General features: G+C 41.5%; 6 protein-coding genes and 3 long non-coding RNA genes across 24 annotated transcripts in view; 3 read left to right on the top strand and 6 right to left on the bottom strand.

Annotated features, from left to right (window-relative positions):
* The window catches only part of LOC143490817 (uncharacterized), a 5404-nt gene extending 5004 nt beyond the window's left edge, over positions 1-400 (top strand). For all 3 annotated transcript variants that reach the window (XM_076989309.1, XM_076989310.1, XM_076989308.1), the window contains exon 7: positions 1-400. This exon is cut by the window's left edge and continues 578 nt beyond it. The gene's annotated coding sequence lies outside the window, so the exon portion shown is untranslated.
* nanos3 (nanos homolog 3) overlaps positions 1-1531 on the bottom strand; it is a 1863-nt gene extending 332 nt beyond the window's left edge. The window contains exon 1 of the mRNA XM_076989332.1: positions 1-1531. This exon is cut by the window's left edge and continues 332 nt beyond it. Coding sequence (XP_076845447.1) covers positions 860-1459 — 600 coding nt within the window. The 5' untranslated portion in view covers positions 1460-1531 and the 3' untranslated portion in view covers positions 1-859.
* Positions 1532-1883: 352 nt separating this feature from the next.
* On the bottom strand, positions 1884-9144 carry LOC143490820 (afadin- and alpha-actinin-binding protein). Of its 5 annotated transcripts, XR_013124994.1 has the most exons (14): positions 8149-9144; positions 7763-7826; positions 7547-7662; positions 6937-7005; positions 6731-6854; positions 6530-6608; positions 4512-4629; positions 4225-4378; positions 4034-4137; positions 3730-3891; positions 3340-3514; positions 3012-3075; positions 2131-2284; positions 1900-2056 (listed from the first exon to the last, which is right to left on the bottom strand). XR_013124994.1 is itself a non-coding variant. In XM_076989320.1 (13 exons), the coding sequence occupies exons 2-13, from the start codon at positions 7824-7826 to the stop codon at positions 2017-2019; spliced, it is 1359 nt and encodes a 452-aa protein (XP_076845435.1). In that variant the 5' UTR covers positions 8149-9144; the 3' UTR covers positions 1884-2016. The 5 variants fall into 5 exon arrangements, 4 of the variants coding, with proteins under 4 accessions (XP_076845435.1, XP_076845438.1, XP_076845436.1 ...); XM_076989320.1 differs by lacking the exon at positions 3012-3075 and having other exon boundaries at positions 1884-2056; XM_076989323.1 differs by lacking the exons at positions 1900-2056; positions 3012-3075 and having other exon boundaries at positions 2142-2284; positions 3452-3514.
* LOC143490836 (uncharacterized) lies at positions 8226-15996 on the top strand. 2 transcript variants are annotated; one of them, XR_013125000.1, is made up of 3 exons: positions 8226-8495; positions 12272-12426; positions 15118-15996. It is a non-coding gene; the product is annotated as an uncharacterized LOC143490836 (long non-coding RNA). The 2 variants fall into 2 exon arrangements; XR_013125001.1 differs by lacking the exon at positions 8226-8495 and adding an exon at positions 11160-12101.
* Positions 9290-11137, bottom strand: LOC143490833 (guanine nucleotide-binding protein G(I)/G(S)/G(O) subunit gamma-5). Its single transcript, XM_076989342.1, has 3 exons — positions 11005-11137; positions 10379-10505; positions 9290-10083 (listed from the first exon to the last, which is right to left on the bottom strand). Exons 1-2 carry the CDS (start codon positions 11092-11094, stop codon positions 10380-10382), a joined length of 216 nt encoding a protein of 71 aa, XP_076845457.1. The 5' UTR covers positions 11095-11137; the 3' UTR covers positions 9290-10083; position 10379.
* Positions 15997-29872: 13876 nt separating the features above from the next.
* On the bottom strand, positions 29873-33507 carry LOC143490835 (uncharacterized). 2 transcript variants are annotated; one of them, XR_013124998.1, is made up of 4 exons: positions 32673-33507; positions 32013-32160; positions 31723-31900; positions 29873-30656 (listed from the first exon to the last, which is right to left on the bottom strand). It is a non-coding gene; the product is annotated as an uncharacterized LOC143490835 (long non-coding RNA). The 2 variants fall into 2 exon arrangements; XR_013124999.1 differs by having other exon boundaries at positions 29873-30585.
* A 23401-nt stretch (positions 33508-56908) lies between these two features.
* Positions 56909-94407, bottom strand: LOC143490818 (uncharacterized). Of its 3 annotated transcripts, XM_076989312.1 has the most exons (12): positions 94171-94407; positions 81473-81586; positions 70767-70848; positions 70427-70563; positions 70133-70214; positions 69782-69906; positions 68257-68351; positions 68053-68089; positions 64551-64609; positions 63809-63884; positions 62988-63072; positions 56909-62762 (listed from the first exon to the last, which is right to left on the bottom strand). In XM_076989312.1, the coding sequence occupies exons 2-12, from the start codon at positions 81515-81517 to the stop codon at positions 61603-61605; spliced, it is 1983 nt and encodes a 660-aa protein (XP_076845427.1). In that variant the 5' UTR covers positions 81518-81586; positions 94171-94407; the 3' UTR covers positions 56909-61602. The 3 variants fall into 3 exon arrangements, with proteins under 3 accessions (XP_076845427.1, XP_076845429.1, XP_076845428.1); XM_076989314.1 differs by lacking the exon at positions 70767-70848; XM_076989313.1 differs by lacking the exon at positions 81473-81586.
* An 11346-nt stretch (positions 94408-105753) lies between these two features.
* On the bottom strand, positions 105754-108940 carry LOC143490834 (uncharacterized). The gene is made up of 3 exons (XR_013124997.1): positions 108249-108940; positions 106925-106997; positions 105754-106828 (listed from the first exon to the last, which is right to left on the bottom strand). It is a non-coding gene; the product is annotated as an uncharacterized LOC143490834 (long non-coding RNA).
* A 1728-nt stretch (positions 108941-110668) lies between these two features.
* LOC143490813 (NLR family CARD domain-containing protein 3-like) lies at positions 110669-127392 on the top strand. Of its 6 annotated transcripts, none has more exons than XM_076989292.1 (11): positions 110669-110817; positions 110903-110969; positions 117834-118259; positions 119132-120887; positions 121013-121186; positions 122342-122515; positions 122738-122908; positions 125466-125639; positions 125960-126112; positions 126341-126387; positions 126693-127392. In XM_076989292.1, the coding sequence occupies exons 3-11, from the start codon at positions 117842-117844 to the stop codon at positions 127256-127258; spliced, it is 3633 nt and encodes a 1210-aa protein (XP_076845407.1). In that variant the 5' UTR covers positions 110669-110817; positions 110903-110969; positions 117834-117841; the 3' UTR covers positions 127259-127392. The 6 variants fall into 6 exon arrangements, with proteins under 6 accessions (XP_076845407.1, XP_076845404.1, XP_076845406.1 ...); XM_076989289.1 differs by having other exon boundaries at positions 110898-110969; XM_076989291.1 differs by having other exon boundaries at positions 110886-110969.
* Positions 127393-144179: the final 16787 nt, after the last annotated feature.

Below are 144179 nucleotides of genomic sequence, written 5' to 3'. Positions count from 1 at the left end.
ATTTATTTTTAAATTGCTGTAATTGTCAGTGATGTTTGTGTACATATTTATGGAGGTTCTATTAGATACATCTCTTGCTGTAAAATCTGGACTAAAACCTGTTTCTTTGTACCAGTAAACTAGGCAAGGCAACTAGTAAAACATTTTCTAAACCAACAACATGTAATGATCACAATTTTACAATACACAGATATTTTTAAAATAACCAATTACAACATCAACTGTTATAATAAAATGTTCAACAAAAGTCCAATGTTCAACAAAAAGTCCAATGTACATAAAAAAGTAAATTACCAAAACATTAAAGAGTCAATGTTCGGTAATGATCAACACCTTGCGTGTAATTGACAACACCACCCCCCCTCCCGGTTTTCAGGCTATCCCGTTAGGCTATATAAAATTTACTTTAAAACCGAATGAATATCCAGCTAACCCAATATCGCTGTTACTGAACGCAAATTCAGGCAAGATTTGTACCTGTTGCAAGCCGTTCAGACTTGAGTACAAGTTTGTCACAGATACATTGCAATCAAAACAAACTAACTAATGAACCACACACAACCCACAATGTGAAAACTCACACAAATGTAAATATTAAACTTAATACAAAAAGTGCAATCAACTCTTAAAACACCACAAAACAAACTGCCCTCGGTCTTTCTCGGCAAGCTTTTTCATACACTTAACACCACAACTTAAGAACATCGTGAAAACAAGCATTAAAACTTCTTTTGGCAAATGAAAGATTTTGAAAGATTGGCTATGTACATAAAACCTTTTTTAAATCCCACTTGCTACCGAACAGGCCTGTCAAGTTGCCCGTTATATCCACGAGCCCATGGCTAGTCGGTGTTGGCGGTCAGCGGGGAGACCTGACGTACACGGAGACGTATGTACTGTCCACTAACGGACAGAAACGCTTGGTGTGTGCTTGGGCACCGGTGGCTCCGCACAGGGGACACACATACTTGCGAAGATAAGGACAGACGACGTCCCCGTTGTGGTCCTTCAGACGGTGCGAGTTGACAATAAGCTGCGATTCTCCGTTTTGCCTGCAGAATCCACAAAACGTTTTCTCCGACGAACAATTCTTGCTCGTCGAAGTCGTGTGATAACCAGACTCCCATCGCTCTTTTGAACACCGTAAATGTTCCCCGGTCCCAAACTGCGCGGGACTGGAACAGTTCGGCAAGTTCTTAGAGTCGGCGCAAAAGGGCTCCGTAGTCTCGCCGTCACTTCGGTGCCGACGTTGAAACGCACCGCGCCGTGATGTCTCGCTTGACCCAAACACGGAGACACTCCGAGCGGCCTGCGGACGGGCTGGAGTTTCGTCCTGACAGCTCTGCATAGCCCTGATGGTGTCCGCTAGTTTCATATAATCTCGCCATGGCTGAAAGTACCGACCCCTGCCCTCCATTGAACTATGAGACCCCAGTATGGAGTTGATCAAAGAGTACATAGTGGTTCTGACCCAGCAAGCACAGTAGCAAGCTTAAACCCCCCTCCCCCCTCCCCCCTCCACGGAGTTCACGCGCACCACGCACGTGTGTAGAAAAGAAGCTGAGTACCAATTGCGAGATCCGAGTAATTAGCTTCCACGTGCAGTGAATCAGCGCTGAGAAACACAGTCGATGCAACATGTACTAGTTGAAACTGTCAGTAGTTTCACAAATCAGGACAAAATTAAACTGTTTAGGTCGTTTATTGTCTCTCCTCACGCTGTCGCTGCATAGCAAACCGAAGAGTTTCAAAATGTAGTTAGCCTATGTGCTTTCTCTCTGCACTCTAAAGTCCGCACTAAAGCGTTAGGTCAGCTTGACATTTGCAGTACTGGAATAGTCACACACACTCAAAAACAGACAAAAATAAATAAATAAATAAAACTTGTTGGCTAATATATAAATTTTATTTGGTCAATACAAAATATCCAAAATGCGTTAAAGAATGCATGTTCCTCAGCTGGGACTAAAAGGGTCAGTCATCAAGGTTTCTTTTAGCAGGTCTGAAAACGTCTCCTTATTCTGCCTTCCTCTCAGACTGAGGACTATCTGCTTCCCTGAGAGAGGAAGAGAGAGAGAAGAGACTCAGGATGCAGCCGGTATTCTGTGGTATGAGCATGAGCACATGTACCTGCAGTATTGCGGCAGCAGGAGAGCAGAGCAGAGCTCGGGGGTGCTGGGCGTCATGACCATCTGAGCTGAACTCAGCATGACCTCCGACCCTTCAGACAGGAGCGGGACAGGCGTGCAGGGAGACAGAGACAGCCAATCTGGAGCTACCATTCCTGTCTCCACACACACACACACACACACACACACACACACACGTGAACCTCCTCATTAACAGCGTAAAAGCAATGTGTTTGTTTTGTGTTGGTATATTGTATAATGGTGATGAGGTCCATTTCAGTGTTTTGGGTGCGTAGACTACTGGACAGGAGCCCAGTGTGACCTTAAGCACCGGGGTGTGAACTTCAATAACTGGGGAGGCCCGTGTGGAGTGGCAGGGTCCGGGATTAGACGGAAGGTTGGTGGCTCAAAGGGAGTCGGGCTGGGGCAGAGTCTGGAGAGCAAGCCCTCACTGTTGAGCCTAGTGGAGCCATCATGGGCTTCATTGTGTAACACCGTCAAAGGGGAGCGGCCTACCTGTGAAGAGCTTGTGAGGTGGTTGATTAAAAGGTGTCCAGTTTAGTGAGTGGGCGGGGCCCTAAGTGAAACCTTCAATGGTGCAACAAAGGATGTTGGACATCTCATCCTGCGTACAGTACCAGTAGGGAGGCTGGGAAGGGCAGAACAGGCCCAGATGGGACTCGAGCACGTGGACGACAGACAGGTCTGTAGGACGTGCTAGTGGACAACATGCTGTTAAGTGTGATGGCAGACAATCTTTCGCGCCTCTCCAATGTCACCTTGGTCGTCCGATATACATGGGCTTAATCTGACAAAAAGAGTTCCTCACACGATAACCTGTGTGAAGGGCAAGTGAGTTAGAGGAAAGGAGTGTTCAGGTACCTGTGCGACACCCTAAGTGTTCTGCTCATCTCATCTGTGTAAACTGTTGGCTCAACGCCGTTTCCTGCGTATGATGTTTAGTTCATATAAAAATAAACAATCAAAATGAAAAATTATTTTGCTTAACTAAAAAAAAAAATCCAAGAACACTTCCTCATTTGTAGGTAAGGAACATTTCCTGGGTCTGGCACAGATTCATTTACCATCATAAAAACTATTACTTCAAATAGCAGCTCAAATGCTTGGTGAGTTTTGGCCTTTTGCAGGTTTAAGAAATGCATCTAGTGTACCTCTGTGTTCGTGTGCATGCGTGTAATTCACCGTGTACCTGTGTTTGTGAGGGCATGCAAGTCACCTGTACCGGTGTGCATGTACACGTGTTTGTGTGCGTCACTGTGTGCCGTTTCCCATCCCTTGCTGGAGTGGGAGGTCTTTCTTACTGGAGATGCACTGAGGAACTGTTGCTTCAGGAGGGAGGCCTTCTGCTGCTCAAACTCACACCTCTGCTTGCGCGCGCACACACACACACACACACACACACACACACACACACATTTCTGTTCCATCAGCCTCACACTGAAGAAGCATCTATAAGAGGAATGAAATTATGTCCTGGCCTTTTAAGGCTTTCTCCTGTCAGTTGATGCTATTCAAATATTTTTCCCCCCCTTCAGGGTAATTGACAAATGAGCAGTGGTTTATCAGCAAAATTTCACACCTCACGGCCCAATCGGATTGCAGCATCGGTGAAAGCCTGCCTCTCTTGCTGGAAATTATGCCTCTGATGATTAAGCTCCACCCACATGTCCTGAAGTTGCTCCCACTCCTCCAGATAATAAGAACCAATCAGAACATCAGGAAGAGGAGGAGCTATATTGTCCTGTAAAAGAGGAAGAAAGAGACAAAGATTGGGGTGTATTTGGGAAGTTTCTGCATTTATGTATAACGCACAGGTGTGTGTCAGTTTAGGTATAGTGTGTGTTTGGAGCGGTGTGTGGATCATGTCAGGTGCCCATCAGGACCTCCAGAAGCTGCTGCTGAACTTGGACCAGGTCTCTGCTCTGCTCCAGCTCCTCCTCAACCCGAGCCAGGAGCTTCTCCTGGTCCGTCCTCACAGTAATGGGACCTACACACACACGTGCGCACACACTTGGTAGAGCCTCAGAAACAATAGCTTTAAAAAAAAAAGCCTGAAGTCAAACACACATCTTACTCTGTGATAGCAGCACCCTCAGCTTTTTCTGTACATGCATCCACTCCAAAACCACACCTCCCGTCACATGATCACCAAGGGACTGCTCTGATTGGATCAGCCTGCTGGTCTCCGGGTCTTCCTCTTCCTCAGTGTCCGTGTCATTCTGCAGAGTCTGACCCACAGAAAGCGGATCAAGAGTTTTCCCAACAGTTTCTGATTCAAAAGAGCTAGGCTAGGATGGTGCAAAGTGTTAAGACAGGAAGCGGAGAATGAGGCGGAGCCACAAGGCTTGGACATGCGCTCACTTGCTGCATGTCGGCTCTGAGCGCGTGCAGTAGCGTTGTGAGGCTGTGGCGTAGCTTCATAGCCTCTCTAAGCTCCGCCTCCCTCCTTTCCAGCATCAACTGCAGTACCTCCTCTTTCCTTAGAGGGTTGAAAGACAGAGAGGGGGGGGGGGGGGGGGGGGGGGCAAATCATTATCTTCAAGAAGTTGCTCAAATGATCAGCCAAACATACCAGCCAAACCCGATGACAAACTCAGTTTAGGAAAAATTGAGGCCTGTGTAAGAGATATTAAATGCTGGATGTCTCTAAACTTCCTACAATTAAATGAGGACAAAACAGAAGTTCTCCTTGTGGGCCCTAAGGCCGCAAGACAGAAAATTCCAAATTTAATGCTTAATCTTGCAGACTACCCCATTACACCTGGCACAGTAGCCAAAAACCTAGGCGTCATACTCGACTCCGACCTATCATTTGATAAATACATAGATAATACTACTAGGATAGCTTTTCTACATCTCTGCAACATTGCCAAATTAAGAAATGCATTATCACAGGATGATGCGGAAAAATTGGTGCACGCCTTTGTTAGCTCCAGATTAGACTACTGTAACTCACTACTGTCAGGATGTTCAAATAGGAATCTAAATAAACTTCAAATAGTTAAAAATGCCGCAGCTAGAGTTCTGACCAGAACTAGAAAATTTCAGCATATTAGACCAGTCCTATCAGCCCTGCATTGGCTCCCAGTTAAATTTCGTATTGATTTAAAAATTCTATTATTAGCATATAAAGCACTACACGGGCTTGCTCCTGAATACCTCCAGGAACTTATTTCCTACTATGAACCCCCACGTCAACTAAGATCACAGGGTGCTGGTCTGTTATTAGTTCCACAAATTAACAAGGTAACAGCAGGGGGAAGAGCCTTTTCTTATAAGGCCCCCCAGCTTTGGAATAATCTTCCTAAATGTGTCCGGGACTCTGACACAGTCACAATCTTTAAATCTAGGTTGAAAACCCACTTATTTAGTCTAGCGTTTGATAATTAATATCCCCCTTAGATAAAGGTACAGATCCAGGGGTTCATAGACGAAGGGTTTTATGGTGGACTGGGGTGCTGGTGCTGTCATCCTGTCACTGCTCGTGGTCACTCAAGTTTGTTGACAGTGCAGTGGACGGATGCCATTGTCTCAGAATGCCCCCAAGCCTATGTTACCTTCTGGTTCTGCCTTTTTAGCTAGGCTGTAATAATTTAACTTAGTGCCGGAGTTGCTGCCACACTCCAGAAATGTTTATAATTTTACCTGTCCTGTACATGTCCTCATACAGAGCTAATTTTCCCTGTTTCATTTCTCCACATGGCTGCCCGCCTGCTTGAGGAATAATGAGATGAGGAGAGACAAGCGATCCATCCTGGGCCGGCCACCTCCTGCCTAACCGGATGCCTACACCACGATGGACATTATTACATCTTTTATATTCTGTCTAAATGGACATTATTGCATCTTTTACATTCTGTCTACATTGTTGTTGTCATGGTGACCGGTGTCGGCCAGAGGAGGATGGGCTCCCCCCCTGAGTCTTGGTTCCTCTCAAGGTTTACTAAGGAGTTTTTCCTTGCCACTGTCGCCTTTGGCTTGCTCACTGGGGGCTAGGACTCGGCACTTGTAAAGCTGCTTTGTGACAACAACTGTTGTAAAAAGCGCTATATAAATAAAATTTAATTTGATTTGATGGAATCATTGGGTGTATTGAATCCCAGTTCAAAACAAAGTACTGCAGTATAATACAAAACTAGGTTTAATCGTTGTCTGGAAAATTATAATTGCAGTCTGGGCCCCTGTGAAACATTCAATCAACCTCAAAATGTTGGTTTGGACCTTTTTTGGTTCAGTGTGGTGCACAATTACAAAGTCATTTTTCCCTTCCCTCCATACTGGTTAATTGTGCTAGGCTAGGCTTGTAATGTGCTGGGCTTGTACCTGAACCTGAAGCTTAGAAGAATGGTTTGGAGGACTTTGCAGCCTCTGATCCATACCTCCCATCCTCTTGTGTGGTTCGTGAGGCAGGCTCTCTCCTTCCTGATGGCTTAGGAAGAGTGCTTTTGATATCTATAGCTAAAAATAGAAAAAACACCCCACCTCAAAACAATGTCATTGTGTGTTTGTAGGCATGATTGCCTGGGTGCTGGCATCCATTTTTAAAATGTCAAGTTAATAAAACCAACTTGGTCTCTTACACAATCCAAAGTTTCTGTGTCGGTCAGTGAACTGAACCAGTTTCTCCCTCATTCTGCTAATAAGTTGATCTTTGCGCCTCAGCTCTGCCCCCTGCTGGTTAAAACGAGACTGCATCTTTGCATTCTGCGGAGGGGAAAAAAGGGGAAGAGTTGGCTGCACATGTAAACATGCGTGATCTGGACCTGTCTGTCCACACCCCTCATACCTTCTGCCGCTCACATCGAAGTGCATCCTGCAGCCTAGCGATGTGCTGATCTCTTTCAGCAAGCGGGTTCTGTGAACAGGAGGGCGGGATCATGTGATCACACGTTCATAACACGGTCTGTGCGCATGCTGAAAAGGCAGGAGAACCGACACCTGAAAGGCCTGGTCTGAAAATTGATCCACGGTACACTGATCTGGGCAGGACCTCATGTAATGCAGAGGGTCTGTCTCAAAGTACCCATGGGGCTGGTTGATATTCTAGCATGCTTGATGCAGCAGGATAGCTGGTTATCAAACGCTCCTTGACCAGGTTATATTGAATACACCATGGTCAGTGAGTCAGGCGTGTTATAGCAGACAAAAATTCAGATGTTGATCTGCAGTGATCGAAGAAATAGGAGTATTTACAAAGCTACCTTAGTAATTATTAGGTACCATAATTGTGATGAATAAAAATCAGACTCATATAAAGCCCAATCGGTTTTGTGAAGTGATCTTGAAACTTCTTAAAGACAGGAACGCTGACCGCCACCTTAAACACGTCACCGTCTTCCGAGGTTTCCACACTTCATAAAGACATTTGTCCTCAGTCAGTTCGTTTCCGACATTACCTGAAATGACGCCTCCGTGTGTTCCCGCTCTTCTTCGACTGCCCTGTAGGGGGTGCTGAAGGACGCTGTATTGTGGCCTGAGCTAGCTTGCAACTGCGCATATGTATTCCGTGTCTCTGGCAATGGGGCAAAGAGAAAGGTTTTCTCTTCATTCATGTTGCATTAATCCTGTGTGAATTGTTAATGTGTTCTGAGTGGTGTGCATGTGTGCGATACCTAAGGAGTCCTGACCCCTACCGCACAGCGTTAGTTTTTTTATTTCATGTTTGTATGCCATCATCTACAACAGACGTAAAAACACACACGCGCCAGGTTTAGCTCAGTTAAAACACACACACACACACACACACACATCAGATTTTGTAAAATGCAATTCCACACTCCCACAAGAGCATATCTAGCACACCCAATGCTTAGTTTTCATAAAAGCGACTTATATATAATCTTAATACCACCTTTCATAAGAACACCTGCACCCTGTGCTTGGGTTCGAGACAATACGCAGTACATTACATCAGGTGGTTAATACGTTACATTGCATTAATGGTATTGCAGTCCCCACCAAACTTGTGAAGTGAAGGTCAAATCTGATTTGCTGTTACCTGAGAATCCACTCGCTCTCTCTTGTCTTCGTTGTCAGGGTGACGGATTTTCACCAGGCCTAAGTTAGCATGGGTGTTTAGCACTCTCGTTCCTAACGTATGTTCGGGGCATTTCTTCCTATTAATCAGTTAATCGGAAATCGAATTGTATGGCTCACTTTAAGGTGTCTTGAGTAGTTGCGCTACTTGATTAGATTACGCATTAAAGAGACTGCACCTGTTGAAACTGTTATAACCAATTAGGACGAGGCACACCGCACAGGACGCTGTTGTATGAGATTAAACAGAACCAAGGATCACACAGGCACCAGAGTGAGAGGCAGACTGTTTTACTGACGAGTACATAGGTGAGAAATGTTCAGATACTTCACGGTAGCACTTTTGTAAGTCGCTCTGGATAAGAGTGTCTGCTAAATGCCACAAATGTAAGGCACACTGGGTGAATAGTCTCAGGCTGGTGAAAACAGAGCCAGGCAGACAAATGGTGTGAATAAGGTCATGTGTCAGTTTCTATACCTGGAGTACTGAATTAGTATGTTTTCCTTCCATACTATATAGATTATGGTGATGCAGACACACAGGAGCTGATCCTGGATCAGTATACTTGCTCCAATACCTAATGCACAAAAGATCCAGAGAGTATGATTCTTTAAGATATCAAACCAAAATATCATGTTTACAAACAATGGCAATCTGTAGCATCTCCTCTATAACCAATGCATCATATGTAAGGTTTACTGTAAAACAAACGTGTTCATAGTGGTGAAGTGTGCCATCAGGTTACTTTTATGGTCCTTCAGGATCTATGGCTCTGCAGGTTTAGAGCCAATAATCTAAACAAACGTAATTAACTTGTTCAGCTGTGCAAGGTTGAATATCTTCAGGGAAGCAGATCTCTAAGAGCAGAATTAGTGGCCCTGCCTTGATGGTTTTGTGGTTGCTGAATTATTACATTTGATTTTATTTTTTAATACAGGGATGCTGTGGGCTAACTTGTGCCTTAAGTGTCCCAACATCTATAATCATGCATGGTGCCACCTCACTGATGTCAGGAGTTTTGAAGCCTACATTTCAATTACTTTCAAGAATTCAAAACTGCAAAAAAAAAAAAACAAAACCTTGTAAATAATCACACACAGCCCACGTTCCCCCATTCCACTGGGCCACAGCTTTATTCCATCACGCCCAGGACGGTCACAAAGTCGGTAGCACACCGATGCGCTGACGGGGGTTTTGGTGCACACTGTGATGCTTCAGAATGTTACGCCTGCATTACTTTAGTATGCAGTTATGATCCACAACACTTCACAGTGCCTAATAAATTAGTAGAGGATTAGTTTGAAAAATTACATCTACAAATCACTACTAGCAGATTTAATAAAACACTCCAATATATATCTAGTAAAAACTCTTTTCTTCATATAAAAAGATAACGTGATGCTCACTGATGATCATGACGTAGGTACTGTAGTATAAAAGAGATCTTATTTAAATAATGATGCAGACCAGCTTTGATTGGGCTACTTCACAGCCTTCCAAACATGAAAGGTTGGATTCAGGATTCCCATTACAACTTTCTTACTTAAATTGGAAGTTTTGAATACATTTAAATGTGTACCTCATTCTGTTAGAGGGTAAAATATGGTATGCACTCAGGAGATGCCAATGTAGGAAAAACCAGCCTTGATTAATTGGGGGATAAAAAGAGCAAGTGGATCACTCAATAACGATATAATTATAGGTAATGTAGTTTTAAGGATAATGTTTTACAGTATTGCACTGTAAAAACATTATTCCTATGGCTCGTACCATGTTACACAGTGTAAGAATAGCGTTCAGAGAGTCCATGTGAACAGATGAATGCAGCAAGTGTTTTCTCTGTTGTGAGGTGTGTGTAGTGTTCTCCTTCAGATGACCATCTTCAGCTCTCAGCAGCTATAGAAAAAAAGTCTAATTTTAGCTTGTGTGCCAGAAATAAAGCAAAACATTGACAAGAAAGCGCCAACGAAATGCAATGTAGGCCACAGCAGGAAAACAGCTGAGGGGTATGTTATTAATATGTTGGTAAGAAATAAACATTTAAACATGTTACTTTTCTTGCGAACGTTTAAAAGGTAGAGTACAGTGAAAGGTCGAGAGCCTTTCGTTAGAGCGATAAAGGGTGATGTTAGTACAGGACAGAATAGTAGTGGATGGGGAAATTCAAGCCAGCGTAGGTTCATCTGGATACCTCAAAGAAGCCCGCATGATTTGGGTGGGCGGAAAGGGTTGTCGCCGGACGGTACACCCATCAGCAGTGGGTCTTTATGAGCGTTTTGAAGACAGAAATTCTTCAGGTCCGTTGCTGCCTGAGACACCTATAAAATAATGGCTTAAACGTCAATTGGTTGTCTCCTAAATAACACTTTAAACAGCGCTTGTCAACAAATAGCTAATGACCACCAAATAAGCGAAAAATAAAGGTCAGCTGACGCTGCTATAGCTTCGTTATGCCAGTGTTTTTGCTGGGCTGAATAGCTCCGTATCGGCTATAACTCTACAACAAAGTAAACTAAGAGTGACGACGGGGTCGGTGCGAGTCAGATAACTTAATATTAATCATTCTCTAGGCAAAACTCTGAGTTTCGTTATCACTGTGTAAATAAACATGATCGCACCTCGTCTGGATTGAAGTCTCGAACCACTTGCGTTTCAAAAAGAGCCAAGCAGTTGCTAGCTAGTTAACTTTGCTAGCCGCATAGCTAATCCACGGACACTTTAGATGTCGGTTACTTGGCTAACCTGGCTAACTCTACTTAGCCGTGGCACGTTTGCTATTTTTATCCAAAAGGAGTAACTTCAAGTTTGAGCACTTACGTGAATTCGGCGGACACTCGCCTCCAGTCGCAGTTGTTTAACAGCTTTGTGAGCGATGGCCAAGGTGGAGCTGGCGTTATTGTTGGACATGATGGCAACTTCGCGAAGAAACCGAAACGCCCAGGGGACACGGAAGTTTTTAGTTAGCCAGCTGGCTGTACTAGCTAGTTACTCAAAGTCCGCCTCTACAGGGCTACCAGATACATACACTGCCATAATCTCCCCAAGGCGATCCGGTAACAAACAAAGGCGTTTCTCTTTTTTATTTAACTAAAACGATAAATTGTTCATGCTTTTATGACGCCATGTCTAAAAACAGAAACGTTATAAACATTTATAGTGAGCTGTAACCCAGTCTTGGATATGTAACCAAGTAAAAACAAACAAGCAACAATAACAAAATATATCAACTATTCTAAATAGTAAATGTTTGGCAATATCTACTGACACTTATTCCAACCGCTAATAGTAGTATGCTTTATTTAACCAGGAAAAGTCTCATTGAGATAAAAAACATCTTTTTCAAGAGTGAAGTGGCCAAGACAGCAACATAAAACAGACAACCAATCAAAATAACATACCAGATACACAGTACATATAATCAACAAGTGTCACATAGACTGTAGGGCAATTACATTAAAAAGTAATATTTTTTTCTCTGTCCTATAAAATTTATTTGAATTTTCCCAAGGTGACAAGAGGTAATAACTAAGTCCCTCTGTATGTTGTTCCAGGTGGCAGGGACAAAACTTTTAAAAGTCTTCTTTTCCAGTTCAGTACAGACCATACTGTGGCATGTACTCACTTAACATAGGCCCACATAATCCTACAATAACACCTACACATACGTATGAAATTCCTTGCAAGACATATTTTTGAAAATGTATTGCACAAATAGGATCCTTTTCAATGATTCAACTGAGAGCTGGTTCCTCTCCTTTGTCCACTGGCTCTGCATCAGTGAAGAAAACTCTCCCCACATTTGCATTGTGATGAGGAAGTGCAAAAACAAACTGTGCAATCATCAGCAGTTCTGAGTAGCATCCAATGCTTTTGGCCTTCTCAAAGTATTTGGTCCACTTCTGGTGCACCTGCAGGTAGGGTGACCAGATGTCCCGCTTTGTGCGGGACGGTCATGCAATTTCCTTACTTTTCACGCGTCCCGCAAATTAAGACATTGTCCCACATTGTTATTGAAAGTCAGACTGCAGTTTTAAAATGCGTGTATCATAGTCTGGTATTAGATGGCTGTGTTGTCTGTCATCAGGGGGCGGGGCGAGCTGTTTTGATCACGTCAACAAAACAGGAACGCGGACGCACGTCAAGGGTCACGCCAACACCGGCATACAACATGAGATATGGAGGAAAGGAAGGTAAACACGACCCGTACAGCTATCTACCCCTGGGGGAAACCAGTACAAGGCGAGTCTGGTAAAGTTTTGTGTAAAGTTTGCTTGAGTCATTTTTCCGTTTGACACGGAGGTGAATACGACGTGAAACAACACAGACAATGCGAGACTCACAAAAAATGTGTTGTTCAAAAGGAGGTTTCACAGTCTATGCTTGCGGTCCTTGAAACAAGATTCAAAAGTAGATAAAGTAACAGCAGCTGAACTAACTAGCGTTTACCACACTGTGAAACATTCCCCATCATACAGGTCAGAAGACTGTGGTCAGAGGCGGTCTTTGCATAGAGGCGTGGCTAGGCAACTGCCTTGGGCCCCTCCCACTGCAGCCCACTGTAGGGCCCCCTGATTAGCTAAATTATTTCTCACATATTAATGTTGATGGACCCCCTAGCTAAATTCGCCTTGAGCCCCCAAATTGCTAAGTCCGCCGTGGACTTACTGACTGTGGTAATAAGCTAACATCGACTATGTTTCCAGACTCAGATATTGCAAAGAAAATGTCATGTGGTCGTACAAAGGCAGCATCCATAGTTACAGATGTGCTTGCACCTGCCTCTGTGGAGAGCTGTTTAAGATAATTAAAAATGCCTGTGGTTCAAGAACTGACAAGTAATAAAGTCAACATGCTTTCAGTGGCACCTAATAATGGCACCACTGTCTTTGAGATATTGGACACCAGAGCTGGGTGTCCTAATATATATATATATATATATATATATATATATATATATATATATAGATTATTTTAAGACTACCTTGATGCATTGGTGTCCCACACAAACATAGTCTTTGTCCCACATCTGGTCACCCTACCTGCAGGCCCATGAATGCATCATCACTGCAGCTTTCTATGAATTTCTTCAGATTAGCAACTTGGTCAAAGTATTTAACATCATCAATTGGCACCCCCTTTTCTCCAAGGTACTTGATGCAGGCCTCCACATCATTCCACTTTGGTGGCTCACTCATGTCCATCCACATGAATGGTGAGAACTCCACCATTCTCCACTTCTCCAGATACTCCAAACATGAACTGTACATGCCAAGCACATCAGCTATGAACTTGTCACAGCCCTCTTCATGTCCTCCTCTGCGATTGTCGGCCAACAGTCCCTTAACTTTGAGGGACATGAAATTGTTGTTGTTCCGTTCAATTAGAATGTTGTGGAGGCTGCTCAATATTTTCTTAACCTCCATGATGGAGTTCTCCCTTTCAATTTCTTGAATTTGATTGTGGAAGACTGACATGAGTGAGTGCATGTGCCACAAGTATATTTCACTAAATGGGTTTTCAAAAAATCCTTTGATCATCTTGGATGGATTTTCCTGAGACGAAAAGAATGCTTTTAAAGCAGGGAACATCTGCAGCATGCTCTCTATGCCTGGGAACAGAGACAGCCACCTGGTCTTGCTATGTGACAGCATTCTCCTGTATTCAACATTCACAAAATTGCAGTATTATTTGAGGGACTCTGTGCGCACAATGTAAATGTGGAAGTACTGGTAGATTAAAAAAAATATTTTCAATGTCCGCATCAAGTCTGTTTGCCTCGTGATGGACACAGTTGTTAAGAATATGCGCTGAGCAACCTATGCCAATCAGTGTTTTGTTTTGTAGCATTCTCTTCAAATTTGCAAATTTCCCCCTTCGTCATGCCAGGTTCCACCAAAATTAAGACAACCCCTCATCAATCAGAATACCTAGATATTTGTAGCACCCGACAACCTCAATTTCAACCCCTTGAACAGTTAACAAGCTGGCAAGGAGTGGAGGGAGCTGCTTACCATTTGAAAACAGCATGAAAATTTTGCAGATTGCAAACTGGGATTTTGCTTGTAAGACAGATGAAGATGAACAATAAATAACAATATCATCAGCATAAAGATGGGATTCAGCAGAAGGCAAAGATTATTACCACATAGATTATTAATGTAAATTGTCAACAACAAAGGCCCTAATAAGGTTTGAGGCACGCCTTTTTAAAACAGGAAGGAGGGAGGAACTGGTCGTTAAACCATTTTACAGTCTGAGCTGATAGATCGACTCCACAAGATTGGATTATCAAGATGTTATGATCCATAGTGTCGAATGCTTTGGATAAATCCACAAAAAGTACAGTATGCCATCCAGGGCATCTATAATGTCATTTATCACTGAGAGCAGCAGATATTGTACCTGTGCTTTTTCAGAAAACTTGACTGATGCTGTCAAAGCACGAATATGGTATCTAAGAATGTCTTCAACTGTTCCACAACAAGTTTTCAAAAACTTTGGAAAGTACACACAATTGTGAGGTCAGTAGTTGTCTCCAAATGAGGATTTAATTACTTAAATACTGTTGATAATTTTGAGTACTTTTATCAACATAAAAATGAAAAAATCCCAGTTCTAACACAAGAAGTCAAGTGATTCCTCAGTTGTTTGAAGACCAGCCAGTCACTCTGGGATTTAGATCGCCTGGCCTTAGCCCAAACAGTGTCTTGATCTTTTAACAGAATAGACAACTTTGCAGAGAACCATGGGTTATTTCTACACTTTACTCCAAATCTACAGAGAGGAACATGTTTATTAATAAAAAAGTAAAACACATCATAAAAGTATTTCCAAGCCAATTCTACATAATCAAAGAATGATATCCTTGACTAATCAAAGAGCCACAAATCATGATGGAAAGCCTGCTCACAAAATTGTTTCTCTTTTCAGGATGAACTGTGGACTGGATTTCACAAGTTTAGTACGTCTGACAATGGCTATGGTACAGCGATCACTTATCATTTGCAAAAATGCCAATATTTGAATACTTGTATGGACAATTTGTTAAAAACAAATCAAGGAGAGAAGATTTATCTGGAATTTTAGCATTTGGGCGTGTTGCTTCATTAACCATTTGTGTTAAATTAAGAGTATTACAAACGGATTTAAAACAAGTAGAGATGGGGGGAAAACCAAACCCAAGTCACCTGTAAAGTGGACCTCAGAAAGCCAGGCTGAATATGGTCTGTCACCCCACGGCAGTGATAAAGTAGCCCTGAAAAAGTTCCAGCTTCAAAGCAAGAAATTCAAACTGTCTACTTGGAGAAAGACATGACTGAACAGTGACATGAACTTTATGCTTGACATGTATCGCAATGTCACCACCTTTTTCAGGACGGTCACATCGAAATACATTATAACTTTTGTTTGCTATCTCTCCATCACACTGTAAAATCTAATTAGTTAACCTTACTTAAAAAAAGCATGTCTTAAAAAAACTAAGTAAAGAGAAATAGGTATGGCATGTTGTACTAACTAATGCTTACTTAGTAAAGTTTACTTGTGCTGGAGTTTAAATAACTTTAAAAACAGCATATAGACTTGATTTACTTTAAGTGCACTTCTGACTTAGTATAGTCTATGCAGGATTACCATTTAAACAACTTAATCAACTGCAGTGAAGTCAACTGTGTGTGCATTTAAGATAAATCATTTATTTTAGTTTGGCTAACTAATGTGACATTTCCTGCAACTTATATTTTGTGAGTTATATTTACTTGAACAGCAAGCTGATTTACTTGTTAAAACCATGCAAACCGATTGCCTTAAAAAGACCATGTAAGTTTTACTTGTATAACTTTAGTACTTGAAATACTCATTATACAATAATGAAAAACAGATTCCATTCTTTTTAAAATACAATGATACAATCAAGGTACTGACAGTTCAATGTTCAATTACATGCCATTTTATTTATTTATTTATCATAGTGTCTGCTGAAAATAGGCCTGGCTTCCATTTAAAAGAACACATCTGTGCAAATATAGGCCAGCAAAAAAATCATATATGAAATTATCATAATATCCATAGCCTGTAAACATAACTTCCTAATGAACCCTTGGGCTGTAAATCTCAAAGCACTGCGATTCAGTTCTCAACAGCTATAAGAAACAGAACATGAGCTGTCATAACATCAATCACTCTATATATATTCTAACTCGATAGAATATTTTTAAGAGTTTGTAGTTTAGGTGGAAGCTTGTTCTGCCCCAAGCTGAGCTGCACTCTTTGAATAAAGTTGAAAGTGTTCTTCATGGCTTTGGGGTAATCCAAGTGTAAAGCATACACAAACCCATACAAGAAGCACATTGCTTGAGGTAGGTTCTGTAGATTATCCATCACAATACCTCCCTCGACAATGATGGCAGTAGACACTGGGACAAGATGGAGATTATCTGGATAGGGAGGAATATCTTCACTCATGACAGTCGGTACCCCAACAGATACTGGCACCCAGGAGTCATCACTGTCTGAACCCTGTGTAAAAAAATTAAACAAAAACATTACAACAAGGACTTGACCATGACACACAGATGTAGTATTTACATAACACAGTTTTAGAGATGTAATACTTGCAAATCTCAGTTTTGGACACTGCTCAGTTACCATGCAGCCTGCCATGCCCATCACCGTACTGAACTCATAGGGGTATATTTGACATTAAATCACTCCCCACCACCCTGTGTGTTCCTTTAACATGCAACTATTAGACTATTAGAATCTACCAAGGACATGTTGTAGAAGCTACTGGGGTCATCACCAAGTAGAACAGGCAGGCCTCGGAGTACAAGGGTGCGCATCGCTGTCACATCAGGTTTCTAGAAATAGATAACGAACAAAAAAAGGTTCAGAATAAACCAACAATCAAATGCTACAATACAGATATTACCAAAGTATATATGAAGCATGTGTCACCACAATGTTTATTCAACAGTGCAGCAAACAGTTATTGATTAGAGAAGTGATTTTTAAGATACAGTCCACAGTACTGGACCACAACACTTAAAGGAGTGTTGGCGATTTAGCTACTAAAAACATTATAGGATAGCAACACGGATCTTACAGAGGTTGTGCACATACCACTTCTCTTGTCAGAAAGACAACGCACCTAGTTCATGCATCACCTGAAAATAATGAACAAAAATACACTGCTGGTGGTGGTGAATACAGGTGTCCAACTACTACTGAAGACACCTACAGCTCTCACAATGAATATTCCATAAATGTTAGTGCTGTTACCCTGCCTCCTACCTCACCTATAAGGGTATTTTGTTAAGCAGTGTTTTCTTGTTTGGGTGTACCATTGGGAACTATTTTGCAGCAAGCATTTTAGTATGTGTATGTACATAAAAGTAAACTAAAAAAGTCTAGAAAAATACAAATAATGTAGTTGAATACTGACTATCTAATGACAGCTGGGTGTACCTAAGCTTGGTGGAGGGATATGAAATTGCATCCTAAGCCAAATGTCAGTTCTTCACAGCATTAGAACCATGAGCAGGGCAGCATTAAAACTACTCAGCCCTGAATCAATTTGCATCACAAACTCAGCCAGTCTCTCCCCAACAGTTCCTTTCTTGGACTTGAAGACTGTGACTAAACGTGGTGTGTAGCGGTCCATAGCATCAAAATAGTCATTCTGTAGGTTGGTGAACTCTGCAAACACCTACAACACAGCAAAAAAAATCAAAAACAAAAAAAACAACCATACTGTGACAACATACAGTGTAAATCTATCAGTCCCACCAGGATTTCGCGGGCCTTTTTTGTGATTATTGCGGGCTAAAATGTTTGTTGCGGGTGTTTTTCAAAAAAATTGCGATGGAAGTTGCGGTGTGTTTTTGCTTTTTTGTGAGTACATTACAATAGGGAGTAAATGTTGTATGGTTTCCTCTATTTAGTAGTCCATTTTAATTATCTATTTACCTATTTATTCAGGCTTGGCAACTTTTCAAGATCGCTTGGAGTGAGATTTGAACCTGGAGGGGGTGGCGAACATTAATTGTTGACGGGGGGGCGGGGTTAGCGAACATAAGTTGTTACCGGGCGGCCTGTAAAATGGACACAAATTAAGTATTATATCGAGATCGATCGCCAGTGGTTGGCGCCAGAGCGAACTAGTAACTCATAGATATGGATCAGAGATAAATAAACTTTATCTCTGACTTTAAACTTTATCTCAGTTTAAAGTTTAAACTTATAAACTTTATCTCAGACCCTCGCCGCTTGCGTGTGCTGCAGTGACTTCGCGGGCTACCGTTGCATTGTGGGGAATGTAGTGTTTATGCGTGCAAAACACCATCGGGCGGCTGTGGCCTGCGGGCCGGTTCTAATAGTAATTAAATATCATCCAGGGGGCCATAGATAATCAATTCGCGGGTCGGATCTGGACAGTTTATCCCCGCTTTCATGTAGTGTACCGGGATACTGCTTTCCCCGATCTTTTTGCCGTTATTTTCGTCGCTCATGCTGCTTTCAGTCTGCTCCTCTTGAACGTATATACGGAAGTAAGGCGGGAGTTTGTCGACGTCACATCAATACGACATCAGTGATTGGTCAAATTTGCGGGAAAGTTGCGGTGATTGGCTGAAGTTGCAACACCGCCCTGAATTCGCGGGGTTTGCTTGAAGTTGTGTTGAAGTTGCAAATCGCAACATCGCAACTTTCTGGAGGGTCTGATCTATACTGCTTAAAGTTGTATGTAAAAACTCTACATCATGGTGTTATGTGGTCTACATGACACTAGTTTTCAGATGAAACTTAAAATTAAATGTAGTTTATCATGGGGTGAATGAAGATCATGTACTTGTCTCTCCGTAAAAAGAGCTGGCCACCGTTCCTTCAGTATTTTCACTGGAGGTCTGTTCTCCACAATCTCCCGTCTTCGTAGTGGGAAGCTCTTTGATGCAGACAGTTGCACTAGGGTTCCGTTTTTTTCATTTCTTCAACCGGGAGCTTTCTCCCAGCCTCTAGGCTACCTTCATTCTGCCCATCAGGAAGGTCTGGTAAGTAATTTACCTCATATCTTCTTGGTCTTTTGAGGCCTTTTGATGTAATTTCAGGGGCACCTCCTTTGCCTGCATTTACAGCAACCTCTCTAAATCCTGCTTTTCTCAGTTTAGTGCGATAGTTCCCCATTTTGAATTTGAGGCTATTCTTCCAGCCAGAACACCCATCTGGTGAGCCTGGTTCCTTTAGGCAGGGATGTGCTCTTATGAGTGCTAATGCCACAGACTGGATCCGCTCCTCATTTGGATAGGCATCAAATTTGTAAATCATTTCAGAAAGCTTTTCCAAAATACTGTGCTTCATGTCTCTTGGTACATTCAGATATGTTTGGTCTCGTAGATATCAGATTCAGATTCAATACTTTATTGCCATGCAACTTGTGCTAGTTGCTAGGGATTTGTTTCAGTGTGCTCATTGACAAGAAACATAAAAACACAGTAAAAGACATAAATAACATATTACACACAAGATACATAATAAATATATATAGCAAATATCAAATAAAAGTATTAACAACTATGTCAGTCACAGTGGCTTAATTTAAGGTGTTGGTGCAGCGTAGGGAGGCTATTTAAGTGCCTGATGGCGTTGCAGTATGTGCTGTTGAGAAAACGTGATGTTTTAGATGTTATGGCTCTCAACCTCCTACCTGATGGGAGGACGCTAAAGAAGGAGTTAGCTGGATGTGATCGATCATGTAGTATTTTCAGTGCTTTCCGACAGATGCGTGTTTTGTAAATGCTAGAGATGCAGGGAAGTTTGCAGCCAATGATTTTTGAGGCTGTGCGAACTACCTTGTCTACCTGCATCCTCTGCTGGACCGTGGAGTTGCCATACCAGACAGTGATAGAAAAGGTCAGAACACTTTCAATAACTGCATGGTAAAACTGCAACATCCCCTCACGGGCCACCCCAAACTTCCTTAGCTGACGCAAGAAGAAGAGTCTCTGGTGAGCTTTTTTGATGATACAATTAAGATTTTGGTCCCATTTCAGGGAAGATTCTATTGTTGTGCCTAGGATTTTAAAACTATTCACTCGTTCCACTTCCACACTGTTTATGTACAGGGGCTGAGATGCCTTCTTTTGTCTGGGGAAGTCTACACACCATTGCATAAGTGCCTGTACCTTGTTCCTATATGCAGAATCATTATCATCCGAAATTAGACCTACTACTGTAGTATCATCCGCAAATTTTATCATTTTAACAGACTCAGTGTGTGATTTACAATCATTTGTGTACAGAGAATATAAAAGAGGTGATAGCACACATCCCTGAGGGGCACCAGTGCTTATGAATCTGACCTCTGAGGTGTTATTATGGATTTTGACCACTTGTGATCTCTGTGTTAAAAAGTCAAGAATTATGAATTCCCATCTGCTGCAGCTTATAGAATAGCTTGCTGGGCAAGATTGTATTAAAAGCCGAACTATAGTCTATAAAAAGAATCTTAGCATAGTTGCCTGGGACCTCAAGGTGCTGCAGGATGGAGTGTAAACATAAGGACACAGCATCGTCGACCGACCTATTTGGCCTGTATGCAAACTGACCAGGGTCCAGGCTGGTCATTTTGGACAGGCGATCACATATTAGCCGCTCAAAGATCTTCATCACCACAGATGTTAGGGCTACAGGTCTGTAATCATTCAGGCATCTGATAATGGGTTTCTTGGGCACCGGAATAACAATAGCAGATTTAAAACAAGCAGGGACCCTGTTTTCCCTCAATGACCAGTTAAAAATATCAGTAAAAACAAAGGTTAATTCATTAGCACAGAACTTTATGATGGCAGATGATACAAGATCTGGTCCTGCAGCTTTCCTGCTATTTTGTCTTTGCAACAGGAGTCTAACCTCATATTCTTCAATAATAAAGGGGGGTTTGGAGGGATTGGTAATTGTTTGTCCAGCGATAACATCTTGCTGCTTATCAAAGCATCATATGCAAGATTAGCCAGCCTCAATCTATATTCTACATCAACTGAGAATTTCGGAATTTCAAAAAGGTCTGGCCATCGCTCTTATCTTGTTGATGATGAGCTGTGTGTGGACAAAATCTCTATCATCAGACGCATCAGACATACTAGTGGCAGAGGCAGGCACCATGGTCAGTGTCCGCAATGGAATGACCTTTACAGTAGCTCTTGTATTTGGCAAGCCTCCTATGTCATCCAGGTTGCAGAGGGCATTATTGAAGTCAGGGTCTTCATACATAACAATGAAGTCATACTGCAGATTGCATTTTTCTTTCATTGTCATCTTCAGCTCTTCAACACTTTCTGGTTTGCGGTCCAGTGACACTTTTCGTATGTCCTGTTCATATATAATAATAGCATTCCATGGTCCTAGAGAGAGTAATATTATTATTATTATTATTATTATTATTATTATTATTATTATTATTATTAAGTTAAACTTGTATAGCGCCTTTACAAGTCCCAAGGTCGCTTTACAAATATAAGCAAAAATTAAACAACAAAATTAAACAGAGCCCGAAGAAGGTGCAGAGGAAAAATGAAGGGAAAAAGGTGAGTTTTCAATAAGACTTTAAACTGAGGGAGAGAAGAAGTAGAGCGAAGAGAGGGGGGAAGAGAGTTCCAGAGCAAAGGGGCTGCGACACTGAAGGACCGACCACCCATAGAGCTGAGCCTGAACCTGGGGACCACCAAAAGGCCTGCTTCCGAAGACCTGAGGTTATGAGAAGGCTTATAGGGTTTTAGGAGGTCGAGTAGATATTTAGGAGCCAGGCCATGAAGTGCCTTGAATGTAAGAAGTAAAACTTTATAGTGTATGCGTGAGGTGATGGGCAGCCAATGAAGTCTCTCAAGAACAGGAGTAATGTGCTCAGATTTTCTAGTGTAGGTGAGAGTCCGAGCTGCAGAATTCTGCACTATTTGTAGAAGTCTAAGTGACTTAGCAGGGAGTCCATATAGCAGTGAATTACAGTAGTCTAGGCAGGAGGTGACAAAAGCATGTATCAGCGATTCAGCTGCAGTGGTGGGTAATAGAGGACGAATACGAGAAATATTACGAAGGTGGAAGAATGCCGACCTAGACAGGGACTCGATGTGTGGTTCTAATGACAAATAAGAGTTAAAGAGAACACCTAGGTTTCGGACAGTGACTCATGGAGAAATTGGAATGTCATTTACCGTGAGAGCAGGAGTTTTGAACGAGTTAACCATGGACTTGGATTATAAGGAATGATTATAAACTCTGTTTTGTGTGCATTTAATGAAAGAAAATTTGCCCGAAGCCAGGAGTTCAGGTCAATAAGACAACTATTTAACTGGGGTAGAGGAAAAGGTGCAGTTGGTTTGAAACTGAGGTAGACCTGTGTGTCGTCAGCGTAGCAGTGAAAATGTAACTTATGACTATGAAAAATATAACCAAGGGGGAGAATATAAATTATAAAAAGGAGGGGGCCAAGGACGGAACCCTGAGGGACACCATGCTTAATGGGTACTGTGTCAGACGTGTGGTTCCCCATTGAAATAAACTGAAGCCTGCCAGTCAGATACGAATGGAACCAAGATAGCACGGTTCCAGAGAGACCAATCTCGGAGAGCCTAGTCAGGAGAACATCAGGAGTCAGGAGTAAATATAACTTTAGTGCCCATTTCACAAATTCTTTCAGCATAGTATGTAACGCTTTAGTGTCACATAAACATGGCCTTTAACCTTGTAAGAGGATAAGGGTAAAATATCATTCAGCTCAGACAGCTGGGTGACTGTGACTATTTTTTGGAGCCAAGGTAAGTGCTACATTCTTGAAATTATGAGTGTCGTACAACCTTTTTAAAAAAAACTGTTTCCCCTCAAAACGCATTGTCCATACATCTACTAGTGGGCCAAAGGTTTTAATCAGTTGAGGATGGTGTTCAATAAAATGATGTTTTGGACGAAGTCTGTAGCCCGGAAAGGTTTTTTGCAGTAACTCTATATGTTCTGAGATTTTGCAATCCAGGAAGTTGATTAACTCTTCATTAAAGCGTGATGACATTACCATCTCCAGTATATCTTTTAGGCATCAGTATCTCACAGTATCTGTGAAGACAGTCAAATGCGTGTTTTCCACTACGCCGGTTTTAGAAGTATTAGCGGCTCGCTAGGCTTGTAAACAAACCGCCACCACGAAAATTTAGCAGTGTGTCGCCCCGTTTGTGCAGGTGAGCCCGCAGACCGGCTGGGGAGCCGCATGAAACCAGGCAAAGAGCTGCATGTGGCTCCCGAGCCGCGGGTTGGCCACCCGTTCTATATCATCTCGTTTAAACATGCAAAACCGACAAAAATAATTTGCTGCAAAACTCTCCTGGAAACCTGCCAAATAGTGCCAAAAAACACTTTCTGCTAGTTGTTCAAGATACACACTAGGGCTGAACGATTAATTGCATTTGCGATAATCTTGCGATATTTTAAATCGCGATTCTCTAATCGCACAGGCTGCGATTTAAACTGGTCACGTGACTTGGGAGTGAGCGAGCTGAGCCGAGGACGAAAGGAGCAAACCCGAGCAGGAGGCAGAGAGGTGAAGTTAACACAGCGCACTTTAACTTGTTGCACAATGGCTTCAGGCTCGACAGAAGCTGACACAGCTGAAAGTCTAATACCAAAGAGGGGCAGCACATCAGTTGTGTGAAATTACTTTGGCTTTAAAAAAGATGCTGCTCAACGTCAGGTACCCTGTAAAACATGCCTTGCTACTGTTGCTACGATGCGAGGTAACACTACAAACCTTCAGCATTAAAAAAAACACCACAAAGCCTCGTATGATATTTGTAAGGCTAAAATGCCAACGACCAGTGCTGCGTCTTCAAATACGCCAAAGTGTTTCTCTGTGCTTATACAGCCTTAGTATGCGGTGAGCAGCGAAATACCATAAAATCACGCATATAGGCGCAATCAGATTTAAAGCACGGATGAATCGCGAAAGCGCGGATAGCTTGACCGCGGTCCAGCAGACAGGGTTCACTGACCGAACCGTTTGAAAGTGTAACTCCTTATGGATGTAATTTGAAGCGGCACGCTGAAATAATTCGGGCAGTAACGGAGTTCATAGTGAAAGACATGATGTCCGTTAATATAGTGAACAAGCCCGGCTTCATGGCTTTGTTAAACACACTGGATATGCGCTACCAAACGCCCTCACGCACATATTTTAGCCAAGTTGTTATACCTGCAGGGTTGCCAACTCTCACGCATTGAGCGTCTTAGACTAAAAAGTTACTCGTTCGCTCTGGCGCCAACCACAGGCGATCGATCGATTGCGATATAATAATAATACTTAAATTTAGTCCATTTTACACCACCCCGATAACAACTAATTACGTTCGCCGCCCACTCCAGGTTCAAGTCTCACTCCAAGCGATCTTGAAAAGTTGGCAACCCTGTTTCGGCATTTTTTTATACAGCTCAGATACAGAGTTTCCTGAAAACAGTGGGGAAAAAATCGCGACTTTAAATCACAATCGCAATTTATAGATAAAAAATTGCAATTACATTATTTTCCAAAATCATTCAGCCCTAATACACACCATGTTCCTCAAGAGTTGCAAGATCCTGAACGAGAGGATGAAGAACTTCAGCATAACCATGCTCTTTCACAGTGTTAACCTAGCAGAGCAAGTTGAATTGAGTGAAGGGCTGAGCAATATTTGGAGTCAAGATTAGCAAGGACCCAATATACGGCACAGTTTGTGTTTTTTCTTGGATGTACCCAATGGATTAGCCACTTCAAAATCATCTATGTATAGCCCAACAGCAATCCTAAATTCTTCTACATTCAAAAGAACATTTCCTTTGAAACAAGAGCCATCTCTGAATGAGTGGTATCCTTCCAATGAAGTCTTCCTTTCACATAGAACCTTATCGAAAATATCCTCATTGCTTAGCAAAGCCTGCAGCATTTTCAGTATGGGGACCCACTTCTGTCCACTTCTGTCAAGACAAAACTCAACTGGCATAACAACTGGAAATTCACGCAGTACATGCTCTTCTGACAGCTGTTGATGGGGATCCTCCTCTATTGGTGAATTTCTGCAGAGCATTACTTTGTAAAACTACATTTATAATATCACTCACTAGGATATTATCCACATCATCCCAGTGCTGGCCGTGAAAGTAAATGGATCTGGTTAATTTCCTGAATTATATCCTGTGCAGCACTTTCCGAAATGCGTAGAATTATTTTCAAAAAAAGTGCAGCCAGATTTCGTTCCAGCTGAATTTCTAAGTCCTGTATGTCATCTACAGAATCCTCAAACTCACACTCGATGTCATCCTGTCAAGAACTCTCTTCTTCCACTTCAGGCAGCTGATCTAGATTAATGTTTGACATTATTCCAGTTTTAAATTGTGTTGTAGCCTTCCCACTTTGCTTCTGTGTGCATTGAATGTTGAATATACATTGCTCTGAAAATTACAGCCTTCATATGGACAGGGTACTCTTTGTTTAAGTTTTAAATTCACATAACTGACAGTGAAATGCAAATGTAGGTTTACTTGCTTGCCCAATGACAGATTTAGAGTGCCATATAGACAAATGCACTTTGAGTGCATTAAAAAATTTGAAAGTGCACAAGCAATCCTTATGAAGACATGGTATTGGCTGTTGCAGAGTAAAGGCTCCATGTGTCGATGTTTTATCAACTGTCCACTTTTGTCTGCAGAAAAAATACACTGCTTACAGACCCACTGCATTTGCAAAAAATATTATGTGCAACTTTAAATGGGCAAATTTTATATAAATTCAAATAAATTCTAATCAAAGTCTAGCACACATATGTCAAAGTCAAGGCCCACGCAAGGTCGTGCGTCGATTCGCAAGGTCGTGCACCTTTTGTAACTGCGCGCACCAGTTAAACTTAATTAAGTTAAATATTTATACATATAGTCGAAATGATTCGAAATAATTCGCTTTTTTATTCACATTATTTAAAATGCCCAATCTTAACGTCTTCACGTTAATTACAAGACGCTCGTATTTGTTAACGTAATACAGGAGAACTGTTCAGTCAGACAGATATTTGTTGTGAAACGAAGTCGTTACAATTTCAAGCATTTTCAAGTACTTTAGCCTAAATTCCAGCACTTTTCAAACCTTTATTACTTTATTCATTTAATGTACAGGACATGTTTTCTTTGTTTTTCTGTTTGCTTGTTGAAAAATGTTTTCACTTGAAATTACTGACAGATCCATAAGAAAATATTGCTTTATTCATTTAAGCATTAAATAATATACACTGTGTTAGGTCTTGGTTCAATAGGCTATGTGCGATCATTTCAATATGTTTTAATAAACATTGAACCAGTCCGGCCCTCTGCTTGTAGCAAATTTGGTTTTTTGGCCCTCGGTGTATTTGACTTTGACATCCCTGGTCTAGCATATGTGAACAGTCAAAAGCTTCTCTACTACTCCTTAAGATTAAATATCCTCCAAAATATACATTGATGCAATAGCTCATGAACTTTATATTTTTCCATATTTCTGCATAAATGTAACCTAAAAAACCTTTGGATTTTTCATACAAGTCCTAAAGATCATTAGAACCAGATTTTAAGAAATCAGTAAAGTGTACTTGGCGTATGATTTCTCAATAAATCAATGACCATCAACGTCGCACAACTTCTCCCACAAGGCCGTGTTTGGCGCGCAAATCTTTGCTAACAGGAGCGTGAAACGGTTCCAAAAAAAAAAAAAAAAGTGAAACTCACGGTTGTGAACTTGAGGTCCCACAGTACAACCATAAATATTCACAAATCCAACAAGCTGTTTGTATTATTTATTTTTCTTGGGACTCAACGCAATGCTACATCCCTAGCCTTGACAAACCTGTCAAAGCTGCTTCTGAACCCGAATTTATAGCAGTTTTAATAGCTGAAATTGCTCGAACCACTTGAAGCCAAAAAGTATGACTGCAGTGGGGTAGAGAGCGGGAAATCCCCTAAAACTGCCTGACCAAGTTACAGCGAGCTAAGGTTTAGCAAACTCGTCACATTGTGTAAGAGAGCTTAAACCGTTTCGTTTTATGCGTATATTCAATTATTAGCTAAGATATAATAACGTTAGCTATCTAGGTTTCATGTGAACAAGCAGATACTGGAGTTTTGCCTGTAAAGCAATTTAAGCAGTTTCAACGACCCACCTAGTAGTTTTATGCTAACACATGCACGACTGGAAAAAAACGATATGCCCGTTCTCAGAAACACAAATTCATACACAAGTAGGCTATTGCTGGCTTGACAACTTACCTTATTGCCTTTCGGAAGACGAGAGTCCACGAAATTATCAAAACTGTTGTTAACGTTCCTCGACCTCACAGTATCACCATCCACTCTGGAGCAGGAGCTACATTTTAGTGTAATGATTCCAGTTGGTCTGTGTTTTTGTGCTGTGTTCCTGTCCTGTGTAATCAAGTTCGCGCTTTAGTGTTTCAGTATTTGTTGAGGTCTGTCGTGGCATGTTTGTACTCTGCTAAGTTGTTCTTGTAGGTTCTCTGTTTTGTCTTTCGCATGTTCTCCTTAGTTTACTTACCGCTTCACCTAGTTATTTTCCTTTGTGTGGTCCGTTGCCTGCTTTATTTAATAAATTATTCTCTTTCTTGCATTTGCGTCACACCTGCCCTCTTGATTCGTTACACTATTATTATTATATAATGTTACGCCCCTGAGAGAGGGGATGATAAAGAATATTTTAAAACAGACACAGGACACACGAATCTCCGCTCACGGCTGCACCATTTTATGAACAATGCAAATATTACACATCATCGCAAGATTCATTGCATTTGGCCCCATACATACTCAACGAAAAGGAAAACACATCGATCAGTCGCACACATTTTAGCCAAGGCTATCAAAATAAAGTACGCTTTAGTTCAGGTTTTTAAAAGAGGAAAAAAACGGACACTCATATGTTCAAGTTTAACAGCAAAACATAACTCCATCTTTAACATGAACCTGTAACGGTTAGACTGGAGCAGATGAGACGCAAATGCAGGAGAGGCGGGTTTATTTAAACATATACTACAATAACACAAGTAAGGACACAAAAATGCAACAATGAGGTACAAACATAACAAGAGACTAACAAAAGAACTTAACCTAGGACAAGGATGCAGGGTAGCGGAGGGAAACAAAGAATAACCAAAACATACCAGAACAGGAGAGAGGGACCTGAACAAAATACCTGAAAGCAAAGTAGCAACGCCAAGCAAGAAACACAAACGGAGAACAATGACTAACACCGAGGTGAAATACAGCAGGGATTAAATACACAGAGACTAACTGGACACAGATGGGATCACTGATGACAGGGGCGTGACGGACAGAAAGGGAACCACAGTAACAGAAAACAAGGCGGGACTAACAGGCATGGAAAAACACTGGCACATGGAACAGGACAACAGGGAGTGACAACTAGCAGAGGGGGGCGGAGCCCTATGTAACAGAACCTTTGTCCTGTAGAATCGAACTGGGCTACCCTCTCAGTTTCACTGGAGTGCCGCGTTGCTGAGCTAAGCTAGCTACGTACAGTTACCAAACGCTGACTAAAGTTTGTATTTCTCCTACATTTTTAACAGCACTAACAAAGTAATACACACAGTTGTCTCTACAGACGTTATTTGCATTTACTGTGGTTATTTCGTACCTGAGAGAGGTGATGACAAAGAATGTTTTAAAACAGACACAGGACACGCGAACCTCCGCTCACGGCTGCACCATTTTATGAACAATGCAGACCCAGAGCGCGCTCCTCTCGTTCCCCCCGCCCAGTCTTAACTAATCGCACTCCGATCTCCTGACAAAACAGCAACCGCTCATACAAATCACAATAACTTCAAAATAGGCTTGCTTTGTTTTTTTTAGTTATCCCTTTCCCCAGTGCGTCACATATGCAACAGGCTTTAAAAAACTTGCTAGAATACTAATTTAGAAGTAAGAGTATAATTGTCACGTAGTGCTACGCCCCCCTCTCCTAGCTGTCACTCCGGTGTCCCTGTTCCTCGTGTTTGTGTTATTCCTTGCTCGGTTATCCCACCCTGCTTGTCTGTTCCCTCTGTCTGCTACGCCCGTGTCGTCATTGTCTTCATCTGTGTCTAGTTTAGTTCCATGTATTTATAGTCCCCGTTTCCCATGTCGGTATCAGTTGTTTTGTTCGATCAGTCAGTGTTGTGATTCGTTCATTTGCTCATTTGGTGTTTTTGGTGTTCTTTGTTCCCCCGTGCAATCTCCGTTTGTTCCTGCTTGGTCTGTGAGTTCTCCTTGTATGAATGTTTCTCTGCAGTAAAATAACTTATTTACATTCTGAAAACTTAAATAATTTTAGATCAGTATCAGAGGAATCAAACCCAATTCTGCATATTTGAAAATGTACATAAAAACTAAAAAGCTTGGAGGACATTAACTATTTGATTTGTATTCAGGAAAACATTTAAATTAAAATGAAGTTTAGGAAAGAGCCTTTTTTATTATTTGTATGAATGTATTTAATTTAATTAAATTGTATTTAATTACAAACTTTTTTTTCCAGCAGGTTTAGTGTTGTTTAGACTCAATGTTGAGTTGTAGGCATTTTCTACTTGTTGTATTTGTTTTAGGTCTCAATGCGTAGATGATGTTGGAGAGTTATCTCCCTTAAAGGATTCTGACAAATCCTGGCGATTCGTGAAAGTGTTGAACCATTACAAAGGGTCTCCGCCCGAGACCATGAACAATAAAGGAGTTCCGATCCTGGGTGCGTATTTGCGTCTTTATTAGATGTTGGCAAATCTGTGTGGTTTTGCAATGAAAGTTTGTATAAACATATAATAATCAATAAACTATAACCCACAACGCAATCGCTTAACACTCTAAACATACAAGTACAACTGCGCTACAGGAAAATTAACCACACGCTACCGGAGCGAGTATCACGTGAACACCTCGTGCGCGTATCATGCTCTATATTCATGCCGTGAAGCAACTCTCATGAACTCAAACGTACTTAACACGAATATACATCATAATACACACAATATACATGGTAATACACACAATATACATGGTAATACACACAATATACATAGTAATACACATGATAGAACAATATCCCATTAATAATCACAACTAACAGTCGTATTACTGCGAGATTACACTCTCAATTACCGCTATAACATACGGATACAAAATGCAACATATCACACGAATATAACAGTTGAACTTAGACTTACTGTTGATCCACGCACACAGATCAACCCGAAGAATAAAGCTACTCCTTGAAACTCTGTCACCCAAAATTTCCTTATACTGTCCGTTCTCCAAGTTCGGCTTTGCTCAAAGTTTGCTCCGCCAGACTTCTCGCACAGTTCTCTATGAGCAGCAGGGCAAAACCAATTTGAGAAACACACAGGGGTGTCCGGACTGAACCACCTAACGACAGCCTTTCAACAGATGATAAGCACTTTTGTAAGTCGCTCTGGATAAGAATGTCTGCTAAATGTAAAATGTAAATGTTGAGAAGCGGCAGCCAATAGCACACAGCGTACTCTGAACCAAAAACGACCGTCCACCTGGAGGACTGCATCAGGCACTCCAGCATTTTTACCCAGGACTGTCAGGGCTGGCTCGGATGCCACACCATCTACCTTCACTAGGGGCACCCAAGTCAGCCCTAGACTACATCCACGCAATCAGCAATGATCCGTCTCACCTGTTGCCATGGCTTCTTAAGGAAGCTTTTGGAGACGGATCATTGCTGATTCGTTTTGGTTATGCCGGTACGTTCTCAGCCCTTTCTCTTGTCTCTCAGTCTCTTGTTGCATTCTCAAGTTAAAGGTGTCTCGCCACCTTATTCTTTCTCTCTCCCTCTCTCTTGTTCCCTCCTCTTCTCTCTCTTGTTCTTTTACTTATTCGAGTATTTATCTCCTGCGCCACACTCTGGCCTATCTCAAGTTTTCCCCAAGCTATTTCTCTTCCTATCCGTTATTCTTTTATTTTGGGAAGGTTTTGTTTTGTTGTGGCGTTTTTTGCCTGTAGCCAGATTCTTCCCCTGGTGGTTTTATTTCGGTTTTGCGCGATGAGTTTTTTCCGCATCTTTTTAGTTGCCTTATTTTTTTAGTTTCCCTTTTCTACTGAGTGTTCCCGGTTAGTTTCATTTTGCGCGTTGTTTTTCCGCGTCATTTTGTGTTGGAGTTTTTGCCACTGTGTGTATGTATGCGTTAACTCCACATTTACTATTCTCACACATTATTGTGCCAGACCGAGCCGGTACTTGGGTCCGCCTCTCAGTATATTCACGCGGTGGTTACGTCACCATACCCGCCACGTTACAAGGACAGGGCACACAGTCATTCACACATTTTTACACACACACACACACACACACACACAGACTTATCACACACAATATCACAATACTTTATCTGTTTTGGTGCTACCATGATAACCTTTTAGACCTGAATACAAACGTAAGTGTGTCTACTGATGTTTGGTATGTGTTTGCAGTACCTTTGATTGTGCACGCTTCTCCCAGCAATGTGTGAACTGCGGTCCATTCCCCTGGTACTAATCATGAAGGAAGTGTTTGTAAACAGTGTCTGCCCGATTGTTGGCAGAAGCTTGCAGGTAGACCACCAGTCTGCTGAAGCCATCAATAGCTCCATGTATGACAATACACCACCTGTGCCTATACAAGCAGACAAAAACACTGAATCCACATTTAACATAAAGAACAATACTGACATCTGGGCTGCCAGCACCAAAATCACAGCTCTACAAAGAATTGTTTGTTGCATTACCTTATGAGCTTGTGGTTCCCATCGATATGCCAAAGGCAATTTGGAGCAGGAACATTGTACACTCTCCTTTTAATAGTATGAAGACAGAGTGTACGCTCCAGCAATCCCTGAGGGTCTGTGCGCAGCATTAGCTGTTTCAGTCTGTGCTCTGGGAGGGGTGGAAACACTGGAAAGTTATCTGATTTTTAAAGGTGGTCTTTAACAATATCTATCTTTAATATCAAATACATGCAGTTAATATTGTACTTAGGTATAAACTGCCTTTATATGTAAATGCATTTTCTTGTGCAACACATTTTATTGTTGTATCCTATATGTGATGGCAACAAGTAATCAAGTATTTGGTAAATATATACTCAACATATAAATATACCTCATTCACTACAAAATGTACATGAAAAACATATATTTTGGCCTTTTAATACATGAATACATTAATAAGGGTTATGTATTCATAGGTGTGACGGGCAGGCTGAGCGAAATAAAATGGAAGTGATCACGCCAAGTCTCAGGGGAAAAGGATGGTTTAATAGAAAAGTGCGCAAACCAAAAACCCGTGACTTAGATCCAAATGAAGGATATAATGACCAGCGGTCAACTGGTACAAAGACAAGACATATATAGACAAACAAACTGAGACGGATCGCAGGCTCTGCCCACCTGAGGGACGAACACAGCAATACAATAACACTTGCCGTTGTAGACGGAGGCGACCAGTAGGGGGCCCACCGTACCGTGACAGACCCCCCCACCAAGCCACACTCCCCTCCACTAGGTGTGTGGCACAGCGGCAGCACACAAAACATGAAGGGGCAGGAAGGCAGGGACAAGACAGGGCCACATCCCCTGCAGTCCCGGAGCTAGAACACGGAACACAAAAACACAGATTAGCTCACCTCCCTGGGCGGAACCCTGGACCGACTGGGCCATCAACAAGACAAAACCATGCCCCGGTTAGTCACAGGGCCCTCACGCCCTAACCAGCATTTGGCCGCTTAGCCCCAAGGTGTAAGGACAAGGAGCTAAGGCTCCTTATTTGTCTGAGGTGTGTGTGTGCAGGTTACCTCCCCGGGGCGTGGCTGTCACCTCCTGGACCTACCTCCTCCCGGAGCTGAACCCCGCCTTCCGCTAGGGGCCACCCCAGCCTCCTGGGGAGTCAGCCCCAGCTGGGGCCTCCCTTTACGAGGTGGACTCCTCCACCCAACTCAGGAGCGCCAGAGACCGAGGCCCAGAGCAGCCCTATCGCGGGCTGGGGAACAGCCCCAAAGGGCCTCCTGGTCACCCCGAGCAAGAGGGATGATCTCCATCTTCAGCAGGAGCTCTTCAGACCGGAGCCCCTTGGTCCCCAAACATTCGGGGGCCCCCGCCCTCTAGGGAGGGGCTCGTTAAGACCGGGCTCTGGTCACCCCACAACATAAGGGGACTCCTGCCAGGTGGAGACCCCCACAAGGTCCAGAAACCACCACCAGGGAGAAGCACCTACACAGAAAACACACACACACACATAAACCAACACAAACGTGCACCTACCCTAGTTATGCATACAGTGGGGAAAATAAGTATTTAGTCAGTCACCAATTGTGCAAGTTCTCCCACTTAAAAAGATGAGGCCTGTAATTGACATCATAGGTAGACCTCAACTATGAGAGACAAAATGTGAAAAAAAATTGAGAATCATTTTGTCTGACTTTTAAAGAATTTATTTGCAAATAATGGTGGAAAATAAGTATTTGGTCAATAACAAAAGTTCATCTCAATACTTTGTTGTATATCCTCTGTTGGCAATGACAGAGGTCAAACGTTTTCTGTAAGTCTTCACAAGTTTGGCACACACTGTTGCTGGTATGTTGGCCCATTCCTCCATGCAGATCTCCTCTAGAATTTATTTGCAAATAATGGTGGAAAATAAGTATTTGGTCACCTACAAACAAGCAAGATTTCTGGCTGTGACAGACCTGTAACTTCTTTTTTAAGAGGCTCCTCTTTTCCCCACTCATTACCTGTATTAATGGCTCCTGTTTGAAGTCGTTAACAGTATAAAAGACACCTGCCCACAACCTCAAACAGTCACGCTCCAAACTACACTATGGTGAAGACAAAAGAGCTGTCAGAGGACACCAGAAACAGAATTGTAGGCCTGCACCAGGCTGGGAAGACTGAATCTGCAATAGGCAAGCAGCTTGGTGTGAAGAAATCTACTGTGGGAGCAATAATCAGAAAATGGAAGACCTACAAGACCACTACTAATCTCCCTCGATCTGGGGCTCCACGCAAGATCTCAGCCCATGGGGTCAAAATGATCACAAGAACGGTGAGGAAAAATCCCAGAACCACAAGGGGGGATCTAGTGAATGACCTGCAGAAAGCTGGGACCAATGTTACAAAGACTACCATCAGCAACACACTACGATGCCAGGGACTCGGATCTTGCAGTGCCAGACATGTCCCCCTGCTTAAGCCAGTCCATATCCAGGCACGTCTGAAGTTTGCTAGAGAGCATTTGGATGTTCCAGAAGAGTATTGGGAGAATGTCATATGGTCAGATGAAACCAAAGTAGAACTATTTGGTAAAAACACAACTCGTCATGTTTGGAGGACAGTGAATGCTGAGTTACATCCAAAGAACACCATACCAACTGTGAAGCATGGGGGTGGCAACATCATGCTTTGGGGCTGTTTCTCTGAAAAGGGACCAGGATGACTGGTCCGTGTACATGAAAGAATGAATGGGGCCATGTATTGTGAGATTTTGGGTGCAAACCTCCTTCTATCAGCAAGGGCAATGAAGATGAAACGTGGCTGGGTCTTTTAGCATGACAATGATCCCAAGCACACTGCCAGGGCAACAAAGGAGTGGCTTCGTAAGAAACATTTCAAAGTCCTGGAGTGGCCTAGCCAGTCTCCCGATCTCAACCCCATCGAAAACCTTTGGAGGGAGTTAAAAGTTCGTGTTGCCCGCCGACAGCCCCAAAACATCACTGCTCTAGAGGAGATCTGCATGGAGGAATGGGCCAACATACCAGCAACAGTGTGTGCCAAACTTGTGAAGACTTACAGAAAACGTTTGACCTCTGTCATTGCCAACAGAGGATATACAACAAAGTATTGAGATGAACTTTTGTTATTGACCAAATACTTATTTTCCACCATTATTTGCAAATAAATTCTTTAAAAGTCAGACAAAATGATTTTCTCAATTTTTTTTCACATTTTGTCTCTCATAGTTGAGGTCTACCTATGATGTCAATTACCGGCCTCTCTCATCTTTTTAAGTGGGAGAACTTGCACAATTGGTGACTGACTAAATACTTATTTTCCCCACTGTATAGCTATGTATGCACACAAGTAAGTAGAATATGTTGAACTCTAATTCCTCTTCCTTTAAGATAGCCTTGCATCATCCGGTACCCCGAGTTAGGGAACATTCGTTGCAAATCCCTTACAACTCCGTCAAGTTCATCATCTGTGAGGTTGCTGTAGAAATCGGCCACCCTTTTGACAGAAAGAAGCAAAATACAAAAAATTCTTCTCATGAGGAAAAATGGTGTTATACAGATAGTTTTATTTATCATACATTGTACAAGTACAAGATGAAATGTTATTTCCCTGGAACGAGTGGTAAAGCACCGAAAACTTACATAAGATGTATGTATAATATAGACACAACATGGTTATATTTTATGAACGTACATGTCATTTTCCTCCATTCTTCTTCGACTTGCTTGCACTGACACACCGAATATTTTTGCAATTGCTGTTACTGTTAATCCAAGGCTGAGTCAGCAAATTATACCGCTGAGTGGGACAAGTATTTTCAAACATCCTGCTCCTGGTTGGACTACTGGAGCATGGAGTTGTTCTACAATGTTTCTCAGTGCGTTTTTAGAAATTTCGGGAAAGTCTTCGCCGCTTAGTGTGTGAACATGGCCCATGTTCTCTAAAATCCACTCCACTCTGAAAAGCACGTAGTCGTCTGTAACTGCACCAGCCTCAATTTGTCCAATTAGAGTGTTTATTTCCTCTTTTACTCTGTCGTGAAAAGACATTTCTTCTGCTTTCAAATCCAGCTACGAGCGATTGCTTCTGACTGGAGTCTAAGCCCCGCCCCAAATTCAGGCGAGGGTTCCTATTGGACAGTGATTAGATTTCATTCTGGCACGAATACAGCACTGCCTCTAGACGGAATGTAATCCTATACGTTGTGATTTGCTTTTGCACATTTGCAGAGACACACAGTGAAATACAATGACGTTCAGTCGATTGCATTTCAAGGTGGCTTCTGGCACGAATTCAGCATTTCTTTCTTTAAATACAAATCAACACACTGGAGCTTTTACTTTTCATTGTGGCACGTTTTCATCACATCAGTGTTTAAATCAATCTCGTGATCATTACATTTAGAGGAGACATTAAGAGCGACTTAAATTTTTATCTCATTTTTATACAAGTGAGCAATTGAGGGTTAAGAGAAGGGCTCTCAAGTTTTGGATTCATGTCAGAGTGTGAGAGTTGTTGACGGGGTGGCGAACGTTAATTGTTGAGCGGGGGGGTGTGGCGAACGTGAGTTGTTGAGCGGGGTGGGGGTGGCGAACGTGAGTTGTTGAGCGGGGTGGGGGTTTGTATATCGCGATCGATCGCCAGTGGAGGGCGACATAGATATGGATCGGAGGTAAATAAACTAGATTTTTTTTTCTCGCCATGTGAAATCGGAAGTGTGGCGTGTGAGCGTGTGAAGACGGTCAAATGCGTGAGACTTGAGCGCCCTGGTTAAGAGCAATGGTGCTCAAGTAAAAGAAGAACACAATCACACCAGTCTCATTGAAAATGAAGGATTTAATGAATAAAGTGCACCACCACAAAACCCGTGACATAATCCAAGTATGGATACAATAACCAGAAGTGAACTTGTACATACTAGTTAACACAACTAGTCCCCAAACATAAGGGGAGCCCTCACCTCTCATGAGGGCTCTTCAAGACCCGCTCACCCCATAACTTCAGGGTGCTTCTACCCAAGAGATCCCTAAAGGTCCAGAAATACTGCTCCATCTCCGGGGAGAAACACCTGCACCTAAAATAAACACACACAACCTTGCGTATAATACAATAATACTACATACACCTTAATACAGTGGTTTAGGCTATCAAAATCACATTACTATCTTTTAAATGCTGGTAACATTTTTTTTTTCAGAAATTGACGTTCACCAATTTTGTTTTTCCCTGTTCCACAATAAACTGCGGTGCTGTTCCATTCTGGCGCCAATAAATACTGCACCGTTTAAAACGGAAAGACCTCAAAACTAGACCCTAGTTCAGGGGTACTCAACTGGCGGACCGCGGTTCGGATCCGGACCCGAACGCAGTCCTGTCTGGACCCAATCTCATTCCTGATTAACTGGATACAGACCAAAAAAAAAAACATTTATTAATTTTGACGGGAGAATTAATTTTAAACCAGAGCATTTATTTCAGGGCTATTAAAAAAACACTCCGTCACGAGTGTTACGTTTGCCATCCCCGCTCAACAACTTACGTTATGGAGAGCTAGCTAGCTAGCTATCGCTACCAGTTTGCTAACTTAGCTAGGTTAGGTATGCTAACATTAACGGTGCTAATCACCTCAACACGTTTGTTATTCGGTCCCTGGCATCAAGGTTTTATACGTATATAACCTCCGATGATGTTTTATTGTACATAATGCATTTCACATAATCAAATTAAACCTTTTTCAATAAGACTGAATAAATAACACTCACCGTGTTCATCTTTCTCCAAGAGGAAAATGGCGCCAAATTTCTCCATCCGAGGTGAAATGAGTGGGCGGAGTTTAACAACGTCTTTGCGGAAAAGTGTTCAACAATAAAGTATTTAAGTTGATGAGTTGAAAACGTTTAATTTTCAGTTCATTAAACATAAAATTGTTAATAAAGTTCAGTGTGTGCAAATATGAGTACAATATACTTAGATTTGATAGTAATGCAATAAAACTTAAATATTTATGTACATTGAAATTAAAGAGTTGAGTAGATATAAAATCCGGGTTTACAGTGTGGTGTCCACATTATGGCCATACCTGTCAAGTTTTGTATTTAAAAATACGGGACATTTCCCGTATATGACGTCATTGCCTAATTTGCATAATCAGTTATTTGCATATAGCTGCAATCGAGGCTGTAGGAGAAACGAAAACATATTTGGAGTGGCAAAAAGTGAAGAAAAAACACCCCAAATATGTTTTGAACTACAAATGAATAAAAAAATTTTCTAGTGGTATTTGTAGCTACAAATGGGGACATCTCCTGGGCATATTTCTGTGCCCGCATTTGTGCTTGGCAGATTGTTCGTGCTGATGGACATCGTTCCTTCCCCCATGAGACACTAAAATCACAGCTACATATCTTACAGGATGAGTAGCTGTGCCCCTTCATGCTCCACTTTAGGAAAGTAAATTCCCTGTCCCATTCGTCAAGGTACTTACACGTACGCTTAGCTTTTTTGGCAGGAGTGCCTTCTCTCGTTAAATCCATTTCTGATTTGTTGTAACCCGCGAGTTAAAAATTTATTTATTTTTTTTAAAGCATTCACGTGCCGCTCCAAACAGTATTCTGTCACTAGCCTTGCGAGAACTGCCACCTGCAGTAGTCTGGGTGGCTGTTCTCGCGAGGCTAGTGACAGAATTCTGTTTAGAGGGGCACATGAATGCTTTAAAAAAATAAAAATTGAAAACTGAAAATACGGGACGATGCCGGGACAGAGCAGTAAAATACGGGACTGTCCTGGCCAAAACGGGACACTTGACAGGTATGATTATGGCCTACAATTCATGAGCATGTTCTCTAACTAAGTAGTCAGTCATGGCCTGGTGGTTAGGGAACTGGTCTTGTGACCAGAGGGTCGTGGGTGCGATTCCCAGACCTGAGACCATGACTGAGGTGCCCCTGAGCAAGGCCCTTAACCCTCAATTGCTCACTTGTATAAAAATGTAAGTCGCTCTGGATAAGGGCGTCTGCCAAATGCTGTAAATGTAAGTAAAATTTATGGGTAAAGAGATTAGGATAACAAGTACAGAAAAGTTCAATCACACCCTTGATGCAAACCAACTTTATATTTTAAGTAATACTGACTTACATTTTCATTGCACATTACTTAGATTTTTTAGTAAACTCAACTTACCCCTTTAGGCAAAACAACTTTGTTTTAAGTAATACTGACTTACATTTTCATTGTACATTACTTAAATTTTTAAGGCAACCGGTTTACTCATATTTTTAAGTAAACTCAACTTATCCGGGCTTACAGTGTTGGACAGAGAAAACAGCAACAACACTAAAAAATAATAATAATAACAATAAAATAAGCGATAATTGATTTTTGCACAAGAAAAATTTTGTTTTATTGAATGATGTGTTCAAATATTTTATTTTCGACTGTCCACAGTGGTGTTTCAGTTCCAAAATAAGCAGCAAATAAATGCAGTTTCTTCAGTTACCACACTGTAAAAAATGATTTTTTGACTTTGTAAATATAATTCAGTTTATTTAAGTACTATCTAAAAGAATAATCTAGTACAGGCTAGTTGCTTAAGAATTTCACATAAAATTATATGCAATACTTGGTGTTTCTTTGTAATCGTTTGTCTTCAAATACATTTGTAAATTATAGTCTAAATAGCAAAGTAAAATTTACGTTTTTCTAATTTTTTCTTTTTGTGAGAAGCTAAACTGAAAACAGCAAGTAAAAGGTCACTTGCAGGATCCATTCATGCGCAGTGACATCAGCAAGTCAAAGTTTTTCAGCAGAGCACAGCGGAGATTTAACCTACATGATTAACATGCATGTTTCACTTTTTAAGTAAACCAGGGTATCTGCACATTTTTAAATCTCAAATTCCATGACTTTTAAGACCTTTTTAATACCTCTCACAAGAAAAAATAATACCAGGGATGCGAACTTTTGAAGATCGTTTGGAGTGAGATTTGAACCTGGAGGGGGTGGCGAGTGTAAATTTCTGACGGGGGGAGGGGTGATGACCTCGCATGCGGAACCTCGCGCCATTCGCGACGCGTCATGTATAAACCAAGCTTGACGCGGCTCAGGAATTACGGCACATGCAGCGCCGTGCGCAGTGCCCTAATGCCTGTACATTTACATTGTAATGGTCCAATGAAGGTAATTCAAAAAATCAGGACATTTCCTCACTTAAAAAAAACCCGGGACAGGACGTGAAATACGTCCCGGGAAATACAAACGTTTGGTCGCCCTACACAGTAGACAAATCATTTTTGGCACTTACAGTTAAACTGCAGTTAGCAGCAAATGGCTCGATATGCATATTACTATTACGAGTGTTATCATATCGCTTGTGTTTTTCAGATTTCATATGAGAATCCAGCGCTTTACAGGCCATTGTACCAAGTTTGAATGTTTTTCGGCAAGTTCACAACACGCCTCATACAAATCATTGGAAGGTTTCAGCTAGCCACAATATTTTTCATCCTCCAGCCACTTCACTGTATGGACATTTACCCATGTCTGCGTCGGAGCCTTGTATTATTGTTCCCGCCGCAGCCCTCAAATAAGAAAAGCAGCTTGTTAGGCAGCTAAAGCATTGTCTGCTGTTTCCACCTGTTAGGTGACATACTACTGCCATCTACCATGCGGAGTATACGGCCGTGGCGGAAATTATCATTTTTGTGGGATATACATCGGTAAAATAAAACAGAAAAACTGAGCAACACACTTATTTAATGCCTCCCCTCCTAAAATTCCAGACATTTTAAGACATTTTTAGACCTTGAATATGTAAAACTACATTTAAGATATTTTAAGACTTTTTAAGGACCCACGGGTACCCTGGTAAACGTTATGTTAAAATGTGAGATGAGCCTGCCATGTTAATGAACCAACCGATTAGCTTAACTGAGGCAATGTTAGTTTATTTCCAGTTTGGGTTATTTTCCTGCCTGGCAGAAGTAATTAGCAAAGTAATTTATGCTAACTGGGATTAGGAATTTACATTCAGAAATACAGATGGTCGCCATTAAAGTATTAACAGTGTACATATAATAATTTGAATGTACTTTAGATTCAAGTGTGTTTTTGGAAAGGCTTCGCCGTGTTAACGTCTTAGTTATGTAGTTTAGCTGCTGAAGTTATTGTTGTTTAGTAGGGGGCGGGGCATTCACTTACCCAGAATGCCACTTGAGTTTATCTAAGGCACCGTTACCGTGTCTAGTAGCTAGAATTTAGAGGTGAGTGAGGTTGTGCCTTATATAGGTGTTTGTAAGAGTGAAAAGTTTCTCTCATGCGATGTTGATGCACTGCTTGTTTGAGCTGGTGTTGTTGCAATAAAAGAAGCAATTTTTCTTGCTTTTTTACAAAATGTTGCACAATGCTTTGCTAAAACAGTAATGTAACATTTTATTGCTGGTTTTATATCAGAAATTAATACTGTAATAAAAATATATGGCAGTTAAGCATTATTAAAGAACTTCAAAAATCAGTCCTATTATGTAAATAATAAAAAAGCCAATAGAGAATGTGGTGCTACATTGTTGTAGTAAAATCTACTTGTATAATTCATGTACATAACGTGTTGCAAAGTAACATTTACTGAAACATTTGTAGTTAAATACACTGACAATTATGAGTAAATATTACTTGAATATATGCTTTGTTAAATTTACTTTCTTTCAGTGGTAAATATTACTTTGGTATTACTAATAAAAACTGTAAGGAGATGCAAGTAAATTTTACTTAAAAATTGCTATGTTAAATTTACTTAGTATTTCTGTGTGTAAAACGTGTACTAGGTTTTTTTAAGTAAACCTCACTCCTTATTTTTTGTAGTGCAGAACACCAGGCGGTCAGGTAGAAATGGTTCAATATGAAGTTGGAGTCAAAAAAACCGTACCAGCAGACACCAGCAGGCACTTTCTCATACAGAATGATGCCCTTCGTCTATGAGCTTATTCATTGCAGATGAACATATTGCCAACATTTTTTTATTTAACCTTTATGACTAGGAATACTCCCATGAGATTCAGAAGCACTTTTTCAAGTGAGTCCTGGCCAGGACAGTAGTTTAATAGTTCCATGTTAAAATATACAATGTACAACCAGTCAACATAAATCAGAAAAAGACAGTTGGTAATTTAATATAATCTCAAAATGATCATTGGCAGTGCTCAGTAACAGGATGTGAATTTAGTACTCAAATAATCATTGTTGGTAAGTAATTAATTTAAAATTATTGCAATTTTGTAATTTTTACCAGAGTGAAGGTGCAACAACTTTGAAGACACTATTACCAAAGACAGTGTCTTTGTGTTCAGGGAATGTCATACATAAATTTCATTGGTTGTACTTTGTTTTTCACACATGGCTTCTCCATTTTGGCTTCATTTTGACATTTTGTATTCTTGTTTTTTCTGTTTTTCTGTCCTTTGTTGTGTACTAAACAACGGAAGCATATTTCTGCCAGGAATGTTAAAAAAAAAATTCTTCGGAATCAGAATATCTTTGTCATTATACCAGGTATAACGAAATTAAGGCTTACTTGTGGTGTAAAGTGTTTAAAATATTTTTAAATAAAATATAAATTATAAATTACAGTAATTTACAAGAAAGTATTTAACAAATAGCTTTAGAAGCAAAGGTCTCTACAAGACCAACTTGTAACAACAAGAAGCAAATGGGAATGATCAACAATTACAAGTTATTTAGTGTCCGAATAGCAGTAAGGTAAAAGCTGTTTCTGAGCCGATTTGTCCTTGTTTTAATTGTTCTGTACCTTCTACCTGATGGTAGCAGCTCTAGGATATAATGACCATGGTGAGAATTTTCCCTGATGATTTTATGGATTAAAAAAAATTTATTTATAATTTTTTTTCAGCATGTCATTATTACGACATAGTATGTAGTTAAATCGACAGTTTTCTCGTAATAATGACATACTATCTTGTTATCTTGCCAGTCACCTAAATACCCGGCTGGTTTGCTGCCAAATCTGTTAGCGAAACACTATGGGAAAGTGCAATTTTTCCGACGTCTGGCTTGACGACTCAAGATTTAAAGACTGGCTTAGGCCAGTGGTTAGGAACAACTGAGAGGCTTTTTGCCACGTTTGAAAGAAGACCATCAAAATACTCTGTATGGGGTTGAATGCGGTAAAATTGCATATGGAGTCCGCTAACCACCAAAGGAGGATGCACAGGTGTGGGGAGCAGCTTCCAATTTCAATGTTTTGCGGTACATCGCCAACATCAACTGCCACTGCTTTGCCATTAACTGCTCTCCCTACCCGGACTACTGCCAGCAGTTTTCCAAACAATAGCATCGTCAACAGGTGCTCAGATGCCAGACAGCAGCATTTACATTTATGGCATTTGGCAGACACCCTTATCCAGAGCAATTTACATTTTTATCTCATTTTTATACAAGTGAGCAATTGAGGGTTAAGGGCCTTGCTCAGGGGCACCTCAGTCATGGCCCCAGGTCTGGGAATCGAACCCACGACCCCCTGGTCACAAGACCAGTTCCCTAACCACCAGGCCATGACTGCCCCAATGTCCCGTTGTTCTGGGACAGTTTGTGGATTTGTATATGCGCAGACCCACAGGCTTGTCATTTGTTTCCACGCCCATAAATCTATGCTCCCTTTCTGTCGAGTTTATGTTCAGGTGACTAATTTCTTATCTTGCATATGTCACAGGTACAAAGCAACGAAATGCAGTTTGCATCCATCCAGAAGTGCTTATTAAGAATATAAATATGTAAAATATAGAAATAGAAATGGATATATATACAGGATATGGGTTAATACAGATTATGCATGTTATCTAGAGAAAAATATACAGTTACAAGTGTAATATGAGGTTTTATGAAGATTTTGAATGTACTACTCAGATAATTTACAGATAAATGTAATATACAGATTATTGAGGTAGTATAGGTTATTACAGTAATATACAGAGTATTAAAAAATATGTTATACAGTCAATATACTATGGTGGACATATGTATGTGTATATAAATAAATAAATATATATGTATATGTATATATATGTGTATATATATATATGTATGTATGTATGTATGTATATTATATACAACAGGGAACTGGTAGTGACGTTTTAAAGTGTTCGGTGGTGTTTAATGTATGTGTTGGGGTTCAGACCCGTGTTATTGTTTGAATTCAGGAGGCAGAGTTCAGGAGTGTGACAGCTTTTGGGAAAAAAACTGTTCACTCACTCACTCACTCACTATGTGTTAGAAGCATTTGTGTTTTTGCTTGTTTGTGATCTAAACAGCAGGCTTGAATCTTGCTCTTTGTACATTTCTTATACTACCTCTCTATCTATCTATCTATCTATCTATCTATCTATCTATCTATCTATCTATCTATCTATCTATATTTGTGTTAGAAGCATTTGATAGAAGCATTTGTGTTTCTGCTGAATTCTCAGGAGCTCTAGTGTTAAAGGTCCATTTCAATATTTCCCTGAACGCTAAACTTAATTAAGTTAAATATTTATACATATACTCGAAATAATTTGCTTTTTATTTACATTATTTAATGGTTGTTTATTTTCAAAACGCCCAATCTTAACGTCTTCACGTTCTCTCATTTTTCGTCCTGGAATTACATTTGTTGTGAAACGAAGTAGTACTTTAGCCTAAATTCCAGCACTTTATATACTGTATATACTTTAACTATCCACCACTGTATTTCCCGCTGTTGGGCGGGTACCAGCCAGCTACGGTCGATGCTGGCTCAAACCATTTTTCAGTGGGAGGCGGGGGTGTATGCACTTAATGGAAAATATGCAGATGGGTAAAAAACATATATTTTAGCCATTTGAGCTTATTTTGAGTACAACATTTTATATTAATGAAAGATTTCAAGATTATTTAAAATTATAGACTTTAAATAAAAAATTAATTGCTGGGCTCTTTGATGGGCCCCCCTGGCCCTGGGGCCCGGGACAACAGACCCGGTTGTCCCCCCCCCTGTCGACGGGGCTGGGGAGGATTATAGTGAAATGTTGGACTTTTTCTTCGAAGCTAATGATATTGATGAGCCAGAAAAACGAAAGGCTGTACTTTTAAGTGGAGTTGGTGCTACTACTTATAGCTTGCTGAGGAATTTAGTCAGTCCGGCATTGCCAAAAGAAAAGACGTATGACCAGCTCACTGCGGAGCTTAAGAAGCACTTCAACCCCACGCTAAGTGAAATAATGCAACGATTTAAATTTAATTCACGCATACGGAAGAGCAGTGAGTCAATAGCTGAGTATGTGGCTGTATTGAGGAAACTAGCACTGCATTGTGACTACAAAGACGCATTGCCCGAAATGTTAAGGGACAGATTGGTGTGTGGAGTGAATGATGACCGGATGCAACGGCGACTTTTATCTGAAACGAAGCTAACGTTTGAAAAGGCTTTGGAAGTATGCCAAGCTATCGAATCAGCGTCGAAGGATGTGAAAGAGATGCAAGGGAAGCTAGCCGAGGACACGACACTGCATGCACGCGTACCAAGAACCAGACCCTCCAGAAAGTCGCGATGTTGCGATTTGCAACTTCAAGCAAACCCCGCAAATTCAGGGCGGTGTTGCAACTTCAGCCAATCACCGCAACTTTCCCGCAAATTTGACCAATCACTGATGTCGTATTGATGTGACGTTGACAAACTCCCGCCTTACTTCCGTATATACGTTCAAGAGGAGCAGACTGAAAGCAGCATGAGCGACGAAAATAACGGCAAAAAGATCGGGAAAAGCAGTATCCCAGTACACTACATGAAAGCGGGGATAAACTGTCCAGATCCGACCCGCGAATTGATTATCTATGGCCCCCTGGATGATATTTAATTACTATTAGAACCGGCCCGCAGGCCACAGCCGCCCGATGGTGTTTTGCACGCACAAACACTACATTCCCCACAATGCAACGGTAGCCCGCGAAGTCACTGCAGCGCACGCAAGTGGCGAGGGTCTGAGATAAAGTTTATAAGTTTAAACTTTAAACTGAGATAAAGTTTAAAGTCAGAGATAAAGTTTATTTATCTCTGACCCATATCTATGAGTTACTAGTTCGCTCTGGCGCCAACCACTGGCGATCGATCTCGATATAATACTTAATTTGTGTCCATTTTACAGGCCGCCCGCTAACAACTTACGTTCGCTAACCCCGCCTCCCCGTCAACAATTAATGTTCGCCACCCCCTCCAGGTTCAAATCTCACTTCAAGCGATCTTGAAAAGTTGGCAACCCTGAATAAATAGGTAAATAGATAATTAAAATGGACTACTAAATAGAGGAAACCATACAACATTTACTCCCTATTGTAATGTACTCACAAAAAAGCAAAAACACACCGCAACTTCCATCGCAATTTTTTTGAAAAACACCCGCAACATCAAACATTTTAGCCCGCAACAATCACAAAAAAGGCCCGCGAAATCCTGGTGGGACTGAAGAACTCGAGTAGGTGTCCACAAAGTATCTGCTGACAAAACTCAGCGCAAGTTCCCCAGTTGTTATCGCTGCAAAGGCCAGCACATGGCCGCTGACTGCAAGTTTGCTACTGAGCTGTGTCATAACTGTGGCAAGCGAGGGCACATTAAGAAAGCTTGTAGATCGAAGGCGGGAAATTCACATGTGCAGAAGGCAAGGTTCAAAGGGCAGAAAGGTGAAAGCAGAGGCCCAGGAAAGGAACAGCGAGCGAATCAACTTAGAGGGGAGGGAGGAAGTGATACAGAGAACATGAGTTTTCATACAATTTACAGCATGTCAGAAGAACTGACCAAGGTAGTGCCCATCACACGCATCTTGGATGTCAATGGAATGAAAGTAACATTCGAAGTTGATACTGGTTGTGGAGTAACCATATTAAGCAAACAGCAATACACACAACTGTGGAAGAAAACAGACACCGCAGAATTAAAGCCCTGCTCACTAAAATTAAAAACCTACACAGGAGAGAAGTTAGGAGTGTTGGGAATGGCACAAGTGAAGGTGCAGCATGAAAATAAAGAAAATAACTTACCTGTAGTAGTAGTTGGAGGTGGAGGACCAAACCTTCTAGGGCGAAGTTGGCTAAAAGAGCTGGCCATGATGGATCAGTTAGTGAACAAGGTGAAATCGCAGCCCAAGTTGCAGCTGGAGGGGATCCTTGAAAGACACGCTGAGGTGTTCAAAGAAGGGTTAGGACAGCTCAAGGGTGTCACGGCGAAGATTAATGTGGACCGGGAGGCCCAACCACGATTCTGTAAACCCCGACTGGTACCCTATGCGGTCAAGCCACTGGTTGAAAGCGAGCTACAGAGGCTCCTGGATGACAAGATAATCGAGCCAGTGCAGGTTGCAGAGTGGGCGGCGCCCATAGTTCCAGTGCGAAAACCGTATGGCTCCATTAGAATATGTGGAGATTACAAACTCACTGTCAATAGAGCATCGCGGGTTGATCAGTATCCAATTCCCAAAGTGGAGGACCTTTTCGCACAGCTAAACGGGGGGCAGCATTTCACGAAATTAGACTTGAGTCATGCATACCAACAGGTAGTCTTAGAAGAAGAATCCAGGAAGTATGTAACCATCAATACACACAAAGGCTTGTTTACCTATACACGCTTACCATTTGGAGTAGCTTCCAGTCCTGCTATATTCCAGAGAACAATGGAGGGCATCTTGGGTGGAATTCCGGATGTTGCCATTTATTTGGATGACATACATTGTACAGGACCGAATGAACAGGTACACCTGAAAACACTGGAGGAAGTACTTCAACGGTTGGAGAAAAGTGGCCTGAGGTTGAAAAGAAGCAAGTGTGAGTTCATGGGAAAAGAGGTGAAGTTCCTAGGCCACAAGATCAATGCCAGTGGTCTACACCCTCTGACAGAGAAAGTGGAAGCCATAGCAGAAGCACCTGAACCACAAAATGTTAGCGAGTTAAAAGCTTACTTGGGCTTGTTGAACTACTACCATAGGTTTCTTCCGAAGCTCTCCACACTGCTAGCACCACTGCATACCCTGCTAAAGAAAAAAGAGAAATGGTCATGGGGGGTCAAGCAGCAGAAAGCATTTGAAGAGTCCAAAGTGCTACTTCAGTCCTGTAGTGTGTTAGTACACTACGACTCAAACAAACCACTCATCTTAGCATGTGACGCATCACCCTATGGTGTGAGAGCCGTGCTCTCCCATCGTATGGCGGATGGCTCAGAGAGACCTATAGGATTCGTCTCAAGGACTCTCGGTGCGGCTGAGAAGAACTACTCCCAGTTGGACAAGGAAGGCCTTGCAGTAGTTTTCGGAGTAAAAAAGTTCCATAAATACCTGTATGGGCGACAGTTCACAATAGTGACTGATCACAAGCCACTGATTTCACTGTTCAGTGAAATGAGAGCCATACCTCAGATGACATCTCCTAGAATTCAGAGATGGGCAGTCACATTAGCAGCTTATGAGTACACCATCATCTACAAAGCTGGCTGGGACCATACGAATGCAGACGCGTTGAGTAGGCTACCCTTGGATGGGGAAAGAGAGAGCACGCCTGAGGGGGAGGAGAGAGTGCTGCTGTTTGAGGATGTTGGCGTGTCACTGGTGAACGCACAGCAAATTAAGAAATGGACGGACAAAGTCCCTTTGCTAGCAAGAGTACGTGAATACATCTTGCGAGGCTGGCCAAAGGTGAACAGTCCTGAGTTCATTCCATATGCCCGACGCCAGGATGAGCTCAGTACCCATGAAGGTTGTATTCTGTAGGGAGGATGTGTTGTTCCACCACCGGGACGCAATGCCTTACTGAAACAACTACACCAGGCACACCCCGGCATCACCCGAATGAAAGGGTTGTCGAGAAGTTACATGTGGTGGCCAAAGTTTCTCCATGCAGAGGTGGAGGCGCTTGTGAAGGCGTGTGCGACATCCCAGGAAAATAGGAACAGTCCTCCAGTGGCCCCATTACATCCCTGGGAAGTTCCTGATAAACCATGGAGGAGAATCCATTTCGATTATGCTGGTCCATGGATGGGAAGACACCAGAGGTGTTGCCTGACTCCTCGCCTGAGGAGGACGTAGCTGAACCACCATTCCAGGTAGTTCCTGGGATAGCCGTCTCCACAGATTCTATGGACAGCGCCGCAACAGAAGCAACTGGGGAGCAGCCTGAGTCTTCGCCAACAGTTGACTCACCAGCTGTGAGAAGATCTCAGCGAACCAGAAAAGCTCCAGATTACTTGAAGGATTATACTTAGTAGTGAGTTCCCCAGCCACAGGACAAGAATGCGTCCTGGAACCTCACTGGGATGCGGTAGTCAACCTAAATCTAACAGTTAGAGATGTTAGGTGTGTTATACATATAGATGTGAAAAAAAATGTATGGCACATAAGTTGGCAGAAGTTATATATATATAAAAAAAAATTAATTAAACTGTCATATTAAGGGGTTAATGGGGAGTTCCAGGATGTCTAGTGTAGATGGTGTTAAAAGAGTAATTTAAGGTTGTTAAATCTAGAGGGGAGGGATGTGGTAGACTGAATGACTATTTAGAATAATTATAATAATTGCCTCTAGAGGGAGCTACTTTCTCAGTCTAGCGATACGCTTATCGGAGATGCAGACAGAACAAGAGGGAGTTTTTAGCGCGGTCAAGCATATGTCAACAGTTGTGAAGTATTGGCGAATAAAAAGCTTGAAGACCAGAAAAACCATCTCCAGTGTGATTGTTGCTACACGCCACCGTAGGATATCACACAATACGTTTCCAGATGTATCCAGCGAAATCCTTCGCGTTAGGCAAGGATAAAACTGCTTACTTTATAAATATGGTATTGCACCATGTTTCAAGAAGCAACTGGTGAAGACCATAAACAAAGCTGGGCCATTCGTTCTAATGTTTGATGAGAGCTTCAACCAATCCTCAAAAAAAAAAAAAAAAACAGATGGACATACATATTCGTTTTTTGGAGGATGGCTGTGTCAGGTCAAGGTATTTTGGCTTAGAATTCCTGGGACATGCAACAGCTGATGACCTGCTGCAGCACATCAAAGTAAGTTTATTGTCTTAATAATCATTCCTGACTAGGCTTGGGCGATATGGAGAAAATGCCTTGTACAGCGGTATGACAAAATATATTTTATTTTTACATTTTTACATGTATATTTTATTTACCTGGTGGGTAAACCGCAGTGTCTCCGAGAAAGTGCAACCTGATTCATGTGAGAGTCACACAGGATAGTATCTAAATGTAACGGGGAATTACTGCAGGAATAGGGAATTTGTAGAAATTTACACCATCTGCCCAATGCATTTGCAACCTTTATTTGAGCAGACTTTGGAGCTTTTAAATTCCAAGTTAATTGAAACCCAGAAAGAAAGAAGTCAGATAAGATAGTACTTTATTCATCCCCATAGGGAAATTCAAGCATCCCGTAGAGCACAGAGAGATGTTCAATCTCATGTTCGTTTGAAACAATATGCAAGTTGAAGTCCTGACTTGCTAGTGAGTTAGCTCGCATACTAGCCATATTCCTATTGTTACTCAGGCAAAATCGGTTGAAATGCTAACGTTAGCAAGCTAGCTATCTCGGTTAAGTGTCAACTATCTGTCTTGTGTATAAATATGGGAGCCGTTGGCATCACACCCAGAATTATATTTATATAATCTCACTGGTTATGTAGAGTAAATTTTAGGACATCTGGCACTCCTGTTCGGGAGACCGCAGCTGTATCCTGTTACAAAAAAGGCTGTGTTAGAGATGGCAATATGTCGATATTGCACTCTCACCTCAAAGTATGTCATTCTGCAACATAAGACAAGTCATGGTAAACATAAATACCGGTAGTCAAAGAGTACACCGTGCTATGAAAAAAATGTATACCGCCCAAGCCTTGTCCTGACATATGCATTTCTGTCAAATGTTACCCAACACCTGGCTCATGTTTTACTTAAGGATAATTATTCTTGTAAGTATAGGCTAATGTTGTCTAAATGTTCAATTTGAAGCATACATTACTGTTTGTCTGTATATGCAGTTTACCTCGACAATAAGTGTTTATTCATCCAATCTTTCTTCTGTGTGATGATTCACAGGAATGTGTTGCACAATTGAACATGAGGCAGCTTCTTTCGGTTGGAATGGATGGCCCCAATGTAAATTTTAAGCTCCTTCAAAAGAAGCACGCTGAGCTTCATGGAAGTGCTCAAGTGATAATGGTTGGGAGCTGTGGACTACATACAGGGCCGGCGCCACGGGGGGGCGAATGGGGGCGTCGCCCCCTCAGGCGAGGTGTCCCGCCCCCTCAATGTAAAAAATAAGACCCATTTATTTTACAACAATCGCTACATGGTGCCCACTCGGCCGCTCGACAATCGTTACACCCCCCCGGTCAACAACTTACGTTCGCCACCCCCCCCCCCCCCCCCTGCTCAACAACTTATGTACGCCCCCCCGAAATTTTCTGACGCCTCCTCACTGTATATGTTCTGGCGCCGGCCCTGACTACATACCCTCCACAATGCCATGAAGGCAGGCTTTATAGCCTGGCAACTTGAAAAACATCTGCGAGCGATGCATTTTCTGTTCCACAATGTTCCTGCCCAGAGAGAGGACTTCACAAAGCTCACCAGCTCCTCTTGCTTTCCCCTCTCCTTCTGTGGCCATAGATGGGTGGAGAATGTTCCTGTGGCAGAGAGAGCAATCGAGATTTGGCCCATCATTCAAAAGTATGTAGATGCTGCAGAAGATAAGAGTGTCCAAAAACCCAGCACGGCGTCATATGATGCCATCTTGGCAGCACGAGGGGATCCTCTCATCATCCCAAAACTGCAATTCTTCCTTTCAATTGCAAGAATTTTTAACCCATTTTTACAGAAATGCTAGACAGACGAGCCAGTGTTGCCTTATTTGGCAAAAGACCTAACTGAGCTTCTGATGGTAATTATCACTATAAAGATTTTGATTCATTAATTTGAATGATTAACCTGTATTAATGTGATGGGAAGGGTGAGCGAAATAAAATGGAAGCGATCATGGCAACTGTAAGGAAAAAGGATGGTTTAATAGAAAAGTGCGCAATCCAAAAACCCGTAAGATCCAAATGAAGGATATAATAACCAGCGGTCAACTGGTTGTAGTGGAGACAGCCCAAAAGCATGTATTTTGTATGACACCCGAAGGGATTCCTTACTTACTGAACTGAGAAATTGACTCACATCTCTTTGATTGCATGTAAAGATAAACACTGATTCTTTACCCAGCAACAGGTTCCCAAGGATCCACTTTCACAATGGTGCTTATCTCCCCTAGCTTAGAACTATGACTTTATCTGACCTCCTGGGCTCAGAGAGATGCTGGTCAAAATCAACCTTCGTCGGAGGACACTGGGACCACAGTCAGGAAGGACCATAAAACTCTAAATTCCAACCGTATCTGATTGCCCACAGTTTAAACCCATTAGAAGTTCTGTGTTAAAATTCAGAACTGAAGATACAAATATTTCAGAGATCTCTGTAACTCCAAATCCAAACTGCACATAAAATTGGGACGTAGCCTACTGGAACTAAATCGGCAAACTGAGTCTAAAAAGACCAAACTCGACAACATTCCAACCAAGGAAAGGGCAATTATTCTTAAGGCCAGTATTCAACTTTCCAGCCCTTAAGAACAAAGGACCACAGGACCATGTGCCTCTAAATGTGAACACTGTGCCATGTGGTTGATATAAAGACACAACTTATGATCTAGGACTGCCGCGATTGGTCAATACAGTCGATGACGTTGACGCTGAAAATACGTCGACTTCAATATTTTAAGTCGACGCATCGGTTTTGTTTTTTTATATACATTTTTTTTGTTTTTATGTTTATTAATGTTCCATTTTAATTTCTAAAATGCGTCCGTTCAAAGAAATGTTTTTCCTCAACGCGTGACATCAGAGAGTCTCCAGTCATTGGTCAGCGCCACTCAAAAAAAAAAAGGAGCCAAAGGAGCTTTCCAAAAGTCTACAGCAGGGGTCGGCAACCGATGGCACGCGTGCCACTGCTGGCACGCCGAGGCATAATCACTGATACGCGCAACGTTGGACCAGCATCAACAAAAATAATAATAAAAAATCTAAAGATTATTTATTATGGATTATACTTTCGCGAGTGACCGTAGCGTGCGAACCTGCGCGAACGGCGGAGGCGTTTAAACTCGCCGCGTCACAATCTTTGCAGTGTTGTCCGGAACGATATGTGGTAGTATAAAGAAACCCCCCTCAAAAACAGGGGAAGGAACATTTACCTGACGAATTAATGTTGCTTTGTGTTTCAGATTTGAAAAGTGCTGGAATTTATGCTAAAGTGTTCTTAATCAGAATGTAGACAGCAAGACTGTCAGTACGCAACATGTTAAACATGTTGTTCTGCAGAAAATTAATCGTTTAAACTAGTCGACCAATCGATAGTTGAATTGATAGAAAAATAGTCGTTAGTGGCAGCCCTATTATGATCTTTCATGTATTCAGTATTAAGTGATCTTATTAGAATACCGGTTATTGTATAAACACACCACATTGATGCATATTCATGTATTACTTTGTGTATCAGTAGTTAGATATAACTGTTCTTGTAGTCTTAAACTCTATAGGTAATGCAGGCATGCATATATATATTACTGTGTGTTCTGCTGTTTAAACATGCATGCTCATTAATTCTGTGTGTTAGTCATAGAGACGTGTGTACTCACATATTCCTGTGCTGCATTATTTTAGACATATCAATACACTTGTATTCCGATGTAATATTAATTTAGATTTATATATATAACCAAGTATCAACATGTAATGTGCTATATTAGGCATATGCACATCTATGTATTAGTTTGTATGTCACTCATCAAATGTAATCATTTTTATGTGTGTTTATGTGACCTCACATCCATGCCTGTCTGTGCACTATGTGTCATTTATTGTCCAAAAGTGGAAAGTAAGAATGGCTCAATGTGTAGACTAATAGAACCAAATTAATACTTATTTCAGTTTGTTTAGGAATAGGGAATTTCCATTGTCTTCAAATTGTGCTAATCTGTCTTCTTTGGTTAAGTCATTAACTAGACCTGGAAAGACGGGCACTCCTGGCTCCCCCTCTCTCTCTCCCTTTATCTCTCTCTCTCTCCCCTGTCCAGGCATAGGTGATGAATATTCAATAATACAGGCCCAATGGTCAATGACATGATGACCAAGAAATGTCGCCCCTTAAAGACCCTTGCTCAAGAAAAGATAATGAGCTTGGCAGCCTGTTAGATTTGGAGAATTTCGCCAGACTCGCTGAGACTCAGAGACTCGAACTCGTTGGAAACACACCAAACCATCGCGACCAACGGAGTGTTGGACTCACGCCGAACACAGCAGAATTTTCTTCTTTCTGCTGCCTTTCATTTTATTTGTGAATTGTATACTTTCTTCTTTTGTGCATACGTTTTAATTTGTTTATAATTAAATGAATAAATCTAATAAAAAATAAAATTAAATCCACTGGAGCGAGGCCGAAATACCGCCACTAAAGCTCTCACCGAGTCCAACAGAAGATTCTTTTAGATTTTATTTTATTTTTTTTATTTTACGTGTCATCGTCAAACTTCCTTTTATTTCGTCTAGTCAAGCTCATTTTCTTTCTCAGTCAAGTTATCTGCATAAGTTTGTCTGCACCTTCCAGCTGCGACTGTGATGTCACCGCTAAGTCTCTGCGATTCGAGCCGTCTCACGTGACCTGCTCCGCAGACCTTAGCCACCTCAAGAAACGAACCGTGAACGCGTACCGGTTGGTCCGCGTCACCACACCTCTTCTTCGAAGTAAGACGCTCAGTTCATATGCTGTTTTGAGGTTGCCAACTTCTATTTCTCCCGGAGTCCGAAATAGTAAATACTGTTACCATTAACCTCCCCAAACTTTCTCTTTCTTCTTTCTATTCTCTCTCTAAAGACCTCGTGTCCGTCCCTGGGTCCTACGCTAGTTAGGCAGGCCTTAGGGTAGTCATATAATTCATTTAAATCTAATGATCACCGATAGTTGTTTATCATTCGCTGTTGTTGTTTAATTTTATATTCTTTGTTATTCACTATTAGATACAGTGGCGGCTGGTCAATGAGGGGGCGCTGGGGCGCCGCCCCCTTAATATTGTTCCGATATTAAAATGAGTTCATTATAAATTGCGATAGTGAGGAAATTATTTAGTCACACTGTGTGTCTAATATAGCCATGTTTGAATTTATTAAAAGAGTAAACACATAATTGTATTTAATTGCTTACATTGTGCACACTTCCTAGTTGGGGCACCGGTCTAATGGGAGTCAATGTAGATGCGTAAACTTTTGCCAAGCACGTGATGTGAGGCTGCAGTTTAATTGGTCGGTTTCAGATTTTCCACGGGGCGCAGCTCTCTGCATCCCGGACACTCCCACTCTTGTTAGACACCCCCACTCTAGTGTCAGTCAGTCATCTGCGGTTCGTTAACTCGGTTCACGTTGAATAGCTACAGGTTGGAGCAGCATCTTTTACAAAATGAGAGAAAATTCCGTTTTGATGACTGACTTTAATACAAATGTAATAGAGAAATTTGCAAGCCAGAAGGAAAGGGGGGCAAAATTCATGTTCAAATAAATAAAGAGCACTAAGACTGCTTTATTTGTTTTTCAATTTTTTTTGCACGAATGCCCTTGCAGCTGATCAAAATGGACATCTCTGAGGAGTTTATTTTACAGACCCTCCAGAAAGTCGCGATGTTGCGATTTGCAACTTCAACGCAACTTCAAGCAAACCCCGCAAATTCAGTGCGGTGTTGCAACTTCAGCCAATCACCGCAACTTTCCCGCAAATTTGACCAAACGCTGATGTCATCTTGATGTAACGTCGACAAACTCCCGCCTTACTTCCGTATATACATTCAAGAGGAGCAGACTGAAAGCAGCATGAGCGATGAAAATAACGGCAAAAAGATTGGGAAAAGCAGTATCCCGGTACACTACATGAAAGCGGGGATAAACAGTTTTTTTTTTTTTTTGTTTTCAGTGTTTTATTGTTTCACAACGATGGGTTCATACATGTAGTTCCAACAAGTTTAACATTTCTAGCACCAGCCCATCCACTCCCAAGTGATTTTTCATAGTCTTTTAAGAGACGGAAAGTCCATTTCTGCCACCGAGCTGTTGCACTTTGAGGGATCATTTCAAGAAAGTGAGAGGGATCATTGTGCATTCTCTGTCCCAACACCTGTGTTTCAGGGGGCGGGGCATACAAAATCTTGAGAGGGATCATTCCTGCCCAAACTATAGAGCACATATGTCAAAGTTAAGGCTCGCAGGCCAGATCCGACCCGCGAATTGATTATCTATGGCCCCCTGGATGATATTTAATTACTATTAGAACCGGCCCACAGGCCGCAACCGCCCGATGGTGTTTTGCAAGCACAAACACTACATTCCCCACAATGCAACGGTAGCCCACGAAGTCACTGCAGCGCACAAGCGGCGAGGGTCTGCGCGGCGAAGATGACGTAATCGCACTGGCTCTGCCCGTGCGCGAGGGCGTCGCACGCTGTCGATTCGCAAGGTCGTGCACCTCTCGAATTTTGTAACTGCGTGCACCAGTTAAACTTAATTAAGTTAAATATTTATACATATAGTCTAAATGATTCGAAATGATTCATTCAATGATTGCTTGAAGTGTTAAACCATGGGTTTTATAAGAAGCATAATACCCATAAATAAATAAATCAGGGTTGCCATCGATCTCGATATAATACTTAATTTGTGTCCATTTTACAGGCCGCCCGGTAACAACTTACGTTCGCTAACCCCGCCCCTCCCCCCCATCAACAATTAACGTTCGCCACCCCCTCCAGGTTCAAATCTCACTCCAAGCGATCTTGAAATTTGGCAACCCTGAATAAATGGGTAAATAGATAATTAAAATGGACTACTAGAGGAAAACCATACAACATTTACTCCCTATTGCAATGTACTCACAAAAAAGCAAAAACACACCGCAACTTCCATCGCAATTTTTTTGAAAAACACCCGCAACGTCAAACATTTTAGCCCGCAACAATCACAAAAAAGGCCCGCGAAATCCTGGTGGGACTGATTTAGGTGCCTGCACAAATCAATCATAATATAATTTGTTTGGTGTTACTTTTATCATCAAGAAATTCGGCAAACATTTTATTTCTAAGCATTGATGTGAATGTTCCTTGATAGGCACTTCAGGGCAAAACAGGAAGCAAGATAGGGGAACTCTGTTCTGAACTTCAGGAGAGAGTGTTTGCAGTGCCTTGTGAAGGTTGTTAGAAAACTGCAGGACAAATGTCCCTCCAAGTACCCACAATTCCAAGAAAAAAGTCAGAATTGTGAGATTAATGTCAGAATTGTGAGAATAAAGTCACAATTATGAGAATAAAGTCAATTCTGACTTTAATCTCAGAATTCTGGCTGCCCCTTTTTTCCCCCCAATGCCCCATTTTTTTTTTTGTGGCCCTAATACTCTTCCGTATCTGAGTGATAGGTTGTTTCGTGTTTTTTATTGGTTGTTCTGTTACATTTTTATGCTTGGTTTGGCAGCGACTTTTTTTTGTTCTGCATGTTGGATTTGGTTAAGATTGAGTGGTTTTTATTTATTTTTTCCCCTTTCTGTTTGCAGTGGTTTGTTCAGTGGAGCTGCCCTGTGTTACTGATGTTTTATGCCCGAGTGTCTTATCCCTTATGTTCGTGCGGAGTTCTGATCATGTTTATATTGTGTTCGCATTCTCTAGTGATCTTAGGTGTCTGTCATGGTGTGATTATACTCTGTCCCTGTTGGTTTTAGTTTGTAGTTTTTCTGTTTAGTCATTATCATGTTCTCCCTCGTCTACTTATCTCCTTACTTGTTTGCTCTCCTTTGTTTAGTGCTTTGCTTCCTTGTAATAAATCATTTGAATACTTGCATTTGAGTCACACCCAGCCCTGTGAAACGTAACATGTATTTCCTTGGGGTGAAATTCCCCTAGGTGGCGTAGTCGTGCATTTCTTTCTTTTTTCCTTTTTTTTGTTAGTCCTGTTCGCCACATTTGTTTATGACAAAGATCGGGCTAAGGTTTGTGTTCAGAAAAGCCAATACCGATCAGTTAAAAATCTTTGAGATCAGATCGGGACATCCCTAATTAAAACCATTGACAAGGGTGGCATTAATAACATTGATAATATGATTCCATCCATTCTCCCATTGATGCGGTGATGTAATCCTGTGCCTTTAGCAGGGAAACACTCCCAAAACATAATGTTTCCACCTCCATGCTTGATAGTGGGGACAGTGTTCTTTGGGTTATAGTCAGCATCAGGGCCGGAGTGGGACACATTTTCAGCCCGGGAGTTTCATGTCCAAATCCGGCCCAAAATTATTTTCCCTCCCAATCGGCCCAAACTAGAGACTGACATGAGCCGGCCCATCGGGAATCCTCCCGAACCTCCCGATTAGCCACTCCGGCTCTGGTCAGCATTTCTCTTCCTCCAAACACAGCAAGTCGGGTTAATACCAAAGAGCTCAATTTTTGTCTCATCTGACCACAGAGCCTTCTCCAAATCACTCTCAGAATCATCCAGGTGTTGGATGGACCTGCACATGTGCCTTCTTGAGCAGGGGGACTTTGCTAAGAATATATTTTCTTATTAGTCTTGTTCTTTAACCCAGTGGCGTGCAGACATAGACATCAGGTGCTAAAGCACCACCAACTCTGCCCTTTATCAACGAAAGTGCTCTTTTGAAACTTAAGTTTTTATTATTATTATTATTAACATTTTACTGAGGTCGGTTTGAAATGATCTTTTGAAAACCTGAGCGATTAAAACCAATGCCCTGAAATGAGCCACCATCTCGCACACACCTGACCTCTCTCTTCCTTTGTCACACCAGATGCGCTGCAGCAGTTCCGTTCAGCGAGTGGAAGGAAGCGTCTTCAGCACAGCACGAACGGTCACAGATAAACTTCTTCTCTCGTGCCCGACCAGCCAGGGAACATACACATAAAGTAAAATCGTACTGTTTGCCCTCTAACTGTGCGTTTACAGCGAAAGCGACGAGAGCGACATGGCGACCGGAAGTCATTCATTTCCAATGAGAGTGAGCGACACCCAGCGATGCGACGTGACGCGCCGTGAATTGATCTACCAATCTACCAATCAGAAAGTATATTTGCACCCTCTTCCGAAACCGCACCTCTGACTTTGGTTCCTACTGATTATTTGTTCCGATTGCAAAATGGAGGAGAGATTGATAGTGGCTGTCTCTGGATGGCCCGCACTTTACGATGTGTCCCTGTTTATTTACAGTACAAAATGTTTATTTTTGGAGGGAATACTGTTCATTTGTTAAAAAACATCTGCAATAAATTAGCATATACCCTATTATTGGTTATGATTTTTTTTATTCCTGTTTGATCTTTGGGTCTGGGGTAAAAAGTAAAAAAAATACATAAACATTTTAGGTTTATATACTATATGTGTTTTATACACACACTATGTTTTATACACGCACTCCTTTATAATCGTGTGTCCTGTCATCAATAGATTAAAATAAATAAATACTGCGTCCTGCTTTAAAAACGTGATTTGAATATCTGTCACGTGCTGCATGCCGGCGTGATGTTGGACACGCCCCCACGCGACGTGATGCTAGTGACTCGGCGACGGAGAGCGATTTTATCGCTTTCGGTGTGAATGCACAGTAAGCCCAACGTGAAATCATTTTCTTGTGCAGTAAAATGTCTCATACAGCACCAAACTACTAAGCATTTTAGCCAACTGGTCACCTGATAAACTTGTCGCTCTAGCCCAAATCAATGATAGATAACGTGAGGACGACCACATACAAATAATTAAGGTAGAGTTGGCAAATCTATGTGTTAAGCTGAACGTTTTCTGTTGTATAGGTTTTGTTAGGCAACATAAATTAACACATTCGTTTGTGAAAGAAGAAACGGAGAGTTCCCCGGCGGTGTGACTTTTTTCCATTGAAAACTCACGTTTAGAGAATGTTACAAATAAAAGTCAAATTTCATTCAACATGTGCTTGTAATTTTTTTTATAATGAAGTGTTCCACGTGCACTAAAAAGTGCCCCCCCCCAGCACTTGCCCCCCAAAATGTCTGTGCATGCCACTGCTTTAACCCATGTAGCTCCCATGGTTTTTCGACTGGTTATTATGCTTGGCTAATCTCTTGCTCTTTCCACACCGTCTGATTTGCGACATCTCAGCACCACTGAGCCAAAGACAGCAAATCCCCTGACAATGTGGGTACAAGGGCATCTCGTAAATCTACATGCAGTTAGTTTCACTTTTGACCGGTTTGTGCGATGCGATTCTAGATAAGTGCTGTGGATCTTCCTGTTCTGATAAACACTACATGGAGCAGCAACCCGTAAACATGGATAGACATATCTTTGAGATATTTCAGACAAATCGTTCTCAGATACTTGGCTGAATTTCAAGTGCCACTTCGAGTTCCCAGTAATCATGTGACCTTAGAAATCTGTCAAGTGGGTTCTGTGTCTGTGTTCCTCCACGGTCACCCACTGTCCCTGTGGCTGTCCCATTGGTCAGCGCATCTGCTCCTGAATCTGGCGGTTTCCCAGGGTTCCCCTGGATCTGCCATCACCGATCGACCAGACTTCTGTCATATTAGTGTGTGTGTCCTGCTTGTCTTGACTCTGTCTGTGGATATTGTTGCTGCCTTTACCTGCCCAGCCCTCCCTCTCCTGTGTCACCTGAGCCTCTGTCTGCTGTTCCCTGATGGACCTCTGGATCTCCTTGTGTTTTTGTCTTCTGTTCATTTTTTTGGTTTTGGTTTCTGTTGTCGTTTCTGTGCCCTTTCCTGTTCATTTGTCTCCCTTTCTTTCTGTTCCAGTGCCCTGCTGCGTCTGATTTTGTTCCTGTCCCATTGTCTGTTGCCTGGTCTGTGTTGCATTTTTTTGTTTGCCTTGTTCTGTTTTACTTTTGGTCATCCCTCATCATTTCTTGTTTTTTGTCTTTTTCCAGTATTCATGGACACTGATGGTGAACCAATTTATTGGTGAAACACCTGACTGACAGAAGTCAGTTTGTACTGAACATGTATTTTTCATCTCCAATAGGTTCTGGGTGTGTAGAGTAGCTGTGTAGAGAAGAGACCATGTAGAGCAGGGGTGGGGGGTGGATAATGGCGATCGATCGCCAGTAGTTGGCGAATTAGTAACTCGTGTGAGCGTGTGAAGACAGTCAAATGCGTGTTTTCCACTACACCGGTTTTAAAGGTATTAGCGGCTCGCTAGGCTTGTAAACAAACCGCGCACCACGAAGATGTAGCAGTGTGTCGCCCTAAGAGCTGATGAGGTAACCGGGCCATGACACAGACCATTAGTGCAGGTGAGCGCGCGGACCGGCTGGGGAGCCGCACGAAACCAGGCGAGCCACTCCTGATGTAGAGCTATGCAGTGTGCTGTCACTTTGGAATCCACAAATTTAACAAGCTGAATGATAGATGGTTGATGCGTTTGCCTGGCAACTGTGAAATCTGACAATAGGTTACAGCTCTATGGTCGTTTGCGATACACAACATACACAAGACCTAAACTGAGTGTAACAGTTAGGACCAAGAAACAAAAAAATCTGAACTGTATTTTCTCCAACTCTGCCTTTAGCTCAGTTTTCTCATATTGCTCATCTCTTAATTTAGCAGCGAGCTCATTCACCTTCCTTCGCTCTTCTGCTTTCATCTCTTCTTCCTGCTGTCTCCTTTTTACTTCCTCCTCCTGTCTCACTTCTTCCTCCTTTTTCTTAATATTCCTCATTTCCTCCTCTTTCATATTTTTTTCAATCCGTTTCCTTCTGACCTCTTCCTCTCGTCTGATCAGTCTCTCCATCTCTGTTCTCTTTTCCTCTTCCTCCTGTCTAACCTCTTCCTCCTTATTATTAATATTCCTCATTTCGTCCTCTTTCATTTTTCTTGAAATCTGTATCCTCTTTATTTCTTCCTCTTGCCTGATCAGTATTTCCATCTCTGCTCTCTTTTTCTCTTCCTCCATTCTAATCTCTTTCTCCAACTCCATTTGTTTCATCTCCACTTCTTTTCTTGTGATCATCTTGGCATTCTGGTACACATCTCTTGTGTGATTGTAGCCCATGGACTCATAGAGTATTAGATCTATTTTTCTAAACAACTCTGTGACTTGAGATGGATTGTCCTTCTTATTGTTAAAGACATGATATCTGCCTTCAAAGATGTCTACAAGATTCTGGAGCTCGTAATTATTACTGATAAATTTATCTACAGGTTTTTCCCCAAGTAGATCTCCTCCAGTGAACAGTATCAAGGTGAACCTCATAGCTTCTTCTCCAAAGTTTTCCTGAATCCACTTCACAGCATTCTTCTCCTCCTCTGTGAATCTCCCCAGTCTGATCAACAGTAGGAACACATGAGGACCACGAGCAAACCTGAAGATGCATTCAGGTGCATTATGAGCTGTTTGATCAGATGTTAACCAGGTGTCCATGACCCCAGGAGTGTCAAACACTGTGACGTTTCTTCCATTCACAACTTTGTTCCTTTTCTCACAGTGTGGAGTCACAGATGCTGGAGATGCATCAAGTCTGAAGAGCTGTTCTCCCAGGATGGTGTTTCCTGACGCACTCTTTCCTGCCCTGATTTTACCAATCAGCATCAATCTAAGTTCATGGTGGTTTTCCTCAGGTCCTTCAAAACAAACAAAAAAGGTGAAATCTTCATATACAAGATACAACGTGATTTTTGAGTGTAAAATATTTGACAAAAAATCAACATGATCATTTTCAGCTGAATTTTCACTTGAAATGTCAAACTGTATATTACGATTTGTTTACCTCAGTGATTCAATCACGATATAGTGTCATAAAGAAATACAGGCCTCACATTAGTATTATAGAAATAACATGAATTTACCTTTGAAATATATGTACAATCCAAAGCAAGCCAAAGTAAGTATAGCCACACCCAAGAAAGTAGTTTTAAATTCCAAATTGTTTTCCTAACAAAAAAGGTGCAGACATGTTCTTAAATGAATCACACACACCAAACATATTTTAAAGAAATAGTTTAGGTTTAAAGGCAATTAATAATATCACATTTAGTCTGAGAAATGGAATTTGCTGTTCATTTCATCTTGATTTTTTCAGAAAACACATATAATGAAAACTTTGCAAAGTATAGTTAAGATATATTTAGGTAATTACGGATGTCCTAAAAACAACTAAATGCATGTGTCTTTCATTTGAGGAGGCAAAGTCATGGAAATAAAGGAAGTGACAATGCTCCCAACGAAACTAAACTGGATAGAAAAATAATAGTGGGAGGAAAACTTGAGGGAGGCCAGTGAAGAGGCGCAGGAGGTAAATACTCGAATAAGTAAAGATACTGAGAGAGAGGGAGAATGGTAGCGAGACACCAAACACAACTCGAGACCAACTTGAGCAAGAGAAACTGGCTGGCAAATGCACGGCATGAAAGCCAAACGTTTCAGTAGTGAGCTGCCACAAATCTCTCCCTAAAGTAGGTTCTCTCCAGCCCTGACACACAAGAATTAGTATTTGTGTTTATCACTGTCTGTACCACTAATGGTGAGGAGAGAAGAGAGAACAGGCTATGACAACCTAAGAGGGAGAAACAGGAAGTAATTTAACTTTGTATTAATCCAAATTCCAATGTAAACCTGATGCTTCATGCTTCCTTTACACTAACAAAATGATGCACAAGATTCTGCTCACCTTCAGAGATTCACTGTGGGACTGCTGTTTTGTTTCTTCAGTTGTTTGTGTACCTATATGTTTTTTCAGAGAGGACCTAACAAAATGACAGACCCATTATTAAGACAAACACCAGCTAAAATAGATATCTGAAAATACGTCCTTGAGAAGGAACACCTGTTCTAACTCTAAGATAATCCATTGAAGACTGAAATAATTGTTACATTATTACTATGGGTGTAACAGATCACAGTTCAGTTCACACCATAGGTGTGCATCACTGCTTGGTACAAGTTCAGTACAATGGTGTGATTGCTGGTACATGTTGCAATGCAGACGGAAGCAGACTTATGAAAAAAGGTTAATTGAGAGAAGCGACTTCCAAACTCCTCAGGGCAAAACAACAGAGTAGTAGTGTTATGAAAGGCAGACCCATGGGAGTTGTGGTCTCCTTGGCAAAGCTGCGTGACAAATGGGTTAAAAGCCAAAAGCTCGAGCCAAAAGCTCGAGCCAAAAGCAAAAACACTCGAGGTTCGTGCTATAACGGGTAATATCGGCACTGCTGTGCTGATCTACGGCACTCGGCCTGCGGCCTCGTGCCTACGACCGCAGCACAGCAGTGCCGATATTACCCGTTATAGCACTCCCTCTCGTGTATTATTGCGTCATTCTATCTCCAAAACTCCACTGAAAGATAGACACTAAGTGTGAGTAAACAGCAAACAAAACTGCAGACATAATGAGGACAAAATTACACACTTACCTGTCACCATCTGAATGAACTCTCCTAAATTTCTTGTTAAATTTGGTGGAGTTGTCAGACTGTCAGAAAATGAAAAGATGGCCAACAAAAGCTTACTAACAAATGCATAATTTTTTCTCAAACTTACATCTTTCATCACATACAATTAGCAATAACTGAAACATGTGAAAGTCAAGGTTCTGTAAGAATAAATCAGGATTAACACAAAACATGTAGAACACAGAAATGAACCAGATTTGCTATTCAGCAAGAATCAGAACAGAACAGTATAGTGGACGCCATTTCACATGTACACTACCAGTGTCTATTGAACATGATCATTCTTCACTTTCTTCACTGATGGGCAGTTATGGCCTGGTGGTTAGGGAACTGGTCTTGTGACCGGAAGGTCGCAGGTTCGAGTCCCAGACCTAAGGCCATGACTGAGGTTCCCCTGAGCAAGGCCCTTAACCCTCAATTGCTCACTTGTATAAAAATGAGATAAAAATGTAAGTTGCTCTGGATAAGGGCATCTGCCAAATGCCATAAATGTAAAGCCTGAAAATATTAACATTAGACAACTCATTGTGCTCCATATGTGTAGGTCTTGTCTGTATTGTGTTCTGTGGGGGTGAGTCTAGTCCAGATCACAGTCCAGCATCTCTCTAATTTCTCTAATCTCTCTAATTGTGTGTGTGTGACATTATTGAGTTGGGCCTACTTATAGATGATGTCAACAGAGATGATCCAGCCTTTTGCTTTCTTTGGGTTTACTCTTAGTTACAAATGTAATGCTTATCATACTTGTTTTTCTGTAACTTTAAATATGTTGTATGTTTGTCGGAAGAACTGACAGACAGACACACACTCACACACACACACACACGTGTGTGTGTGTGAGTGTGTGTGTGTGTGCGTGCGTGCATATATATATATATATATATATATATATATATATATATATATATATATATATATATATATATATATATATATATATATATATATATACACTACCGTTCAAAAGTTTAGGGTCACTTAGAAATGTTCTTATTTTTGAAAGAAAAGTCTTTTTTTTTCAATTTAACTAACAATAAATGCATCAAAAATACACTCTATACATTATTAATGTGGTAAATGACTATTCTAGCTGTAAACATCTGGTTTTTAATGCAATATCTACATAGATGTATGGAGATTCATTTCCAACAACCTTCACTCCAGTGTTCTAATGGTACATTGTGTTTGCTAACTCTGAAAGGAGGCTATTGGATATTTAGAAAACCCTTGAAAACCCTTGTGCAAGTAGGTTAGCACAGCTGAAAACAGTTTTGCTGATTAGAGAAGCTATAAAACTGACCTTCCTTTGAGCTGTTGAGAATCTGGAGCATTACGATTGTTGGTTCGATTAAACTCACAAAATGGCCCGAAAAAAACAACTTTCAATTGAAACTCAACAGTCTATTCGTTTCTGAGAAATGAAGTCTATTCCATGCGAGACATTGCCAAGAACCTGAAGATTTCCTACAATGGTGTGTACTACTCCCTTCAGAGGAGAGCACAGACAGGCTCTAACCAGAGTAGAAGGAGAAGTGGAAGGCCCCGCTGCACAACTGAGCAACAAGACAAGTACATTAGAGTCTCCAGTTTGAGAAATCGACGCCTCACAGGTCCTCAACTGGCAGCTTCATTAAATAGTACCCGCAAAACGCCAGTGTCAACGTCTACAGTGAAGAGGCGACCCCGGGATGCTTCGCCTTCAGGGCAGAGTGGCAAAGAAAAAGCCATATCTGGCTAATAAAAGAAAAAGATTAATATGGGCAAAAGAACACAGACATTGGACAGAGGAAGATTGGAAAAAAGTGTTATGGACAGATGAATCAAAGTTTGAGGTGTTTGGATCACACAGACGAACATTTGTGAGATGCAGAACAACTGAAAAGATGCTGGAAGAGTGCCTGACACCATCTGTCAAACATGATGGAGGTAATGTGATGGTGCTGGTAAAGTGGGAGATTTGAACAAGGTAAAAGGGATTTTGAATAAGGAAGGCTATCACTCCATTTTGCAACACCATGCCATACCCTGTGGACAGCACTTGATTGGAGCCAATTTCATCCTGCAACAGGACAATGACCCAAAGCACACCTCCAAATTATGCACAAACTATTTAGAGAAGAAGCAGGCAGCTGGTGTTTTATCGGTAATGGAGTGGCCAGCGCAGTCACCAGATCTCAACCCCATTGAGCTGTTGTGGGAGCAGCTTGACCGTATGGTACGAAAAAAGTGCCCATCAACCCAATCAAACTTGTGGGAGCGGCTTCTGGAAGCATGGGGTGAAATTTCTCCAAATTACCTCAGCAAATTAACAGCTAGAATGCCAAAGGTCTGCAATGCTGTAATTGCTGCTAAGGGAGCATTCTTTGACGAAAGCAAAGTTTAAAGTAGAAAATTATAAAAAAATAAAAATAAAAAAAAACATTATTTCTACCTTGTCAATGTCTGGACTATATTTCTATTCATTTTGCAACTCATTTGATAATTAAAAGTATGAGATTTCAGGGAAAACACAAAATTGTCTAGGTGACCCCAAACTTTTGAACGGTAGTGTATGCACATTTCACACAATACCTTTTCTCATTATACCAACATAATAGATATATTCAAATATTCAAATAAAAGTGGATTCCATTAACACTGTCACTGTTTTAAAGTAACAGTGTCCTGGGCAACAACCAGGGAAGGGATGGTGAGACTCCATATTGCGATTACTGCCATGTTGGTGGGAGTTCTGATGATTCTAATGGCTCAAAGCCACCATGGATGGACCCAGACAGACAGGAGTACAAGGAGTGAATGAGGAACCAGAAACAAAGAAAATGATACTGTTATGAGTGGAGCTAGTAGCAGCATGTAATTAACACCAAAGCTCTATTTGAAGCTATACTTTTACATACTGTATACTTCATACAGGACTTATATATTGCATACTGGTGCCCAAAGCAGTATGCAGTATAGTATCCAGTAAGCAACAAACACTACCATGAGGTCACATGAATATGAAAGTTTCGAACGCATGGGAGACATTTACCACCACCTTTGCAATATGTGAGTAGTATGTAGTAGGCCATTTTGAACACAGCCCAGGTCTTTGCAATATGTGAGTAGTATGTAGTAGGCCATTTTGAACACAGCCCAGGTCTTTGCGATATGTGAGTAGTATGTAGTAGGCCATTTTGAACACAGCCCAGGTCTTTGCAATATGTGAGTAGTATGTAGTAGGCCATTTTGAACACAGCCCAGGTCTTTGCAGAGGAAAATTTTTTTTTATCACCTGCAGGTGACCTGATTACTGACTAGCAGTTAGTGATCAGAGGCACACAGTGCAGGCAACCCTTGCACAAATATAATGTGAATATTAATATTAAATAAACAAATATTATTCATTTCTAATATATAATGTGAATGTCATATTTAAACTGGTGGACAGACTCAACAAAGTACTTGACATAATTGTGTTTACCTTGATACTTCTGGGTATCTTCTGGATTGTTTTTTTTCTGGGACACATGACGAAGTGAAAGAAAACATTTGGACAAACATGACGGGTGTTCAGTGTTCCAAAAGGAAACAACAAATATTAGCCATGTTTATGAAGTTAAACAGCAGTAACTGCGTTACTCTCTACAAATTAATTTAGGATTTGGGCTAAAGCTGCATCACTCACCTTCTGGATGAGGAATTAACTGGTCGTTCGTTAGACTCATCAGATGAAAAATATTTTGCATCTGCTGGTAATTGTGAAAGCCACCGATTTACATTCTGCAGGTAAAAGTAGGGAACAAAATATAGGCATATTATTTACAACTCAACATTAATTAAGTTACATTCATTGTCACAAAGAGCTTTTAATATGTTACATGGGCTTTTTAGTTTTAGGCAACTACTCTGAGGCAGCAGAACAAACATAAATGCGTACTACTTATAAGCACGAACACTACAAGTGAAGATTATGCTAACAGGTAATCTAAGTATAGCAGAATTGGAATCTGCAGGAATCCATGTTAAACATTGTATTATATAATTGTCCCCAGCAGCATTTCAACTATTAACTGTGTGTAGGTTTAAGTCAAATAAAGTCTTGTCTCTAAGCCTCTTGCTCCCACTGTGTGAGAAACAGTGTTTCTCTTGGTGTTTGTTCATTTTACTCCTGTTAAAACAGTGACATGACTGCTGGTGCCAAGTACATTTTGGAGGAAAATAAATGGGAATAGCTGCTTTTTGAGGGGAACCAGCTCTTCTGGCCCCACTCATAACAAAAGAGTGACACCTGAATCACATTCAAACTAACATCAATTTGATACAATTGAATTTCACATTTGTGGAATATTTTAGCACTAAATTACTCATATCACCAGATCTAAAGATACATATTGATCCATACATATTGTATGTCTATCTTTCTATGGTTATTTGCACTTTGAACAGATGCAAAGCACTTTGTAAGATGCTCTGGATAAAAGCATCTGCTAAATGCAACAACAAAAGGTTGTTGCGCTGCATTTTAGACTGGATTTCGAGATTAGCCATGAGAAAATAAAGTTTTATTGTTTTGATTAACTGCTAACTAAATGTCGCTCTGCCCCTAAGGAACATGACAGTGTCTGTCTCTTATGACTTTCTCCTTGTTCACGTGAATAATGGATTTTGAGCAGACAGTGAATATGGGCACAACAATAAAAAGAACTGTGCTCAAGTACGACTCGGCTCCCTTCATTCTTACGAAAGATCCGTTGAGGACAACTGGTTTGTTTCCTAATGTAGCATTACTAATGAAAACAAAAGTTTAGTAATGAGATTTGTTGGACTTTTTTGTGTATTTTGGACCAATGTACTACCTAGCCAGTGACAAGGACATGAAACGAAGGCATACTGATGGCGAACAACATTTGCATAGCAGGGTTAGTGTCCCCCCCATCTATGAAATCAAAATTATGTCCATGCCAACATGTGTATTATTCTTTGAGTCATTCAGCACCCTGGATGGGCCTCTGACAGACCTGCAGCAGGTGCTCCATTTGAGGAGCACTTTGGAAGCAATGGAGGATTTTGCTGTATTTGAGTATCCACAATGAGTGTTAAAAAAAAACAACAAAAATATACTGTTTTTCTTTTTAAATAATTATCCCCTGTAGTGATGGACAGAGGCACAGAGGTATCAAATGGCAACTCACTCCCAACAAAGCACTCACTTCATTATCTTCACTCTTTTGCAAATTTACATTTTCATTTTCAATTTTGTCTTCTTCTTCAGGATCTTTGGCCCTCTTTTGGTGTTTTGATTCCACAGAACTGACTCGTGCTGCCTCCTTGTGGCCTGTATGCAACATCACACGTTCAACTTATGAACAAAACACAAGTACTGTACAGTACAGTTCAAAAATGAAAGTTCATGTCAGAAAATGTATTCTGGAAGAAATTACATTATACTCAAATTGAACTTTAAATTACAGTACATGATAAAACGTGTAGAATGAATTTCCATTCTGCATCCTTAAATAACACCCTCAACCCCTTCAAACACACACACATGAAAAACTCACCTTCATATTGTATATTATGAGGGACTAGAGAGAGACAGCTTTGAGATGAGGACTGTGTCAGTGTAATTGAACCTTTCTTTTTCTAATAAAAGGTAGAAATTTAATATATTATAATGACTTTTAAAATCAAGAAAATACTGAGGTATAGTTTGGATATTTATCTCTAAGACAGAACAGCAGTAAACAAGATTATCTCACTGTGCTTGTGAAGTAAAATCAAAATTTACTGGAGTGTTGGCTTTGCTCAAATTATTTCCAAGTTGAACAAAAAATATTTATTGAAAAAATCTTTACCTCAGTGTATTGCTCAGTGACGAGGGCATTTACTCCACTTTCACTCTTTTCAGAAAATTGGTCATTCTGCATTTCTATATCAGTGGGCAGGTCAGGAATCTCCTTAATACTCTGGTGTGATGGTTCCTCCTTCTGGCCTGTAAAAAAAATGACTGTATTAAACTGTGCTCACTAATAAATTATTGTTTATATTTGTCCATCAAACATTTATGAATTTATGAATACTGGATTTAGAAATTTTATGTAATCTAATTACATTATACTAGCAACTAGCAAATGGGAATATTATGGTTTAAAGAGGTAAAAACAGAGTCAACCACACATATGTCCACACACTCACCATATACTTCTGGGGTGTCTGGTGATGTGACATTGCCCACCTGAGAAGGACTCTGTATTTGACAGCTTGTGTTTAGTTCTTCCTAACAACAAACACCAAAAATACACTGTATTTCTTTTCAAGAAGGGACTTGTGTCTGGAGGCACAGACCAGGATTGCGTTTCTCAAAATGTTCGTAACGCTAAGTACTTCGTAACGTTCTTAAATTTGCAAGTGATTCCCAAAACTCTTCGTAACTTACGTCGTACTTATATCGTTCTTAACTTAAGAGTATTCAGACGCATTCGTAACTCACTAAGTACTTAACTTGAAGCTCACGTGCAGTTCTACCTCAAATAGGATAGAGGCTGCTATTTTCCCTTTAAAAACTCGCATGGTGTTAGCATATTTGCTAATATGAAAACATGAAATTATGGAAATTCATATTTATTGTGAATTTCATATTTACTGTGAAAACGCAAAGCTACTATAGCTTGAATAATATACTCAGTACTTTTCTAGAATAAAATAAAACTTTGGTTGTATGAATCATGGTTTAGTGGTGTCACAACAACCCACTATGAAGGTCTTTTACTTCAAACCTGAGTATAAATATATTGTTTCATTTTATTCCAGGGTTTAAGTAATTTAATTCACATGAAACATAAAATTATGATAACTTGATAGAAGTGCATGAGATTACTTGTTGATGTACACATTTAATTAAGTATTTTCAATTGAATAAAATGCCTTTTCCAATGTGGTAGTAGTATTAAATTGGAACAAATATAAAAAGTCTAATAAACAAATGTATTTTCTGCAAAGAAATGATTTGTTGGTCTAATAAGCTTGACATGACTTAATGTAACAAATGATCTCCTCCTTGCATCAGATCAAGGCTATGTATCACTGTTAGTGCTTCTTGATCTTAGTGCAGCTTTCGACACAATTGATCATAGGATCTTGCTAGAAAGGTTAGAACGCTGGGTTGGAGTCTCAGGCACAGCCCTTTCATGGTTTCAGTCTTACTTAACAAATCGCTATCAGTTTGTAGAGCTCAATAATATTTCATCCAAATGTACAATGGTTAAATATGGGGTCCCGCAAGGCTCCATCTTAGGACCACTATTATTTACATTATATATGCTACCATTGGGCACAGTTATAAACAAACATGGTGTCAATTTTCACTGCTATGCGGATGACACTCAACTTTACATATCAGCCAAACCCGATGACAAACTCAGTTTAGGAAAAATTGAGGCCTGTGTAAGAGATATTAAATGCTGGATGTCTCTAAACTTCCTACAATTAAATGAGGACAAAACAGAAGTTCTCCTTGTGGGCCCTAAGGCCGCAAGACAGAAAATTCCAAACTTAATGCTTAATCTTGCAGACTATCCCATTACACCTGGCACAGTAGCCAAAAACCTAGGCGTCATACTCGACTCCGACCTATCATTTGATAAATATATAGATCATACTACTAGGATAGCTTTTCTACATCTCCGCAACATTGCCAAATTAAGAAATGCATTATCACAGGATGATGCAGAAAAATTGGTGCACGCCTTTGTTAGCTCTAGACTAGACTACTGCAATTCACTACTGTCAGGATGTTCAAATAGGAATCTAAATAAACTTCAAGTAGTTCAAAATGCCGCAGCTAGAGTTCTGACCAGAACTAGAAAATTTCAGCATATTAGACCAGTCCTATCAGCCCTGCATTGGCTCCCAGTTAAATTTCGTATTGATTTTAAAATTCTATTATTAGCATATAAAGCACTACACGGGCTTGCTCCTGAATACCTCCAGGAACTTATTTCCTATTATGAACCCCCACGTCAACTAAGATCACAGGGTGCTGGTCTGTTATTAGTTCCACAAATTAACAAGGTAACAGCAGGGGGAAGAGCCTTTTCTTATAAGGCCCCCCAGCTTTGGAATAATCTTCCTAAATGTGTCCGGGACTCTGACACAGTCACAATCTTTAAATCTAGGTTGAAAACCCACTTATTTAGTCTAGCGTTTGATAATTAATATCCCCCTTAGATAAAGGTACAGATCCAGGGGTTCATAGACGAAGGGTTTTATGGTAGACTGGGGTGCTGGTGCTGTCATCCTGTCACTGCTCGTGGTCACTCAAGTTTGTTGACAGTGCAGTGAACGGATGCCATTGTCTCAGAATGCCCCCAAGCCTATGTTACCTTCTGGTTCTGCCTTTTTTTTAGCTAGGCTGTAATAATTTAACTTAGTGCCGGAGTTGCTGCCACACTCCAGAAATGTTTATAATTTTACCTGTCCTGTATATGTCCTCATACAGAGCTAATTTTCCCTGTTTCATTTCTCCACATGGCTGCCCGCCTGCTTGAGGAATAATGAGATGAGGAGAGACAAGCGATCCATCCTGGCCGGCCACCTCCTGCCTAACCGGATGCCTACACCATGATGGACATTATTACATATTTTTCGGTCTAAATGGACATTATTGCATCTTTTACATTCTGTCTACATTCTGTCTATATTATTGTTGTTGTCATGGTGACCGGTGTCGGCCAGAGGAGGATGGGTTCCCCCCCTGAGTCTTGGTTCCTCTCAAGGTTTCTTCCTCATGAAAAAACTAGGGAGTTTTTCCTTGCCACTGTCGCCTTTGGCTTGCTCACTGGGGGCTAGGACTCGGCACTTGTAAAGCTGCTTTGTGACAACAACTGTTGTAAAAAGCGCTATATAAATAAAATTTGATTGATTGATTGACTTAATAACCAATCAAATGAATTTTTACATATATAAGTAACTCTGAGTAAGGCCAGAGTAAAGCCTGGTTTATATGGCAAAAATTACGTAATCGCAGTAGCTCCGCTTGTGCGCAAGGGCCTCACGCGCTGTTGATTCGCGAGGTCGTGCACCTCTCGAATTTTGTAAATTCGCGCGCGTAGCGCCTCAGCGCAATGAACAAAGTCATGTTTGCGGGGTTCACCCAGCAAACAGCGAACGTCCCGGGGACGTTCGTGGACGTTCTTATTAGAGGTTTTTAAATAACGCGATAGGACGTTCCTAGGCCATAATCGACGTTCCCAGCAGGTCCCCTCCAAGTCCTGGCGGAACGTTCCCAAAGACACATTCACAGGACGTTCGGTGACGTCCCCGTATAGTTGTTGAAATAACATTATTTTTGTTATCTTTAGAGAACATTTGAGAACGTCCGGACGTGGTCCCCCTACGGTTGTCACGGTGTGTGCGTGAAAGGCAGTCAGCTGATTTAAATTTTTACTCACTAGAGGATTAGCAAGCGGGAACATAAACGCATGAGCCGTGTTCTCGCGACGTAGGAACGTTAGCTAACATGAATATTCTGACAGAAGCCGTTATTTTAAATTCAAGGTGAGTCTCCTACATTTGATTATAATATGGTTAGCTAGTAAATACCTTATATTAGTAAATTTATCTTCTGAGTTGCAGCTAATGTATGACGTGATTTTTAATAAACCCTCAGCTAACCCATCTGGATAATCATAAAACCTGATCAGCAAAATCAAACAGGTGTACCAAAAACGGATGCCCATCTGTGGCTGGACATTAATTCTATGGTCATGGCTAGAGCTAAATTATCATTACGCTACGCTACCAAATGATAAAGTTATATGAATCACCGCATTAAGACTTCAATGGTAACGTTAACTGATGTTGATGGTCTCAGCCACAGATAACAACAGCCGACGATAGCGTTCGCTATAAGTAGCTAGCTACATTAGCAAGTTAATGCCAACTATAGCTACCTAGCTAGGTTACCATTTGTTAGATTTGAGTAGCTGATGTTCTTCAGGCAAAACATTCAAATTACTTCGTTTATCGAATGCTTTATTATAACCAGAGGTCATAAAATTAAATGGTAACAACATTTTAGGCTTCACCCCAAGAAAAGGGGTGAAAAGGAGGCTTGAAACAGCGTTCAAAATGCGCACATCAGACACGATACAAGATCTTTTTTTGACATTTCAAATTAAAAATAATAACTTGTTTACAGCCTATCACTTCTTGTGTGTTCATTTTTATTACATATACAATACCTCGATTTACTAAATCAATAAAATCTAAGTTGTTTTAGAAGTAACAAGAAGTAGACCTTCTAGACCACTTCTAGACCTTCTAGACCACTGACTAAAACAGATAAATTAGGACAACTCTAGTTTTGGACTTCAGTGTGCTTTGTGTATCTAGTCTTGGAACATCCTGTGATTGGTTAAGGTAGGACTTGAGTTTAATTACTATTGCCTCCGATTCTGGTAGATTCTAGGCTTCTTATCATAACCTTGTTGTTTTGTTAGCTGTTATTGGCTGTAATTGATCACTCCAGGTGTAGTTTCGCCCTGGTCTAAGGTGTGAATTAAGGGGCGGATACAGCACTGACTAAAACATAAATTAGGACAACTCTAGTTTTGGACTTCAGTGTGCTTTGTGTATCTAGTCTTGGAACATCCTGTGATTGGTTAAGGTAGGAAGAGTTTAAATACTATTGCCTCAGATTCTGGTAGATTCTAGGCTTCTTATCATAACCTTGTTGTTTTGTTAGCTGTTATTGGCTGTAATTGGTCACTCCAGGTGTAGTTTCGCCCTGGTCTAAGGTGTGAATTAATGGGCGGATACAGCACTGACTAAAACAGATAAATTAGGACAACTCTAGTTTTGGACTTCAGTGTGCTTTGTGTATCTAGTCTTGGAACATCCTGTGATTGGTTAAGGTAGGACTTGAGTTTAATTACTATTGCCTCAGATTCTGGTAGATTCTAAGCTGGGTTAGAGTTTCAGTGTCTATGGAGGAAAGTAGATGAAACAAAGAGCGTAGAAAGTTGCTGCATACCGCTACCATCTGTAGCGGAGTTGTCCTAATTTAGCTAAGTCTTAACTTATTCTGCCATTTTCTTACCCTGCTAGTATTCATAAAGCTTGTTTTTATTCCACAATGTGTCTGCAAATTCCTGTGCATGTATCTCACAGAGCTCATAGATACCATCATAGCCATCGCAACACCCGGAACCTAACTTACCCACAATGTTCACCACAAACTCCAATCACAGTGACTGGAGGACTCTGGAATTGCCAATCTGCTGTCCAGAAGGCTGACTTCATCTCAGCTCTTGCATCCCTCCACTCGCTACACTTCTTGGCTCTGACCGAAACCTGGATCACTCCAGAGAACTCTGCAACTCCAGCTGCTCTGTCCTCTGCCTTCTCATTCACCCATTCCCCACGACGCATTGGAAGGGGAGGTGGCACAGGTCTACTTTTATCTCCAGAGTGGTGTTTCACCCAACTCTCCTTTCAGCTCTTTCAATTTCTTCCTTTGAGTTCCATGCTATCACTGTATCCTACCCCACTATTCTTCACATCATTGTGATTTATCGCCCTCCAGGTTCCCTTGAGAACTTCATTGACGAACTTGATACCCTCCTTAGTCAATTCACCATTGAAGCAAACCCCTTCATTCTCCTTGGAGACTTCAACCTTCCATCTGACAAACTTATATCATCTTGCATCCTTCCACTGCTGTCGTCATTTGACCTCACCATCAACCCATCCACTGCGACTCATAGAGCAGGCAACATTCTGGACCTGGTCTTTACACGAGACACCAGAACATCGGACATCACAGTCACCCCACTCCACCTGTCAGACCTTTTATCCTTTTCTTTCCCCCTCCCTGCCATTTCCACTCACACTTCCCCTGTACATTCTTCTTACTTTTACCCAAGTTTGCATTCCATCAATCCCTCAACCCTTGCTACCACTATTTTGTCCTCCCTTCCTCATCAGAATTGTCTGTCTTCTCTCTCGCTGGACACAATTACTGATACTTTCCTCTCTACGATCTCTTCATCCATCAATCTTCTGTGTCCTCCCTCCCCCAGGCTTAAGAGATCTGTTCCATCCACCCCCTGGCTAACTGAAGTGCTTCGCAGCCACAGGAGAGATCTAAGAACTGCAGAGAGGAGGTGGAAGAGAAGTCGCCTAGATTCAGACCTCTGCTCATATCAATCTCTCCTTTCAAAGTTCTCACTGGAAGTCACATCAGCGAAGTCAGCCTACTACAGAAAGAAATTTGAATCATCTGCATCCAACCCACGCAAGCTATTCAGTATTTTTTCTTCACTCCTTAACCCTCCCTCACCCCCTCCTCCATCCTCTCTCACTCCTGAGGATTTTGTCATCTTCTTTGAAGAGAAGATTGCAGCAGTCCATCAGTCCTTCTCCCCAGCTCCCAACCTTCCTACTAGTACCCTTAACCCAACACTCAACTCACTTGGCTTCTTTCTCCCCTTCTCCTCAGACAAGATACATCAACTTCTGACTGGTATCACTTCTTTCTTTTCTATCAAAAACTCTGGAGCGAGCAGTCTATGACCAATTATCTCTCTTCCTCACCCAGAACCAACTCCATGATCCTAATCAGTCTGGCTTCAAACGGGCACATTCAACAGAAACTGCCCTCAAAGCAGTGACCGAGACGCTCCATGCTGCCAAGGCTAACAAGCTATCATCAGTTTTAATTCTTCTAGATCTTTCTGCAGCCTTTGACACGGTCAACCACAACATCCTCATGTCTGTTCTTTCTAGCCTCGGTGTGACTGGCTCTGCTTGGAAATGGTTCCAGTCATATCTTGAAGACCGTTCCTATCAGGTAACATGGAGAGGATCTACATCCAGTCCATGTAAACTTTCCACTGGTGTCCCCCAAGGCTCAGTCCTAGGCCCTCTTCTCTTCTCTTTATATACTTGTTCCCTTGGTGACATTATTTTGTCTCATGGTTTCTTTTATCATTGCTATGCTGATGACACCCAGCTAATTATTTCCTTCCCTCATTCTGACACCCATGTCTCTAGGCGTATCTCGGCATGCTTGGCAGATATTGCTTCATGGATGACTGCTCACCACTTGAAGCTCAACCCAAGCAAAACTGAGCTTCTGTACATTCCAGGAACCCCAAACCCACACAACGATCTCACAGTTTCCTTTGAGAACATCTTGTTAACACCATCAGAAACTGCTCGAAGCCTGGGTGTAACGTTGGACAACGAGTTGTCCTTCTCAACACATGTTTCAAAGCTGACCAGATCCTGCAGATTTCTCCTCTGCAACATATGGAGAATACGACCCTTCCATTCACAGGAAGCTACTCAAGTACTTGTGCAGTCTCTAGTAATCTCTAAGCTGGACTACTGCAATTCCCTACTTGCAGGTCTTCCTCTACGTGTCATCAGACCTCTACAACTAATTCAGAATGCTGCAGCACGACTGGTCTTCAATCTACCCAAGTTCTCACATGTGACTCCTCTGCTACGCTCTCTTCACTGGCTTCCAGTAGCAGCACTCATCAGATATAAAACCTTGATGCTTGCTTACAAAGCCAAAAATAGACTGGCTCCTCCCTACATAATGTCCATGGTCAAAAGCCGATCTGTACAGCGAACGCTTAGAACCTCAAGCTTGGCTCGACTTGAAATTCCATGCTTAAAGTCTCATGGAAGACAAAGCTCCAGACTATTCTCCATCCTGGCTCCAAGATGGTGGAATGATCTTCCATTAGCTGCTAGGACTGCAAAGTCTATTGCTATCTTCAAGCGTAGACTGAAGACTCACCTATTTGTTGAGTTCTTACCAGAGCACTAACTCGGCTGATACCACTTGCCGTTTTATAATAATAATAATAATAATAATACATTTTATTTGGTATAGCGCTTTTCAGGACACTCAAAGACGCTTTACAGTACAAAATTACAAGCAGCATAATGACAACAATACAATACAATATAGAACAACATTATAAAAAACAAAGATAATTAGTACTAGATAAAACAAATAAGAAGAAGATAAATGTGTAGCATCATAAATTAAAAGCGGATCTGAAGAGGTGAGTTTTTAAAAGAGATTTAAAAGTGGAAGTGTTCTTAAATTGTATGTCTGTCTATGGTTATTTGTGCTTCTTGGCAAATGCCTAACTTGCAAAACACTAAGTAATGATATTGACTCCTGTAGTTTAGTAGTAGTCTGACTCAATGGTGTCTGGAATTCTGGCCTATCTGTACTATTTCGTAGGATGTATTCTGTGATCAGAAGCAAAGCACTTTGTAAGTCGCTCTGGATAAGAGTGTCTGCTAAATGCCGTAAATGTAAAATGTAAATGTAGACCTAAACAATTTAACACATAAGAGACGTTTAAATGACGTTCCTTAAACGTCCTCTCATAGTCCTCTGGATGTGTCCAGGTGGTCCTACAAACGTCCTTTGTAACATCCACTGAACGTCCCCTGTAATATTTTGGCGACCCTAGTGTTGGTTCGTGGGACATCCTCGGGACGTTTTTTTGTTAGCTGGGCATACACCTTTATAAGGTGGAATTCAAGCATTTGTATGTCACCTTCAAGGTCAATTTCAATATTTCCCAGCACGTTAAACTTTAAGTCTATACTCTAAATGATTCAAAATAATTCGCTTTTAATCACATTATTTATGGTTTATTTTCAAAATGCCCAATCTTAACGTCTTCACGTTCTCTCATGTTTCGTCCTGGAATTACAAGAGGCTCGTATTTGTTAATGTAATACAAGAGAACTGTTCAGTCAGATAGCTATTTGTTGTGAAACGAAGTTACAATTTCAAGTACTTTAGCCTAAATTCCAGCATTTTTCAAACCTGAAACACAAAGCAACATTAAAATTCGTCAGGTAAATGTTCCTTCCCCTGTTTTTGAGGGGTGTTTCTTTATACTACCACATATCGTTTAGGACAACACGGCAAAGAATGTGACGTGGAAAGTATACGCCTCCACCGTTCGTGGAGGTTCGCGCGAGGTGTGCTCTACGGTCACTCGCGAAAATATTATCTAGCCTTTAAACAGCAGCCTGACTACGGGCCAGGGCCGCAGTGCGCGTTAAACTACCGGCGACCAGCGGCCCACTAACCCATCGGCCCACCGGGGAAATCCCCGGTAGTAATGTATGCCAGTCCGTCCCTGATAGATACTAATTGAAAGTGTAAAGTAATTACACTTTTTACACGTTAAAGTATTTCTTAATTATTTTCCTAATTATATTTTATGGTAGCCCATAATGAAAATAATTATGTATATCAGTTTTCGACTAGCGGAGCTAGGCTACTTAAAACTCATTCTGTCACGTTGAGGACCTGGCCCCTCCCTTTTGGGCGTGTGTCTACGTCGTCAGCGTCTACTCATCTGCATCTGTGTATCTCTGTGGGTGCGGTTGTGTCTTGTGATAATCCGTCTCACCTGTGGCTCATCTCGTAATCACACAGGGCTTATGTGGTTTGTCTATTTAATGTGCGTTCGCGCAGTGTCCTGTGCTCGTCGTTGTCTGAGTGTGGACGTTTTTCATGTTTATGTGTACGTGTTCTCTTGCGCTATTGCGCAATATCTGTAAAATAAAAGTAACGTTGTTGCAAGAACCAGCGGACTCGTGTCTTGTAGTGATGGGCAAATGAAGCCTCTTGAAGCAATGAAGCTTTCCAACCCTTTGCCTTGCAAAAAGGTTCATTACTCGAGGCTTCATTCATCACTCACTAGTGACATCTGGTGGTGAAACTGTAACAGCCTCGTCATTCAGTTGGATCATACTTTCAAAAATGTGTAAATGCAATATTGTCACAAAGTTTCCATCAAACTCATGTTTAGTAACAGGAGAATCATTTAAATCATACTTAATTGTCATGTTTTAATTATTAAAATGATTTGTAGCCAATCTAATCCTTGACCATTAGTGGTTGTGTTGGGTTTTCTTGTATGTCATGAACGTATTTGACAATGAAGATATGTTGTACTTTACTATGTTGGGAATTGAGTGATTGTTGAGTGACTGAATATTTGGAGTTAGAAACTGATTTTTTTTAAAAACAGAATGTGTTAAAAATAATTGCTTCTTGGGGCTTCTAGATCTGGTTTGGCAGTCATGACCTGGTGGTTAGGGAAGGGAAGTGGTTAGGGAACTGAGCTTGTAATCGGAGGGTCGTGGGTTCGATCCCCAGGCCTGAGGCCATGACTGAGGTGCCCCTTAACCCTCAATTGTTCACTTATATAAAAATGAGATAAAATGTAAGTCGCTCTGGATAAGGGCGTCTGCCAAATGTAAAATGTTTTTAACATTACAAATAAGGTTTGCCTCTTCCAATGGTTTTTAGTCTGTTTTTGATGTGTGAATCTGATGTACATCCTGATCAAACAAAAAGAATTTAGAACGTTCCAGATTTTAAATTTAACCACCTACTACAACACGAAGCAACAGGGTTCATAGCGCTTTTATTTAGAAAAACGATACGCAAAATGAAGCAATGACGTGGCCGATGTAATGCGAGGCCTCGTTTGTTGCTGATCACGTGATTTTGCTCAATATGACACAAGCTCCGAAGCGGGGCTTCATCGGACACGCCCCTTTTTACTCGGTACACGCTTCGAAGCCTAGCTTCAGATGTCCCATCACTAGTGTCTTGTCCGTCAGCCGCCGCCAGCGTTACACATTCTAGGCTACTTAAACTTAAACTAGGCTACTTAAAACTCGTTCGCAAATTTGGAGACTAAGAAGTCTTTTGGGAAACACTCTAAATTTGGCGTCCTTAAACTTACGTCGTTCTTAAAGTTGTTCGTAAATCTCTAAGATCGTTATCGGGAAACGCATCCCAGAAGTCTTGAAGAAAGACTCATTCCCCACAAAGCACTCACTTCTTTATCTTCATTCTTTTCCAAATTTGCATTTTCATTCTCCATTTTGTCTTCTTATACCATCGATGTGGTGCTTTGATTCCACAGATATGACAGGTCCTACGACGTCGTGGCCTGTGAACACCAACAAACGTTTATACATTTAACAGAATGCGAGTACATCTCAGCTGAAAATGAGGAAGTTTCATTATAATTCTCATTGTGGAAAAACGAATTTACTGAAAGGTGTACAGTGAGTATCAGCTGGTACTCAAAATCGACTTTATATTAGTGGGTACATTAAAGGCTGCTTCTGTAGTGAGTTCGGGGGGGGGGGGGGGTGTCCAAGGGCTGAGATTGTACCTGTGGGCAATTGTAGATTTTTTTAGTCAAACCAGATAAAAGGACTGGTGATGTGATAAAGGACTTGTGCTTGTTTTTGGGCAAACTGTGAGTTACATTTACATTTTTTGGCATTTGGCAGACGCTCTTATCCAGAGCGACTTACATTTTAATCTCATTTTTTATACAAGTGAGCAATTGAGGGTTATGGGCCTTGCTCAGGGGCACCTCAGTCATAGGACAGGTCTGGGAATCGAACCCGGTGTTACGGTCAATTCAGTTCCCCCTGTTCCCCCCAAACGGTGCATGCGCGAAATCAACGAAATCACGCATTAGTCTGCTGCTGGGTTATCGCCTTTACTCGATGTGTACACGTTATTATCCGGGTTGGTTTTGTTTCTCTAACTAAAGTTAACTTTGTGTGCTTGTGACTAACTGTGCTGTAAAGCTCAGGTGATTTAGCAGAGGATTAAATGTACAAAAATTACTCCGATGTTTAATTGTTTAAGCTACTTTTTCAGCCTCTTTCATTTTTTAGTTCGCTTGCATGCGAACAAAAAAAATGCGAAGATTTAATGCGTTTTTTTAAACTATTTAAATTATTTATTGAAACATAAAGAGACGTGTATTGTTCACACTTTAAAGGTTGTTTTTTAACAGACTTATTTGTTGTTTGCTGTGTCCTGGATGTTCTACAGCCTAAAAGGACTTTTGTCTAAATACAAATTTTATTTCTAAATACAAATAAAAATGTATTACACGACAAATGTTATCCCATTTGGCTTCACGCAATATTTAAATCACTTGAGCATGTGATATATTGTTTTTGCTTTACAGTGCAAGTTTTATCCAATGCACAGTGCTTTTACACTAAGAACAGGGGGAACGGATTTAACCGGAGCCCTGTGAAAAATGGTTCCCCCCCTTAAATGACAGAAAGTGTACATGTAAGGCACAACAATAAAGGTGGGGGTGTATTTGACTCTTATTCTTGTAAATAACAAGTTTTATTCACTGCACAGTGCTTTTACACTAAGAACAAAGGGGGAACGGATTTTACCAGAGCCCTGTGAAAAATGGTTCCCCCCTCTTAAATGACAGAAAGTGTACATGTAAGGCACAAAAAGTAGAGTGGGTGTGTATTTGACTCTTATCCTTGTAAATATCAAGTTTTATTCACTGCACAGTGTTTTTACACTAAGAACACAGGGGGAACGGATTTTACCGGAGCCCTGTGAAAAATGGTTCCCCCCTCTTAAATGACAGAAAATGTACATGTAAGGCACAAAAAGTAGAGTGGGTGTGTATTTGACTCTTATCCTTGTAAATAACAAGTTTTATTCACTGCACAGTGCTTTTACACTGAGAACACAGGGGGAACGGATTTTACCGGAGCCCTGTGAAAAATGGTTCCCCCCTCTTAAATGACAGAAAATGTACATGTAAGGCACAACAATTAAGGTGGGGGTGTATTTGACTCTTATCCTTGTAAATAACAAGTTTTATTCACTGCACAGTGTTTTTACACTAAGAACACAGGGGGAACGGATTTTACCGGAGCCCTGTGAACATGGACGTAATTTTGATTTCAAAAGTGGGGGGGACATAGATTCGTCGCTATTTAAATATTTGGTTTTAACCGTAAAAACTGGGGGGGACCAAAGCCGGCTTTTGAAAAAGTGGGGGGGACATGTCCCCCCCCAAAATTACGTCCGTGCCTGTGAAAAATGGTTCCCCCCTCTTAAATGACAGAAAATGTACATGTAAGGCACAAAAAGTAGAGTGGGTGTGTATTTTACTCTTATCCTTGTAAATAACAAGTTTTATTCACTGCACAGTGCCTTTACACTAAGAACACAGGGGGAACGGATTTAACCGGAGCCCTGTGAAAAATGGTTCCCCCCCCTTAAATGACAGAAAGTGTACATGTAAGGCACAACAATTAAGGTGGGGGTGTATTTGACTCTTATCCTTGTAAATAACAAGTTTTATTCACTGCACAGTGTTTTTACACTAAGAACACAGGGGGAACGGATTTTACCGGAGCCCTGTGAAAAATGGTTCCCCCCTCTTAAATGACAGAAAATGTACATGTAAGGCACAAAAAGTAGAGTGGGTGTGTATTTTACTCTTATCCTTGTAAATAACAAGTTTTATTCACTGCACAGTGCCTTTACACTAAGAACACAGGGGGAACGGATTTAACCGGAGCCCTGTGAAAAATGGTTCCCCCCCCTTAAATGACAGAAAGTGTACATGTAAGGCACAACAATTAAGGTGGGGGTGTATTTGACTCTTATCCTTGTAAATAACAAGTTTTATTCACTGCACAGTGTTTTTACACTAAGAACACAGGGGGAACGGATTTAACCGGAGCCCTGTGAACATGGACGTAATTTTGATTTCAAAAGTGGGGGGGACATAGATTCGTCGCTATTTAAATATTTGGTTTTAACCGTAAAAACTGGGGGGGACCAAAGCCGGCTTTTGAAAAAGTGGGGGGGACATGTCCCCCCCGTCCCCCCCCAAAATTACGTCCGTGCCTGTGAAAAATGGTTCCCCCCTCTTAAATGACAGAAAATGTACATGTAAGGCACAAAAAGTAGAGTGGGTGTGTATTTTACTCTTATCCTTGTAAATAACAAGTTTTATTCACTGCACAGTGCCTTTACACTAAGAACACAGGGGGAACGGATTTAACCGGAGCCCTGTGAAAAATGGTTCCCCCCCCTTAAATGACAGAAAGTGTACATGTAAGGCACAACAATTAAGGTGGGGGTGTATTTGACTCTTATCCTTGTAAATAACAAGTTTTATTCACTGCACAGTGTTTTTACACTAAGAACACAGGGGGAACGGATTTTACCGGAGCCCTGTGAAAAATGGTTCCCCCCTCTTAAATGACAGAAAATGTACATGTAAGGCACAAAAAGTAGAGTGGGTGTGTATTTTACTCTTATCCTTGTAAATAACAAGTTTTATTCACTGCACAGTGCCTTTACACTAAGAACACAGGGGGAACGGATTTAACCGGAGCCCTGTGAAAAATGGTTCCCCCCCCTTAAATGACAGAAAGTGTACATGTAAGGCACAACAATTAAGGTGGGGGTGTATTTGACTCTTATCCTTGTATATAACAAGTTTTATCCACTGCACAGTGCCTTTACACTAAGAACACAGGGGGAACGGATTTTACCAGAGCCCTGTGAAAAATGGTTCCCCATGTAGAATAACTGCTGGAGATTATATAGAGTACAATAATAGTGCTGATTATCTGTATCTGTGTATAATCACTTCATTCAGTGACTTTACATCTATCTGTACCACCTTTACACTGAGAACACATGGGGGAACATATTCAACCAGAGACTGGGAAATTTGGTTCCCCTTGAAGAATAAAGCTGGAGCTGATATAAAATACAGAAATTATGCAGATTATTTATATCTGTCTATAATCAATTCATTCAGTAACATTTATTCATCCTGTACCTCCTTTAACACTGAGAACACATGGGGGAACAGGTTTTACCAGAGACTGGGACATTTGGTTCCCCTTGTAGAATAAAGCCGGAGTGTATTTAAGGTGCATTATTGATGCTAATAGGAGGCAGAGCAGGAAGGTGGAGATTAGAGTTGGTATGTTGAATGTGGGCTCTATGACAGGTAAAGGGAGAGAGCTAGCTGATGCGATGGACAGAAGGAAGATAGATATACTGTGTGCACAGGAGACCAAGTGGAAGGGGAGCAAGGCCAGGAGCATTGGTGGTGGCTTCAAACTATTATATCATGGTGTAGACAGGAAGAGAAATGGAGTAGGTGTAATCCAGAAGGATGAATTTAGTCAGAGTGTAGTGGAGGTAAAGTGATTAAGTGACAGGGTAATCTGTGTAAAGTTAGAGATTGATGGGGTGATGATGAATGTCATCAGTGCTTATGCTCCTCAGGTAGGTTGTGATGGGGAGGAGAAAGAAAAATTCTGGAGAGAGTCAGATGAAGTTGTTTTGCAGGTTCCTAAAGAAGAGAGAGTGGTTATTGGAGCAGATTTAAATGGACATGTTGGTGGAGGGAACAGTGGTGATGAGGAGGTGTTGGGTAGATATGGTGTTAATGTAAGGAATATGGAAGGACTTTAGATTTTGCTAAAAGGATAAAGATGGCTGTAGTTAATACTTACTTTAAGAAAAAGGAAGAGCACAGGGTAACGTATAATAGTGGGGGAAGATGCACACAGGTCGACTATATCCTCTGTAGGATACAAAACCTGAAAGAGGTTAGTGATTGCAAGGTGTTACCAGGGGAGAGTGTAGCTAAACAGCATAGGATGGTGATATGTAGGATGAATTTGGAGGTGAAGAAGAGGAAGAGAGTGAGAGCGGAACCTAAGATCAGGTGGTGGAAGTTAAAGGATGAGGACTGTGGTGTAAAATTCAGGGATGAGGTGAGGCAGGTACTGGGTAGTGGTGGTGGTATTCTGGATACCTAGGATGAGACTTCAAATGTAGTGAGGGATGTGGCTAGGAAGCTACTTGGTGTGACCTCAGGACAGAGGAAGATAGACATGGAGTCGTGGTGGTGAAATGAGGAAGTTCAGGAAAGTTTGAGAGTTGGCTAAAAAGAATTGGGATTTTCAGCGAGATGAAGAAAGTAGACAGAGGTACAAGGAGATGTGTCGTAAGGCAATGAGAGCAGTGGCAGAAGCTAAAGAGAAGGCATATAGCAAGCTGTAGGAGAAGTTGGACACTAAGGAAGGGGAAAAGGATCTGTACAGATTGGCCAGACAGAGAAACCGTGATGGGCAGGATGTGCAGCAGGTTAGGATGATAAAGGATAAAGATGAAAATGTGTTGTCTGGTGAGGAGAGTGTCTTGGGAAGGTGGAAGGAGTATTTTGAGGAACTGATGAATCAAAAGAATGAAAGGTAAAGAAGGTTAGAAGAGGTAGAGGTTGTGAATCAAGAAGTGCCTCAGGTGAGCAAGGAGGAAGTAAGGGGTGCAATTCGGAGAATGAAGTGTGGTAAGGCAGTTGGACCAGATGTTATTGCAGTGGAGACATGGAAATGTTTGGGAGAGACGGCAATGGAGTTTTTGACTGAGTTATTTAACATAATCTTGGAAGGTCAGAAGATGCCTGAGGAGTGGAGATGAAGCATAATGGTGCCGATTTTCAAAAATAAGGGTGATGTTCAGAGCTGTAGTAATTACAGGGGAATAAAGTTGATCAGTCTCAGCCTGAAAATCTGGGAAAGAGTAGTGGAAGCTAGGCTTAGAGGAGAGGTAGAGATCTGTGAGCAGCAGTATGGTTTCATGCCAGCTAAGTGCACCACAGATGCTATGTTTGCTTTGAGAGTGTTAATAGAGAAGTAGGAAGGATAGAATGAGTTACATTGTGTGTTTGTTGACTTAGAGAAAGCTTATGCTTGAGTACCAAGACAGGAGCTGTGGTATTGTATGAGGAAGTCAGGAGTAGCAGAAAAGTGTGTGAGGGTAGTGCAGGATGAGAACAGTGTGACAGCAGTGAGATGTGCGGTAGGAATGACAGACGGGTTTAAAGTGGGGGTAGGACTACATCAGGGATCAGCCCTGAGTCCCTTCCTGTTCGCAATTGTCATGGACGGACTGACAGACGAGGTTAGACAGGAGTCCTCTTGGACTATGATGTTTGCTGATGACATTGTGATCTGTAGTGAGAGTAGGGAGCAGGTGGAGGTGAGCTTGGAAAGATGGAGATTTGCTTTGGAGAGCAGGGGAATGAAAGTGAGCAGGAGTAAAACAGAGTACATGTGTGTGAATGAGAGGGCAGACGGTGGACAGGTCCAGTTACAAGGAGTTGATTTGGTGAAGGTTGACGAGTTTACCTACTTAGGGTCGAGGGTACAGAGTAATGGAGGAAGTGAAAGAGAGGTAAAGAAGAGAGTGCAGGCAGGGTGGTGTGGATGGCATAAAGTGGACATGTACAGAGCAGGGAGGAGAAGTATATTGGTAGGAGGGTGTTGAGGATGGAACTTCCAGGCAAGAGGAGGAGAGGTAGACCTAAGAGGAGGTTTATGGATGGGTGGTAGAGGATATGAGAGTGGCTGGTGTGTCAGTGGAGGACACTCAGGACAGGGCCAGATGGAGGAGTTTGATCCGCTGTGGCGACCCCTAAATGGGAATTGCGGAAAGAAGAAGATTGATGCTGATAAACTATATATAGATTACCATTTCCCTCAGTAACTTTAATACTATCTGCATCACATTTACATTGAGAATACAAGGGGAACCAAATGTCCCAGTCTCTGGTAAAACCTGTTCCCCCATGTGTTCTCAGTGTTAAAGGAGGTACAGGATGAATAAATGTTACTGAATGAATTGATTATAGACAGATATAAATAATCTGCATAATTTCTGTATTTTATATCAGCTCCAGCTTTATTCTTCAAGGGGAACCAAATTTCCCAGTCTCTGGTTGAATATGTTCCCCCATGTGTTCTCAGTGTAAAGGTGGTACAGACAGATGTAAAGTCACTGAATGAAGTGATTATACACAGATACAGATAATCAGCACTATTATTGTACTTTATATAATCTCCAGCAGTTATTCTACATGGGGAACCATTTTTCACAGGGCTCTGGTAAAATCCGTTCCCCCTGTGTTCTTAGTGTAAAGGCACTGTGCAGTGGATAAAACTTGTTATATACAAGGATAAGAGTCAAATACACCCCCACCTTAATTGTTGTGCCTTACATGTACACTTTCTGTCATTTAAGGGGGGGGAACCATTTTTCACAGGGCTCCGGTTAAATCCGTTCCCCCTGTGTTCTTAGTGTAAAGGCACTGTGCAGTGAATAAAACTTGTTATTTACAAGGATAAGAGTAAAATACACACCCACTCTACTTTTTGTGCCTTACATGTACATTTTCTGTCATTTAAGAGGGGGGAACCATTTTTCACAGGGCTCCGGTAAAATCCGTTCCCCCTGTGTTCTTAGTGTAAAAACACTGTGCAGTGAATAAAACTTGTTATTTACAAGGATAAGAGTAAAATACACACCCACTCTACTTTTTGTGCCTTACATGTACACTTTCTGTCATTTAAGGGGGGGGAACCATTTTTCACAGGGCTCCGGTTAAATCCGTTCCCCCTGTGTTCTTAGTGTAAAGGCACTGTGCAGTGAATAAAACTTGTTATTTACAAGGATAAGAGTAAAATACACACCCACTCTACTTTTTGTGCCTTACATGTACATTTTCTGTCATTTAAGAGGGGGGAACCATTTTTCACAGGGCTCCGGTAAAATCCGTTCCCCCTGTGTTCTTAGTGTAAAAACACTGTGCAGTGAATAAAACTTATTATTTACAAGGATAAGAGTCAAATACACCCCCACCTTAATTGTTGTGCCTTACATGTACACTTTCTGTCATTTAAGGGGGGGGAACCATTTTTCACAGGGCTCCGGTTAAATCCGTTCCCCCTGTGTTCTTAGTGTAAAGGCACTGTGCAGTGAATAAAACTTGTTATTTACAAGGATAAGAGTAAAATACACACCCACTCTACTTTTTGTGCCTTACATGTACACTTTCTGTCATTTAAGAGGGGGGAACCATTTTTCACAGGGCTCCGGTAAAATCCGTTCCCCCTGTGTTCTTAGTGTAAAAACACTGTGCAGTGAATAAAACTTGTTATTTACAAGGATAAGAGTCAAATACACCCCCACCTTAATTGTTGTGCCTTACATGTACATTTTCTGTCATTTAAGAGGGGGGAACCATTTTTCACAGGGCTCCGGTAAAATCCGTTCCCCCTGTGTTCTCAGTGTAAAAGCACTGTGCAGTGAATAAAACTTGTTATTTACAAGGATAAGAGTCAAATACACACCCACTCTACTTTTTGTGCCTTACATGTACATTTTCTGTCATTTAAGAGGGGGGAACCATTTTTCACAGGGCTCCGGTAAAATCCGTTCCCCCTGTGTTCTTAGTGTAAAAACACTGTGCAGTGAATAAAACTTGTTATTTACAAGGATAAGAGTCAAATACACACCCACTCTACTTTTTGTGCCTTACATGTTCACTTTCTGTCATTTAAGAGGGGGGAACCATTTTTCACAGGGCTCTGGTAAAATCCGTTCCCCCTGTGTTCTTAGTGTAAAAACACTGTGCAGTGAATAAAACTTGTTATTTACAAGGATAAGAGTCAAATACACCCCCACCTTTATTGTTGTGCCTTACATGTACACTTTCTGTCATTTAAGGGGGGGGAACCATTTTTCACAGGGCTCCGGTTAAATCCGTTCCCCCTGTTCTTAGTGTAAAAGCACTGTGCATTGGATAAAACTTGCACTGTAAAGCAAAAACAATATATCACATGCTCAAGTGATTTAAATATTGCGTGAAGCCAAATGGGATAACATTTGTCGTGTAATACATTTTTATTTGTATTTAGAAATAAAATTTGTATTTAGACAAAAGTCCTTTTAGGCTGTAGAACATCCAGGACACAGCAAACAACAAATAAGTCTGTTAAAAAACAACCTTTAAAGTGTGAACAATACACGTCTCTTTATGTTTCAATAAATAATTTAAATAGTTTAAAAAAACGCATTAAATCTTCGCATTTTTTTAGTTCGCATGCAAGCGAACTAAAAAATGAAAGAGGCTGAAAAAGTAGCGTAAACAATTAAACATCGGAGTAATTTTTGTACATTTAATCCTCTGCTAAATCACCTGAGCTTTACAGCACAGTTAGTCACAAGCACACAAAGTTAACTTTAGTTAGAGAAACAAAACCAACCCGGATAATAACGTGTACACATCGAGTAAAGGCGATAACCCAGCAGCAGACTAATGCGTGATTTCGTTGATTTCGCGCATGCGCCGTTTGGGGGGAACAGGGGGAACTGAATTGACCGTAACACCGGGACCCTTCGGTCACAAGACCAGTTCCCTAACCACTAGGCCAGGGGTCGGCAACCCGCGGCTCTAGAGCCGCATGCGGCTCTTTGGCGCTGCCCTAGCGGCTCCCTGGAGCTTTTTCAAAAATGTTTGAAAATGTAAAAAAATGAGGGAGAGAAATATATTTTTGTTTTAATATGGTTTTTGTAGGAGACAAACATGACACCAACATTCCTAACGTTTTCCAATGCTGTAAGAATGTGTAGAATAAATGAAACTAAATTTCAACGAAGATTTGTGTCGTAGCCTGCGACGCACGTTTCTATTAGCAGGGCGAGATGAGGCAGGTGGCTGTTGTAAACACACCGGCGGCGAGCTTGAAGACGTCACTCGCCAGAAAGCTCAACTTGGCCAAAGCCACAAATGGAGCGAAATTGAAAGCCTCCCAACACCCGAGAAACTTGTCTATGACACATGAATGCTCTTCCTGACAATTATAGGAACATGAAGACATGCATTTGGGGTATTATCCATCTTTGGATCAACATACCTGTGCGAACAGATATTTTCAAACATGAACTACATCAAATCAAAATATCGCACCCGCCTCACAGATGAGAGTTTGCAGTCCTGCATCAAGATTAAAGTTACATCTTACATGCCCGATGTTGAGAAGCTGACCGATGTCCGAAAACAGAAGTCACATTAAACGGGTTGTTTAGTGCCCAAATAGCCTAAGGGGCATGTTATGCACGTTCCATTTTGTTGTTTTGTCGAATCGTAAAAATAAAAATGACATCAAAAATCAGATTTATTTATCAGGGTTGCCAACTCTCACGTATTGAGCGTGAGACACACGCATTTGACCGTCTTCACACGCTTACACGCCACACAACCGATTTCTCGTTAGTTTATTTACCTATGTAGTTTATTTACCTCTGATCCACATCTACGATTCATTGAGTTACTAGTTCGCTCTGGCGCCAACCACTGGATATCGATCGATCGCGATATAATACTTAATTTGTGTCCATTATACACCCCGCTCGGTAACAATTTATGTTCGCCACCCCCTCCAGGTTCAAATCTCACTCCAAGTGATCTTGAAAAGTTGGCAACCCTGATATATTGAATTTCTTTAATTTCATCAAATCAATGAAACATAATTCATTAATATTGCAATGAAGTTAAACTTGAGGCGGCATCCTACAACAGAGCAGTCACGTGGTGCGTCGTTCTCTACAGAACACACTGCAGGGAGAATAAACATTTAATCATGAATGCTCATTACGTATTTGTAGCTAACTTATTCATTTTGATGGTAGGCTAATATAGATACATACAGCATGTGTTGCCTTCATTATAAGGCTTATATAAGGCTTTTAATTTTTGCGGCTCCAGACACATTTGTTTTTTGTTTTTTTAGTCCAATATGGCTCTTTCAACATTTTGGGTTGCCGACCCCTGCACTAGGCCATGACTGCCCCTGCCCCTAGTTTGTGAGCGATGCTTAGATTGATGTGGGAGAGTGTCGTTTGCTGCGGTTAGGGCAGCCGGCGACGAAGATTGTTAGTAGCCGATTTAGATGTTCCTGTGTCGGGAGGGGAGGAACGATTTCCTCCTGTAGAACGGTAGTTTGTATGGAGATAATTCTGTAGCAAAACTTGAGAGCATGAAGGACCCGATTTGAGAACTTGTAAAACAAAATCTGTACGTGTATTTTTAATTTGAGAACCTGTAAACTAAAAGTTGCACTTGTAGTTTTGATGTGAGAACTTGTAGAATAAAAATCTGAGCTTGAATGTTAAAAAATTACACCGCACAACTTCAAATCTGCTCTGCTCGAGTTTTGCAACACATATCTCATATTTTTCACTGCAAAAAGAAAAGAATCGGAGGCTGAACAATTACGGATAATTCCATCTATGATGGCACAAACTAGCTAGTGACAAGTATTTTTCTAATAATTATTATTTTTCTAAGCAAAGAAACAACATAATGACATTAGATTCAAGTTTCATCAAGTGTCTTTATTGATCATATTGTAGTATTGCTGTCGAATACCATTTGCCATGCTTGTGTAACCCTATTTGAATGCCACTATTATTCCATGTCTCTTTTCCGAGGGGTGGGAAGAAATATAGTCGGGTTACAAGTAAAGTAGAATTCTCTTTATTTCCAGCCGAACAGCTCAGGACAGGATAACTGGTAGTAGCAACTACACACGACATCTTTTTAATGTCACGCGATCTACGCACATTCCTTTGCGATCGACCGACACGACGTGAGCACCCCTGCAACCCCTGCAACAAATTTCGTTCGCCACCTCACAACCCACAACCCCCCGGTAGATCTTTCTGACTTGGTCATCTTATAAGTAGCTCGCAAGCTGAAAACTTGTGGGCACCCCTGTTTTAGAGTAACTGCATCGTTTGTGTATTTTAATTAGTAGGCCTATTTATTAATTCAAGGATAGGGAAAGAGTAGTGGCCCTTTTGTGTTAGGTGGTGTTTTGCCCTTTTTGATAGCGTGTTATTTAAATGGTTTGCTGTGGTGGCTGTTTGCAGTGACAGATATTCGAGTGTTGTGGTTGGGGTGTGTGATAACTTATTAAAGGATGCTTGGCTACTGATCCAACATGCGTAGCGACGTGACCTTGACTATAGATTGCCATAATAAAGTAAAAATGATCCCGGTGTTTGTGTGTGCTTATTTAGTCTGTGAGCTGGACCTCTCCGGTTTAACAAAGGTGGTGGCAGCATTTTCGCTACCTAGTGCATTTATGCAAATTAACACTTCTTTACAGATGAAGCAAGAGCTGCTAAAATGATAGGCATGCATTTTAAGCAATCCAACTGTAGTAAAAAAAAACAAACACCTTTCTTCCTCATACCAAAAATGGAAAAACACAGTAGGCCTACAGATTCTGCGTTAGCTTTGGATCAAACTATGTGGAAGTCCGCACGCACCCCACTGCCGCGATGTTAATTTAATGATATTTACTGATAATTCCACTGGGAATAGGCTACAGTAAAGTAGGCTATATATTTGTAATGTATTTAATATTGTTCTCATACAAGCTGGTATCGCATCTTAATTTAATCTGTTCTGAGATTTTTACAGCAATGCGACACAACACGTTTAGACAATTTCAATGAAATATTTTCAACGTGATGAATTTTGGAAAGACGAGTTCTTTTGTATTTGAATAATCTAATCTAGATTTTAGCCTGCGGTTACCTAACTTAAATTTGTCAGTGTTACAAACTTTTTAAACATTATTAATGAAGTCACAAACCATCGATGAATCATGTTCAATTAAATGGAAATGGGAAATCTTATTTAGGCAAATTATCTACTAGTTTAAAACAGTGACAGAAACGGATCAAATCAAGCATGTTTAACATTCATGGTCATAATATACAGAAAATCCGACCTAGGTTACTTTCTATTTGCGGCACCGTGCGTGAAATAAACAATAAAATATTTAAGAGTAGGCTACTTACCCTTTTTAAACCCTCAGTCGATATGGTGAAGTGTTTCACATATAGTTTCACTTTCAGTTTATTTCTCCAGGGCTATTTGTTATATTCTCATCGAGGCTTTCTAGGCTATATATTTAAACACGACTTTGAACACTTCAGTTTCCAGAAGTTTACGGTGCGTGACCAGGAGATGGTATTCTGGCTCCGTCTCTGCCGAAGCTTCATTTTAGGGTGCGACCGAAATCGAAATTGCATAACTTCCCTACAGTACTATACTACACAGTAGGTGAAATCAGTATGCGAGAACGGGTTGAACAAAAACAACAGTAAGCATTAAACAGTAGGCTACGCTACACTTACCTGCATGACGTACTACATTACTACAACTGCAGCACACTGTCCCATTGTATGATTCAACTGGAGTAGCGGAGGCATTCGAAATTGAAGAAAAAATTATATATATTTAATACACAGGGCTGTTGTATAATACCCTCAGATCATGGACAGATCCAGGATAGCCAACAAAAATAACTATACATTTTTTCCTAGTGGTCATGGCCTGCAGCTGGATGGAGTAGAACAGCTTCCTGTTCGGGTACCTGTGTGCTTGCAGATGGGAGTATTATTTGAATGTGGCACCCGATGACACCACCTGCCAAGGTGATGACCCTCGTCACAATCCCACTGATTGACTTGCTCACTCTGTGCACAACGATAGGACGCTGCGTGTGCCAGCCAGTAAGGAACACCAACAGCTCCGTGTCCCTTCTCCACCCATGACCGATTTCCTGCCTCAGTGCATTGATGAGTGAGGTGAAGGTCTCCTGGGAGAGTCTGAAATCTGCCCAGGGGTCTCCACCACAGAAATACAGCTGCAGCATGGGCACAATAGAACAATATGATAATGCTGTATATATACTTTTTCATTTATTGTAAAAAATACTACTACTGTAACAATGCTACTACTGCATTGTTAAAGATGTTAGCGGTAGGCTACTTACATTTTCTCTGAGGTATAAAATCAATAAATTGCTAGTAAATGTTCTTCTTTGAGCTACTCTCAGATACAGTCTTGATGTTGATTCGGAATTCATGACCAGTTTAGATAAATGTGATGAAAATAAAAAAGTAGAAAAATGTTGTGAAATGGGGCTTTTAATGAATAGGGGTCTTTTACTGTGGTGGTGTGACATCATGGCATGCGTAAGATGTAGGATGTAGTGTCAAAGGTTGTATGCAGACGTGTGGACTCGAGTCACATGACTTGGACACGAGTCCGACTCGAGTCACTAAACTGATGACTTGTGACTTGACTCGACAACATCACCGAAGACTTGCGACTTGACTTAGACTTTACCTTTACTGACTTGGACTTGGAATCGGACTTGAGCTTTAAGACTTGAAAAGACTTAAAATCCTTATTTTAACTAGGGTGACCAGATTTGGGTTTCTGAAAAGGAGGACACCTTTTACAAATTTATTTTTTAGCGGCGTGTGTCGATTGTTGACGGGGGGTAGCGTGTGTCAAACCCTAGACAGCGGATTGGCTACCATTTATGTCAATCAAAATACAACTGTCAGTGCAGATGGACGATTGCCTGTCATTCATACACTATTTTTTAATGTCATGCGATCTACCCACACTTACTTCGCAAAATCCCAGACGATTTTGAAATTTGAAATTTTTTTAGGTCTCAAAAGTAGGACATGTCTGGGAAAAAGAGGACGTCTGGTCACCCTAATTTTAACATAATAAATAAGTAATATAGAATCACATAACTGGATGATTTTGTATTAAATGGTGCTGTAAAATGTGAACTGCTCAGCTCAGTTTATCCGTATCTCTCCGGAGAGGGGGAGGGGGGCAGTAGCGTTGAATTTGTGTGGAGAGGACAAGCAACATGCTCCCAAAAATTATCCTGTTCAATTATAAAGATTATGCTGTTGTGAATAAAAGAAGAACTGCGACATGCAAGACATGTGGAGTCAGGATAAGAGATGGAGATGCAACCACTTCAAACTTTGTTCGACATTTGAGGCTGCACAAACAAAAGCAAGTCTCTGCTATGTATATTTCACATAATGCTATAACGGTTAGCCAGCTAGCTGGGATGTGATAACTCAGGGGTCGAAAATGAATGTAACGAATGGAACATGCGAGGAGAGATCCTGATGCGGAAGTCAAAATGACCCGCCACTGTGCTAAAAACCCCCAAAAAATCCACAAAATGCAATTTTTTAACTTGAAATTTTATGACTTTGCCTAGATTGGTCCCAACAGTAGAAAAAGTGAAATTTTGCTTTTATTCACATTTCCATGTAAGCTGTACAAAAAAATGTACAAAGATGGTCTTCAGGTCAAAATGACCGATGAGGCAAATAGAGTTGAAATCAAGGCCACAGAGTTACAGAGTAAACCACAGAATGTTACAATGTTTAGTTGTGTCTCAGATCAATCAGTAACAGATGTAAACAAGGCAAATCAGGTGGTGTTCTCACAGACTTGCCGGAGTTGCTGCAGATAACAGGACCCCAAATTATGTCTGTACTGAGAGAAAAGATACTTATTTCAGATCTTACCCCTTTGTCTCTATGGAGATTATTCTTCGTCTGCTGACTGTCTATACAATCAACTCCTGATGTGGCAACCATCAAAATCCCTGAGAACACTTCTGTCCTTTGTATATCCTTTGTCCTCAAGTGACGACTATCAACTGCCCAATCCAGTGTTGATTGCCCAGGTGCCCTCACCTTCATCCCACAGTGACCCCTCCTTGAACTCCTCTTCCTCCTCACCTTCATCCCACACTTAACCCCCTAAACTCCTTGTCTTCCTCCTCCTTCCTCCTCCCACATTCCAAAATGTATATAAGGTCCTCCCAAATAGACTACAGTAGAACGGGTTGTAATCCACTTGATGTTACATGGTGATCTGATTCCTGAAGGCCAAATTTCTAAGAGGACTGAAGCCATGAGTGTGCGTTATACTGTTGAAGAGGCTGTAGAGCTGATGTTCTCAGATGTCCAGCAAGACGACTATGATTCAGAAGTGGAGGATGTATCTGAGGAAGAAGATGGGGAGGAATACAACCCAGAGCATAATGAATCATCATCATCAGAAGAAGAAGAAAACCCTAAACCTGAAAGAGAGACTGTGCTTTCAAAAAATGGCAAAATAACATGGTCCTCAGCAGCATATGGCCAACATGGCAGGTATGCAGAACAAAACGTCATAAAGATGACCCCAGGACCTACAAGGTATGCCGTTTCTCATGCTCATGATATTGTCTCTACATTCTACCTGTTCATCACACCAGCAATAGAAAAAATAATCCTGGAGATGACAAATCTGGAGGGTTTTCGCAAATATGGAGACAGCTGGAAAAAGATGGATGAGATTGACCTGCAGGCCTACCTAGGGCTGCTAATTTTAGCAGGTGTGTACAGGTCCCGAGGTGAGGCTGCAGCTAGTCTATGGGATGCAGAGAGTGGAAGGCCAATTTTCAGAGCCACAATGCCACTCAAACTCTTTCAAACCTATTCAAGACTGCTACGATTTGATGACCGTGAGTCAAGACCAGCAAGACGTGTGACAGACAAACTTGCAGCCATAAGAGAGGTATGGGACAAGTGGGAGGAGCGGCTGCCCTACCTCTACAATCCAGGGCCTGACGTAACAGTGGATGAGCAACTGGTTCCATTTAGAGGTAATTGTTTTCATATTTGTATTAAAAGTTATTTTTACTATAGATTTATTTGACTGCTTTTTGTTACACTGATACTAATCACTGGTACTAATGTCTTTTGTCCAAAGGTCGTTGTCCTTTCCGGCAGTATATGCCCAGCAAGCCAGCAAAATATGGCATCAATTCATGGGTGGCTTGCGATGCCAAATCAAGCTATGCTTGGAAAATGCAAGTTTATACTGGGAAGCCGACCAGTGGATGCCCAGAGAAGAACCAGGGGATGAGAGTTGTGCTTGATGTGACAGAGGGACTGAGGGGTCACAATGTGACATGTGACAATTTCTTCACCTCTTATGAACTTGGACAGCAGCTCCTGAAGAGGAAGATCACCATGGTTGGTACAGTAAGAAAAAACAAGCCTGAGCTCCCACCTGCACTGCTTGCGTCAAAGGAGAGAAAGGTCTTCTCCTCAAAGTTTGTTTTCACGCCCACCACCACTGTAGTGTCCTACCTTCCAAAGAAATACAAAAATGTAGTTCTTCTGAGCACACTGCACAAAGATGGTGACATTAGTGATCGTGAGGACAGGAAGCCAATCATCATCCTGGACTACAACCGCAACAAAGGAGGTGTGGACAACCTGGATAAGGTGATTGGAACATATAGCTGCAGAAGAATGACTGCACGCTGGCCCCTGGTCATCTTCCACAACATCATTGATGTTTCCTGCTACAATGCATTTGTGATTTGGAGAGAGACCAACCCGACATGGATGCCTCATAAGCAGAACAAGAGGAGATTGTTCCTGGAGCAGCTTGGAAAGGCACTTGTAACTCCACTCATTGAGAGAAGGAAGCATGTCCCTCGCACAGAAGCCTCAGTAGCAATTGTTAAAGCTATTCAGAGTGCAGAAGCTCCAGATCAACCTGAGGATGCAGCTACCACAGCCACTGCCCCAGCTAGGGCAAGTAAGAGGAAAAGATGCCAGTTCTGCCCTCCAAAGAAGGACTGTAAAACACACACTGTGTGCTGCGGGTGTAAGAAATATATCTGCAAAGGCTGTGCACTTGCATACTGCCCTACATGTGCTAAGTAAATGAATGGGTTATGTTATATTTCACATTTTTTTATTGTACATTACCTTAAATTGCTCGTTGAAGAAAAAATAAAGAAATTTGGGATGAATAAAAATGCATTCAAAACTCCTTTTTGCTATTTTTTTAGTGTTTTTTAGGGTTTAGTGAAGACCGGTCATTTTGACCGCGAAGCTGCGGGGGGTATACAGGAAATGAGGAAGGCCGGAGGGTTAAGATAATTCAGTACAGCAGGCCACGTAGAGCACACAGCGGTGTTATGCTGGTGTAGGGCTGTAGTGGAGTAGCGGTGGTCAGAACGGTCCAAGGTCGAGAGGCGAGAGCAGAGTCCGGGAGGTATCCAGGGATCAGGCGGGAGACGTGGTCTAGGGGGCAAGCAGAGTTCGGTACACAGGCAGACAGACCGGAGAAAAGGCTTGGTATGCAACAACATGGAGGCAATACTTCGCAACCAGGAAGTGTAGTTCTGGTGCTTAAGTATGTATGGAATGTGGGCGTGGTGGTGAAACAGGTGAACTTGATTATGTCATCGGCTATTCCTGACATTACCCCTCCGCAACGGAGCGTCTCTAGACGCTCCACGCCTCGAAGGCGGCCGGCCACGACCCCGGGGGGCAGGGAAATGTGGGTGTGCAGCATGAAAGTCAGCAATGAGCGACGGGCAGAGGACATCGCGAGCGGATACCCAGGCCCGTTCCTCGGGACCATATCCCTCCCAGTCGACGAGATACTGGAGACCTCCACGTCGACGTCGTGATTCCAGTAATTCCCGTACAATGTAAGCAGGTCTACCGTCAATGTCCAGAGGTTCCGGGGGGCGGTCCTGTAACGGGGATACTGACATGGGGCTGTAATGGACAGGCTTCAGGAGGGAGACGTGGAAAACGGGATGAATGCGGTATTGGGGGGGTAGCAAGAGTTTATAGGTGACCGCATTTACCCTGCGAAGGATCTTGAAAGGTCCGATGTATCGGGGCTTGAGCTTGTGGCAAGGTTGGCGGAGGTTGAGGTTGCGGGTGGACAGCCACACTCGCTGACTGGGATGATGGATGAGAGCGGGGAGACGACGGCGGTCAGCATTCATACGGCGGGTGTGGAGCGCGCGCCGCAACTGTACGTGCGCGAGCTCCCAGGCACGGGCACTATTCTTTAGCCAGTCGTCCAGAGCGGGAACATCAGCGGGAGTTTTATCCCAAGGGAAGAACGGAGGCTGGTAACCGTATACACATTGGAAAGGGGTTAGTTTGGTGGACGAATGAATGATGGAGTTTCGAGCGTATTCGGCCCGGGGGATATATTTATGCCAGTCCCTCCGAGAAGAGCAGTACTGGCGGAGAAAACGACCTAGCTCCTGGTTATATCGCTCTACTTCACCGTTAGACTGGGGGTGGTATCTGGAGGTTAGGCTGGCAGTAATCCCGAGTAGCTTACAGAACTGAGTCCAGACGCGGGAGGTGAATTGCACGCCTATATCCGACACAATGTCTTCAGGTAGTCCATATATTCGAAACACGTAGTGAAACACATCTGAGGCTGTTTCCATAGCAGTGGGTAGTTTTGGTCGTGGGATTAGGCGGCACATCTTCGAGAATCTGTCTACGATCACGAGCACTACTGTGTTGCCACCGGAGACAGGTAAGTCCGTGATGAAGTCGATGGCTAGATGAGACCATGGACGGCGGGGTATCGACAATGGGAGGAGCTGACCGGTGGGCAGCGCTCGAGGGGTGCGTGACTGTGCGCATACAGCGCAGGCGAGAACATAGTCGCGAATGTCCTCCTCCCATGACGGCCACCAGTATTTCTGTGAGATCAGGTGTTTAGTGCGGGTTATACCGGGATGACCAGTGCTGGGAGTGTCATGTGCGAGTTGGAGGAGACGTCCCCGGATCGGAACAGGGACATATTGTTTGTCATCAGGGCCGTCCGCAGGGCCCGGGTCGGCGCGAAGCGCATCTTCCAGGTCGTCTTGGATATCCCACCGGATGAGGTCGATGAAGCAGGATTCCCCGAGGATATGGTCAGGTGTTTTGTTGTTCAGCGTTCTATCATGAATCCGAGATAACGCGTCCGCTTTGGTGTTTCTGGACCCTGGTCGGTAGTGCACTGTGAACTTGAAGCGGGAAAAGAACAGTGCCCATCGAGCTTGTCGGGGATTGAGCCGTCGTGCGGACCTGATGTACTCCAGGTTCTTATGATCCGTGTATACCTGAAAGGGGTGCTCCGCTCCCTCCAACCAGTGTCGCCAGTGTTCGAGAGCCAGTTTCATAGCTAAGAGTTCACGGTCACCTACGTCGTAGTTCACTTCGGCCGGTTTCAGCTTCTTAGAAAGATAGGCACACGGGAACAGCTTGGGCGGATTACCTTGTCTCTGCGACAGAACAGCCCCCACTCCTACGTTTGATGCGTCGACTTCGACGATGAATGGTAACGTGGGGTCCGGAAGATGTAGTAGGGGGGCGCTGGTGAATGCGGTCTTCAGCGTGTTAAACGCATGATCCGCTAGAGGCGTCCATACGAAGTGGCGCCTCTTTCCCCCCTTAAGGAGGTCGGTAAGGGGGGCCGCCACCGAACCAAAACCCCTGATGAACCGACGACAGAAGTTGGCGAATCCAAGGAACCGTTGGAGATCCTTGACAGAGCGGGGAACTGGCCAGTTAGCGACGGCTTCCACTTTGTCGTCGTCCATGCCGATGCGTCCTGGAGAGAGGGTACAGCCTAGGAAGGAGATAGTCGGTGCGTGAAACTCGCATTTTTCTGCCTTCACATACAAGCCGTTCTCTCGTAGACGTTGCAAGACCGAAGAAACGTGTTGTATGTGGTCCTGGACAGAGGGGGAATAGATCAAGATATCATCAATATAGACGAACACGTATTTGTCAATCATGTCCCGGAATATGTCATCCATGAACGCCTGAAATACAGACGGACTATTTGACAGTCCGTATGGCATTACTAAATACTCATAGTGCCCTCTGGCGGTGACGAAGGCAGTTTTCCACTCATCCCCCGCGCGGATCCTGATCAAGTTATACGCGCTCCTGAGATCAAGTTTGGTGAAGATCGTAGCCCCCATCAACCATTCTTGTGAGGCAGAGATGAAAGGCAGGGGGTAAGCGAATTTGGATGTAACAGCGTTCAGGGCCCGGTAATCTATACAAGGACGTAAACCCCCATCCTTCTTCTCTACGAAGAAGAACCCCGCCGCGACAGGGGACGTGGACGGGCGGATAAACCCCTTCTGGAGAGCTTCGCTGACGTACGCTTCCATGGCGGCATCTTCTGGACGGGACAGCGGGTAAGGTTTTGTTCTCTTAGGTAGAGTCACCCCGGGAAGGAGGTCTATGGCACAGTCGCAAGCTCTATGAGGAGGAAGCATACTAGCGTGCTCCTTATTAAACATGTCTTTGAATGCACAATATTGTTCAGGAACCGCATCAGAGAGGGGCGTTTCAGGGCTCTCGACCGTCGAGGAGCGAAGGGGTAAGTGCACACAATTCTGCAGGCAGCGCGGTCTCCACGCGATTAATTCCCGTTTCTGCCAGGAGATGACCGGATCGTGTTCTCTCAGCCAGGGAAAACCGAGAATCACTGAATCACGAGGGGCGGAGACCAGATAGAATTGTCTCAGTTCAGAGTGAAACAGCCCAACCCGGAGGAGCAACGGCTTGGTACGTAACTTTACCATTCCAGTACCAATGGGTTGTCTACTCACAGAATTCACTCTCAAGGGGGGATTCACTTTTTCAACGGGAATATTTAACGATTTTGCTAACTCGCTATCGAGGAAGTCCCCTCCTGCGCCTGAGTTGACCAAAGCTGAGAAACAGTGGTCAATACCCCCCCAGGTGAGCTGTACAGGTAGGGTAAGTTGGGACTTGGCACACAGAGAAAATAAAGGTGGTCTTACTTCGGTTTGTGAGGGGGAGCCCTCGTGGGGACGAGATGGTCGTGTGGAACATTGGTCACGGAAGTGACCCTCCTCGCCGCAGTAGAGGCAGAGCCCCTCACGTATGCGACGAGCTCTCTCCAGGGGATTGAGCGGAGACCGGCCCAGCTGCATAGCCTTTCCTGAGAAACGAGATGACTGGTTGGGGGGAGTGGTCGAGCATGCACCGGCTGAAACGGGATGGTGAGTAGTGAGTAGTTTATCTACGTTCACCGCTGTTTGTATGAACTCAGTAAGGGATCGCTCTTCTCCTCGACAGGCCATCTCAACCTGCAGATCTGTCCTCAGACCATGGTGAAACACAGTCTTTAGGGCGGTCTCACTCCAGCCACTACCAGCAGCCAGCGTACGGAATTCCCAGGCGTAATCTGCAGCGCTGCGTCTCCCCTGCTTGATCTCGCATAGCTGGGTACCGACATCGTGACCTGCAGCGGGGTGATCGAAGACGGATTTGAGTAGTTCTGTGAAGCGGCGTTCGGACCCCAGGGCGGAATCTCCGCTGTTCCAAAGAGCTGTAGCCCAGGTCCCTGCTTCTCCGGTCAGGAAGGACAGCATACAATCCACCCGTTGTCGATCTGTCTGGTACTGGACTGGGTGGTACGTGAAGTACATTGAGCACTGCATTAAAAAGTTCCGGCAACGCTCCGGAGAGCCATCATACCGTTCAGGTACAGCCACTGGGATGTCTGCGAGGAGCATAGCAGCGGTCAAGGGAACAGGTGTCACGGGATTGGCACTTTGGGTGTTCTGGGGTATGGTCTCGGAGAACTGTCGATCGTACCTCGTCAGAACTGTGACCTGCGTCTTTCGATGAGCCGGACGAGTCTGAGTTTCCGCAGGATCTGTGTTGATGGCGAAGTATTCTGTAACGAATGGAACACGCGAGGAGAGATCCTGATGTGGAAGTGAGTGCTTTTTATTAAGATAATTCAGTACAGCAGGCCACGTAGAGCACACAGCGGTGTTATGCTGGTGTAGGGCTGTAGTGGAGTAGCGGTGGTCAGAACGGTCCGAGGTCGAGAGGCGAGAGCAGAGTCCGGGAGGTATCCAGGGATCAGGCGGGAGACGTGGTCTAGGGGGCAAGCAGAGTTCGGTACACAGGCAGACAGACCGGAGAAAAGGCTTGGTATGCAACAACATGGAGGCAATACTTCGCAACCAGGAAGTGTAGTTCTGGTGCTTAAGTATGTATGGAATGTGGGCGTGGTGGTGAAACAGGTGAACTTGATTATGTCATCGGCTATTCCTGACAATGAACTTTTACAGGGGTCCACATGAGCAACTTCACTTGTGTCACGAACAACAACTTCACTTGTGTCACCACTTTCGCACCAACGATAATTCGAAAGCGGGGACCGGGGGGGGGGGGGGGGGATGAACGAAAGTCACTGAGGCAAGGGGGGGGGGGGGGGCTGTAGGTGAGGTGACGACTACAATTGCGACAACATGTCACTCAAGCGAACCGAAACACTCAAACGCCTAACGTTAATTAGTCTGACTAACTTAATATACTAATCAACTGCATCAATTGTTTTAAATATTGAAATTACAACTGGTGACTTGACTAGGACTTGAAGTTTAAGACTTGGGACTTGACTCGAGACTCGCTTGTATTGACTTGGGACTTGACTCAAGACTTGATTGTATTAACTTGGGACTTGACTCGAGACTTGATTGTGAAGATTGAGATGTATTTAGTGACTTGTTCACATGTCTGATGCATACTGCCCACTCGCCTACTGAATGAACGTACTGTTTTGAATCTAGTGCAAACTGCTTAATTATGCCATTTCAGACACTTAGTCATGTCTCCTCTCTCTGATGTCATTTCATTTGAATCTCGCCTGATAAAACCCTTGTATAAAATGTTTTATTTACCAAATACATGTTTAACTCAATATTTTGAAAAATACATGAAAAATATAAACAAAAACTTCTTTTTAAAACTTTTGACTGAATGATTTAGTCATGTGTTTGACACTTTCAAGAGCTAGCTTTTCAAATCACGGACGTAATTGGGGGGGGGGGGGGGGTTTACGGTAAAAACCAAATATTTAAGTAGCGACGATTCCATGTCCCCCCACATTTTAACAGTTAAAAAACAAATATTTAAATAGCGACAAATCTAGCGCTAGGACCATGCAAAAAATGACCACTCTGAGCTCCGCTCCGGCAACACTTTACGTTCTCCGCACACCCCCCCTGTCAACAATTTTCGTTCGACACCCCCCCCCCTCCCCCAACGATCTGGAACACACCAGCACCCCCATTTGTGTCCCCCCCACCTATGAAATCAAAATTACGTCCATGACTCAAATCATCACTAACACTCCCATTGCTACTATCTATTTATACATTTTAATTTGCCCTCACAGTTTCACACATTGTAGAATTTAAAACATTTGCAAAAATGTGTAGGATCTATAATTCCCAGTTACCAGCCCTGTGATGGCTAAACTCTTGTTTTCTTCTGTCTACAGAGTAACCTTATATATTTGCATTAAACATGCATGTTATGGCGTTGTGTATGCCATGCCTGCAGAGCCTTGCAGAAAGAGTAATGCATAGAGAGTTTCTTCACATGTCGTGCCCCTCTCAGATTAGCTAAGATCAGGAAGGTTATGGAGCATCTCTTTAATGAGCAGACACATATACAGCTCAGCATGTATGGCAATTTTATTACGGTCATCATTTATACAGTGGTTTCTAAATCATAAACTTTCACATTTCCATTCTGCCATTTACACCACAGGGGCACTGGAATTCTTACAAGGTTTTCAGCCAATCTTGGCTTGAGAAAAACCAGCAGGGAGTGAGGTAGTAACAGAACAGTGACAATCAATAGTCAAGCAATAAATATTGCACAATAAACAGATAATGTGATGTGATGATTTATTGTAATAGGTTATTCCGACAGCAACAAAAACATTTGGCATAATGGCATAAAATTGTTATTGCTATTTAATGATTTTTAACAATAAGATGTAAAATTATTAGATAAATGTTCAAAATAGATGACAGGAAATTTTATTATTTTTCAGTGTTATTACAACTCATCACTCAAACACTGAACATAGAAATACCCTAACAGTGACATCAGTGAGGTGCAATGGATGAACTCTTAGAGATTAATGTTTTGCACAAAAAAGAGAGAAAATAAATACAAATAAATAAAACGTTGATGTTTTACAGTTCAAGGCATCAGGCATTGCAAACACTCTACATACTCAAGGACAGAATACGGACAGTAAGGGACTTGAACCAAAATACCTGGGAGCGAAGGAGCAAGACCAAGCAGGAACCATGAACAGAGGTGAAATACAACAGGATTAAACAGGATTAAATACACAGAAACTAACTAGACACAGGTGAGATCACTGATGACAGGGGCGAGACAGACAGACGGGGAACCATGGCGACAGAAAACAAGGCGGGACTAACAGGCATGGAAAAACCCTGACACACCAAACAGGACGACAGGGAATGACAGCTAGCAGAGGGGGGCGGAGCCCTATGTGACAATTACATACACACATAAATATGCATAGAGATAATAATACATACACATGCATATATGCATAGAGAATATTATATATGTGGCAGAGTGAGATTTTTGGGGCAATCCCACTAATTCCCTCCCTAATTGTAAATTGCGGTGGAGCCGTGTGAGTCGCGGGGCAGGTTTATCCTGGCGTTATAAATAGTGTGGTTACTGTGTGGGGTGTGGTTACTGGGGCAGACTCCCTTCTGTCATCCTGTTTCTCCAGCACCTTTAAGGCAATGTTGTGTTTGATGTGAAATTTGGTTTCCTAGGTTTGTACCGTTGGCCTGAAGAATAACTCCCATCGCTGTAATTATTTCTAAATGTGATGGGAAGAAGCATTGATGAATTGCTCTGTAATGAAATGCAGCTTGGAGCAGATGAAAGTCTCTGACTTGATTGCTCTAGACTAAAAAAGAAAAAAAAATCAGAAAAGCTTACAAAGAACATAATTTAATATACACATACACACAAGTGTAGCACAGTCCAGTAGGAACACACTCACCATACTGTCATGACACCAAAATTATTATTTTTGTCTGAGTCAGATGAATTGGTGTCCTCACTGCTGGAAATGTCTTCATTAGAAGATCCCGGAAAACGTGCCATCAACCCGGGAACACAGGAGAATATATAACAGAATGACACAGGAAAATAACCCGAAACAGAGGAATCCCGTGCAGTATTCCGATTTAAGATTTGCAGCGTCTGATTAATTTGGAGAGGCAGTATTAACACGGAAATGCATCGGCATCTTACGTAAAGGCTACTGTTAATTTGGCGACATGTTTTCGATAACTGAATATAACAGAAACAACGGGTATGCAGGCCCGTAGCCAGGGGGGATCGTTCGATTCCCCCCCCCCCCCCCCGCCCCTGCACCCTCCCTCCGTACACACATGCCCCTCAAGATAGGTAGGCTATTCAATGAATGAATTGTTAATCTCCTGTGAATATACAGACTCACAACAAACCTATAACAGTATTGCCAACTCTCACGCAATGAGCGTGAGACACACGCATTTGACCGTTTTCACAAGCTCAAACGCCATACATCCGATTTCTCACGCTGAAAAAAAATCACGTTTATTTATTTCCGATCTACATCTATGATTCAATGAGTTACTAGTTCGCTCTAGCGCCAACCACCGGCGATCGATCGAGGAAACATATAAGACATAACCCCCCCCCCCCCCCCCCCCCCCCGTCACCGTTTGACACACACACCACCCACTTCCCCCCGCCCCCAAATCAAATCTCAGTCCTAGTGATTTTGAAAAGTTGGCAACCTTGCTTATAATGAATAATATATGTGTAAATTAAAAAGTTTGAAGTGTGCTCGCGTATTTAGGGGGCATTGGAGTAGAGAGCCAAATAAAGTCCACTTTTGGGGGGAAAAGATCCCCCCCATCACAATGCTGGCTACGGGCCTGGTATGTCTCTGCTGCCTTGAAACATTAATACACAACTTCGCTTTACAACTCGTCTAGTACGGAAAATTTTATGTCGTATCAGATGCCACAAATTCTTAATACATGCAAAGCTTTACATAATCATTCGGTCTGTACAAATTTACACTTTTTCACACGAATCATTTTGGAACAGGATGAGCTTTTCTGAGGTTTAGGTTTTTCAATAAAAGGCATAATCTAGACAACGTCACATTTATTTAAGTAAACGAGTATAATTGTTTTTAGAAAAGGCAACTTAAATCTCTAGGAGACCGTTTGGTGCCAGGCCATACAAGAACTAACGTATTTAAAATAAATCCCGTTGTATCTCTATCTATATTTAATGCTTTGTACATTGAGGTAAGAATCAATTTTCACCTGAGTCTTTAGTCGGCTGAAGCATGAGCTCCTTGCTGATTTGAAGTTTGAACAGATTTGTTTCTTCTTCCATAAAGCAAGCTGCCTACCCGAGAAAAATCCCACATAATTTTCCTTTCGCTCGTGTCGTGATTGACCGATTTTGTTTATTTATTTATTAGCAATTTACTGTAATTCCACAAATGTTCTATGTCACTATATATACAGTGATTAACTACCTTACCTACAGTGGAATCAGTTTTAATAATATTTTAGAGGATAGGGTGGGCTTTGATTTGATAGCAAATGTGTCCCCCCCAATGTCAAACCCGCTCCTACGCCCTTGTGTGCAGCTCTGCTAAAAGCTAATAAAGCAAACAGGATGCCCGGTAGCAAGCATGGAGGAAAGAACGAGAAGCGCAACTGTGGTCTTCCTCTGTGCTTTTCCATCGTGGTCTCTTGATGCAAAGGTGGAAGAGTCAGCCATCAGGACTTCTCCCCCGTGCACTGCTCACCTCTCACAGGCACGGAAGAGCTGGTTGCGCTCTGCACCGGCCAAAGTGCAGAACTCCTCTAGAGTTTGAAGAAGAGGGTAGTCCGCCCCGTATACGTAAGCTAAAATAGTGTATCTTTATGCAGATTCTACTGTACTATGTTTTCTTCTCCCTGGAAGACATTGAGGACATTTATTTGGAAATTTGATTACTTGGTTTGATGCAAGCTGTCGGAGCGCAGACTGTGACTGTTAATAAAAGCATGGATTCGATCATGGAGAGGCTCATAGCTCTACAGGCGAAAATGGATCAGTTGGGAGACTGCTGACTTGAGAGGAGTTTCTCACTGCACCCGTGCCGGAGGCCCAGGAGAGTCCTGGACCCATGCCGGCACCCCGCCAGCAGACACCTTCGTTTCCTGTCCCCACGACCTGGAAGGGGTCAGCCCATAAACTTAAAGCCCGCCTGGAGTCTGCCCATGTACCTGAGGCCCGCCTGGGGCCCACAGTGACTGTACCACCAGCCTGTGTGCTAAAAACTGAAACTGTTTTTGTGCCCCCTGCTTGTGCTGCCTGTTCCATGCCTGTATCCCCATTTTTGCCCTGTTCAGTCCCTGGTTTTGTACCATTTGTGTCCAGCTGCCTGATCCCATCTCTGTGTCTAGTGTTATTGTCTCAGGATCTGTCCTTGTGTCAGTCCCCAAGGTTATCACTCACTTTGTCCCTGTACCCATGTCTGTCGTCAGGTTTTACCTTGTCCCCTGTCCCCGCTCGCACTCCTGTATCTTCATCAGTGTACCTTGGAAGTCATAGGATTGTATAAAATCATAAAATCATAAAGTCATCTTTTTGCTGGAAAATATTGAAATAAAAAAGAAGAAAAAACGATGGGTAAATGCGGGGGACAAATTTCAGTCGTGGTGAAAAATCACAATTGACAAATATGGCACATTATATATATATATTTTTTCCATTTCATTTTACAGTATTTTATTAGTTTACAATAGTATGAATATTTTATTGTATGCCATTATCCCATAAAAGGGAGACAAGTAAGATACATTTTTGTAACACTTTAGTCTTCAAGAGTCAACAATCATGCATGATCTTCGGTAATGAAATACTGTATGAAATTAGTGAAGTGTATAGTGCAGTGCTATGCAGTTTTTAACTTGAGTAGGGAAATACAGCGAGGCTGGGCACAGAGGGCTATTCCAGAAAGCGGGTTAAGTGACGAAACCGGGTAAGTAAACAGAGTTAACAAAAACTCAGGGTTTTTCGTTCCAGAAACCGAGCTTAGAGAGAACCTGAGTCAGTTACTATAGCAATTTACGCTCTGAAGCTAACTTGCTTGCTGGCAAGTTAACTTGAACCTAAACCCAAGTTACAAACACGTCATCATGATGTGTCCTTTCCTCGAGTATCCTGTGGATATTGAAGCTCAGTTTATTCGCCGAACCCTTCATCGGGAACGCTCTATAAAACCCCGAATAGACATAGGCCTCTATCATTTTCGGATTATTTTTTATGAACGTTATCGTTTTTCAGCACAATCCATTACTTACATTAGTAATATTATTAAACATCACATTTCAAATATTACACATCACGGATCAGCCCTTGGTTCTCTCCAGATTTTTATACATCAATCTTCGTTTTTTTGCTAGTGGAAGTTTTCTTTATAGTGTAGGACAGGGGTCGGCAACCTATGGCACGCGTGCCACCGTTGGCATGCCGAGGCATAATCACTGGTACGCGGCACGCTGGACCAGCATCAACAAAAAAAAATATAAATGAATATAAATTATTATATTTGTAGCCAGTGGTACTTGGGGCTGTGGTTAATGGGTTGCGAGTCGGCATTGGCTGAGCTTCCCGGGTTTTTTTGTGGACAGGCCGATATATGGGCAGCTACGGGGTCCTGTTAGCAGAAGTAGCTAAGCTTGCCAAGCCTACGGCGTGTGTGGGATCAGCGCGAGTCACTGCAACGAAGCCAGAGTTTGAGACTGAGAGGCTGGTTGGAGCTGCGTGTGCGTGAGTGCTGGCTTGTGTGTATTGCAGCACAGAGAGTAACACAGAGCTCAGAAGTAACTAAAGGTATGTTGCGGTGTAATTCCCCCCTCTTTGTGTGTTCTTTTTATCTTAAATATTGACTAGTAATTTAGCCTTGTGCTTAGGCTAGCTGAGAACTGCACTATGGTCATAAGAAGTTGACTGGGAGAACGATAGAATTGCTGCCTGTGAATGGGGTATGTATCTTTTAACATCCGTCTGATACTGTGCATATTTTAATAGACTGATGGATTTAACTCATTGATATGGTGCTTGTGTCGTGTATTTTCTTTTTAGAACCATTTAATGCTATGACTGGTGAAGACTGTTAGTAGATTGTTTAAAGCTAACATGCTATGTTCTCTTGCCCCTTCCGTTAAACAGATTCCAGTGTGTTTTTAATGGGGCTAGCTGCTGTTTTCTTTTTGATTTCTTTTATGTAGCTGTTTTTACTAGGTCACTACGGGTTTTATGATTAGATGTGAAATCAGGCATGAAAATCTGTCACCTTTCGGCGAAATTCGCCGTTTTGAAGTTGTCTGTAGTTGTAACTGGTGAATCCAGGGACGGGTGAGGATAACATTCGCGCCAGGGCTGAAAAGGTTGAAGATGAAGTTGTAAACGCTTGTCGTTTGAGTCTGCCCTGTGCTTTAGCCCATGTTAGAAAATAAAAACACGTGAACCCTGGTATTTTTTACACATTTTCGCTGCTGATGTATTTATTGGTTCATTAAGACGTAATGGTTTTGACTGAGCCATTCTGGAATGGCGAAAGCGGCCTCTCGCGTTTAAGGATCTGGCTCCATACATTGAATCCATTGACAAGACAGTCAAAATTTTTAAAATGGATTTTACTATATTTTACGGAGCCCATAAGGTGACATCATGTAAAAAAAAATAATAACGCGTGGGAACGAGATACTAATGTCGCCTTTCACACGCTGCAACAAAGTTTATTTTTTCACAGCAAAGCAAGCAGATCCCAGGGATGTTCGCAAACTGACTGCCCAAGGAAGGTAAACCTGGCTTTATATAAAGTAATACTTAATTATCTTGTTCGCACTCGTTAAGCTGGGCGTACACTGTACGATATTTTAAATCGTGTACTCAGCTCCAGCTCAAACTGTACGACTAAATCGCAGGGTTTAAAAGTTCACAGCTCACGATTCATATACTCACACTATACGACCCGACGCTCTCATGCGATCTCACGAGGAGCGATTTGAATTTCAAACATGTTTGATATTCTTGCGACGCCGCGATTTCTGATCGGGAGTTGGTCGTGAGGTGTGAATCGCTCCTCGTTTACCTGTGTAAACTATACGATGCACGACACGCGATTGAGCCGAAACTCGGCCCGATCGAAAAATAGTCGCACGAGTGAAAAATCGGCTGAAAATGGGCCAAAAATCGCACAGTGTACGCCCAGCTTTAGTAAGTCGTTCGCACGCGTTAGTAAGTCGTGGCCACGCGTTATTATATTTTTTACATGATGTCACCTTACGGGCTCCGTAATATTTGGCATCACCTGTCGCTGTATCCCCATGACGTCACATGCCCCGCCCCCCGGTCTTCTCACCTTTTTAACCCCTGACCCATTTTCATGCCTGGAAATATAAGTGCTGTTTTCTTTTTCCAAACACTTAGGTTTATTTTTAACTATTTTAACTGCTGCTCTGACTCCTAGAGTATATAACAATTGTTTAATTGTTATTTGCATTGATATTTTGCCTAAGGGGGGGTCTGGCTACGACTAAATATATCATAGGTTTATTTAGATCCGGGTAATGAGACCGCTATATTCTCAGTAATTGTAGTGGTGTGCAGTGATCACTCATTTGATTTGCAGTGGAATTTTCTTATTACTAGTATTGGGTTTTCTTTTTTTTTTTTTTTTTTTTTTTTTTTTTTTTTTTTTTTTTGGAAGTATAGTCACTACTGAGTGGTTTAGCTGTCCCATCCCTAACCCGGATATTTTCCGTTATGATTAGTTTATTTATATTTAGTTGGTAATTAAAGATTCCTGTTTTATTATTTTCTTATTTGAGATTTACAATCATTATTTCTCTTGCTTGCCTGTCAATCTTGTGTGACCAAATTCTGTAATAAAGGAAATTTATATTTTTCTTGAAGCAACCTGTGTGTATCGATATTTCAGAGCTCCCCTTGCTCTAGGAATAAACTAAGGGGTGGCGTAGTCGGATTTTGTTAAATAGCCAAAAAGGGGGTTACGGGCCACATATTAATGGATTATACTTTCGCGAGTGACCGTAGCGCGCGACTCCGCACAACTTGCGCGAATGTGTCTGGGGGATTTGATAACTCAAACAATACATTCTCAGATTAATTAATTAACTTTTTGGCTCCATTATTGAATGTCTTACAACAAGTTTAAATTGTTATTTGTCCTGTAAACCACCATGCAACAAATTATGGCATGTTTGATATTTTTGTGTAAATAAATAGTATAAATAGATATTGTTCCATTCAATAAATAAGAGATGAATAAGTACTTTATTTTGTAAAGAGCAGAAAGATGGCGTAGAGCAGTACCGAACTACAATTCCCATCCAAAGATTTTTTTTTTAACGCAATACGGAAATACCGAAGTTTACTTGCCACTTCATTTTGGCGCCACACGATAATGTATTGTTTCTGTAGTTATGAAAAATGCTGGCTTTATTATCTGTAAATCTCAATATAAAAGAAAAAATGGCAAAATAATGACAGCTGGGCAGGACAACTTGGTATATGCTAAAATAACACTGTTATAACTAGCTACATTTTGAGTGCTGTTCATTCAAGGTGTTCTGGATCAACAGTACAGGTAAGCTAAGCGTTGTCTGCTGAATTGGCTATGGTATGCGAACAAGTTAATATGAAAAGATATTTCGGTTGAATGATTAAATTCAGGTCCGGCGATGTTTCTTCTATAGTACTGATATTGCATACGCGTCGTGTTACATATCAAATAAGTGTGTCGTTGCTATGTTGTTCAGAATAAACTTCCCTCAGTGGTACGAATTGTACAATTCTTCACTGGTTGAATCATTTAAATATTTGATACCTATTGGTTGAACAAACGTCAGTACTCATGAAGTGCACTAAAACTGCATTAAAAACACCAATTTGACATAGAACGTTTGTATTTCTCAATGGCGCGGTTCAAGTTATATGCATTTAAGCGCGATATTACGGTATTCCGCTGCTCACGGGGGAAAAAACACTCCTTAGTGACGTGGGGCTCTTGGTTGGGTCAAATGGGGACTGAGTTACCAGGGGGAGGCCCCTTTAGGAGTCTGGAATATTATTTTCTTTTAAATGTTAATATAATTTAAAGATCACAAATGTTAACTAGTGTCAATGTAATGTTTTGGGAAGTAAATTGATTGATCGATGGATATAATTATGTCGTAACCTACATAAGTGTCTGAGGCCATGGCTGAGGTGCCCTTGGGCAAGGCACCTAACCCCAACTGCTCCTCGGGTGCCGGGCTAGAGCTGCACCGCTCTGGGCATGTGTGTATGGGGAGGAAACAGTGCCAGTTTGAAAAATAATCCCTACTAGGCAAAAATGGAAATGCAATCCGCAAAATGCATTGCTTTTCCATACAAACAAGCAGAATACGTGCCAAAATGAAATGCCAAAGCACTGTTGCATTACATTTCAATGCACTTTATCTCTTTATTGAAAAACAATACACACGAATTTGCATTCAAAACCAAAATGCTGAATTTGTGCCAGAATTGCATATAATACAGCTCGAAATGTAATCACGGCACAGAGGTATTGCTTTTCACCGTACGGTATTTCAGACATAAATGTCTCCTTTAAATGTAATGATCACGAGATTTATTTAATTAATAAATTTAAACACTGATGTGATAAACATGCCACATTGAAAAGTAAAAGCGCCAGTGTGTGTGGATTTGTATTTAAAGAAAGAAACGCTGAATTCGTGCCAGAAGCCACCTTGAAATGCAATCGACTGAACGTCATTGTATTCCACTGTGTCTCTGCGAAGCTGTATTCATGCCAGAATGAAATCTAATCACTGTCCAATAGGAACGCTCACCTGAATTTGGGGCGGAGCTTAGACTCCAGTCAGAAGCAATCGCTCGTAGTTGGACTTGAAAGCAGCAGAAATGTCTTTTCACGACAGAATAAAAGAGGAAATAAACAGTCTAATTGGACAAATTGAGGCTGGTGCAGTTACAGACGACTACGTGCTTAACTTAATTAAGCTGAAGGTGCTGGACAATACTGACAATGGACCTTGAAAGTGCGGTACATGTGCTTGAATTCCACCTTGTATAGGTGGATGAACCCTGCAAACAGTGCTGAAGAGCGGAATGCGACCTCGACACACCACAGTGGAGCTCCTGCGATTGCTACCCGTATTTTCCAGATTATAAACCGCTACTTATTCCCTCACGCTTTGAACCATGCGACTTATAATGAGGTGCGGCTTTTCTGTAGATGTTTCTTCACCTGTCAGGGGTGGAACAGAAAGTTAATCAGGTGGTAGGACAAAGTTGTAAATCAATGAAGAAAGTGCTCATTTTCATTTAACTCATGCAAGTTGCAGGCACGATGGATAATTTTTTTCAAACGAATGTGTTGTGGCAAATTCCGACTCCCCTTGTTTGCACACGCATAAAAACACTACAGATGATATTCCGGAGTTACAGTGATTTTAACTTGGGTCATTGAGCACTCTAGTTTTGTCCTAACTAGATATTTAGACATAATGCTACTGTAATACTGCAAAGTCGTGGTCAGAGGTGAACTTCGTATAGCCAGTGTGTATTTTATTTAAAATAATTAACACCCTTTAGCCAGTGTGGCTTTGGACATAGATAATTCCGTGCCGTTTGCTGTGATGGATAATTAAAGTCTAGCTCTTATTTATACATAGAAACATAAATCGACAGTATAATCTGTAGCATCTTTATGCGCGGATAAACAAATTCAACACAACACCGGCCGAAAGACCTTACAGGCATGAACTCTGAACTGTCAGGCACCGTTCAGAAACTGATCAGTTCAGTTAAATGTACAATGAGTCCCCGCTTAACGATGGGTTTAGAGACTGAAATGTCCGTCGTAAAGCAGCTTTCGTCGTTAAGCGTGACCCTAGATTTAGATACGCTTTATCATAAATACAGTATAGAAAAAACGAACAATGTTCTCGTGCGTACAGCGTGAGAGAGCGATCGCGTTGCTGAGATGGGCTTATCGTACACAACACTCCACTACAGTCCACTACACTCCACAATCTTCGCAGTTTGAGATTTGTTTGGTTACTTATTCGCAGCTCCTTATTCGGCGGCTGAAGTTGGTTCCTTATTCAAAAAGGTTGTGCTCACGATGCGTGTTTGCTGCACACTTTGTTTAAAAGAGATAGGTTAAACAAACGAGCATAGGAGCATACATTTAAGAGGTTGTTTCCCATACTGATTTTGTGAATGTAGAAAACTAATATATATATATATATATATATATATAATGGTTTCTATTTCAAGTCATTCCAATTGTATGCGATTTGTACATGATTGAATTCGTCAGCATTTCTAACGTAAGGAAACATGTTCTTAGATTTGCAAACCAAAAACACAGAAATGCTGTTCTAGAACACAAATGAATCGGAAGAAGAAATACCAGCACACAACATGGCATATTGAGCAGTGGGCATTTAGGTGAACGGATTTAAAGGGGCAGGTTCAGAGGCTTATTGAAGGCCTTATTGATGGTGGGCCAGAGAAATAACAAATGCATCATGAAGAACAGGTCACTCCCTAAGAGAGGAACCTGATTTTAGCCTGATCCAACATCATTTAATACCTCAAATCTATCTGGAAACATGGCATATTGAGTAGTTAAGCGCACAGAAAGTGCACCGAAATGTTTCAGAGGGGCAAGTTCAGAGGCCTGCTGTATGCCTGTAATGCGTTGGGCCAGACAAGCAACACGTGCATCATACGTAAATGGTTTCTATCTGTAAGAGACACCTCATTTTGGCCTTCAATGTTTAGTCGATTGCATTTCAAGGTGGCTTCTGGCACAAATTCAGCGTTTCTTTCTTTAAATACAAATCCACACACACTAGAGCTTTTACTTTTCATTGTGGCATGTTTTCATCACATCAGTGTTTAAATCAATCTCGTGATCGATACATTTAAAGGAGACATTTGTCAGAAATACCGTACGGTGAAAAGCAATACCTCTGTGCCGTGATTACATTTTGAGCTGTATTATATGCAATTCTGGCACAAATTCAGCATTTTGGATTTGAATGCAAATTCGTGTATTGTTTTTCAATAGAGATAAAGTGCATTGAAATGTAATGTAATAGTGCTTTTGCATTTCATTTTGGCACGTATTCTGCATGTTTGTATGGAAAAGCAATGCATTTTGCGGATTCCATTTCCATTTTTGCCTAGTAGGGATTACTTTTCAAATTGGCACTGTTTCCTCTCCATATGTGTGCACCACAGCCCCCTAGTAATCATGTAGTGTGTGTTTGTGTGTGTGTTTTAATTGCACAGATGGGTAAATGCGGAGGACAAATTTCGATTGCGGTGGGAAAAAAATGACAATTGACACATATGGCACATTTTAATTTCATTTTTCATTTTCACCCCTTGCATGAAATGGTTTAGTCTGTTTTACCGAAGGGCAGTGGACGTTGTATTTGAGTTATAGAAGATGGTGCCCAATAAAGCTAAATTCGGATTTCAGAAAAGAAAAGACAGACAGGAAAGTGTTAAAAACGAAATTAGTGAAAGCAACTGCTAACAAACCTCTTTCCCAAGTAAGGTGAGCCCAAATGTGAGAGCAAATAACCTACATTCAATGAACTTTCGTTATCAAACACATAACACCATGATTGTCAGTGCTAAAATTTAAAATAACGTAATGCCTTTTCTGTAATCTGAATTAAACTCTAAATAAATTTGTTTGCATAGCCTACCACAACATTGCAATAGTACACTAATTAGAAAAATAGTTACATTAATATTTACTAACATTTTGTAATTTTATAAATATTTCATTTCAGTTTTAACCATGGCAGCATCCATCCTTCTTGAAGTGCTGGATCAACTGATTAAAAAAGAAGTAGATGTGTTCAAGTTTCACCTTATCCATTCCCCACCAAATGGCTTGCCATTTATTCCACCATCAAAGCTGGACAAAAAATCAAGAACAAGAGTGGCACACACAATGATTGAAGTTTATAAAAACGATGTTCTCAAAGTTGCTGTAGAAATTTTGAAGAAAATGCAAAAAAATGATCTTGCAAGGAAAATGGAAAACAAGATACAGGGTAAACATCAGAAGCCTGATATCACAAAGCAATCTTCAAAGAAACGAAGGCTGTCCATGTCACAAGGCCACTCTGGGAGCTCATATCAATCATCTGATCAAGATGAAACATCAACTGTGGTAGACCCCAGGCTCAGAAAAATCCCAAAATCCCAAAAAGGTAATGACATTTAGCTACTTTTGTTTAAATTCGTATTTAGTTTTAAATGTCTACTTTGACCAGGAAATCATAGTTTCATCATGTATAATGGGCTGTTTTGGACTACAAGGCACAAAAACATTTGCCACTCCACCCTCTAGTCTACTTCCCATGTGAAACGACACTGTTGCCTTGACCAAAATGGCTTTTCTCATGGTGTGTAACCACACAGCAGCTTTCCCATGCAGTCTGTTTTTATCTGTAGTTCTTGTCAAATGCAGACTGCACCTTTTACCTTAAAGTCTTACACAAAATGATTTGCATTTATTGTTGAGTAAATGCAAGAGCAGGAAAACAGGAACATTTTAAAAAGCATATTTCCATGTATTAAATTATGTATAACATGACGCCTTATGCCATCAGCAGAGCTAATATGCGTCTTTATCTAAATTTTGCATAGAACTGAATTTGGCAAAATTTGTGAAAGAAGAGGAATTAACTTAAGGGCTTCTTCTACATAGATAAGTCAGCTTCTCCACAACTTCCTATCACCACAAAAGTTTGTAGGTGGGTGAGCTCACGGGATCTTAAAGTCAATCTCTCTTACTGCTCTGTCCATGAGCATGTGTGAACTTGGAGTCCAAAACCAAAGGCCTTAGGTCTTTTGAATCTGTCAGTCATTCATGTGTAGGAAGTAAGGGATGTTCTAAAGCTGTTGTCAAAATATTATAGTCAGGCACAAGAAGTCTCAAATTCCTGGAGAACTTCTGTATTTAAACTATCCAACTTCATACATACATACATATAAATTGTTCAATCAGTGTACATTTATATGTGGCCTAATTAATGAACATAATGTATCTTTTTTATATACCACTTTTCTTTTCTTACAGATTTTCAGAGTATTATGACAAATCATAAATCCTTCTTAAAGAAGGAAAGTCAATTTGTAATTGAAGGAACTTACAAAAAGAAAAAGATTCTACTGAATGATGTATTTACAAATCTTATAATCACAAAAGGAGAGTGTTATGAAAGATTAAATAATGAACATGAGAATTCACGATCCACTTATGAGACCAGAATCAACTGCAATGAGATCTTTGGGGACAATGAAGGAGAAATAAAAACGGTTCTTACAAAGGGGATAGCTGGCATTGGAAAAACAGTCTCTGTGCAGAAATTCATCCTCGACTGGGCTGAAAATAAAGCTAATGAAGATATAATGTTTCTGTTTGTACTTCCATTCCGCAAGCTAAACCTGATTAAAGATAAACGCTGGAGTCTTCATGGACTTTTGGTTCACTTGCATCCTTACCTTAAGCACTGCAGTTCAAGCCTTTATTCAGACAAGAAAATTTTGTTCATATTTGATGGCCTTGAGGAAAGTAGAATTGCAATGGATTTTAGACACGTTTTAGCTGTCAGTAATGTCCTCATGGACTCCACAGTGGATTCTCTGATAATGAACCTCATCAACCGGGAGCTACTTCCTTCTGCTCTTATCTGGATAACTTCGCGTCCATCAGCAGCCAGTCTGATCCCCTCCAAGTACATTGATCGTGTGACAGAGATCCAGGGATTCAATGATCAGCAGAAGGAGGAGTACTTCAAAAAAAGAGTGGATAATGAGGACCAAGCAAACAGAATCATCTCGCACATTAAGGCAACCAGAAGTCTTCATTTCATGTGCCACATACCAGTCTTTTGTTGGATATCAGTAACTGCGCTTCAACGTTTGCTGACCCAGGAGTCCAAAAAAATCCCCACAACTCTAACTGAAATGTACTCTCACTTTCTGCTTGTTCAAACAATCACAAAGAACACAAAGTTTGAGGAGGGACATGAAAATGATTCAAAGAAACTGCTAGAGTCCAACAGAAAGATGATTCTGAAACTTGCTGAAGTGGCTTTCAAACAACTGCTGATCGGTAATGTGATGTTTTATGAAGAGGACCTAAAGGAGTGTGGCATTGGTGTTGCTGAGGCTTCAGTATACTCTGGATTTTGCACTGAAATATTTAAGATGGAATCTGAGTTTTATCAAACAAAGGTCTATTGTTTTGTACATCTAAGCTTTCAAGAGTTTTTTGCTGCTCTCTATGTATTCTATTGCTACCTATGCAAGAACATGGATGAACTGAAGATGTTTCTACAGAAGACCAAATCAAAGGTGTCTGGAGAAATTTCTTTAGAAACATTTATGAAATGTGTAGTGGATAAGGCCTTGGAGAGTAAGAATGGGCACCTTGATCTTTTCCTCCGTTTCCTTCATGGCATTTCACTGGAGTCCAGTCAGAGTCTTCTACAAGGTCTAATGCCCCACATGCAGAACACATCTGAAAGTGTTAAAAAAATGATACAAAACCTGAAACGGGGCCAAAAAAAGCATATCAACCCTGAGCGATGGATCAATCTCTCACATTGCTTGATTGAAATGAAGGATAACACTCTTCAGGAAGAAACTCAGAGTTACTTGAAGTCCAATAAAAAATCAAAAAAGCTTTCTCTTGCACACTGCTCTACAATGGCCAATATGTTTCAAGCACAGGATGAAGTAATGGATGAACTAGATCTCAGAAAATACAATACTTCAGAGGAGGGCTGCAGAAGACTAATCCCAGCTGTGAGAAACTGCAGAAAGGCTATGTGAGGTTTTTTTTCCCTACATTTTCTGTATCAGAACTGTCAAGCATAGAAATTACAAATGTGTTCAAATGGGTTTTGTCCATATAATACTTTAAATTATGTGTGGTATGATTTCTTTTTTACAGTCTGGTAGGTTGTAATCTCACCAACCAGTCCTATGAAAACATCGCTTCAGCTTTGCAGTCAGCAAACTCACCCCTGAGAGAGCTTGACCTGAGCAACAATGATGTGCAGGATTCTGGAATCAAACTGCTTTATGATGGACTCCGGAGTTGCCACTGTGAATTGGAAATTCTTGGGTAAACATGACATCTTTCTAATACCTTAAAATGAATAGAAAATTTCTAATTCTGACTTTCATAGTATTGTGAAATGGCTGGCACAGAGAGAGCAAGAGGCGAAAGAGAAAATAAAATATTCTTTATTATCCATCCTGAGCATTGAGCTCGAAAACAAAAGAGACAGCAGCAAAGCTAAAGTGATCAAGTGAGCAGCAGGCTATAGGTGGTAGACCTAAATTTTAATTGTTTAATTGTTTTAGAATTAGAATATAGGTGGTAGGCCTATGTTTGAGTGTGCTGGTAAAATGACGTGTTTGCATGAGGCATGTAGATGCTGCAACACAAGGCAGAGATTGCACAGCACTAAATGCAGAAACCTGTGTGCTTAAATAAGTAGAGTAAGATGGGCAAAGGGGAGATTTCCAGAATAAACCAATAGGTAGGGCTTGTGTGGATCTGGCAGTGTCGGCAGGAGTTTGAGGAGTGTGAGGGGGCGTATCAGTAGGGGTTGGTGTGACTGTGGGTGTGGGCATGTCAGTGGGGGTTTGTTTGTGAGTGAGCGTGTCTCAAACAGCAGAGCTGGCATCCCGTGACAGATGATATGATAATTTTTTTAAGAACTGATGAGTTTTTTGCTGTACTTTATTCATCAGTCATACTTTAAACCAAATAGTGGCATTCAGTACTACATCATAAATGTTATATTATATATAGTCCTCTAAAAAAAGCTGTTAGCTTGACTAAAACCTAGAAAAATTTAGTTTAAAAACCTAACCATAAATAAATAAAAAAAAATAATAAATAGGTGGTCAGGATTCATAAAACATGACAGTAACCACATGTAGTCATGCTAAATGTGGTATTTAATTCCTATTCAAAAAGTTAATTAGTAGACCACTGTCAGTTTGCCACAGTGCTAAAATTTCCTGTGCACTATGTGAAGGCCAATCAAATTTGATATGTAAATGAAGCCATGCACATTAAAGACCCAGGGCAAGACACTGGTGACAGACTAACTCCTGTTGTGACATCAGAGCCCTCTTGATTCTTGTTTTCCATTTGTGCTGAATAAATGTTTAGATCTAGGTTACCAGTCAATGTAGAGATATTCAGTAGTTGCAATTAATCATTTGACTATATTTTAGCAAGTATTTCTCTGATTTTCTTCAAAAGTCTCTCAGGCTGCAAACTCACCAAGTTGTCTTGTAAGGACATTGCTTCAGCTCTTTGCTCAGTGAAGTCTTCCCTCCGAGACTTGGACCTCAGTTACAATGGCCTGCAGAATGATGGAGTGAAGCATCTCGCTGTTGGACTAAAAAGCCATCACTGTAAATTGCAAATATTGAGGTCAGTGTCTGAATTAAAAGTGCTATGGGGTCATGGGGAGTGGGGACCTTCTCTGAAGTCAACTGTGTTAAATGTTGTCATTGTAAATAGTCATTTTCACTGAATGAGCTGTTCACATTACAATTCCCAGGGTGCCCTATGTGTTTTACCAACCTGTGTTTTGATACAATTTTCCCCTTCAATGACACTTTGTTTCTAATAGCTTTTTATTTCCTTTTACAGGCTCTCCAGTTGTATGTTGACTGGGGAATCATGCAAATATGTCGCCAACACTCTGAAAGCAAAATCAACCCTCATAGAGCTGGACCTGAGCTGCAATGACTTGCAAGACTCAGGAATCAAACAGATCTGTATTGGACTCAAAAGTTCACATTGTAATCTTAAAGCTCTCAGGTAGGTGTTTAGGTGCACAAATTTATAATGAACTAAACGAATTGCATAAGTCAAATCCAATAATTTATGATCTACCGCTAGATTTTAGATTACAAACAACAGAAATGTTCAGGCAGTTGAGACAGACTCGAGGTTTGTCTTTGAGCAACAAAACTAATAACAGGGCCTGAAATTCATTTTTCAAAATGAGTGGGAATTCCCCCCTTAATTGTGTCACATAAGGGGGATTTCTACATTTTGGGGGGGATACTTCTGGTGAACCTAAATACAGGTCTTGCTGTGCTTCAACAAGATATATATATATATATAGATATTAGGGGTGGGACGCGATTAAAAAATTTAATCGAATTAATCGGAAGCTTTGTAATTAATTAATCGAAATTAATCGCATTTTAATCGCATTTCAGTATTTAACATGAGAAATATTAATTTAAGTTTGAATGATGAATGAATCAATGAACATAATCAAACTTCAACATCTTGTTTATTTTTCCACCAGTCTACTACACAGACCAATATATGAGTGCAGAAAACAGTTCAGAACATTGGAAATTCTGACCAAAAATGTTTTTTAATTTTGGGAGTTTTGCTCAGGATATTGGAAGAATTGAAGTAAATCAGAAGATGTTTTTTAATACCATTTTAGATGGTATACTTTGGTATACGTGCATCGTATAGTTTACACAGGTAAACGAGGAGCGATTCACACCTCACGACCAACTCCCGATCAGAAATCGCAGCGTCGCAAGAATATCAAACATATTTGAAATTCAAATCGCTCCTCGTGAGAGTATCGCACTGTTGAAGCAGCTCCACGAGCCGACTCTCCGCAACGAGTTAGTCGTACAGTTTGAGCTGGAGCTGAGTACACGATTTAAAATATTGTACAGTGTACGCCCAGCTTTAGCTGCAACATGTTTTGCGTTGAGGTGGTAACGAAGGGTGAAAGTGCTCCTGTGATAAGCGAACTCCTTCCTACATAAAGTGTAAATAACACTATTTTTGTTTGAACTTCCATCTGGAAGTTTCTTATATTTAAATTTCCCATCCACCAGCGTAGCCTCTTTAGTCATCTGCATCATGCTCATCTTATCGTGTGTCCATATAATCTGTACGCCTGGAACTCGTGCACTGAGAAACATTCCACGATGCAAAAGTGTATCGTGCGTTAAAATGCGTAAATTTTTTTAGTGCGTTAATTTTCCTGTAATTAATTAATCGAAATTAACGCGTTAAAGTCCCACCACTAATATATATATATATACACACACACACACATATATATGTATTTAATATATATACATTGTAACTTGTCTCTTGGTTCTTCTCTACCCTGATCTGTCCTCTCCTTGGTCTTTCTTTTCAAAAAAAAAAAAAAAAAAAACATTCCAACTGCTCTCTTGGAGGGCCAAGCTGAAATTAGCATACATTGGTTAGGCTTGTTATAACTTAATTTTACATCTGTTTTGTGTGCTGAAATGTGTCATCACATCACAATCAGCTGACTGGGCATCAGGCAGAATTTTATGCATTGCAGTAATCCAGGGTTGCCAACTCTCACGCAATGAGCGTGAGACACGCATTTGACCGTCTTCACACGCACAAACGCCATACATCCGATTTCTCACGCTGAAAAAATCTAGTTTATTTACCTCTGATCTACATCTATGATTCAATGAGTTACTAGTTTGCTTATATCGCTCTGATATAATACTTAAATGTGTCCATTTTACACCCCCCCAACAATTTACACATGCACACCCCGCCCCTGGCCAATATTTTACACACACGCCGCCACCCCCCCTACCTCCCTCCCTCCTAAAATCAAATCTCACTCAGTGATAAAGTTGGCAACCCTAGTAATCTGTTTTTCTGCCCTTCTCCTCCGTTATTGACCACCTCTTTCAGATCAGCCTCGCGCTTTCTTTCAGTGCTGCTGTATGAGAGACACTAGCCGAGTGGCGACTTAAAGTCGATGTTTTGTAGCATCGGCTGGTAAAAGGCACAGCATCGTACATTTTACAAATCGAGCAGCTCATTTCACCGCTATTAAGTTCAAGCCAAGGATATATTCTTGACCAGTTGGACTGAAACATATCTTTGGACTGCTGCTTTAGTTTACTACCGTCACCTGTGTGTGAATCCTGAGGATTAGTTTGATCAACGTCGCCGCCACTGCGGTGCTAGGAAGAGTGAGAGCGCCGAGTGTAGCGTCCAGTACGGACGTCGGTCTGTCCGACTATCTGTCCGTCTCACAATACAAACAGAGCTATTGTTTTGCTGAACGTTTTCGCTGTAATTGTGTGCGGGAGCTTCCCGCATTATTATGGATAAAATTGCGGGAATCGAAGAAATAGTGCGCAATTCCCGCAATCCCGCACTGAAATTCAGGCCCTGTAATAAGAATGTGTAGATCTGTTTAAAGCCTCTCTTCTAATGATAATCCATTGCTATGTTTTGTGCTATTATTTTAATGTTTTCATACATCAAAGCATTTCCAAAATTAAACAAAAACATTACAAAGATCATGAAGCTACTATTTCTTCCTCTCCTACAGACTTTCTGATTGTAAACTCACAGTGGACTCATGTAAATATATAGCTTCAGTTCTGCAAAATGCAAACTCATCCCTGAAAGACCTGGACCTGGCTGACAATAACCTGCAGGATTCAGGAATGGAATACCTCTCTGTTGGAGTAAAGAGTTCACACTCCAGTCTGGAGATACTAAAGCAAGTGTCTTGCAAAAATAGCAGTCTTGCACAAATCTATCAGTACTAGAACCTTATGTACTTTTTACACAAGAGTGTGTTTAGACTTTGATACATGAAGTATTTAAAAAAGAATGTATGCGAATTTGAAAGTGAAATGTACTTAATATCTGAACATATATCTGACCAAATGTCTTGTATGATGGGGAAAAAATGTGAAGAAATGTGACACGAAGAAATGTGTTTCCTCTTTTTATCAAGTGCTATCTCAACTATAACCATTGCTTCTAGATTTGTTTGTGTTTCATCTCTTTCTTTAACCCCTCTATTCCTATGTATAGATTGGCTGGCTGTTGCCTCACAGAGAACGGCTGTACTACACTTGTTGAAGCTTTGCATTCAAACCACACACACCTGAAAGAGCTGGATTTGTGCTACAATTACATAGTTCTGGAAGCAAAACAACTTTTCTCTTACCAATGCTGTAATCTGAAGTAAGGAAATCCATGTATGGATACATGTATAGTGGTTTTAACATTATCAACCAGTTTATGAAAATAATTTAAATACTTTTTAATAAACACAAGCCTATATATTGGCTTTAATGAATTCAGTCTTATAAATAACACTTTGAAAGTACAATTTGTGTGTGTGTGTGTGTGTGTGTGTGTGTATATATATATACACACAAATTTGCACTAGTCCTTTTTCTCCTTCTCTAGAACAGACCATGGAGGGCAACAGAGAATGACAACAGGACTCAAAAAATGTACGTTTTTCCATTCTCACACACAAATGAATGACTCTAGGACTGCAAAAATTTCCATTTCACATACATACACAAACAAACTGTACACAGCCAAAGCGTTCATATTGATACAAATGTATTTACCTTGGGAGGTCTGACTGTCACTTTTACATATATTATGTGTATACAGCCACTTACCACCTCAATGGTGGGCCCACCTATAAATATGTGTACTTAATAAAGTGTGCAGTGCATGCAAATCAGGTGACCGTGATAAGAAGATAGTGAATATGTAAAACAATTAGAATAACAAATTTTGTATGCAGATGCTTGCAAGCTGACGCTGGACCTAAACACTGCAAATTCTCATCTCTCCTTGCTTAATGGGAGCCATGAGGTAACGCGTGTGGAAGAGGATCAGCAATACGACCACAATAAACAGAGATTCCAGCATGTGGCACAAGTGTTGTGCAGCGAGCCACTGTGTGAGCGCTGCTACTGGGAGGTCATGGGGTGTCCAGGGGCTGTTATTGCAGTATCATACAAAGGAATTGGCAGGAGGGGACACACAAAATATTGCTTGTTTGGACGGTCAAAAAAGTCCTGGAGCTTAGAGTTGTCCGATGGTACTTACTCTGTGTGGCACAATAATAAGAGAATGGACATACCTTCTGGTGTGTGTTTTTCCAACAGAATAGGAGTGTATGTGGATTGTTCCAGTGGCACTCTTTCTTTCTACAGCATCTTGAATGCAAGTGAAGTCCACATCCACACAATCCACAACACATTCAGTGAACCCCTCTTTGCAGGGTTTGGACTGAAGAATTCCGGCTCCTCAGTCACTCTTTCAAACACGGCTGATCTTGAAGATCCCTCAAGATCCACTGACTGATCTGCAGATTATATTTTTCTCTGGTGGTGTCTTTTCTGACAACGATTTGGATTAATCATGGGATTAATAAAAAAATACAATGTATGTATGAAAAGTGCTACACAAATAAAGATTATTATTCAGAATTAAATTGACCCAGTTTCCAGTTTTCTTATGGAAAGTAGTTGTCTGTGATCCTACTGTCCACAGACTGGCTGATGGTTTTATTTAGCTCTCATCAAGGTTTGCTGCTCCTTGGGGGTTAGACATCAGGAATCCTGTGTTGTGAGTAATGCAGGCATGAAAATCTGTCATCTTTCGGCAAAATTCGCCGTTTTGAAGTTAAAAAGGGTTACCTATACCTATGCACAATAAGATCATGATGGAGCTGACTGAAGAGGCTAAACTGGTGGATGGGAAATTTAAATATAAGAAACTTCCAGATGGAAGTACAAACACAAATAGTGTTATTTACACTTTATGTAGGAAGGAGTTTGCTTATCACAGGAGCACTTCCACCCTTCGTTACCACCTCAACGCAAAACATTTTGGAGCTAACGCGCAGGTCAGTAATGATAACTTAGCTGCTAAATGTATTCCTAGTATGATAGGGTGACCAAACGTCCGTATTTCACATCCTGTCCCGGGCCTCCCGGGTTTTTTTAAGTGAGGAAATGTCCTGGTTTTTAAATTACCTTCATTGGACCATTAAGACTGGATTAAACTTTCGCAAGTGGCCGTAGCGTGCAACTCCGCACGCGTTTATACTAGTGCTGTCAATTCCAGGTGCCGCGATTAAAACTCCTCACCAGGATTTTGCTCAAGCTTGCTAGATTTTCTAATTAGCAATCCAGGTAAAATTAGTGGAATCAACACAATCCAGGAAGCCAGAGCAAAATCCTGGTGAGGACTTTTAATCGCGGCACCTGGAATTGACAGCACTAGTTTATATATGACGCTTCATATTGTCTGCAGTGTTGTTCGCTCTGTGGTTGAAGATAAAGGCTTACAAGAAGCGCTGCACATTGCGTCAACTGATGCAAGTTACGAACTACCTTCCAGAAAGACTATGAGGAAAGGGAAGTAAAACAGGTTATTGTGAAGAGCGCCACAAATGTGTCTCTGACTGGGGATCACTGGTCCTCTGTTAGCAACAAGAATGATCTTGGTGTGACAGCTCATATTATAGATGATGAATCTATAGTTGATGAAGATCCAGTCATTTGCTTTGAGCATGCAGAAGACCACTTGTAGGCACTATGTAGATATCTGTAGCAGAGGCCTGGGAAATTAAAGAAAAATATACCTTCTAAAATGGTATTAAAAAACATCTTCTGATTTACTTCAATTCTTCCAATATCCTGAGCAAAACTCCCAAATTTTTGGTCAGAATTTCCAGTGTTCTGAACTGTTTTCTGCACTCATGTATTGGTCTGTGTAGTAGACTGGTGGAAAAATAAACAAGTTTGTTGAAGTTTATGATTATGTTCATTGATTCATTCATCATTCAAACTTAAATTAATATTTCTCATGTTAAATACTGAAATGCGATTAAAATGAGATTAATTAATTACAAAGCTTCCGATTAATTCGATTATTTTTTAAAATCGCGTCCCACCCCTAATATATATATTAGGGGTGGGCATAGATTAATTTTTTTAATCTAGATTAATCTCACTGAAATCTTGAAATCAATCTAGATTAATCTATATTAAAATGACTCATATGCGTGCTACCCAAGTAATGAATATCGCAAAAAGATTTTTACGCTAGGAGGAGGTGGAAAAGTTAGACTATCGCATCGCCAAAATTCAGAAAAACTGGATGGAAAAGGGTTTTTCGCATAAACGATGACGTATCATGCCTCAAGTCATGTGGTTCTGTACATGATCGCGATGTAAAGATGGCAATTGCATACAAAAACAGTTCTGGAGAGAGCAAAAATTGAATTTAAGTTCTCCATGTATAGAAAAGAAAAATAAAAAAATGTTTCAAAACCTCAACGTGCAAAAATGCGTAACTGCCAGACGGACGTAAAACCACTATTGTTTGGTGTCCGCTCACGTGATCTAAAGTTTATTCGCATAACTGTAATGAATGGAAACAAGTCTTAAGTCGCATTTTTTTCTGCCGAAACTTGGAAATTGCGCATTATTTTTTCGAAAGGTTTGGATGGAAACCCGGCTACTGACTGCTTGAGAAAGCTGTTCTACTTTGATACTTGAAGAAAAAAAAACATGCTCAATAAATGTAGGCTACTCGTGTTCAACGGTTTATTCAGTTAAACATGAATTTGTAAGCCTATATATATATTGTGACGGGCAGGGGTGAGCAACGAAAAGGAAGCGATCACGCCAAGTCTCAGGGAAAAATGATGGTTTAATAGAAAGTGTGCAAACCTAAAACCCCTCCAAATTAAGGATATAATGACCAGCGGTCAACTGGTACAAAGACAAGACATATATAGGCAAACAAACGACCCTCAGGTGAGACGGATCACGGGCTCCGCCCACCTGAGGGACGCACATGACGTCACCAAACAACAACAACAGCCGCTGTGGACAGAGGCGGCCGGTAGGGGGCCGCCTCACCGTGACAGACCCCCCCACCAAGCCGCACTCCCCTCCACTGGGTGTGTGGCACACAGCGGCTGCACACAAAACACGAAGGGGCAGGAAGGCAGGGACAGGCATGAGTCCGGGAGCTGAAACACAAAAACACACATTACACAGCTCTCCTCCCCGGGCGGGACCCTGGACCGACCGGGCCATTAACAACACAAAACCACGCCCCAGTCGGTCACAGGGCCCTCACGCCCTAACCGGCATTCAGCTGGTAAGCCCCACGGGTGTGAGGACGAGGGGCTACGGCTCCTCTCTCGTCCCTCGTGTGTGTGTGGGTGTGCAGGCTACCTCTCCAAGGCGTAGCTACTTCACCTCCTGGACCTACCTCCTCCCAGAGCTGACCCCTGCCTTCTGCTAGGGGTCACCCCAGCCTCCTGGGGAGCCAACCCCTCCCGGGGCCTCTCATCTCAAGGTGGACTCCTCCACCCAACCCAGGAGCACCAGAGACCGAGGCCCAGAGCACCCCCGACGCGGGCTACGGAGCAGCCCCAAGGGCCTCCTGGTCACCCCAGGCAGGAGGGAGGATCTCCATCCCCAGCAGGAGCTTTTCAGACCGGAGCCCCATGGTCCCCAAACATCCGGGGGCCCCAGCCCTCTAGGGAGGGGCTCTTCACGACCGGGCTCCGGTCACCCCACAACACAAGGGAGCTCCTGCCAGGTGGAGACCCCCACAAGGTCCAGGAACACTGCCAAGGAGAAGCACCTGCACAAAGAACACACCCTCACACACACACACACACACACACACACACACACACATACAAACACAAAACACAAACGCGCCTTACCCTATTCAGGGCCTCCCTTGGGAGAGACGCCCTCCGTGCCACACCCCATGGCACGGGACCACAGCCGGTCCCCCCCCAAACACACATTTAAGGGGAGGAGCATGCGTGGAATTACATGTAACAGTTGACAACACGCTAGGACAAAACACACACGCAAATACTAGACAAACAAAAAACGGTGTACAAACAGTAAACGAACGGGTTCAAAACGTGCATGCTCTACATAAACACAATAGTGACGCGCCTCTCAGAGTCGCAGTCGCTCCCCACATTAAACACAAGACACACGGGGAGCGAGGCGACCGTGACGAGCGGCGACCGCGTCACACACATTAAACACTAAACACATAACGACGCGCACGCACACTGATCCTCCGGTCCGTTACCCGTACACACTTATCACACACACACACACACGAGAGTTTTCCCAGGCAGACACCCTGGTCCTCACCGGCCACACACAAACACACGCACGGCGGAACTCTCTCAACACACAACGGACATGAAGGGCTTTCCCAGGGCAGACTGCCCTGGTCCTCGCCATGCTACACACACACACACACACACAAAACACAAAAGCACGGCGGAGCTCTTCAAACAAAACACCACGTAGACAAACACTTACCACGAGACATGACCACGAACGAAGGAGAAAGAAAAAGAGACTCGGCGGCTTCCGAAGGGTGGCTGGTCATTCTGTGACGGGCAGGGGTGAGCAACGAAAAGGAAGCGATCACGCCAAGTCTCAGGGAAAAATGATGGTTTAATAGAAAGTGTGCAAACCTAAAACCCGTGCATTATCTCCAAATTAAGGATATAATGACCAGCGGTCAACTGGTACAAAGACAAGACATATATAGGCAAACAAACGACCCTCAGGTGAGACGGATCACGGGCTCCGCCCACCTGAGGGACGCACATGACGTCACCAAACAACAACAACAACAACAGCCGCTGTGGACAGAGGCGGCCGGTAGGGGGCCGCCTCACCGTGACATATGACTGGTATGTGTGTGTATATATATCTGTATGTGTGTGTGTGTATATACTGTATATGAAACATGGCACGTAGTGTATATGACAGTGTTTATTGTCATATGGACAATATTAATTCCAGCAATAATATGATTAAAAAGCTACATAGTGGCTTTTAAATAGTCCACCATAAGACCACCAAACAAGTTGTTTTACGCAAAGTGCATCCTAAAGAGCAACCTACAACTCTAACGTGGGTATTTCTTCCTCTTACCTATTTGTGTTGGTTAGTTTTAATCTAAGAATTTCAATAGCTTTAAAAAAAAAAAAAGCAGTGCGCAGTGCTCTGGAACCTTTAAGACCGCCACTTGCGTCCGTGTTAACCGTGTTAAGGTAATTTGCACATGGTGCCTTAGACGTTTCAGAGGCGACAGCAGTACATTAAAAAAAATTTTAATTAAAAAAATATAATTTTATTTATTATTTATTATTAAAAATTTAATTTTTTTCCATTTATGTAATATTGCCAAGCTGAGACACTTACTTTCATTAGCTGACGCAGAGAAACTGGTCCATGCTTTTGTCTCGTCGAGATTGGACTACTGTAATAGTCTTCTAATTGGATGCTCTAAACCAGTGGTTCCCAAACTTTTTCTGCCGTGCCCCCCTTTAGTAGATGAGAATATTTTTGCGCCCCCCCCCCCCCCTCCCTAATGACTAGGGATGCACCGATTCACGTTTTTCACTTCCGATACCCATTCATATCTATCTGAGGCTTGGTATCGGCCGATACTGATCCGATACCGATCTGATAAAACAGTGCTGAATCGACTTAAAACATTTTTTTTTTAAACACAGACATACTGAATTACAAGTTTATTGAAAACTCTGCACCAGTATAGCACACTTAAACACACATAAAAACATGTAAAAACAGCACAACTTGCATTTGTTCAGTCAGGGCAATTATGAATATAACATTGAATGTAAAATAAATAATACCAAAGAACCTGAAACTTACAAAAACAATAGGTTCACAACTTTGGTCAAACATGAAAAAAATAAACTGCAAGAAACCTTTGAAATGGTTCAAGAATTCTAAATATCATTTAAAATAAATAAGGAGATGAAATAAGAGAAACAGCAATACCTATGCGGCTAGTTTGCTAGCGTTGACATCACGCAGAGCACAAAGCATGTAACGGCCAGAAATATGTGTACTGTCTCTTTAAGGCAGGGATGTCAAAGTCAAATGCACCGAGGGCCAAAAAACCAAATTTGCTACAAGCCAAGGGCCGGACTGGTTCAATGTTTATTAAAACATATTGAAATGATTGCACATAGCCTATTGAACCAAGACCTAACACAGTGTTTATTATTTAATGCTTAAATGAATAAAGCAATATTTTCTTATGGATCTGTCAGTAATTTCAAGTGAAAACATTTTTCAACAAGCAAACAGATAAAAACAAACTTCCTTCAAAGAAAACATGTTCTGTAAGGTACATTAAATGAATAAAGTAATAAAGGTTTGAAAAGTGCTGGAATTTAGGCTAAAGTACTTGAAAATGCTTGAAATTGTAATTACTTCGTTTCACAACAAATATCTATTCCAGGACGAAATTCCATGGATGAAACATGAGAGAACGTGAAGACGTTAAGATTGGGCGTTTTGAAAATAAACAACCATTAAATAATGTGAATAAAAAGTGAATTATTTCGAATCATTTCGAATAGATGTATAAATATTTAACTTAATTAAGTTTAACGTGCTGGTGCGCGCAAAGTTACAAAATTCGAGAGGTGCACGACCTCGCAAATCGACAGCACGCGACGCCCTCGCCCACGGGCGGAGCCACTGCGATTACGTCATTTTCGCAGAGCGGACCCTCGCCGCTTGTGTGCACTGCAGTGACTTCGCGGGCTACCGTTGCATTGTGGGGAATGTAGTGTTTGTGCTTGCAAAACACCAGCGGGCGGCTGTGGCCTGCGGGCCAGTTCTAATAGTAATTAAATATCATCCAGGGGGCCATAGATAATCAATTCGAGGGCCGGATCTGGCCCGCGGGCCTTGACTTTGACATATGTGCTTTAAGGGAGCGAGTTGAGCGCGCGTATGGAATATTGTTGTTATTTAGCTTTCTGCCGTAGAAAACCACTGCTCTTTATTTTATCTTTATTTTATTTCTGTAAGTAACGCATTCAATGAGCTTTGGACAACTCACCAGTTCATGTATGAACAGTCAAGTAATGATGGAGCCCAGGTTTATTTTGGTTAACCAGCACATAAACGGACTAAGTGGAATAGCACCAGCGCGAGTACGAGTGAGTGATTCACCTCTTCTCTGTGTGCTTCGTGTTTCACTCGCCTGTTAACTGTCCAAGTTTTCTGTCCGTGTCGGAGTGTAACTCCGAAAAGCGTTACAAGCATAGAATTAGACTGAATAGATCTGTTTTAATGGATCGGTCACATTGTCACTGATACCCGATCTAGAATTTTTTCAGATATTAATATCGGAATCGGTGCATCCCTAATATTGACACATGTGCACGTTTTACTTTCAAGCTCCACGCCCCCCCTGCAATAGCTCCGCGCCCCACCTAGGGGGCGCGCCCCCCACTTTGGGAACCACTGCTCTAAACAGTCCATAAAGAAGCTACAACTTGTACAAAATGCTGCAGCTAGAGTCCTAAGGCCAGGAAATTCGATCATATTAGTCCCACTCTCGCCGCATTACACTGGCTTCCGATTAAATATCGCATTGAATTTAAAGTTCTTCTGTTAACCTATAAGGCGTTAAATGGTCTCGCCCCACAATATCTGAGTGAACTCATTGCTTACTACAACCCATCTCATCCTTTGCGCTCCCAAAATGCTGGATTTCTCCTAGTTCCAAAAATTTGTAAGACTACAGCCGGAGGCAGAGCTTTCTCCTTTAAAGCCCCCCAATTATGGAATAGCCTTCCAGCTCCAATCCGAGATTCTGACACAGTTCCAATCTTTAAATCTAGACTTAAGACTCACCTATTTAATCAAGCCTTCAGCTAATATTCCCCTTGTAAGGTGTAGGGGCTTGGGGGCCCCCAGACGTTGAGATTTCTGGTGATCTGAGATGTTGATGCTGTCATCCAGCTGTGTCATGGCATCACTCTATTTGTGACAATGACTTGACTGGAAAGCAATGTCTTGGTGAGCCCTCATGACTGTGGTCACCTCTGAACCCCTCCCTTTAGTTATGCTGCTATAGATTAGCCTGCCGGAGCCACATGCTCATCACTGGCACGTGAGCTATGTACATTTAAATTAATGGTGGTTTAAATCCATGTCCACTCAGTCTGTATTTCTATCTTCTTGCATGCCTCCACCCAAGACGATTGGATACAGGCACCTGGGGGATGGTCTGGCTTGCCGGTGGATGTGCTGATGCCAGGGTTGGATGAGCCGTTGCCACGAGGGGTCGTGCTGATGCTGGCCCGCTTGAGGCCCACCGCCTGCACCGAGGGGACTGAGGCTGCTTGGCCGGGGAACAGGAGCCTTAACTGTTGCTGTGGAACTGTGGAACCACCCTGCGACCACGGACTTGTGTTAACGGGCCGCCCAATGGAGGATGGGTTCCCTTTTGAGTCTTGGTTCTCCCGAGGTTTCTTCCTAATCCCCACCCTATAGGGAGTTTTTCCTCGCCACTGTCGCCTTTGGCTTGCTCATTAGGGATCTGGACCCATACGATTGTAAAGCTGCTTTGTGACAACGTGTGTTGTGAAAAGCGCTATATAAATAAATTTGACTTTGACTTTGACTTTAAAATAACGTTATCTACAATTTAAACTGCTGTATGTTTTCGTAGTCCGGCCCGGATTTTCTGGGACAAGTTTTTTTTTCTGATCTCCGCTGCATACAGTCAGCCAGCATCAGCTGGCCCAGTCCGCGGCCCGGTCCAACTCATTCATGTGTTTACAGGCTCAGTACGCGGCCGCACTGAGCAGGTTAGTGTGACTGGAGCAGGGGAGGTAATAACATCGTTAAACAGCAGCGTGACTACGGGCCGGGGCCGCAGTGCGCGGCAGTGGCTCCTCCATGGGCTCAGTTAGACCAGCGGCCCACCGGCCCACTAACCCATCGGCCCACCGGAGAAATCCCCGGTAGCAATGTATGCCAGTCCGCCCCTGCCTTCTGACAATGGTCCAAATCTTTAGTTGTGTCGTTTTGCTCTAGCTCCATTCTTTATTGAGTTTTGTTTGTATTGATCAAACACTAGGTCAACTCTTGTAATCCCACCATGTAGATGACCAGTGACTTTATGCATGAAAATGTCAGCGTACTCTCCAAATGTTGATGCATCAGGAAGTTTTCCTAATGCTCTCACCAGGGCCATCCCAACAATTATAGTGCACGTGCTCACAGGAGATGAAGTGAGGTCTGTCGCCATTGCACCAGCTTGTAGTATGGTGGCAAGGTCAGCTTTGCAACAGATCTGCTGTGGCAAGTGAGAGGGGTACTGCACACAGTTCTTTTTGAAGGAGCTCATCAATGTTGACCTCTCTACCACTGTCCATGGATACAATTATGCAACGAAAAATATCCCTGTCAGGCTTCACACACTTGGACTTTTCACGTTTCTTATCTTTGCTGTAGTACAAATCTGAGAATGTTTTGGGGTTTCTCTTGGTCAGGCTACTGTGAAAGTCAACACTCATTGTGCTCAACCGTTTTGTCACAAACTCTTTAACAATTTGTTCCCCAGATGTTCCATATCTGCTATGAAAACTGCACCCCATCTTGTGTAGTGGGTGTGGTCATAAGCAGTGAACCACGGCATCATGCTCTTGAAGGCTGACATGTACAGGTTTCAGTCACCACACCTCAGTGCCCGTGTAAATGCCAGCAGAATAGACACAAGGTCCATGTATTGTTGCCAGAAGGTTCTCCTACCTTTTCTGACATTTCGTGGTTAGATCTGGTTTGTTGTTGTAGACAATTGAAAATGAGTGAGATGATGTTGTTGTTGTAGACAATTACAAATGAGTGAAACTAATAAATGAATTCTTTTAACACCTTATGCAATGATCTCCATTGAATCTCTTTCTTCAGGCTTCATAGCACAGATGTGGTAACAAAACAGTGCCCCTGTGGAGCAATACTCCTTTGGTATGCTTATTATTAATTTTCTCAAAGGTTATATTTGCACATAAGACGGATTATATTGGAAGTATGTTCAAGAATACAGCAGGGGTAAGGAAGAGAAGGAAACACTTAGGAAAAAATTCTGATTTTTGCCACTTTTAAAGATATAGTCATAAAATGGATAAAATCTCATTTTCCAAGCTGACAACCAGACTAGATTACATCCCTAGGGGTCAAATAATAATATTTTATAGGTTGTCAGCTTGTACTCTGAGATGTCCGCATCAGTTACAATGTCAGTTTTGGCCCCCCGACTATCTCAGAAATAAGCTCTGAAGATCTGAAACTACGTCAGTGCAAGGAGGCACAGAGCTTCAGGTAAAGTTGGACACTTCACTTTTGCTTCTGATGGATACTGCATATCCTCTTTAATTTATATTTATAACACTGCCACCTAGTGGGTAGAAATGACATCCTACTTATGCCAGTTCTGTAACAACTCACCTGAGAGGCATTTTGATATAACATTGTGTTCTCCTTCTTCTTTCTGTTCTCAGACAAATGGTGATTCATTCTTACTTAATACTAAGCTTTAACAAGGAGAATTAACTATAAAGTTGATGATGTTATAATTGTGGAAAAAATTATACAATTTTGTTCAGGCCCGTTGACAGTCTTGCTGGGGCCCGGGACAAGAAAGTTTCATGTGCCCCCGGCTTACGTCATTTGAATTTTCTCTGTAGCAGACAATCCTTGTGTTACGTCATATAGTATATAATATAGCCACACATCAAAGCCGTTTCTGACAGCTGACTGGTTTATACTTGACGCGGCGCGAGTGGCGCCAGGGTCCGCGCGGCGAAAATGACGTTATCGCAGTGGCACCGACCGAGGGTCTCGATTCGCGATTCGATTCGCGAGGTCGTGCACCTCTCGAATTTTGTAACTTCGCGCGCGCCGCGCTTCAGCGCAATGAACAAAGTCACGTTTGCAGGGTTCATATCAATGATCTATATTGGTTCATACACCTTTATAAGGTGGAATTCAAGCACTTGTATGTCACTTTAAAGGTCCATTTCAATATTTCCCTGAACGCTAAACTTAATTAATTTAAATATTTATACATATACTCGAAATAATTCGCTTTTTATTTACATTATTTAATTATTTAAGTTTTTACTTTCTTTTCTGCGCTCCAGATTTCTGTATTTACTTTAACTATCCACCACTGTATTTCCCGCTGTTGGGCGGGTACCAGCCGGTTACGGTCGGTGCTGGATCAAACCATTTTTCAGTGGGAGGCGGGGGTGTATGCACTTAATGGAAAATATGCAGATAGGTAAAAAACATATATATTTTAGCCATTGAGCTTATTTTGAGTACAAAATTTTATATTAATGAAAGATTTCAAGATTATTTAAAATTATAGACTTTAAATAAAAAATTAATTGCTGGGCTCTTTGATGGGCCCCCCTGGCCCTGGGGCCCGGGACAACAGACCCGGTTGTCCCCCCCTGTCGACGGGGCTGATTTTGTTACACATTTTAATGTGGCTTTGGATGTTTGGGTGACTTAATATTTATCTAAATATCTAAATAAAAATCTAAATATAGTGTGTCTCTTCAAGTGTAGTAAACATGCACATAATAAGAGATGCAAGCCAACTGAGACCAACTCCAACAGATGCATATGGAGTCTTTGAGAAGCTTGCTGAGGTATAAACAGAAAGATTAAATGTCATTTGTTTTTATATGAAACAATTTAAGTAAAAAGATTTAAATAAAGCATGTATGCTTTGCAGAACATGTATGCTTTGCAGAATGATCACATAGCTCACCTTTTAGAACGACTGACACTGCAGCTGATCTGTGTATTCCATGTTCATTCTGAGCCACACAGAAATACAATCCAGTGTCATTGTTGATGTAACTCTGTCCAGATCCTACAGGTGAGGTTCCTCCTTCTTTAAACCAGGTGTAGTTCTGCACAGGTGGGTTGGCATCATTGCTGCAGGAGTCAGGAGTCAGAGTCATTGAGCTGTTCTCCACTATTTCATTAGAGGGACTGATTGACACTGAGGCTCTCTTTGGAGGATATAGGAGAAACTGGCATTAGTTTGATGTTTCACTCAAACAACATCAAATCAATTTGAATGACAAAAATATTATAGCACATTTTATGTCATCCCAGTTCAACATAAGATGAGTATTGAAACTAGGGTCTGAATTCTGTACTTAAATGTGACATTAAGAGTAACAGTAGAAGACAGTAGAAGACTGATGGTTTTGTCCCAGAACACCACAGCTGTAATTGCCTGCAGTCTTCCTGCTGACTGGGTGAAGGTGGAGGTTGTTGGAGGTTAAAATGGTGGCTGGTGTACTGGTGGTTAAACTGACCCTGTTTTTGTACCATACATATTTTAGCCCAGTCAGAATGCAGGTGGTTTTACATGTGAGTTTGACATCCTCTCCCTTCACCACTCTCCACTGTTGCCAACTCCTCAGTAAGGAAAGTCGCTATTGGTTGTCCTAAAAGTCGCTAGAAGTCTCTAAATGACGTCACCACCTAATTTGCATAATACATGTTTTTGAAGCTGTAAAGGAATAACGTTGGGAGAGAAGAAAATGAGTAAAAAACACCCTAAATATGTTAGAACTACAAATGAACAACATCTGTTGCCTTTGAAATAGGCAGTCACTTCTCAAAATAACTACATGACTTTAATGCTTTGTATAAATAATTTTTACGTAAATTACATAAATCGTTTTTTTTGCTGTGTTGTTAAATGTTAGTATATGAGTAGCAGTTAGCAGGAACTAGTTGGCATAGAAATCAACCTTACAATACAGGCAGTATGCCAGTGTATTATCTCCAATACATGGCTTCAACCAGCCTTTAAATTCAGGATTTGATTCCCACTCTTTCCTGTATTTTTGAGAATAGAGTTTAGAGTGACACGTGATGAGCAAGTCGGCTAGATGTTAAGCTTTCACAGAGACGCACATACTGTGGAGAGTTAGCTCAATGTTTATGCTAGATGTTTAGCTTTCACAGAGATGCACTGTGGACGAGTCGAGTGACCGGATACGTGGTGAATGAGGTGAAGAATGACTGAGACTGTGTGAGTTAAATTCAGTGATTTCTTTTCGTGTCTCACTGAAGACTAAAGCATTTATATTTACATCCCCCGTCGGCGGCAGCTTTGGGCATGCGCAGTTCATGTGCAGTGTGGACGTGGATTGGTGAGGGTCTGCTCTGAGTGTGAGACTGCACTGAGTGTTGTGGGGCTCACGGCCCAGAGGACAGCAACTAAAGAACGTGTATTTTCAGAGTCTCAAAAAGTCTCCAATAACCAATCAATCAATCAAATTTTATTTATATAGCACTTTTTTACAACAAGTGCCGAGTCCTAGCCCCCAGTGAGCAAGCCAAAGGCGACAGTGGCAAGGAAAAACTCCCTAGTATTTTTGCATGAGGAAGAAACCTTGAGAGGTACCAAGACTCAGGGGGGGAACCCATCCTCCTCTGGCCAACACCGGTCACCATGACAACAACAACAATTTATACAGAAAGAAGAGAAAGAAAAGGAAAAAGATGTAATAATGTCCATCATGGTGTAGGCATCCGGTTTGGCAGGCCCTGGCTGGCCCAGGATGGATCGCTGGTCTTCTCATCTCATTATTCCTCAAGCAGGCGGGCAGCCATGTGGAGAAATTAAACAGGGAAAATTAGCGCTGCATGGGGACATATACTGTACAGGACAGGTGAAATTATAAACATTTCTGGAGTGTGGCAGCAACTCCGGCATTAAGTTAAACTATTACAGCCTAGCTAAAAAAAAGGCAGAACCAGAAGGTAACATAGGCTTGGGGGCATCCTGAGACAATGGCATCCGTCCACTGCACTGTCAACAAACTTGAGTGACCTCGAGCAGTGACAGGATGACAGCACCAGCGCTCCAGTCTACCATAAAACCCTTCGCCTATGAACCCCTGGATCTGTACCTATATCTAAGGGGGGATATTAATTATCAAACGCTAAACTAAATAAGTGGGTTTTCAACCTAGACTTAAAGATTGTTACTGTGTCAGAGTCCCGGATGCATTTAGAAAGATCATTCCAAAGCTGGGGGGCCTTACAAGAAAAGGCTCTTCCCCCTGCTGTTATCTTGTTAATTTTTGGAACTAATAAAAGACCAGCACCCTGTGATCTTAGTGGACGTGGGGGTTCATAATAGGAAATAAGTTCCACAAAAGTCGCTAGATTTGTCGCTAGTCACTTTTTACTACAAAAAGTCGCTAGAGGGTCTGAAATATATATATATAAAATATATATATATATAAAATATATATATATATATAAATATACATATATTATATATATATATATATATATATATATATATATATATATATATATATATATATATATATATATAAATATATAAATAAATATATATATATATGAAATATATATATATAGCGACAAAGTCGCTAAGTTGGCAACACTGCCACTCTCCCACGAGTCTCCACCTGGAGGTCTGAGAATGACCGAAAATACACTTAAACTGGCTAATATACAACTGGGCCGTAGAATATATCTGCTTAATTATGATTAAAACTTTAAATTTAATCATGCTCAGATTGCACACATTTTTTAAACCAGATATAATATTCCCAGATCACCTTTGCTACCTGTTTAGGTGAAATGTACATTTTGCTATTTTAATTCTGAAAGGCAGTGGTTCTTCTACGAAGGTCTGCTAAAATAATCCTGTAGTCCAGTGAGTGAATGATGAAGTCTTCTTTCTAATAACATCGCTCACCTGTGACAAAAAGTTGCACTCCGTTTTTACCTTGTAACTTCCCATCAGGTGTGTACATTATAAACCTGAAGTAATATTTCCTTTGGTCTTTTTTGTCACACCAGTCAGTTCTGCTCTCCGAGGTACTGAACCCTGTCTCTGTAGGCGGGGTCTAAAGACAGGTCAGGAGGCTCCAAAGTAGTTGTAACCAGTTTTGTGCTCCAGAAGGTTTTTCTAATTGCAAAGCCAAGTGGATATGTGTAAGTACAGCCTATGGTCACTGTAGATCCTTTTAGGGCACAGATATATTTAGGGTTGTAATTTACACCCCACCCATCCTGGGCAGAGGTGGAAAGAGTACTGAAAAATTGTAATTGAGTAAAAGTATCATTACTTTGCCTAAAATCTACTCAGAGTAAAAGTAAAATTACCCATCTCAAAATTTACTCGAGTAAAAGTACAAAATTACTTCATTTAAAATGTAATTTGAGTAAAAGTTACTTAGTTACTTTCAGTTATTTAATGCATGTGTCACGTTACGGTCCCCGAACCCTTCCTTTGGGGCGTGTGTTAACGTTGTCTGCGTCTATTCGTCTGCGTCAGTGTATCTCCGTGGGTGCGTCTTGTCATTATCCGTCTCTCCTGTGGCTCGTCTCGTCATCACGTGGGGTTGATGTGGTCTGTCTATTTAATGTGCGTTCGCGCAGTGTCTTGTGCTCGTCGTTGTCTATGTTCTGCAAGTCGTGTGTGTGTGCTGAATGTTTCTCGTGCGCTATTGCTCAATCTTTATGTTAAATAAAAGTAACCGTGAGTCAACCAGCGGATCCGTGTCTCTTCCGTCTGCCGCTGGCCACCGTTACAGCATGGATGAATCATGAACCAAATTCAGCACAAGTTGTTTTAATCGATTTCAAAGTTTATTTAAGTGCACATCCACACTTGCAAAAAGATCAGCTGGGCTCAGGAACATACTTCCTCACAGCACAAGGACAGTCACAACCTGTACCATAAAGTGCAAACAATTTTCAGTCCTATTGTCCAAGGGACAACACTATGATAAGAATAAAGAAATTTAAATTACAAATTATTCAAAAAACAAAATGCACACAAAATTAAGTGCCCACAAGATGGCACAAATCAAACTAAAATGCAACAGGTTTCCACTACTCACAATAAAATGCCCACAGGATCCCACATCAAAAATTAAAAAATGCTCATAGGATCCCACAATTTAAAAGTAAGTGCTAATAGGATCCAACTATTCAAAATACAGTGCGCACCGGATCCCACTTTTCACAATAAAATGCCCACAGGTTGCCACAACTCAAAATAAAATATAAAATGACCACAGGATCCCACATCTCAAAATAAAACAAAATGCGCACAGGATTCCACTATTTAAAATGCTCAAAGGATCCAACTATTCAAAATACAGTGCCCACAGGATTCCATTTTTCACAATAAAATGTCCATAGGATCCCACAGAACCTGATAGATAGAAGATTTAAAGATAGAACAATCTCCTTTTGGAAAAAAAGTGCACCAGATTACGACCTGATTATGAGACAATGGAAAGGGCGCGCGCAAGGCAAGGCCATGCAACTGGCCTTCAGTTCTGGGACTCGAAGTTTAAATTTCTGCCCCCATTTAATTTTTCACCATCAATATTTTTTTACTCAGTATTGTGAGGCCGTTCAAATGTAGTGAAGTAAAACTACTTGGGTCAAAATGTACTCAAGTAAAAATGACATATTTCTAAAACTACTCAGAAAATTACAAATGACTCATAAAAAGTACTCAATTACAGTAATGTGAGTAAATGTAATTAGTTACTTTCCACCCCTGATCCTGGGCAACAACACCTGCAACACAAAATGCAAAAATAATCAGTGACCAGCTGTATAAATTATTATTATTAAATGAGGCCCTGAGAGTAAAAAAGTTGATTTCATGTTGATTCATGTGCCCCATATTACACACTTTCATTATTTCTAACTCTCTATCTTGTGTGTATATCTTACTTGCCCTCATGTTTAATACCTAGGTCTGCTTCTCTGTGTTTCTGTATCCGGGGTTTACACACACTGTATTTTGTGTATCACTGATTTATATACCCCAACGGTGTGTGGTGAGAACTGATGAGAACTGTTAGACTGATTCATATACCTCAGTGATGTGTAGTGAGTATGTTTTTAGACTGATTCATAGACCTATATGCTGTGTAGTGAGAATGCTGTTCGAATGATTAATAGATCTGATCTGAAAGTCTCCATGATCCATTTTCATCAGTGTCTAATCCACTTTAAATGTTTGGAACTAAAACATTCTAAATCATGATCTCATTGGGAGCAAAAATGGGCAAAGTGAAAAACATATTTCCGTTATAGTAGACACATAGCACATGCATACAGTATACACCTACTACATACATAATACACACATATAACACATAGTGCAAACATAACACGTGCATTGAAGACACATAGAACACATAGTACACACATAGTGCATATATAGTAGGCACGTAGTACACACACAGTGCATACATAGTAGGCACATAGTACACACAGTGCATACATGGTAAAGACATAGAAAGCTTTTTAAATGCCTTTTAGTGCATTATTAATGG

This window comes from Brachyhypopomus gauderio, unplaced genomic scaffold, assembly GCF_052324685.1.
Source record: "Brachyhypopomus gauderio isolate BG-103 unplaced genomic scaffold, BGAUD_0.2 sc67, whole genome shotgun sequence".
In the NCBI taxonomy this organism is placed as follows: Eukaryota; Metazoa; Chordata; class Actinopteri; order Gymnotiformes; family Hypopomidae; genus Brachyhypopomus; species Brachyhypopomus gauderio.
Note: the sequence above shows the minus strand (reverse complement) of the source record. Positions and strands in the feature narration are given on the sequence as shown.

What these genes read in the sequence shown, in the direction of transcription:
- LOC143490818 (XM_076989312.1), bottom strand. Translation starts at nt 81,517, where the DNA reads ATGGAGAATGAAAATGCAAATTTGGAAAAGAATGAAGATAAAGAA. An exon ending in AGACACCCCAGAAGTATATG is followed by an intron (nt 70,564 to 70,766) that starts GTGAGTGTGTGG and finishes TTTTTTTTACAG; the next exon opens with GCCAGAAGGAGGAACCATCA. An exon ending in TCACTGAGCAATACACTGAG is followed by an intron (nt 70,215 to 70,426) that starts GTAAAGATTTTT and finishes ACCTTTTATTAG; the next exon opens with AAAAAGAAAGGTTCAATTAC.
- LOC143490833 (XM_076989342.1), bottom strand. Translation starts at nt 11,094, where the DNA reads ATGTCCAACAATAACGCCAGCTCCACCTTGGCCATCGCTCACAAAGCT. An exon ending in CGAGTGTCCGCCGAATTCAC is followed by an intron (nt 10,506 to 11,004) that starts GTAAGTGCTCAA and finishes ATTATTTTATAG; the next exon opens with GTGTCTCAGGCAGCAACGGA.
- LOC143490813 (XM_076989292.1), top strand. Translation starts at nt 117,842, where the DNA reads ATGGCAGCATCCATCCTTCTTGAAGTGCTGGATCAACTGATTAAAAAA. An exon ending in AGAAACTGCAGAAAGGCTAT is followed by an intron (nt 120,888 to 121,012) that starts GTGAGGTTTTTT and finishes TCTTTTTTACAG; the next exon opens with TCTGGTAGGTTGTAATCTCA. An exon ending in TGTAATCTTAAAGCTCTCAG is followed by an intron (nt 122,909 to 125,465) that starts GTAGGTGTTTAG and finishes CCTCTCCTACAG; the next exon opens with ACTTTCTGATTGTAAACTCA.
- LOC143490820 (XM_076989320.1), bottom strand. Translation starts at nt 7,826, where the DNA reads ATGATGGCATACAAACATGAAATAAAAAAACTAACGCTGTGCGGTAGG. An exon ending in TTCGATGTGAGCGGCAGAAG is followed by an intron (nt 6,855 to 6,936) that starts GTATGAGGGGTG and finishes TCCCCTCCGCAG; the next exon opens with AATGCAAAGATGCAGTCTCG. An exon ending in CAATCCGATTGGGCCGTGAG is followed by an intron (nt 3,515 to 3,729) that starts GTGTGAAATTTT and finishes GCGCGCAAGCAG; the next exon opens with AGGTGTGAGTTTGAGCAGCA.